Source organism: Equus caballus, chromosome 4, assembly GCF_041296265.1.
Source record: "Equus caballus isolate H_3958 breed thoroughbred chromosome 4, TB-T2T, whole genome shotgun sequence".
Classification (NCBI taxonomy): Eukaryota; Metazoa; Chordata; class Mammalia; order Perissodactyla; family Equidae; genus Equus; species Equus caballus.
In genome coordinates this window covers 65,263,216-65,379,583 of record NC_091687.1, presented here as the reverse complement: position 1 = coordinate 65,379,583, position 116,368 = coordinate 65,263,216, and the positions used below count along the sequence as shown (strand labels likewise).

At 42.4% G+C, this 116,368-nt stretch overlaps 2 protein-coding genes and 1 long non-coding RNA gene across 4 annotated transcripts in view; 2 read left to right on the top strand and 1 right to left on the bottom strand.

Moving 5' to 3' along the window:
* Positions 1-12,908: 12,908 nt before the first annotated feature.
* Positions 12,909-56,881, bottom strand: GARS1 (glycyl-tRNA synthetase 1). 2 transcript variants are annotated; one of them, XM_014739135.3, is made up of 17 exons: positions 56,343-56,881; positions 44,976-45,077; positions 44,122-44,224; positions 42,716-42,857; positions 41,370-41,458; positions 40,919-40,995; positions 37,128-37,273; positions 34,707-34,856; positions 31,002-31,164; positions 29,500-29,664; positions 26,245-26,352; positions 25,296-25,441; positions 20,474-20,559; positions 18,199-18,308; positions 15,445-15,538; positions 14,568-14,758; positions 12,909-13,191 (listed from the first exon to the last, which is right to left on the bottom strand). In XM_014739135.3, exons 1-17 carry the CDS (start codon positions 56,562-56,564, stop codon positions 13,066-13,068), a joined length of 2,220 nt encoding a protein of 739 aa, XP_014594621.2. In that variant the 5' UTR covers positions 56,565-56,881; the 3' UTR covers positions 12,909-13,065. The 2 variants fall into 2 exon arrangements, with proteins under 2 accessions (XP_014594621.2, XP_070120866.1); XM_070264765.1 differs by having other exon boundaries at positions 25,296-25,436; positions 26,240-26,352; positions 56,343-56,685.
* A 287-nt stretch (positions 56,882-57,168) lies between these two features.
* LOC138923791 (uncharacterized) lies at positions 57,169-61,275 on the top strand. Its single transcript, XR_011437915.1, has 3 exons — positions 57,169-57,288; positions 58,972-59,055; positions 61,158-61,275. It is a non-coding gene; the product is annotated as an uncharacterized lncRNA (long non-coding RNA).
* A 48,968-nt stretch (positions 61,276-110,243) lies between these two features.
* GGCT (gamma-glutamylcyclotransferase) overlaps positions 110,244-116,368 on the top strand; it is an 8,208-nt gene continuing 2,083 nt past the window's right edge. Inside the window, exons 1-3 of the mRNA XM_001499594.6 lie at positions 110,244-110,558; positions 114,158-114,303; positions 115,249-115,384. Coding sequence (XP_001499644.2) covers positions 110,418-110,558; positions 114,158-114,303; positions 115,249-115,384 — 423 coding nt within the window. The 5' untranslated portion in view covers positions 110,244-110,417. The remainder of the gene's footprint in view (positions 110,559-114,157; positions 114,304-115,248; positions 115,385-116,368) is intronic.

The following is a 116,368-nucleotide window of genomic DNA, read 5'->3' as shown; positions in this document are numbered from 1 at the left end:
TGCTGATCCTGCATCCCCTCATTACTGGGGCCCTTGGTCAAGGCCCCCGCTGAGCTCTGGCTTTGAAATGCCACCACAGCCGTTAAGCCCTCTCTCTGGGTCCCTGACTTGTTAGTCTCGTTAGGCACCTGTTTCTCGCAGCCAAGCCTGTCCTTGTTAGTGTCTGCTTCAGCACAGGCAGCCCCTCACTGAGCTGGTCTTCCTGGAAAGTGGCCTCATTAGCAGACTCTCCTCTTTAGCTGGCAAGTTCCAGCATCCAAACCCCTCGGGCCCTTAGGCTCTCCTGTTTAACTCTTCCATTCCCACCCCTCAATTGGTAAAGCTGGAGAAGACTTGAGCTCACAGGTTATTCCTCACACCAGCCACTGGCCCACTCCCAGTGAGAGACTACAGACAGAGCCCTGACCCAGCAAAGCTCCTAGCCCCAGGTCCATCACCAAAGTGGGGCCATAAAGTGCCTGCTGTGGTAGGAGGCAGTAAGTGACAAGGAAGCCAGAAGGAATGCTGGAGCATCTGTAGGATGGGAAGTGAAAGATACAGGTGACATTTCCTTCCCAGAGGCCCCGGCTGGGAGGGTCGGTGGTGGAGGTGTCACCCGAGGGCTGAAGCCTCAAGACCCCCGGTTTCCTGTGGAGAAGGTTAATGAGCAGCAGAAAATAAAATGGACTTAAAGTGCAGTTAAGACGCTCGCAGAAACTGACCACCAACATGTGGACTTGGGCAAAGGTGGAGACACAAATGGAGGCTCACAGACATGGAGGCCAACACTCCTGGGGCCACAGAGGGAGCCCCGCCCACATGGACAGGAACTCCTAGGGACACCCAGAGGTGGACCCACAGGCCAGATGCACAGATGTCCACCAGTTATTCATTCCCCATTTACTGAGCACCACTGTGCACCAGGTACGGAAATAACACTACGAAAAAGACAAAGTTCTTGTTTCAAGAAACTCAAAATCTAGTTGGGAAGCAACAGCTCCCCAAACGGTACAAAGAAAAAGCAGGAAAAAAGGATTTGTGCTCTGCATCTATACCTGGATGGGTCTCTCGGCAACCATTTGTCTGTCCTGGTGGACAGAAGGGAGTCGGGCCTGAGGACTGAAAACAAGTCAGCTTCTGCAGTCTGCACCTGCTTTTTGCGGATCTCTGAGCCCCCAGCCAGACAAGGTTTATGGGACACAAGAACCTCAGGCGCCCTCCCCCATTTCTTTCCTACTTCCCACCGTCCAGGCCCGGGACCTCCTGGACTGCTGCAGAGACAGACAGAACTGGGGAAGGAGCCCGTTGTTTGCTGCTTGTGCTCCCTGAGCATCTTCAGATGAGGGCAAAGGGGGCGCATGTGCAGCAGGGCAGCTGGATGAGAAGGGGGCTGTCACAGGAGAGACAGGGGAAGGGCAGACTCAGAACAAGTCGTCCCCTTCACAGGTCTGAGGCTGCCTGTGGGGCATGTCTGGGGTCTGCGTGGCCCAAGGGGAGTCCTTTCCTAGAGTCCCATTTCGGCCAGAGTCAGGGAGAGCTTTGTGGAAAAGAGCGGCCCCTCCAGCCCGGGAGCCTGGCTAGGGGCCCACTGCTCTGAGGACACACCTTGGTGTCTCCTTGGAACCAGCTGGGTGGCTCGTGGACAGCAGACTTTGGGAACCTGTATTTCCAGACTGGGCAGGACCCAGGAGTCTGCACTTTTAACAAGCCCCCAGGGGATTCTGTTGCTGTCTGGCGTGGAAGCCGCTGAACAAGGAAATGTCTCTTGACCCTTCTTCCACCACACACACACACTTGGGTATTGTAGAAAGTGAAAGTGAGTGGCCTGCCTTTCTGGAAACCTCCAAAGGAAGGCAGCTATAGCAGGAGGGAAAGAGGCAGGCTTAAAACATGTAAATTTATTCATCAATATGCTCTCAGTATGGTCTCCAGGTTCTGCCTGTAAGGTGCCACTAATTCTCCTGAGCGGACCATCCCACTTAGAGATGTTCATTGGCAGGAGGACCAGGCGGAGGATGGACTGAGACCACCCCCCCGTTCACTGAGTTTCTTCCAGGTTTTCTTGTTAGGGATTTCTTTGCTTAGAGCTTAAGGCCCTCCTGAAGGGCTGTAGCATGCCTCCCCCACCACAGAACCATCACAGTGGCCTCCCTCTGGCAAATCGTGTCCATCCTACAGGACCTGGTTCAAAGAGCCTCTTCCAGGAAGCCTTCCGACCAGCATCTGTTGGACTTGTCCCCTCTGGGAGCTCCTCTAGCAGTACTCACCTGGCTCCACTGCAAGGCTGGGAAGGGCTAGAGGCGCATGCTGTTACTTATGCCCACAGGCAGAGCTCTGCACCCAGTAGGAGCTCTAGAAACATTCACTGAATAAACTGCTCTTTCCTATTGGTTCCAGCCAGAGCTGGTTACCTCCCAGGCTGGAGTCCAGTGCTAGCAAGACTGACCAAAGAAGGCACAAAGAATCCCAGAGATGTATTAGCTTTGCACAGAGGGAAGATCCATTCTCTGGCTCCACACTCCACCCCTAACAGAGCCCAGTGGCCAGACCCAGATGGGGGGCACCCCCTCCTCTCTACTTCACACATAGACAGAAACTTGGAGGAGGAGAGCCTCCCCACCATCCTTCCAAGACTTTCCTGCAGGTATCCACAGATTAACCTCACCCCGAGGGGCCTCCCGCCTCAAGGGGTCCTGACTTCCTCCTGGGCGGAGGGTGAGCCCGTCCTTCCCTGGGTGAGGTGACCAGACCCGGCCTGCCCAGCTCATCTAGGTTTCTGCCTGTTGTCCTGGTGGGATTAAAAGCACCCCTCTCACTCTCACAGGCATCTGGTTTGGATAATAAGCCATATGATCACCCTACTTAAACCCCACATTGTCTGAGTACACAGCAGGGGCCACAAATGCTGCTGAATAAATGAATGACGAAAGCCAGATCTGCAAACTTCCCAATGTTGGCTACTGCACTTCGGGAAGAGGACTCGAGTAGAGGGGTCTTCTAAGCCTGAAGTCAGGTCTCAATGACCGCTGGTTGGACCAATGAGTGAGCAGGGAGGGGTAAGGAGGAGCTGATCCCAGCTCCAGAAGAAAGCCGTCCCTCAGCCTCTGCTGTGAGTACAATAATTAACCGTGCTCCTTAATTAGCTCTGGAGGGTGCCCTCTGGCTTCCTGAGGCCCAGCCTCGCAGATCCCCCTGGAGGGCCCTCTGCCCGAGAAGACAGAGAAAGTCAGAGACATGTCATTTCTTCTTGCCTCCCCCAGTTCTGTCTCTGTGTTCTCTGGAGAAGGCTGGTGGCGAGCCCATGGCCAACCTGCAGTTCCCTCCTTTCCTTCTTATTCTTCCAGCTCGGCCCAAACACCTCGTCCTTTCCGGGATTTCCAGAGCGTGCAGTGTGGAGTCTGGGCCTCTGGCTCCTAAGCAACGGAAGGCCCCCAGCCCGTAGTCTCCTAATCCGTGTCAGTCCTTGACTTGAGGCTGACTCGGGGCTTTCCGCTGCCCCTCAGCACTGTGGACTGGAATGAATGAATGAGGAGAAAGTGGTCCTCCCTTGGAAACGTGATGGATTCTTTTCCCCAGACAAATATAAATGTATAAAATGTAAAAACGCAGTATATTAAATAGTGCCTGAAATTTCTACAGAAACCCTCAAAGGAACCACGACCCAAGTTTAAAAGTCTCTGACCTCAGGATAAAATTTAAATGCTCTAATTTAGCTAATGAGAATTCCCTAAATTGGTGGTGCTCTAGGCTCCCTGGAGATTAGGAGCACGGTGGCATTCTAAGCCACACAGGTTTCTGAGCCCACTCCAGGCCTCTTGAAACACAGTCCCAGGAGGTGTGAACTCACTTTTAACAGGCTCCGGGAGTGCGTCTCACGCAGGAGGGCCCTGGGAGCCACAGGCACACAAGCCCTTTCTCCTCCCTTAGTTCCTTCACCGGCACACAAGGCCCCTCGCTCATCGAGTCCCCCACTGTGCCCACCTCCCCTGCAATGGGCAACTCCCCCTTTCCTGGCTGGGCCAAGCACTCACCCACTGAATGTAAAGCTGGGTCTCCTCCAGCAAGTGGTGAAGGGCGTGAGGGCAGGGCTTGTCCAGCCCTAGCCCTGAACTGCAGGACCCAGGAAACAGCAGGGGCCCAAGAGAGATCTCAGTGGAACAAATGGTTCCAAAAGCATGAATCTGAAAACCACCGAATTGACACAATCTTAGATCCTTAGACTCTTCCCCGTGATGCCCGGGGGTAGGAGGTAGTTTTCCACGTGAGACTGCTAGAGGGACTAGAAACTTCTGCTGAGGCACAGTGGACCAAAACAAGACAGTACACAGATCAGTGCAAGCAGCAGGTCCATATCAGTCAGTGGATTGAACGTGAAGGGAGAAAGGAACGAAATGAACACTGCATGCCTCTGCATGGCAGCCTCCACTAAAAGTTCCTCCACGCACATTCTCATTTACTCCTCTTAAAAATCCTGCAATATAAGATGAGGGGCTGGCCCTGTGGCCGAGTGGTTAAGTTCGCGCGCTCTGCTGCAGGCGGCCCAGTGTTTCGTTGGTTCGAATCCTGGGCGCGGACATGGCACTGCTCATCAAACCACGCTGAGGCGGCGTCCCACATACCACAACTAGAAGAATCCACAACGAAGAATATACAACTATGTACCGGGGGGCCAGTTGGGGAGAAAAAGGAAATAATAAAAATCTTTAAAAAAAAAAAAATCCTGCAATATAAGATGAAACTCAGTTTAAAACGAAGGCAAAAAAAACGTTGCTACCACAAGCTACCAGTTCTTTTCAAGGAGCCTCACCCAGACCCCGGAACTGTTGCCCCTAAAAGGCCTTGAAGGCTTAAGAGTTTCTCTGCCTGGAACCTCTTCGCAGAGTCTCCAAGTTTTATAAGAACTTTTAAATTTACTACTTTCATTTTAGTTATAATCTTACAATCTAGTGATAATCTTAAAAATTTAGTAACAATCTTAAACATATCTTACCTTGAAACATCTTTTCTATAGTGTCAACTGAAAGACAGTTTAACAGCACAAAGCATTAGCTGAAGTTTCTCAAACTGGGGATTCCCAAATGTCTTCCAGGGGAGTTGAGCTTTTGTTTCCTCTACAAAGGACGCTGCAATGCTAAGTCTGAGAACCTGTCTTGCTACTAACTCCTCAGCAGCTACAGGCCTTCTGCAGAGTGGGGACACGTGTTTTAAGCCAAGAGTTGAGTTATGGATGTACGTCAGGGGGTAGTCATTTCAAAGTAAGCAAATTTTACACCAAAATACCCAATCGGGGAGCAGCCCTTGGGAAGATTCATTCATAAGTCATTCAAGTATTTATTGAGCACCCACTGAGTGCTGGCACTATTCTGGGCATAATGGAGGATGTGGTCAGGAATCAAACAGACCTAAATCCTCGTCCTCATGGAACTTACATTCTGATGGGGAGCCTGAAAAGTAAACAAGATAAAGAAGTAAAATAGGCTATAAAGTATCAAGCACCACAGAGGAAAAAAGAAGAAAGGATGGGATGTGAAGTGTGTATGTTGAATGTGTGAGAGGGGAGGAGGGTGCAGATCGATGGGGAAACTTCAGATAAAACGGTGGGGGAGGGTCCACGGAGGCGACTGCTGGAGAAAGTCCCGAAGGAAGTGGGGGAGCAGCGTGTGAAGACGGTGGCAGGAAGCACTGCACACAGATGAAACCAGGGTACGACGGTCCTGCTCTGACAGGAAAGAGGCCCCCGTGCGTGTGATTGGCAGGTGTGGGGCGGGGGTGGGGGGAAGATCTCGCAGGAGTTATTCTCGAGTGAGAAGAAAAGCCACTGAGTTTTTAGGACAACTGGGACCACCTTGGCTGCTGGGTGGAAAATGGATTGTGCAGGAGTGAGAGCACAAACAGAGAGTTCAGATAAGAGCCCCTGCAATAAACCAAGTGGGGATGCTGGTGGCTCGGACCAGGGTGGAGGCCCGAGTCTGAGTATCTAGTGAAGATGGACTTGATGGCCTCCATGTGGCACATAAGAGAAAGAAGAGTCAAAACCGGCTTCGAGGAGTTGTTACTAACCAGGAGGACAGGTCAATGGAGTGTACCAGATTGCAAGCTCGCTTCAGAATTTTCTGCAGAAAAATGAAAGGTCTGGTCTCGATTTAAAATGCTGTTATATTTTAAAAACGTTGTAAAGATTTTTTAAAGCTTGTCAGTGTTTTTTTTTTTTTTCCTTCCCAACATCTCATTGTGCTTAATCTCTCTATCAATTAACTGGCACTCAGATGAAGAACAGTGGGTTTTGTTTGATGAGCCAAAAAAGGTTTAATTAGTCTAAGCAGTTTAGTTAATATAACTGCCTTTGACCTAACTGTTAGTGATTGAGTGTTAAGACCTAACAAATGCAGACACACCGGCTGGAAAAATTCTACTCGGGCTCACTTCCATACCGAGCCCTGAACGTTAAAAGAGGGCAGAGAGCCCTGGCTCCCACAGACAAACGGGCTCCCCCTCTTTCCAGCCTCAAGCTCAGGGAACTTCCATGAGATTCAGGCTCAGGCTGTGGCTCGACCGGGGGCACGGAGGGTTGGAGCAGAGCTATGACAGCTAGATTCTAGGAGAGTCAGCACTGGAATCCACCTTGCTTTATTTCCAGCACAGAGCTCACAGCCCCACCCCACGCCCATCCAGCAAGACGGTGGCTCCTAAGATCACCCAGGAAAACTGAAATCCCACTGCTCACTTCCGTACCCCACATCTGCTCACCTAACTGTCTCACTGGATACGAGGTCCTTATAAAGGCACATTCTCAAAGAGAAATCCTTTTGGGGAGAGCACTGGGTCCAGCATTTCACATGGCAAGAAAGTTCACAATGGTGAAACAGTGGGCAACATCGAAAGGAACAACCGCTCCCTGTTCTGAGGGATCCCCCACCGCTCATCTTGACTCCACCGTCTCTGGCCCCAACACACACAAGCAGATTCTGAGCTCCCGCAGAACAGAGAGCCAGAGCACATTTGCTAATTCAAACAGACCCCTTTCCCTCTGAAATCCAATTGCACGTGACCCAGGGCTGATGCCTCTACAGCCAGTGTCCGGAACTGCTGTTCTGCAATCTCCTCTCTGGCCAGCTTGAAGTGGCCTTAAATTAAAAAAAAACAACAAAAAACTAGCAAGAATGGCTTCTTCATCAGCCTTTTTCACTTAACGCAAGAACCAGCCACCCCACTGGGCCCAACACTGGTCCATCTGCCTAAAGCTCTGCTGATGGATGGCTTTTTTCTTCTTCCTTACTTTTTAAATGAGGACGTGAGGTTTCTTTAATGGTAAAGGATGGTCGATTTTAGTTATACAAATTGCCAAGGGAACACTACCGGTAGCGTCAGAGCCCAATTCACACGTGGACATGTCCGCCTCCAAAGTCTATCCTTTAACCACTGCAGTACCTCACCAGCAGGAAGTGACATTGGGCAGGAAAACAAAAATAGTTTTAGATTCTGAACCCAACGATCAATAAGTTCAGAGAAGTCAGGCCGAGGACAGGAGCCTCCCTCTCACGAGCTCTGCTGGTCACTCCAAGGAGTGAGGGGGAAAGACATATCACTCAGCTGTTTCATGGACAGACTTACCAAAAACTGAAATCATTGTGTTCAACCAGCTTTCAGAAAAAGAAACAAACCCTCAAGGAGGGTAGCAAAGGGACCGAGTGACTCATGACAACTCAGCTTCCTGCCCTGCAAGCAAGGGCCCTGCCTCCCAGGTCCCTTTATGAGAATTCACTTAGCGCTCATCACGGCACTGCACATCACACAGCCACGCATAGGATTACGCCCTCACCGCCTGGGCCGTTGACTCGGTTCTCTGACACATGCCCTAACCTGGCAAAAGAATCTTAGGTGGTTTCACAAATGATGCCTAAATGGTTTTGGTAAAGCTAGGTATCAAGGTAAGCAGGAATGCTCTTGAAAGAACTTCCTGATGCCAAGTAAAAACTGTAGATGCTTTGTGGCAAATACCCAAAGTGGGCTAATGCTGAACAGTGGACAAGAGATAAAAGCAGGAAGATGAGCAAGGGCCAGATCAGAAGAGAAAGGAGAGAGAAAGAAGAGAGAAGAGAGAGAGGAGAGAAAAGAGAGAGAGGGAAGAGAAAAGAGAAGTTCGAGAAACTAGCTAGATAGGGCATTAAGCAAAATCAGTGGTTGGGGACAGAAACTGGGCGCACACACTCAGAGTATCAGTTCTGTAGTCCAGCAGTGAGCCTGTGAGTAGTCTTGCACCTTCCCTCATCTTCTTCTCTAGCATTAGCAATGCCCTCCTCCAAGAGAGGTCGAGACACAGCTTCTCTTGAAATAAAGCATAGCTGATAAAACTAGGCTTCCTACCCTGGCTGAGAGTCTGCTTTGACAAACTCCTAAGTATGAGACCAGAAGGAAAGGTCTGGAGTTGTAGGGCGAGGTTATATACAAGTAGGCATTTGTCGATAGCAAAAAATTGCTTAACCTTTGTACTAAGTGACCGAGTATGGCTCAGGGACAGCCAGGAGAGTGAGCAGGTCAGGAAGGTCAGTAGGCTTCTCCAGGAGCCCCTTCCCTTACAGACCTGGGTGCCTGTCCAGTAGCCACAGAGCCAACCCTGAGACTCTAAGATAGTGATTAAGCCGCTCTCAGCTCAAGGTCAGCCATTCTGATCAAAGGGCGCAAGCTTCCCCTACGTTTGAGGTGACTTTCCACTGCTGGCAGAGAACAGGTGGATTTCCGCATTCCCTGAGCCTGACTATCCTGGAGCACTTCTCTTTGCAAAGGAGATTTCCTTAGACCCTTCAAGGCACTCTTTCTTGAGGCATTTTCATCCCTAGTCACAAAAACTAGAAACTAGTAAAACACAGATGGCAGTATTGTCTGATATGATCACGTACTTTGAGCTGAGTTCAAAACTGGTTCTGCCCACTACTAGCTGAGCGAACCGGAAAAGGTTCAGCTTTCTTTTCCTTTTAGATGAAAGGACAATAATGATACTGAAATTATTGTAAGGGTTAAAAGAGAGAACAGCCTGGCACATGGGAGGCACCCAGCAAATGTGCCTTTCTCCCTGTAAACACTGTGCTACAACCTCACTGAATTCCCTGGGCAACAGCAGGCAAACTTATGGGGCAGAGGAGAGGAATTCATGCCCCAAAACCATGCAAGGGAAGGACATATAAGCCGTCGGGATGCTTAAGGTTTGTGAGAGGACATTGACAGTCATCTCGGAGTAACACAAAACTAATGCCTCCTAAATTCATCTTTTCTGGAATCTTTGGTGTAGACAACTTGACCCCATTGTCAGAAGAAACCTTTCGTTCAGCAGACCGTCCCCACTCTGAGGGGTCAGGCTCTTCACGGCTTGAGCGGAGGCATCCATCATAGCAGCGGGTCTCCTAAGGTGCTTTCAAAATCATCTTGATGCCCAGGCCGCCCCTGGAGAAACTCAGTGAATTGGTTTGAGGGGGCACAGACGTGAGTATTTTTTTAAGCTCAAGTGATTCCACTGCACAGCCAGGGTTGGGAACCACCTACCCTAACATCTTTTACTGCTGCAGCAGGTTTACGATGTGTCCCTTAACATGCAAGGAAGAGCCATCCAGCTGGGGAAACAGCATGTCAGAGCACAGGAGGAGCTCCTGGGCAGGAGCGCAGGGCCACAGGCTGTATCTCTCAGGCAATTCCTGGCGAAGCTCCCAAATTATATCCCAATTTCCGGAAGAGATATTCCACCTACATGGTCTTAACGCAATTACTGCTTAGAGGCAGGCCAATAACCAAGAATTACTGAAAAGGCAATAAGAGGTGAATTTTGAGGCACAGCAAAATTACTCATCCATTCACTTAAGGAATCTTCAACTAACTTTCTTTGTGCTGTTGGCCAAATGCCATAAACATCCCTGCCTTATACATAGTCAGACTACAGCAAAGATGCTGGTCCAGGACTCTTTAATACGAGCACTGCTATTGAAATCTCTCCATCCCGGCCCCACTCAAGAGATGCCGATTAATAGTTTACCCTTGTGATAGGAGGTTAATATAAGAGCAGCTATATCCAGAGATAACGTGGGTTTATTTGGATTTATTTCCATTTCTCTCATGAATAGATTCCACTGGCTAAGACAGTCACTACCATTACCCTAAATTTATACTGGTTAAGGGAACAGTAAATAAAGGTCTAGAATGAATCTATTTCAATTGCTTTTACTGAAAAAAGTAACTTCGCAAGTTGTTGTCACAAAAAACTTTGGACATCTGACATCTCTAGTACCATCTCATGCAATTAGTAAGATTTATATGACTTGGCAATGAATTCCTTTCCTGGAACTTCAATTATATCCAGTATTTTACCTTTATGAGCAGTTCAGCAATATTAAGTTCTGGACTCCTGGAGATGTCAGGCACAGACCACCTCTCTAGACAACTCCTCACTGTATTTGACTGAACGCCCTAAATTCCAACATAAGTTTTTAAAAAACGACTGTGTTCTTAGGTAAATTCCATGGAAACCAGTTAGAATCTGACCCTTGCTCATCACTGTTTTTGGGGGAGAGTGACGACAGGAGTACCTTCTCTGAGAGACAGTGCTATTCATCTGGCTCTTGTTGAGCCAGCCCACAGTTCCATACATACAAACACACAAATAATAAAAAAAGGCCTCACAGAGCATGAAGTCAGAAAGACCCTGGCTTTAAAGACACATTGGGCTTGAACCGAAGAAGGGGGGGGGGGCGTGTGTGTGCACACAACTCTCGTGTGTAAAGAGCCTCTTGGTTTAGAAAACAGCTCTTGTTTTGTCTGCTTGTGCTTAGAATCAAGCATGTACGGCAGAAACAGACCAGAGAGCTCTGCTCCTGGCCCATCCTCCCCACTCAGGAAATCAATCACTTTAGATTGATTGAGGAGGTGACCTCTCAGGAGAAGTCATGCACTGCACCTGGGGAAGGAAGAGAGAAAGGGAGGGCTCGCAAAATTAGTATCCCGCATCTAACTCACAACAAGTGTATTTGCCAATGAAAAGTGAAGAGAGCTCTGGCTCCAATCCCTTATGATCCAAAGTAAGTAAATGCCACTATGCATTTACTACATCTTTCCTATTAATGAGCTCATGACAATGTCTGAGGTGGTGGGGAATATGTGACTATGGAGGTACTCGCTGTAAAAGGAAGGAAATCATGGGAAGAAATAAAAACAACCCCTGCCCAGCCCCAGTGTGAGGATGCTGGAACATACGCAAGTTAAGAGCTCTAGTATATGGAATCTGAGGTGCAAGGAACCCCTAGAAGATGAAAACTCAGTTTATTTAAAGTCTAGTTCCTTCTAATTTAATAAAGCACCAGGCTTCTGTAAAAGGCTTTCTTCCTCAAAAGTTCTGTTCGAAAATTTTAGGCTCAGTCAAAGTCTATTTATTGAGCACCTACTACGTACAGCACTGTGGGCCTCACTGGAGATGAGATGAAAACGAGGGCATCCCTGGGGACCCAGTACTTCAATTGCTCTTCACACCCAAGACAGAGGAAGCCATTCCGGAGGTCACCCCTCCCCGACCCTATACCGTCCCAGAGGAAGCTGGGACACTGCAAAATCTTAGCTCCACAAATAAAGAGCTGTTCAGATTGGCACATCCTTGAATTTTTTCCTAACAAATAAACAGACATGTTTGGAGTGTTCCATACAAAAACATAATAGAAGTCAAGTCCCTCAAAAGCTGAGCCAAAAACTACAAGGCCAGAATCAAGACACCACGGTGGTTGAGAAGTGCTAAGTCAGACAAGGCGGATGGGGTTCCTCCAGCAGCGGGCGTTCAACAACTTCCCAGGCTACTTCGGAGGCCAAGCATAAGCCCCCCTTAAAAGAGAGGGCTTCTGTCAGGCAGCCCCTCCTGCAGACTCTGAAGAGCAAGGACTTCTGTCGCCAGAACACCAGGGTTAGCAGCCTCCTCTTCCTCCTCCACTGCTCCCGCCACCCTCTCCCCACCTCAGCTTTTCCCAGAAGCCATTCCACCTCCTGAGTGCCTGCCATCTCTTTAGCACAATGCATCATTTTCTCAAAAAAAGGGAAAGAATAGGGCCCGGCCCAGTGGCCGAGGGGTTAAAGTTCTGCACACTGCTCTGCTTCTGTGGCCAGTGTTCACAGGTTCAGATTCCAGGCACAGATCTGCTCTGCTCACCAGCCACGCTGTGGACGTGTCCCACATACAAAAAAATAAAGGAAGACTGGTACAGATGTTAGCTTAGGGCTAATCTTCCTCAAGCAAAAAAGAGGAGGATTAGCAATGGATTTTAGCTCAGGGCTATCTTCGTCAACATAAAAAAAAAAGAGGGGCCGGCCCAGTGGCGCAGCGGTTAAGTGCGCACGTTCTGCTTCTCAGCGGCCCGGGGTTCACCGGTTCGAATCCCGGGTGTGGACAGGGCACTGCTTGGCAAAAGCCATGCTGTGGCTTTAAGCATCCCACATATAAAGTAGAGGAAGATGGGCACAGATGTTAGCTCAGAGTCAGTCTTCCGCAGCAAAAAGAGGAGGATTGGCAGTAGTTAGCTCAGAACTAATCTTCCTCAAAAAATAAAAAGAGAGAAAGAATAGAAAAGGCAAATCTACAGAACGAGAAAGTAGAAAAGCAGTTGCTTGGAGCTGGGGTTGGAATGGTGAGTGATGTTAAATGCACATGGGACTTCTTTTTGGAGTGATGGAAATGTTCTAAAACTGGATTGTGGTGGTGGTTGCACAACTCTGTAAATACACTAAACATCATTGAATTGTACACTTAAAATGAGTGAATTTTATGGTATGTAAATTTTACCCCAATAAAGCTGTTAATTAAAACAATGTATTAATTGTGTTTAACATTAAACCATCAGCGTGTCTACCCAAAGGTGGAAGAAATAGCTTTGCCGAAAACATGCAAACACGAACAGATGGATTACAAGTTTGTTCAGAATTCCTTCAACTTTAATTGTTGGGGGTAAGATCAGGCAGCCACTGAGGATAACACGCAGTCCCTGGGAGCAATTGCAATGCTGTTTGTTTGTAAAGTGGACATGATAAGAGTTATTTTTTTATTAGCTCAAGTTGCCAAGGTTGTCCTCATTCCTCAATTGTCTCTTTTTTACCAGTCTCTTGGCCTTCAAAGAGAGGATACCTGGCCTCCACATCGGCCCACGTGGTGCTGCCATTGGCCAGATCGCGGACTACACTGGGCAGTTCAGAGACCTGGAGTAAAAGGAAAGAAGTCCAAGAATCAGCCAACTTGCTCAGACTGTCAAAAAGAGGATTCACCCCGAAATCAGGAAACCATAGAGAGCCAAACCAGTGTCAAAATGACAAGACCCTCTAGAAACTGGTCCCCACAGAATGTTTCTCATCACTTTCACTGAAGCCTCCTTACTGAATTACACTCACCTGCCTCCCAGGCCAGGCTCATGCCCCTCCTCTAGCCCCGGTTGCCTGCTGGCTCCCCTGGGTAACTCAACTCTCCACAAGGCCTTTCCTAATTATTCTCCATCTCCTTGTCACCTGAAGTTCCTTCATGTGTATTAGACTTAACTCTTAAAACAGGAGTCACTCAAGTAACGTGAGTGAGGGGAGCCAGGAGGGACTGGCAAACTGGAGAGCCCTAACTAAGGTGCCAGCTGCTCCCCAGCCAAGACTGAACGTTGGCTGCCAGAGAGCAGCAGTTCTCAAACTTGAGTGTGCGTCAGAATCATCTGGAGACCTTGTTAAAACAGTTCCGCACACCCTCTCTCCCTCTACAACCTGCCACCCCACCCCGGGTGGGTGGCTTCTGACTGAGTAGGTATGGGGTGGAGATTTTCCTTATCTCACAAGCTCTCAGGTGGTATGGATGCTGCTGGTCCAGAGACCACACTCTGAGAACTGCTGCAAAATGGGAATGTAGGTTAAGTAGCCAGATCTGGTTTTGTAGAAAGACAAGCCAGAAATCTGTGACTTCTGAATTAGACTATAAACTCCTTTGGAAAACAGCAGTCTTTTACTTCTGTTTTCTCTATGACTAACTCTCTGTATCAAGCTGAGCATATAATAGGCACTCTGAATAAAAACCTGCTCAAAATGAATCAATTAGGTGGTTGTCAATTAAAGACGCCACTCTTTCCATTCCCTCTTCACTCTTCCCATCTCCATGATTCCCTTCCCATTAAGTAAAATTACTGAAATATTATTTATGGTTTTGAATGGATTAACATGGAAAAGTTTATACCCATGTATACATTTATACAGAAATATAAAGATAAAAATGTCTAAGCCACCCAAAGCCCGCCAATAAAACTATGGCAACAACCACTTGGGATCATATTTCTCTTGCCCAAATGAACAAACTATAAAAACAAACTGCTGGAGAATGAGCCCAGGGTGATCCAAATGGCTGTAAAATATTAGAGAAGTGTGAATGGATATTTTCATAATTAAACCAAAGGGATTTGGGAATCTGTGCTCTGTCTGATACAAGCCTCTGATTAAAAAGAAAAACAAAGAAGGAAGAGAAACATAAGTACATCAAAATTTAGCTCAAATCAGTAGGAACCAGCACACATTTCTAGAACTAAAAATGCCAGAGAGAAGCCCAGCACCTCTGCTCTGATCTGCCGCATGGAGTCTCGGTCCCGCAGGGTTGCAGTGTGAGGGGTCTTGTTGACTGTATCAAAGTCGATGGTGATGCCAAAAGCCACACCGATCTCATCAGTCCTGGCATAGCGTCTTCCAATAGACCCAGAAGAATCGTCTACTTTGTGAGAGACGCCATTCCTGGTCAGGGCTTCCGCTATCCAAAATAAATGGAGTAAATTAAAAATTGAAAAATACCGAAAGTCCCAATATCATCTAAATGTCGTCTTACAAGCTCAGGAAACTTATAAAAGGGACTGAAATGAGAGCAATAGGTTACAGTTGCAAGAGAAAGAAAAATCTTGTAAGTTGAATAAGTCCCTGCCTGGAGCCCAAGCCCTCACTCGGACCTCGCTCTCACGCAGCTGCAGGGGAAGGAGTGTCACCTAAGAGCCCAGGCCGGGAAGCCGCTCCTGACTCTACCACCTCTACGGGCAGGACCCTGAGCAGCTCAGTGAGCTCTTCCCATGTCCCACCATGAAGTAAGTGGGCCGCACCAGATGACCACTAGGATCCCTATCAGTGCTTTGGGTCCAGTGGCTGTAGATCCTCTAGGGTTGACACACGTCACTAGGGTTCCCCTGATAAAGTGAGCACCAAGGTCACTAGGAGAAGCAAGGATGTTTTCATCTGATTCTCAGGTCCCACCCTGACTCATTTAAATGCTAGGAGGAAACATCCTGAGCAAGCACACTCTTTCTCTTAGAAATAAGAGCAGAGGCTAAAATCACTTAGATTTATTCTTTATTCAATGAGCATTTTTATTGCAGAAAAGACACATTTCTGAAAATTCAGTCTAATTGAAAGGGTCCCCATGGAGATTACCCAATCAGCTTTGCTTACATAATTCCTTGACGAATGGCATGAACTCCTGGTTTTGGCTCAGTGGAAGAACGGAACACTTGAATGGAGCGACCACAGCAGGGAAACTGAAAAACTAGATGGTTTTAAAAGAAAGAAATCCAAACACATTAGTTTATAAAGATCAAAATGTCAATGCCCAAATTTCACTATCAAAATACTAGAAAACATGATGTGAAAAGCAGTGTGACAAAAGAGAAAAAGCAAGACACCCAGAACCTGAATCAGAAAGAGCTGGTTTTCAGCTCTAAATTGGGACCAACTCAGTGAACTCTATCTGGACCTTAGTTTCTCCATCTAAAAAGTCAGTGTCTACCATCTGCTCTGCTCACTTCACAGGTCTGCTGTAAAAGTTCAATGATGTAAAAACACTCTGGAAGCTACCATAAAAGATGGTAATTTTTTGCTACCACATAAAAGCCTTACTTCTGTGAGACCCTTGAAGAACCTCTCTCCAAGTCATCAAATCAGTGGTAGTGCCAAAAACAAAGTCCCATTCTGTCCTTTAAGAGATGCAGCATAGCAGAAAGGTCTACGAGCCTTAGTAACCAAGTACAACAGAGAAGTTTAATTAGCTCACAAACGTATTTCCAAATAAACAGTATGAAACAAAGAGATGATCTGTGCACATACACTGACGAGTACAGCTCTCCTGAACTGCTCAACAGGCTGCAGGTACTCAAAATCAAAGAAGGCAAAGAGACTCTGTGGAAGGCAAAGTAGGCTGCCATTTCTGGTTGGAAGTGAGAGCTGAAAACAGTTCTTAAATAATATTTGTACGAAAGGTTCACCTGAGAGCAAGAATATGGAACTCGGAATGAATAGGTCCCATAAAAACAACGAATGACACAGGTTCCAGTTTAGTCCCCTCAAAGCCCAATTTAACCTTAAATGCCAAGCAACAGGGACTATCCCCCTGTAGGTAAACCCTGGACTCCCAATAATACGGCTGCCTGGACCACAGAACACTCAGAATGCTCCTCCATCGTGGGATAATTCTATTGAATGTGACTGAGAAGCAGGGACCTGCCTTTAAAGAAAAAAATTTTTTTTTATCTCATTAGCAATGTTTTTATACCAAATTTATAGGAAAATGGATTGAGGGACTGTGTGCTAATAATTTAGAAACATTTTTGGCTTCCCACAGCCTAATCAAATTTCTCTTCATGACGGGAATCTCTATGCAATTCATAAAACACTGTCACTAATTTAGTCTTGCTTAGCCTTTATGAAATTCCTGTTAAAACTCTAGTTACATCAATATTGTGAGAGTCAAAGGAAGAACGCAATGACTTATTTTAACTTTTCTTCTTTTTCAAGATTTTATTTTTTCCTTTTTCTCCCCAAAGCCCCCCCAGTACATAGTTGTATATTTTTAGTTGTAGGTCCTTCTGGTTGTGCTATGTGGGACACTGCCTCGGCATGGCTTGAAGAGTGGTGCCATGTCTACACCCAGGATCCAAACTGGGGAAACCCTGGGCCACCGAAGCAGAGTACATGAACTTAACCACTCGGCCACCGGGCCCGGCCCCTCTTAACTTTTTTATTACAAAAATAAGCAGGAAAAGCTTGAAGCAAACTTGACATCTGAAAAGAATATATTCAGTTATATATGTCATTCCTCAAGAAGAACCACGCCTTATGTTTGCATGTCTGGGGCCTAGCCCAGGTTCTTACTATTGAATGAATGAACAGCTGCTCCTTAAATGTTAGGAAATAATGATGCAATTCTAAGGCAGAGAATAAAATAGTAACTTTCTTAGCTACATATTACCAACAGGATGTCAGACTTTTTAAAATACTGGCATCATTCTTCAAGGTTAAATGTCCTAGAAAGAACTAGAGTTGATGTCCAACCTTGTGCACACACTTGGCTTTAGAATGGTCATGCAGATAAAATGTTTCTTTCTACTAATTTGACATAAATGACATTTCCTCTCTAGTCATTCTTCTGATTGATTTTCCTAGAAATCTGTGCCTATAAATTAAAGGAGTATAATTTCTGCAGGCAGAGGCGAGGTGAGAAAGGTGAAGGCAGGCAGAATGAAGAGACAAAGTGGAAGACGTGGAGCAGTGATTCAGAGGCATCAGCGCAAAAGAAAACTTGCTGGAGGTGAAGACTTCTTATAAACATCTATCTTTAGCGATGCTTGAATGCTAGGAAAGGCTCCATCTCAAATCCTATTACCCAATTTATCATCGGTCAGTCTCCTACACTGGAATCACCTGGGGTTCCTATAAAAAATACAGGCCTAGGTCTCAGACCTAGTCAATCAGTAACCCTGGAATAGAACCTAGGAATTCACATCTTTACCCCAAAAGTACTCCAGACAATTTTATGCAGTTTGAAAGATTCCCTTTAATGCTTTACCAGTGCACAGACACAGTGTTTGGTTTGGTCAAATTCTATGAGCTATCCCCTCCTTCTCAATATTCTGAAAGTACCGTTCCTTCCACTGATGCAATACAGATAGTTACCCCCAAGTAATATGTTCTGGCTCAGAATACACACACCAGGCAATGAAAAGAAAAGCATCTAGAGCAACCTACACATCCGAACACTCAAATGAGACAACATAAGAAGGTGCTTTGCTTTGTAAACAGGTAAGCAAAGATGAGCGTTAACCCCTAGTACATTACAGTAAATAACAGCTAACTGATCATTCCAGAGTCGCACCTCAGTAAATTTCATTCTCTGACCCTGGAAGACAACAGCATACTGTACAAAGGACTCACCGTTCTCTGTTCATCCCCCTCGCGTACATGGAATGTATGTTCAAACACCGTATACATGATCCTGCCCAGGCCAAAGGAGGGTTCAATTACATTCGGAACAACTTCTTCCACTGCAAAGAGAGAAATTCAATAACATTCTCTCAAAGCCCACATAACGCATTTCAGGTCCTCTCTAACCAATTCTTATTAACACTAAAAATAGCTCTATTCTAGACAGATGTTGATCAATTCTGTACGGCAGGATGAAAAAATCAGAACATTCCTAGAAACTATTGCTGGTAGGAAACATGATGCTTTTAAAGAGAAAGCTGAAGGAAAAATAAGTTTCACCAAATTTAATTCTTGGTTTATATAGCATAAAAATGAAACAAGGTACCAGGGCATTCCCTCCCTAGCTGGTGAGCTAGGAACAGCAGCAGCTCTACTCTATCATCTGCCTCACCTACACAGAAACTACTAAAACTCTAGACCTTTTATAAGACTTTGCTAGAATTAAAAATCCACCAACGTAGCTGGAAAAATTAACAAAAACAATTCCTACATGCAACAAGTATCACACGGTTTGTATTTGTTTCACTTTTTAGCTGCTTTTTTTTCTTTTTAAAAGATTGGCACCTGAGCTAACATCTGTTGCCAATCTTTTTTTTTCTTCTTCTCTCCAAAGCTCCCCAGTACACAGTTGTATATTCCAGTTGTAGGTCCTTCTGGTTGTGCTATGCGGGACGCCACCTCAGCATGGCTGATGAGCAGTGCTAGGTCCCCGCCCAGGATCCCAACCGGGGAAATCCTGGGCCACCGAATTGTAGCGAGTGAACTTCAACACTCGGCCATGGGGCAGCCCCATCTTGATGAGAACACTTTAAGAGCCAAGTTACTGCCATTGTGTACTTCCAAGGTTCTGGCGTCAGGGGTCCCTTAGAGAAGAGTCAGCCAAGGGATCAGCACTCAGTCAAAGACATTTACCAAGGGCCTCACGGCTCTTCCCATGGGTAAGCCTACACCTGTGGTATACACAGGAAATGTATTCATTATTCCCTATTTTTCTGAAAGGAAGCACTGCTAAGAACTGTCCAGATCTGAGGTAACCGACCCTAAGCTTGGAGAGTTTATGTTTTAAGGGAAATGAGATAACTAGAATCAAAAACTCACATATGTGGAAGAAAAGAGAGCCTGTTTTTTTTGTCTGTGATAAAGAGTAAGAGTAACATTTTAGAAATATGATCAAGACATCTTCTGCCCATCCATCCGTGGCAACCGAGCAATGGTGAACTACCACTCTGAACCCGCTGTCAGGATGGGCGCTAAAAAGCCCCAGAGCATGAAGAAGGAGCCCCGCTCACTCCTATCACTGCTCAGACTGCTGTCACAGCTTGCTGTAGCCTGCTCACAAGGCAGGCCACAAACAGATGGAGAAGCAGGCCTGCTCTCTCCACCGCCAGCAGCTTCTCAAATACCCACTACTCTCACTGTCCAGGAGCTTCAATGCAGCCACAATTAACCGCAAGCATTCTTTATATATTCTCCAAAATACTCGTTTCCCAATTCATCGAATTTGTTTTACAAAAAATAATCATCTCCCTGGCTTTTAAAAAAGCATGAAAGATCACTAATCCAAATGACTTTTAACAAGTTAATTTGCCCAAAAAAGACAGAAGGGGTAAGTTCCCTTTTTTGCTTAGGAAATAGAAGGATTTTTCCTTAAAATAAAAATTAAAAAAAGATTTGGTAATCAAAGAGATATTCTTCATATGCACCTCAGGTCATAAGAAATTTAAAGGCAGCATAATAAATTATTCTTCAGTTCTTCAGTTTATATTTTACATATATATTTTTTTAAAAAGGCCCAAGATAAAGCCTTAAACATAGTCATCAAACTTAGAGTTATGGCATTAAGAATTTATCTTTCCAGGGCCAGCCCGGTAGTGTGGTGGTTAGGTTCACTCACTCTGCTTCAGCAGCCCAGGGTTTGTGGGTTCAGATCCCAGGGATGGACCTCCACACCACTCAAGCCATGCTGTGGTGGCATCCCACATACAAAATAGAAGAAGACTGCCACAGATGTTAGCTCAGGGAGAATCTTCTTCAAGCAAGAAGAGGAGGAGGATTGGCAATGGATGTTAGCTCAGGGCCAATCTTCCTCCAAAAAAAAACAACTATTTTTCCTATTCAAATTTTCTGTAAAATGGTTGCTACAAAACTTAAAAAAAAAAAAATAATAACTTTAAGGAGTAATATTATTTTTTTGTTTGTTTCTTAATTATTTTTACAAATTTACCATATAGCGTTTTCTGGAATCTCTTCACATTGACCATGTCTTTTGTTAACTGAAATGTTTTCCCTTCAGTTTCAACAGTGAATTCCCTACAAAGAAACAAAGCACATTATATATTAGTGAAAACACACATTCCTATGTCTTAATTTAAAGGAGTTTTACAGACTGGTGAACTGTTTTTCATGTTTTCTTTTTTCAAAGATTGGCACCTGGGCTAACAACTGTTGCGAATCTTTTTTTTTTTTTTCTGCTTTATCTCCCCAAACCCCCCCTGTACACAGTCGTATATCTTAGTTGCACGTCCTTCTAGCTGTGGGATGCGGGATGCTGCCTCAACATGGCCTGAAGAGCGGTGCCATGTCCGCGCCCAGGATCCGAACCCTGGGCCACTGCAGCGGAGCATGCGAACTTAACCACTCGGCCACGGAGCTGGCCCTTTCATTTTAAGTGTAATACAACTTGGTCAACTCTCCAGATACAAAAGCTGAAGTCACATTTAAATTATTCCATAAGGAATACTAAATTAAGTATTATTCTAATGGTACCAAACAGTATTCTGGGAGCCACTCAAAATGTCACTAGTTTTATAAAATTCCACAAGTGACTTTATGACTAATTCCTTTGGTTCTGAGATCAAGGTAAAACCAAAAACAATTTTTTAAAAATTCATTTTTAGAACAATTCCAATAAATTTATCAGAAGCTGGCCTGTTGGCAAAAGACCACCATTCTCATTACTATCACAACAAATGTAAAAATGACCAGATTGTCATCTTACAGAAAGTAATTTTAAAACTCTCACACGATTTCCAAAATAAACTTTGACACTTAGGTTGACGAAGATCAGCTTAAAAAATTTTAATGATTCTGTTTGAGATGTCAATATAAAACATTTCTGCCCCCCTGCCCCCACCCCAAAATCACTGACTGCAGTATGTTCATATCCTGAGATGTGCCCCTTTCATTTTAGGTCCTAAGGATCCACGCTTACAAAGTGCTTGATGCAATATCCCTATTTCAGCTTTTTCCCCACAGTATGAAGATCAGTTTGGACTTGTCGCGTCTCACAGGCAGCTCAGTGCTGGGAAGAGAGAGCCCTCGTGTGGCTGTCTTTGAAGCTGCAGAGTTGGCACATGTTGCAACGCGTCTTGCTAGTTTCTTGCAGTGATCATCTCATGCAGCATACCAATGATTTTCATTGATTTCCTTCATTTTTACTACTCTACCTGAAGTTTGTGTGTGAGAATAAGTAGTAAAGGAAACTGTCTTGTTTCTGGATAGTGAGATCTAACTATGTCTATTTTAATGGGATTTGATGTTGTTTTAGCATAATTGGATGTTAATTCTGGGAGACCAGAAAGGTTTTAAAAATTTTCCTACTGACATGGGCAATTCTATCTTCAACTTACAAGAGTTCATCTGATGATAGGTCTTTTGACAAATGTATAAGCACATGCAACCACCATCACCCCAAATGTTCCCTTGTGTCCCTTCTCTTTCAACCTCCTCCAACCTAGTCGACCACTGATGTCTATCACTATAAACTAGATTTGTCTTTCCTAGAGTTTTGCGAATAATATTTTGTATAAGACTTCTTTCACCTGGCCTAATGTCTAAGACAGGGGTTGGTAAACTTTCTGTATAGCATCAGATACAAGGTATTTTAGGGTTTGCAGGTCATATGCAGTCCTCTCTTGTATTCTTTGTTTTTTTAAACAACCCTTTGAAAATGCAAACCTCATTCTTATCTGGAAGGCTGTACAAAAAACAATACGAAAGACGTCTTAGGTGTACTTAAAAAAATGTGTACTCTGGTTATTAGGTATTCTACAAATGGCAATTAAGTTGATTAACAGTGTTTATATTTTAGAATTCCTACTGATTTTTTTTTGTCTACTTGCTCTACCAATTACTGAAAGAGAGGTATAGAAATCTCCAACTATAAGATTCCTCAAAAAATTAAAAATAGAACTACCATACGATCCAGCCATCCCACTACTGGCTATTTATCCAAAGAGCTTGAAGTCAGCAATCCCAAAAGTCCTATGTACCCCAATGTTCATTGCAGCATTATTTACAATAGCCAAGACATGGAAGCAACCTAAGTGCCCAGCAACAGACGAATGGATAAAGATGTGGTACATATATACAATGGAATACTACTCAGCTGCAAAACAGAACAAAATCATTCCATTTGCAATAATATGGATGGACCTTGAGGGAATTATGTTAAGTGAAATAAGCCAGCTAGAGAAGGATAATCTGTGTATGACTTCACTCATATGAGGAATTTAAAAATGTGGACTAAGAACAGTTCAGTGGATACCAGGGGAAAGGTGGGGTGGGCGGTGGGCACAAAGGGTGAAGTGGTGCACCTACAACATGACTGACAAACATTAATGTACAATTGAAATTTCACAAGATTGTAACCTATCAATAACTCAATAAAAAACAAACAAACAAACAAACGAAAAACAGGAGGACATTCTGAACAATTTGCCAGCCCACTCCAGCCCTGTGGCTTCAGTGATGGGTACTACCTGAAATTCACAGGAATACCCATCTCACCAAGCTTACACAGACATTTGCTTTGGATTCCAAAGAATTTATATTCCCATAGAAGTATTCATGGCTATTACTAAACTTATCTTTTTGCTAAATGGAAAAAAAAAAAGAAAAAGAAATCAACTATAACTGTGGATTTGTCCATTTTTCCTTTCAGTTCTGTCAAGTTTGCTTTGTATATTTTGAGGTTGTTTTTAGCTGCACACAGTTAGAAGCAACATGCCTTCTTGATGAATTGATCCCTTTATCATTATGAAATGCAACTTTGTCCCAGGTAATTTTCTTTGTTCTGAAGTTTACTTTGATATTAATACAGCAACTCCAACTTTTTAATTATTTGTATGGGAAATATTTTGATCTTTTTACTTTTAAATCTATTACAATTACTGAGTTTCCTGTAAACAGCATTTAATTGAGTCTTGAATTTTTTAACCAGTCTGACAATCAATGGCTATTAATTTGAGTATAAAGATCACTGTATTTAATGTAATTATTGACATTGTTGAGTTTAAATCTACCATCTTACAAGTTACTTTCTTTTTCTCCCATCTGTTCTTCGTTCATTTTTCCTCTTCTCCTGTCTACCTCTGGAGTATTTCATTATTATTCTATTTTATCTCTCTTATTGGCTTATCAGTCATATCCCTTTGGTTTTTGTGGGATTTTTTTCCAGGTAACTGCTCTAGAGTTTCCTATTTGTACTTTTTAAAACTTATCATAGTCTACCTTCAAATAATATTATGCACCTTCACATATAATGTATATACCTTACAACAGCATGTTCCTAATTCTTTGCTCCCGTCGTTTGGCCTACTAATGGCACTCATTTTATATCTATACATTATAAACTTCACAATATATTGTTATTGTTTTTGCTTTAAACAGCCCATTTTTATTTAAAGAAATTAAGAGATGTGATTTTAAAGAAACGAAAGCAAATGTCATTTATATTCACTCGCGCATTTACCATTTCTAGAGATCTTAATTTCTTTGGGTAGATCTCAATTTCCACACTTCTGCCTAAAGAACTTCAACGTTTCTTGTAGTGTAGGTCTGCTGGCAACGTACTCTCTGAGCTTTTGTTTATCTGCATGTACTTCCTCTTCATTTTTGAAAGATGTTTTCGCTAAGTATAGAATTTCTGTAAGTGCTTTAAAAGACTTCATTCTATTGTACTGTCACTTGCATGATTTTTGACAAGGACTCTAATCATTCTCATCTTTGCTCCTTTTTATGTAATGAGCCTTTTTCCCCGTTTACAGATTTTTCTCTTCATTATTGGTTTTTGGCAATTTGATTCTGACGCGCCTTCATGTGGTTTTCTTTGTGTTTATTCTGCCTGGGACTGAACTTCTTGAATCTGCGGTTTTATAGTTTGCATTAAATTTGGAAAATTTTCAGCTACTGTACGTATCTTCAGATATTTTCTCTGTACGCCCTCTGTCTGTGACTCCCAATTACACGTATGTTGACTGCCTCATATTGCCCCAAAGGCTATTTTTTCTCTGCTTCATTTTGGACAGTTTCTATCGCTACGTCTTTAAGTTCAGTGACCTTTCTTCTCAACATTTAATATACTGCTAATTGCATTTAGTGAAATTTTCATTTGAAATATTACCTCTAGATGTTCCATTTGGTTCTTTTTTATATATACTTCCACTTCTCACCTCGTATGTTCATGTTTTTCCTTACATCCTTGAGCATACGAAGCATATTTATAATAACTCTTTTAACATCTTTATGTATTAATTCCATCATGTTTGTCATTTCTGGGTATTCCTTTTGACTTACTTTTCTCCTCATTATGGGTCACATTTTCATGTTTTCTATGTCTAGAAAATTTTTATTGTTTGCCAGACATAGTAAATTTTACATTGTTCAGTGCTGGATTTTCTTGTATTCCTTTAAAGATTTTTCTCTACTGTTTTTATATTTATGCTTAGAACAACTACAGAGACCATTCCAAAGCTCAGAAAAAGAGCAGTGACTTGAGAGACAGGCGTAGTTTCTAATCCTTTCTCAGTCACTATCTTGGACAAGTCTCTTCCTCTAAGAGAGTTATTGGGGGGAAAATCATTTTATAGTCCATTTCAAATCTATTTTGAGGCTATAATGCTAAAATCTTGGCAAACAGTCTTTTAAGTCTAATACCTTCCTGCAAAAAATTTTCTGAAGAAACTAATCTCACCCGAACCTTCAGAACCTGGCAGAGAGGACATATCTGACTGGAGTCCATGGCAAGCCTGCATCTTACATCTTACCCTTTTTCATTCAGTAGTTCCTCCATTTCTGTAATGTAACACTCATCACAAACGGCAAGGTACTCCATCACCAGCTTTGCATCTTTCTTATACGCCTTACCAATTGCTCCCTTATTGGGTTCAAACTGAACAACATTGACTGTTTTGTATGAAGTAGTCAAGGAATCCAAAAATACAGAGCTGCCTCAGTATTTCAAGAAACGGTCTTGAGAACGATCAATCACTGACTGAATACAATCACCAGTTCTCTATTGGTATTCTAGATCCTGTGGATGCTGACTTAAGATGGAAACAACTAGCCACAAAACCATTCAGACAAACCTCTCTCAAACTAAGCAAACACCGTAAAAGTAGTATTAGCTAATCAGCAATATAACCTGATACACAGCCTAACAAGCTTTGATAACAGTTCTTCCATTTCTAAAATGTCCCAACAGAACAGGACCTCTTTCCTGTCGCTGGCCTTGCCCTGAGATCAGCTCGCAACCTCACTGCCTGATAGAGGAAGGAAATTCCTACCTTGCTGACTTACAGATCAAGTAAGCTAAATTATTATTTCATCTACTATAAAATGGCACTCATCTTCTAATAGAGAAAGTATTCACTAGATACTCTTTATTTAAAGAGTGCGTAGGCAGGTGCAGGTGTGGAGAAATACACTTTGGAGAAGGCTGAGAAAAATTAGTCAACACTCTGAAAGACATTCAGAGCATTTCTCTGAATAGGCTGCTTTTAAGGACCAAACACTGAGGTGGCACATGGCAGATTACAAGTGAAGAGAATAGGAAAGGAGCAAGGTGACGCCTAAAAAGTGTTTAAGTAAGTGTTACCACAATATCCAAAACACCTCAATTTATCCATAGAACAAGATACAGACTTGGACTTATCCATTTCCAAGATGTCTGTTTACACTTCAGTCCTGAGTTTTTAAAGTGACCAGAAAGGATATGGGCTCTTTCAGAGGCTTCTCAGCTACAAGTGGGACTTTGGTGGCTCGTGCATGACAAGAAAGGTCATAACAGGAACGATCAGCACATCCGACAATCTCAATCCAACCCTAAAAAGACACAATAGACAAAACACTTATTACTTATATTGGGTTCATTCACAGATGCATGTGGATTATAACAACTCTTCCACATACTCGAGGATAATTCAATCATAGAATCTCCACTCAGCTTTTACAAAGGTTTGAAATGGGAATAGTTTTACACATCAGGCAGCTAACAACCCTATAAAATGTAATTTACGCATGTACACAGAGTAGTCCTCTTATTCTCTGGACAGATTTTGCCATATTGTGCATGTGGGGTAAACTAACATATTCTAGGATTTAATAATGGAAATAAAATGTGAACCTAGACAAAACCAGTAGATTTTGTTTTAAATTTGTGACCAGGACTCAAAATGAATCTAGAAGAAACCACCACTCTCTTTGGATGAAGTGTCTGCGGCTCTCACACCTGGGCATCAGAGAGCTCTCCTAATGTACACCTCAGCCGGCCACAAGCCTGAGCACCTGTGCTCAATTCAGCTCCCTACCCAACAAAACAAAACTCAGGAAGAGCACATGATGTTTAGGTCACGGAACAAAACTTAATAACAGCGTTACTATCACATTAGTACCAGGTTCCATTTCTTGTTAATACCTAAGATACTTTTCAAAAGCAAAATCTAAATTGTTTTCAAAGCTCCTTAAGAATGTATTGTTTGAATAAGAACAAAAGAGGTAAAATGCTTATTTTAGTAGATATCTACTTAGTCATTCTCATGAGTATTTATGTTTTCCCTTTGATCCAAAGAGTTTGGGGAAATTCAACCATCACAAGGACTAAGCTTTCCAAGCACATGTTACCTCCTGGGGTGCCTGGAATGGAGGGCAAACGTAAAACTCACATAAGCTCCGAAAGCCCAACAGGTAACAACAGGGAATTAAAGAACAAAGCCTAAACACACGTACCTTGATCATCTGCCAGTCACCAAAGATGTCACCTAGTGTATTTCTGTTCTTAAACATATAACTTGGTGGTTAGTTACCAAAGATGTCAACTAACATATTTATGTAGTAAAAGGTAAAATTACAAAAACATGCCTGAGAATGATAAACAACAACGTTGGGACACTGAGGAAGGAGAGCAAAAGGGTGGAGCATTAGCTGCATTGCTAACATTTTTTACCAAAAAAATAAAATGTGAAGCACACAAAAAGAAATACTAAAATCTTTAAAGGAGTTCTCCCCTCTCCTCAAAAGCTTTGTTACTTCAAAACCTCGGGTTTTGTTTAGTCCTGTCTTCCAATGACCTTACACAAAACACTGCAGCCTAACCTCTATGCTGGGCCCGCATTTTCTGAGCCCCGGCCCACTAGGGCTTGGCCTCAGCTCACAGCAGCCCTCAGATAAAGACGAGCAGGAATGCCATCAGGTTTATTAAAGCAACGCAGCCCTGTGGTTAAGAGCGTGGGCCTGGAGTCGGACGGCCGGGTTCCTACCCCAGCACCACCACTCACTAGCTGTGACACCCAAGCCCGTTACACAACTTCTCAGCACTCCGGTTTCCTCAGAAACAGGACCCAGGAACAGGACTACTGTGAGGACTACATAAGATTACACATGTGAAGCACTGAGAATGGTATCCAGCCCTTAACAACTACAAATGGTGAATGCACAAACAAATGAAATACATGAAACGTAATCCAGGCCAGATTCAGAATCTACATTGAGACAGCAAGAGTCTGTGTCTGGTTTAACTTGAAATTAGGGTCAGAGCAAACTAGGGGAGGGAACTGGTGTGGAACAAAGAGAAAAAAAGTAATCTTTTCTCACACAAAACAGAAAATATTTTATTGGTATGATTTAAACGTAACAAGAAATTCCCAAAAATCTAAAACATATAAAGAAATTAATGATCATCTACAATCAAAAAATAATTACTGCTATCATTTTGGCACACATATGTCAAGCAAGCTTGTGAAGACAATAAAGTAACAAGAAAAACCTAACAGATTATAGTAATTCTTTCCTAATTTGACATAGAAAAAAGAATATATAAATAACAGTTACTATAGACATATGTGTATCATTATCCAGGTATACATCTGTATGTTTGTAATGCATATAAAATCATCTAGAACACGGGTTGAAAAAACAAGGCCCATGGGCCTAAGAATGGCTTTCACATCTTTAAAGGGCTGTAAAAACAACAACAAAGAAGAGAGACGACAGAGACCCACCAAGCCTAAACTATTTCCTATATTTACTACAGAAAACGTTTGCCAATTCCTGATCCAGACAAAGAGACATGAAACACTTTTGGGGAGGGGCGCACAGAATTGGAAGTTTCACTTTCTACACAATATTCTTCAGAATTATTCTTTGCTTTTTGTATCACAAAAAGGAGTCATTATTTTCTTTAAATGACTAATTTTTATTTTTAATTAAAAAAATGAATCTATTAAAATAAAGTCACTATAAAAAGTAAAGCCAAGAGCACATGGAACCAAAGACCCTGGCTAGAGTCTCTACCTGGGCAAGGAGCCTCTCTAGCACTAACTCTCAGCCCCCTTGTTTCCACTGCCACCAACACAGAAAGCATCTCCCATATCCAAACGCCTTGCAGTCCTTCAGTCCTAATGTTCATGTTCGGGGGGTAGGAATGGGAAAGTACAGTGAAGAGGTAACCTGGAGCTCTTCTCTGAATTAGTATTAAATAAATACGTAGAATTTGAGAAAAGGTAGTTCCTAAACAAGAGATTAGAATCTACTAGTCTATCCCCAAGATCTACCAAAAAGCTCTCTAAACCAACAGCACTATGACTTTCCTTACTCAGTCCACCATCTCCAACATTTGCTGGGGTCCCTGTCAGGAGGGAGGCCACCCCATCTTAGCTGCATTCAGGGATATTACCAGAAACACTGCCCACCCCAGGAGTGGACACGCCAGAACTGCCCCATCACTGGCCTTCCCTCTCTCTCTCATTCTCTCAGTAAAGCCTCTGAGGCCTACCAAGGGCTCCTGGAACACAAGAGTCGCCCCCTCCTTCTAAGAGGGCAGGGGGCAACTGCTTTTTCCATTTTGCTCAGGAAAAGATCTCTTTTCTTCTTGTTTCACTCTGACATAAAGCACAAAAAAGGCAACTATGACATCCATGCTTCCAAGTTAACAACGTGAAAATCACGCAGTGAAAACCATCCCATTCTACTTACATAGGACGTTTTGGATTCGGCATCCCAACAGTCACAGGCATAATGGGCCATCTCGTTCTCCATGTGCTGTCGGAAGCGGAGCTTATCGGGAGATACTCCAACCTTAGTGAGGTAGAGGTAGATGCGGCCGATGAAATAGCCTAATACTGAGTTGTTAATCACACCCTAAAAATAAACGAAAAAAAGTAAATAAATAAGTAAGCAAGCACAGAGGAAGGAAAAATCACACACATTAACACTTCTGAAGGCCAAGGTACCATTTTCCATTGAGTTGTTCATCATCTACTGAAAAATATTTGAAATATAAGGTAAGCTAATTTATCTAGCTTTCAGAATAATCTCAAATACCCAGAATGGGATCTTGGTCTTTTTTTTTTTTAAAGATTGACACCTGAGCTAACATCTGTTGCCAATCTTCTTTTTTTTTTTCCTTCTTCTCCCCAAAGCCCCTCAGTACATAGTTGTAGATTCTTCTTGTAGGTCCTTCTTGTCGTCCTATGTGGGACGCCACCTCAGCACAGCTTGATGAGTGGTGCCATGTCTGCCCCCAGGATCTGAAGAGGTGAAACCCTGGGCCCCGAAGCGGAACATGAGAGCTTAACCACTCAGCCATGGGGCTGGCCCCTCGGCCATTTTTAAAGGGGTTTGTGTCAAGTTAACAAGCTCATAATAACAGAGTTATTCGAAATCTTTCTATCATACTCACTGGGTGAGCAAAAATTCAGCCTAGCATCTTACACTTTCTAAATCTACAATACAAAAATGACATGCATAATAATGACCCTACGGAATGGCAAATCTATTCCTTCTGAATTAACAAAAGGAATGACATGCTGAGGGGATTTTAACATATTCTTATCTACCGAAATTTGTGAACCCCATAGTACACGTAATCCTACAATTTCAGTACCGGAAGGACCTTAGAAATGATCCAGCCCCGTCTCCTACCCACTGCAGGGCTCTTTTCTACAAAATGGCCGCCAAGTTCTCAGCCAGCCTCTCGAATATTTTCAGGGGCAGGAAGCTCTTGTTCCCCAGGGCAATTCATTCTACCCTTGGGCAGCAGCTACTGCGGGAAAGTTCTCACTCACTCATTTCTTCAGGCAAATAATTAGAGGAATTCTATTATATACAAGACTTTATCCCAATTGCTATGGGTAATACAGAAGTTTAAAATCCAAAGGGCTTGCTTTCTGTGAGTCAAAATGTCTCCCCAAAAGTAGTACATATTGTTAAAAGTCAGATTGATGGGGTACAGTTCAAACCAAGATCTATTTTCCAAGTGCTCCGCTAAACATCTTTTTCGTGTTAGCCCCAGTGGCCTGCAAATTGGCATGTTCAGGTGATTTCCTCCCACTATAATAACAGTGTATAATAAATACTGTATAAAAAAATAAAACGACTGCTAAAATAAACTGTTTTGCCAGCCAGTACACAGAATTTGCTAAGTTCTGCAAACCCGAATAGATATAACCTCAATTACGTTGCCCGTGGAATCTCACCTGTTCAACAGCATCCCCGAGGCGCATTTTCCGAGCAGACTGTCCGCTGACCTGGGCTTTTGCTGAATACAAGTAAAGGTGGAGGTCCGCCACATTCTGGAACTTGGGATGGTCTTTCTCACTGGGATCTACAAAGTGCTCGATTTCTGCCATTGTGAATTCTCTGAAATTAAACGTAAGGAGCAAAAATTGCATGATTAGCTATAAAAAACATAAACAAGGCCTTTATTTTCAACTTCGTTCTACAATGATATAGGCTCTCACGCTACAGGAACCTCTTTTCGCTAAACAGAAAATTGTCTCCTAAAGGAATGGCCAAAGAAAAAAAGTTGGATTAGGTTTGTCTGGGTAGTTGCTATTTTTAAACACATTAATGAAAACTTTATTCCTCACTTAAACAGTATTCTACATAAATAAACACAATCAAACTTCTCTCAAATATTAACTCCTTCTGTCTGGTCACGGATTCTTTACTTGACCAAACTTCAGTCAGTCTCCCGAACCTTCTCCTAGGCCCATCTGTGCACTTCCTTGTCAAACCCAGTTTTAGCAAGAACTCTGCTAATAAGTCAGTTTAACCAGAACCACTCCCCGCCTTGCTGTCTGATCACCATTGGTATTTTATCAGGTTTGTCACCCTCCACCATCCCCCAGGTGATGTCTGATCACCCTGGCCTGTCTTCAGCAGCACTAACTCTACTCTGTTAGGTGGGTTTAGTCAGAGAGCCCCCCTCGTTCCTGATGTTCCCTCTTACTAATTCTCCATCCACTGAGCCCATCCTGCTCCTGGCTATAAATCTTCACTTGCCCTGCCGTATTTGGAACCAAGCCCTGTTCTATACTGAGGTCTCTGCTCTCCTACTGCAACAGTCCTGAATAAAATCTGCTCTTACCACTTTAACTACTGTCCATCTCTGTTTTTTCTTTAACACTAGCCACAACCACAAAAGATTATTACTTTTAATGCAAAATAATTTTTAAAGAACAGTTTTGATACAGTTTTTAAAATCAGGAAAATTTAAGCAAATGTCAGACACAAAAAAGAAATGAGATATTGAATACTGACTTTCAAATAAAATGGCTTTCCTTAAAGCATTAGCAAGTCTTTATAAATATACACCAAATGAAGCTCCTGATATTTACTTTTCACTTTTCAGAATGGGAAATTTAAAGTAAATTGAAATTGTTCTTTAGCTTTTACAGTAGTTTGATTTCTTCTTTTTTATTGCTCTGAACAAGTAAATGACTGAGAATGGCACCACACAGCTGGTTTCTTTAGAGTAAGAGCTGCTTAAATAAAATGTTATTCAACGCAGAGGACGTAAGGCATGAATTGAATAAGCTAACAGCACAATGATGAAATAAATATGCACATAGTAATGGTTTCCCAAAGAAATTTCTCTTAATGGCAATTTAGTAGCTATTCGGGAAAAAACAGTTTTAAGTTAATTTTATGAGTCAAAATCAAATCTCTCTTCTTTAAACACACACACACAAATTTACCAGTGCACTTTCATGACTATCTCAGATGTTTTAGAGGCAATGAAAAATTGCTTAAATGGGTCCTAAAAATACATGAAACGCATTGCAAAAGAGCTCTGATTTTTAACTTTTATTTTTTAATGGTATTTCTTATTTGGTCCTGCAGCACCTATGTCTTAACTGTCTTTCAACAACCATCAAACATCTTCTATGTCCACACAGAGATGAGAGAGACGGAGAAGCACGATATCTGTCCTCACAGGGCTTACAACTGGGCTGACAGCAACAGAATATCTAAGATGCAGGGCAGATCAAAATAAGGGCCTTGCCCAGAATCCCAAATGAATCTGCTGCCAAAGTCTTTCCATCTGCTGTCCAATAATCCCAGCTCACAGAGAGGAGACAGAAATCGACACTAACACTGATTTTACCAGCTGTCTCTTATCTTTGAGTTCAGAGACTTTACCTGGAACTGCACATATAGACCTAGAGGACGAACCAGACAATTAAAGTTTTTAAAAATTTCATATGAACAATCTAATATTCCTAATCTGAACAAAAGGAATCACAGCTATACCAAGACTAATCAGCGACTAGTAACGCTACGTCATCAAGAAGAAACCTAACACTAAACAAACAAATCCTAGCCCTACCACGGCACAAAAACCACAGGGATGTTGACTCATGGAAGAATGAGCGGACTTCTAGTCAGGATCTTGCAGAGGCACGCAACAAAACCCACCAAAATCCAGACAGGACGCTTGGAAGTGAAAATGACCAAGGACTAAAAGGTCAGAAAGCCCCAGGGCCTTTCACCACGTAACCGCCGGGATGGCTCCTCAGTTCTGAGCTGGTTTTCCTATTTACCACTTTTCACTCCACAGGTTTTTGCCTCACTTCACGGTCCTTTATAATCTGCCAATAGCTATGCTACTTGATGTAAATCCTCTCCAAAACACTGGGTTTAGACAAGGTCAGCCTTACACAGCTTCCTCGGTATTTTGACAGCATGCTTGCAGACACTACCGCAACTGAGGGGAAGCCAAAAAACAAAACGGAAAAAGATACAAAAAACCCAGATGTTGGGTAATAAAACAGACTCAAATCTGACAAGTTTTCCATAGTTATAATCCTGCTTAGAATTTCTGACTACCTCTTCTTTCCGCGTGAAGGCCCAGGGGTCCTCCCCCCTCCATTTCTCTAAGTTGTGCCAGCACTTTCCTCCATGCTGTCTCCCCTCTCTAGACCATGAGGCTGAAGGGACAACAGGCTTGAAAATATAGTCTGGTCAGAACATAGGGGCATTCCCTCAGCTGCCATGGGGACTAACAGGTTTAGGCTAGTGCTCTGGGTGCTTTCACGTAGAGTCAGTGGCTGGGATACACCATCACTGAAGTCTGTAATTATAACGAGTAAGAAGAAAAGACAGGAAATGGGTGGGGCGTTGGGAAATACTTCTGGAGCCTAAGAAAGTTAAAAGTTTACCTATGCATCCTAAAATATGGAATTTAATACCTTAAGAGATATCAGTAAGAAAATGTATAGAAATCAGAAAAGGCTTAAGCCATAAACAGCTTATAATAAGTGTCCAAGGAAAAATGGAACTGAACAGTGCCAGCATGCCTTCCCACACACTCCTGGATCCATGTGACAACAGGAAGTTATTAGAATAGAGGCAAGGGAGTGTCTGAACTAGAGCAGATACAGGTAAGCCTGCTAGCTGGCCTTTCTGTCACAGAGGCCTCCCAAATATCTGGACAAACACCAATGGGTTATTGAAACACCCTCACCCCAACTCTAGCAATACTGTTGCCCTGGACACCTAGAATGATCCTCCTGTCATAACCATCACTCCATCACCTCACCCTCCGCTGACATATATCGCCATTAGCAGAAAATGCCTTGGTTTAGACAATCAAGACCTTGCCATCATCAAAACACGATGAAAAAGAGAAAAGACAGTTCTGGAGCAGGTCAGAAACCGAAGCTACTCTTCATCCCCTTTCCCTTCCCTTCAAGTTCACCAGATCACTCAAAACTGCCTGTCATCCCAGAGACTACATCTGGAGATTACAGACGTAAAACATGCTTTTGTGAAGGACAAAAATAAATACATAACGATGTAAGAATGAAGCAGAACTGTTTCAAAATAGCAAGCTTTCGTTTCCAATTCAACGCCAACATCATTCACTAATTTTACCAGAAGAATAACACAGGCAGTACCTGACTCTGATCAGTCCAGATCGAGGGGAGATCTCATTTCTAAAAGAATTTCCAATCTGGGCAGCAGCAAAAGGCAATTTTCCTTGGTTGAATTCCAAAAGTCGTTTGAAATTCAGGAAAATCCCCTGTGCAGTTTCTGGTCTCAAGTACCTATAAATTTAAATAAATCAGTCTGTTACAAAGAAAGAAATTATGTTCTCCAACAAATCTGAAATTCTAGATATAGATCCTAAAAGTCCTAAATATACTATTTTCATACAAAGCTGTACGGGCCCTAAAACGGAGTTTCAGAAATAGCTATTTCCCTCGATAGCAAACATTCTCAAGTATTAAAGAATGTATCAGGTAAGTGGTATAGCAATACTACTGTTTTTTTAATTTTTATTTAATCACTCATTAGTCAAACACCACCTCTCTCATAATGTCCCCAAAACCTCTGATATTCTCCTGACTATCATGTACATGGAAGCAGATGACAATTTTAGATCTTTTCGAAAATAAGACCCACGAATTAGAGCAGCACTGTGGAGCTAAAGAAGCCAGTACAGCCTAACAGTCAACATTAGAGCTCACTCATCACAAGAAGCCAGGCAATTTTTGAGGTTTTTCATACTCTTTCCTTCTTTGCGGTATTTTACATTTTCAGCCAGAGGCTTCTTCTGTATTTCTCCACATTTTAAAGATATAGTCAAGCAATACACCATTACAGCCATTGTCCTCTTTTCAATTTCACAGAAAATATTCTGCACAAAACATCAACTAAGAAAGTGTTCCCAAGAACCTACTTCAAAATAAATGTTCTGTGAAAACAACTTTAAAACAAAAAACAAAATAAAATTTTACCCTCTTCTCACTCTAACACACCAACTCTTCATTTTTGTGGTCCTTTCCAGATTTCATCCAAATATACGTATAGCTACAGTTTATATGTATACTTATAAGCAGAATGTATAAAATTATGTATCCTTTCATTTATTTTATATTTTCTAAATAATCGTAAAAATTTCTATTTAACAGCTGCAGAGTATTCTACTAAAATGATCTACTTTATTTAACCACTCCTAAATTATTGGATAAAGAGGTTATTTCTACTTTTAATTTATATCCTCTTGATAAGTATAGTTTCCTTTCCCTTTGTTTTTCTTTTCTTTTCTTTTTTACTTTTTTTTTTTTTTGAGGAAGATTAGCCCTGAGTAACATCTACTGCCAATCCTCCTCTTTTTGTTGAGGAAGATTGGCCCTGAGCTAACATCCATGTCCATCTTCCTCTACATTATATATGGGACGCCTGCCACAGCATGGCTTGCCAAACAGTGCGTAGGTCCGCACCCAGGATCCGAACTGGCAAAGCCCGGGCCACCGAACTGGAACGTGCACACTTAACCACTGCGCCACTGGGTCAGCCCTTCCTTTCCTTTTGAATTATTTCCTTAGATAAATTCCTAGCAGTGGGATGACAAGTCAGAGGGTACGGACAATTTTATGAATCTCTGTATATATGGCCAAAATAAAAGCCTTACCTTTGGCCTCTTTTCCACAAAATACCTCAAATCAATCCGGTGTCTTATTAAAATAACCCCAGTAATACATTCTGTCACAATTAATGTTTATTACTCTTTAGTTTCTACTCCGGGAAACAAGATCTATCTAGCTTCATCTAGCAAAAACCTACTCTCTCTCACCCTAAAATGAGACCATAAGAAAAATATCTGAAGCTACGAAATGGAATACTCTGGAAAAGTTTGTTAACGATGGACAAGGAATCTGGAAATACAGATTCTAGTTCTGGATGACATTGTAAACTGCTCAGGTTTTCCTTATCTATGAAAACCACATCTTTTAAATCAACAAGCTAAACTTATGTTGAACAATACGGTAGGCCACTAGTCACACGTCTATTTAAATTTAAATTAATCAAAATTAAATAAATTTTGAAATTCAGTTCCTCAGAAGCACAGAGCCCCATTTCAAGTGCTCAACAGCCACATGTGGCTAACGGCTAGCATATTGGACAGCACGGATTACAGAACATTTCCATCACGGGAGAAAGTTCTGTTGGACAGTGCTGATCTAGACTAAATAGGATCTACAGTCTCCTTCAGCATAAGTGCAATGACTTTCAGAATCATTCTTCAACTGTCTCTTCTGCCCTTTGCAGCTGTAACTACAAGATAAGATGACCACACACTTTTATTTTACGGCAAAAAAATCATCATATTCACTAAAAAAAAATTATATTCGGAAAGAATTAGAAGAAATAAAATTTAAGAATATGTTTGTCATTATTTCTCCTTAATATATTTATCTGCACTTTCCACATATCACTTTTCAAAATTTTTCCTTCATGATTGATATTGATATTTACCCTTTATTTCAAGCAATTTTAATAACTGTGTTACATAAACAATAAGTGATACGTACCCAGGCATGTTTCCTCCAGGCCCAATGAAGGTCTTGAACATCAAGTTAAAAGACACCGGAGGGGACAGATCATTTCCAGTAATTGGGGATTTTACATTGTAATTCACAAAAAGATCCCCGAGTTCTTGCTGTCCATAGTTATCGAGCTAAAGAATAAGTCAAGGAAAAAATTAAGACTGAGAAAAAACAAGGCATAAGATATTACATATAAAACCCCATCTTTCATTAAAACTCACACAAAATAAGAACACTACAATTCACCTAACCCTTAAGATATGCACAGTAAAACCATAACCAGTCTATACACTTTGCATTTACCAACAGAGAAACGGAGTATCTTTCTGGGACTGACCTAAAACCCACACATTCACCCTTACACAATGAAAGATAAGGCAGAATACCTCTTGTTCAATTGCAATAGTCACTGGTTGGGAAGAATCTGAAATCACGTAAAGTTTTCAAAGTTGAATTTTACCACTCTGCGCATATTTAAGAGTCAGGTGCACTTCCCTATTAATTAAATGTGCATGTAACTTTCCTTTCCTGCTAGATGTTGTTCCTTGAAGGTAGAAGCTATGTCTTACTCATCTCTGCATTTTCCAGCGTCCTCCACATTCTACACACTGATGATCAATGCCAAACCCTCTAAAATGATGAATGACCTCCAATTCAAGAATTCCAAATGACTTCAACAAGCCATCTAATAGTAAAGAATATTTAAAACTTAAAAAGAAATAATCTCGTAATAGAAACAAAATAATTAGATAAATCAACTCATGGCCATAAGAACTGAGGCTTTGAAACCAGAAAAACCTGGGTAAATCACAACTTTACCACTTACTTGGGTTGTGAGACCCAAGCTTAAGTCCTTACCTAAGCTCTCTGAGCCTCAGTTTGCTTATTTGTGAAATGGGGAGAACATAATCTACCTCACTATGAAGGGCTACTATGAAGAGTGCATACATAAAATAATATACATAAAGTATATAGCACAGGGCCTAGCACACAGTAGCTACTCGATAAAAGACGACTATTACAACTAAATTTCCTCCCCTCATAAATGCAATGAACATTTTTACTCCACAGAAAGGTAACCTACTCACACTAACTACCTGCTCCAAATTTGAATAAATAATTCTTTAAAAAATTAAGCCATCCGGACTCTATTTCTATAGAAATTCTAGGGGGAATGCACAAACTATCGTATTCATACCATTAGCAAGGAGACTGGATCACTGAGGAAAGCGTTCCAGGGACTTCAAGATAAGAATACCATAAACATTGGCTGGTCTCCCCAGGATTCGAGGAGAAAGTCAAAGAGTCTGTGGAACATCAGTGGTTCCCAGGCAACTCAAGAATATACAGTGCTTTTCAATAGAAGATATAATGAAAAAAGAAGTCAGGAAGAAAAGATTCCAAGGATACACACAGGAATCAAAACCCCTATGGAGGGGAATTTGGCAATATCATAAAATTATTAATATTTACCAAGGTAACAGCAAGGAGGTTCACTTTTAAAGGATTTTTATTTTTTCGAGATATATAACGAAATATTTGCAGATGTAAAAATTGATGTTCAAAAAAATGCAGAGGGGGGCCAGTCCAGTGGCACAGCGGTTAAGTGTGCACGTTCCGCTTCAGTGGCCCAGAGTTCGCTGGTTTGGATCCCAGGTGCAGACATGGCACTGCTTGGCAAGCCATGCTGTGGTAGGCGTCCCACGTATAAAGTAGAGGAAGATGGGCATGCATGTTAGCTCAGGGCCAGTCTTCCTCAAAAAAAAGAGGAGGATTGGCAGCAGATGTTAGCTCAGGGCTGATCTTCCTCAAAAAAAAAAAAAAAATTCAGAGGAAGAAGGCAGGAAAGTGAGTAGGGAACAGATTCAACAAAATCTGATAATACTGAAGCAAGCTGATGGGTACATAAGTACTTATTATACTATTTTCTATTTTTATATGTAGTGAATTTTTCACAATAAAAAGTTAAAAAATGATTTTAAAAACTGGTACATGCAGAGACGGGTCAGGAAAAATGGACAGAGAAGAAAAACAAGAGAATTAATCCTGAGCATTGAATCCACATAAGAGGAATAAAGCTCTTCCTACCACGGAGGGTGAGTCAGTGCCTTTTAAAGAAGTCATCATGCTTCATCAAAGCTGAAAAGGAGTCACAGACACTAAGAGGTGCAGAAAATGCTATTATGTGCTCAAGCAACAGACAGGCCTTGAGCCATGAATCCACCAGGGCCACTTCCTATGAGCCCCTAACTTTTCACTGAAGATTATATTGACAGCCGTATGTATCTATCTACCTATCTAGCTATCTATATCCGATAAGGCAAATCAAAAAACAGAGTGCACTCCTAGAACATGAATCTGAGATGAAACAGAAAGTCAGTGCTCAAACCATAAATTATGATGTAATAAATCAACTAATTACTTCCTGCTTCTGACAATTCACTTGAAAATGAATGAAACTGTTAAGATTGAAGACACATATACACAAAACCTTAGTAAATCTAACATTCTGAATGGGAAACAGAATAATTTAGGGGTAATTAGAAGTGCTTTTCATTTCTTCTTTCTAATAAAGATCATGCCTTTGGAAAAGGAAGGAAATGAGAAACAAATGTGCGGCTATAACAGTGTCAAAATACAAGAATCAATTTTCTAAACCATGAGTAACAATACTAAAGCAGTGAGTTTCAAGCAGGGGATAAAATATACTTCACGAGGACCAAAATAAATTGGTAGATGAGTCAACAGCCAGATTAAGAAGATTTTCAATTTAAATGAGGAAGGAAAAACTTTCTCAGCTAATGTTAGAAAGCTAGACATCACAGAGAAAAGTTAGCAGGTTAAAATAAATTAGGGCAACAGTGGAAGAGTATCCAGTAAATTCTCATGAGAAAAAAGCAAACAGTTGGGGAGTCCTACATTTCAGCCTCACATATTTACACACCAATGTAAAGAAAATATATATAAACACAGCAGTGGTGGTTGTTTTTTTGACCCAGGGAAGTAAATAAAATTTACGAGGTGAGCATTGGCGGACCTCATGATCAAACATGGTGTTGCAGAAATGTACTTTGCTTAAATGGGTACATGAGGTGAGACATCAGCAACATGTACACATGGACATGTGCATCTTCCTGGGGCAAAGACGTGCAGTTTTGATCATATTCTTAAAGTACTGTGTAACCCAAAAAGAAGATAAGAACTACTTATGATACAGAAGGTAGTCCTGCACTTGGTGAAAGTCAGAATAGATTATCTCAATGGTCCCTTTTGGATTCCCTAAAATTTGTCAACTCAAATAGAAATTATAGAACATTAGTCTACAGGAAGAGCAGGGGTCTGCTGACCAGTTTCTAAGAACAGCAGCATGTCTTTGGGGAAGTGCAACCAGAGGCAGATCAAGCGGCTGGTGAGACAGTGCTCATAAAGATATTGCCCCCCAGTCTCCACACTAACACTGAACAGCATTCATCATTTGTCACTCCGCGGGTTTTTGCTATTAAATCCAGAAAACTGGTTTCCAAGGAGAGAGAACAAATTCTACGCCTATTTACACTGACTTGTTGGTTTTGGCTAAAACAAAAGGTCAGCCACAAAAGGTAGAGAGAGAAGAAAATACAAGTACAAAAAGAGATGCTATGAGGGAGCGAAGGTAAACTCTGCTTCCTTCCAATGGTGGCCTGGGCCAGCACAACATGGACTTCAACAGTCATCAAATGCTGAGAGAAAGACAGCAGCCACCTGAGTTCCTGTGATAACATTTCTCAAGGACTCACCTGAGCCAAGACACTTTCCATCTCTGATTTCTTCTCAGCAGAACACTTCTTATCAGACATCAATTTCTGTAAATGAGCTATAAGAACAGTATTGGTACAAGTCAATTTCAATCATTGGGAAAAAGGACAATGCACTTTTGAGTTTCAATGCTGGACAGGTAAAAAAATGAATCTAAGGATACTGTTCTTAACTTACATGAATTCCATGGTTAATTTTAAAGAGACAGTCGTGATACTGTCTTCTTTTGCTGACTTAGAATCTCTATCTGTATATAACTACTTTCTTTAAAATAAGGGACTTGATCTGTAAACTTAAGACCTGTGCACTTTACTCTTTATTTGTTATGCCTCCCCAAAATTTAATAGAAATATTTGCGAAAAGTTTAATCTAAACCCTTTGTTTTGATTAATCCTACTTGAAAGGATATTTATCTGAGATGAAGAATCATACCTTTTAACAGATGGTCAGCACGAAAACACTCTCCATTTTTTACATCTTTCACCATGAAGTCAGCAAATTTGTCTACATGGCCAGAAGTCCTAAGTTAACAAATACCAAGCCAATTTGTCATTTTCATACAAATTAACATATAGATTTTACCTTATAAGACAATCTTCCTTTTATATGTTTATCAATAGTTTTTATTTGTATATCCAAAACATGGACACTCCCATATCTATAAAGATGCATCCATGGTAGATAATAATGTATATGCCAGAGAAAATTCTTCCTTGAATCTATTCCCACCCTCTCCCCAAGTTCTTGCTTCCCACTGGAAAAAAGACAACTAGATTATACTTTTTCACAAGTTGTCATAACATCTGTGCTACTTTGCAGAATCAATTAATCCATGCTTATCCTATTATTATTTGATCTAAGCAAAGGCTAAAACCACGGGGAATCTGACTAGCCAAGAATTTGTCATAATTCAGTATAGACACTGAATCTTAAGGAAAGAGTTTTCCGCCAACTGAAACCTGTACAGACACTGATATTATCTCTATACGGTTCTTATTAGTGGAACAAGTTGCTAAAGCATAGGTTGTCCTGATCTTTTAGATCCATCATCAGGAATTCATCGTCCTAACTGACTGAAATTATTAAGAGAAAGCCTAAAGAATGCAAACAGTGAAAATCAGCTCTTTTTAGTTAAAGCAGGCAACATTAAAAGAATGAAATGATGAGATACAAAATGGTAAGAATTCCCCTTTCACAGTTTTTTTATACTGGAGAAACTCTGCCTTGTTTTCAACAAATTTGGTAGGAATGATCTAAATTTCTGCCTTGAAACTTCAATACAAATAGTAGTATTTGATTTAAAATGTATACACACCTTTGCCCAGAACTTCTAAGAACAATACTAAGGCAATAAGTGGGGATATACACAAAAATTCATCTATCAGGTTGTTCAGTTCAGTCAAAAGTCAGAAACAATTTAAATGCCTCTGATATGGTGCTAGCTAAATAAATTATGGCACAGCCACAAAATAGAATACTACACTGTCATTAAAAATGTAGAAGAATATTTAATAACATAAATAAATGTTCACCTACATTATGTGAAAAAAAGCAGTGTGCTACTAACGTATATTGATATAGAGACTTACAGAGAAAAAAGACAGGAAAGATAAACACAACAATTTTAACATGGGTATATGTGGGCAGTAGGTGTCTATCTTCTCTGTTTTTCTTTATTTTCCAGACTTTCACAATGAATGTGGGTAGTTTTTGTAATCAGAAAAAGTTACTTATACATGTATGTTAAAGAACTCTAGCTGTGAAAGTAGAAACCTTACTTTAAAACTGGCTCAGGGGTGAGCATGGTGCAATCAATCTCCAGGATCTGTTCCTCCTGGATAAAGTGCTGCCTCCAGGTCTGAATAATATTGTTCTTCAAAGCACATCCAACCGGCCCAAAATCATACAGACCACTTACACCTGTAAATCATGAACAAGGAGAATGTCTACTTTACCTGGTCACTCTGACAAATGAAGGCAAGGAGACACGAGAAACTGACACCTGCAGGACTTCACATACTCCCTAAAGATGCATTAAAGTCAACAATTCTAGTCCCTCGACACCAAAGAGCCTTACTTTCGGCTCGCTGACAGAAGTAAAATTAAAAAGCTCCCATTCCATTTACTATTTCCATATTAAGAATTTCAAGTAGGATTAGCAAAAAACTAAAAGCAAAAGAAGTTCCCCCACATAGGAGAAATAGAATGAGAAAGCAGATTACAGTCATGCACCACACAACGACGTTTTGGTCAGTGACAGCCCGCATATACGACAGTGGTCCCATAAGATTAGTACCGTACAGCTAGGTGTGTAGTAGGCTATACCATCAAGGTTTGTGTAAGCACACTCTAGGATGTTCGCGTGATGACAAAATCACCAACGACCCGTTTCTCAAAATGAATCCTTGTTGTTAAGCGATGCATGACTGCACAGTTATGTGTCATAGAAATTAGACAATAATGTTACATCAGCTGATAGCAGTGATCTAAAATTTTAGCACCCAATTCTCTAACTTATTCTTGGATATTTGAGCCACTATTTAAACCTCAAGAAGTTAAACATTTAGAGATCTGCTTAGCCAAATTCGAATCAAGTTTCAGTGGCAAAGTACTAAAAGTTTAATATTGGTGCAATGATCTCTGTTGACTACGAAAAATATCATTCTATATTTAATCCGTCCATTTTATTTGCCTACATATCTTCAGATAGCATTGAGGAAGATGTTGAGATTTATCTACATAGCTGTGAAAAGTGTTTTCTCCCGGCAGTTGCCATAAGGAACAATGCAGGAACTAGGTTTATCACTGCTCTTGTGCGCTTGTGTGGAAGTGCACAGTACTGTTGGCCAGTGTTACTAGGGCCCTCTAGTGCTCCGAAATCTCAACTGCATTTTAAGAAGAGTCTATCTGATATGTACACAGACACATCAAAGGCTTAACACCTGGGCTGCCAAAAACTCCCTATGTCCTAATGGAAAAAAGCCATTTTCAAGATTCAGTAGGGTGGAGGGAAACAAGGACAGGTGTTACAGCAATGGATGACTCTAGGCAAACGAAAACAAAATATCTACCCTCTGCTGCGTGTGAGCTGATACAATGAGACATCAACTGGCAAGCCACTTTTTCGATTTAAAACAATAGTAAAGCCACCGACAACACAACTGTTCTATCATTAATCCCCTACCTCCATAAATAGCAAAAGCTTGATCGTAGAAAAACCTCCTCTTCAGCGTATCTTCCATTTTTGCTCTGTCTACAATGTCATCTTTGGGCTGTAATGCTAACTCCTGTAAGGATTTTTAAAAAGAAAACATGCGGTTGGAGGAATGAGTAGGAATTTGAATTTATATGCATGAAGTCAGTTTATTCCCCAGCAGAATTCAATATAATTTATCAGAAAGATTTTGATACTCTTAGAAAAAACAGAAACCTTAGGGTTTTTTTCCCCTTTGAGTTACAGAAAAGATACCATTACTTAATTATTTAGGAAAGTATATGATCATTTCCAAGATTACAAGACTAAGCTTGCTTAGATGCAGATACTGATGAGCAATATCTGAACTTTTAGTGGCTCACTGTAGCAAAATAGTGACTTAAAACTCCACACTATTTCAGTTTGGTGATGGGAGATTTATTGCTTGAAAGATTTGGGAGCAGGTATTAGATGGATAGAACTTTCCCTTAAAAAAATTTTTTTAACACAAAACCATTATTTCCAGGCATAGGAGAATTCATAAGGAAGAGCAAGTATAACGCCCTCCCGGGAAATTCATGGAGTGTACTGAGTCCAGCATTTGGGGGAAGGGGCAGGTCAGGGGTCAGGAAGGCTTCCCAGAAAAGGTGACACTTTGAGCCGTACTTTGAAAGGATGAGGAGTCCCGAGGTAGAGGAGGAGGAGAAGGCATTCTGGATAAATGGAGATAAAGCAAATGATACTTGTTCAGAAACTTTTCTAGGTCTTTCCCACCCAAAGAGATGGAATAAAGATGAACAATCCTATACCTACTTACGTTCCTATTTTAGGATCCCAAGACTCACCTTTGCTTCCAGAACCCTCTTCCGGGCTTTGAGCTCAGCTACTGCTTTGTCTACATCTACTTGGGGTGCTTTATCTTCTTTCAGTTTTCGCACAAGATCTCCCTAGCCAACAAAGAGAATTTATATTCAGGATTGGTTTCAGAAGTCAAGAAAAGTTAGAAATGTGTTTTTAAGCCTGCCTTTTAAAAAGTATCTGTGCAAGAATGAGGCAATTCAAATGTTTAATATGGAAGAGGTCGTTATGAGTAACTGAAGGTCTCCACCCTCAGCATTTATAACCCAGCAGAATACACAAACAAGTATACAAATCACTATGCTCTAAGGATGATTACTACTAGTGTGTTTTTTTCTTTCTTTTAGGGGAGGGGACAGGTAGAAAGGAGGAGAGAAAAGCATTGATAAAAGCAGGAAAGAGCAAGATTCTTACTGAGAGCACAGAAGAACCAATAAACAGACCACACTCTCTTTGAATCTCTCCTCTCTCACTTAGAAAAATGACTGTCTTGGTTTTCCACCTACTTCTCTGACCATCTCTTCTCAGTCACTACTGACTCATCTTCTTCTACCTTTTTCTTAATTTAGAATTTTTTCCTTGGTAATTTCTCTATATTACTTTGTTCATTTCCAACAACCTCCCATCTGTCCACTGATTCCCACACTTGCAGTAATGTGGCGGAACAAGCTCTATGGGAAAGCAAACAAACAAAACACTACATACGTGGTCTGGGTACTTCAAGCTGAGAAAGTAATCAGACTGATAGAGCCCTTGGTGCCCAAGGGAAGCAAGTGATGTTTAGAGGAGTAAACTTTCCACATAGGGCTTTCAGGATTTTCACAGATTAAGCTCATCAAAATAACAAGCACTCAATTCGAAATGTTAAAACCCATGTGGAAACAAGCCACCATTAGTGAGACTCAGCAGAAACGACAAATAATAGAATTAGATCCTCCAAAAGTAATAGAATGATGAAATATCCTTTTTAAATACTTAAGATGTTTTTAAAAAATAAAAGGAGAGGGGCTGGCCCCATGGCCGAGTGGTTAAGTTCACGCACATTCCTTGGTTCAAATCCTGGGCACGGACATGGCACTGCTCATCAAACCATGCTGAGGCAGCGTCCCACATGCCACAACTAGAAGGACCCACAACGGAGAATATACAACTATGTACTGGGGGGCTTTGGGGAGAAAAAGGAAAAAAATAAAATCTAAAAAAAATAAAAGGAGAAATCAAAAACATCAGAGTAAAGAACAAAACTACCAAAAGCAATCAGGGAACTTGAAAAAGAACCACATGGATCATCTGGAAATGAATCACTGAAATGAAAAATTCACTAGACAGGTTAAAAAGCTGATCAGACAGACGTGAAGAGAGAATTAGTGACCAAGAAGACAGACCTAAAGAAATTATCCATGGATAATCCACTGAACGTAGCAGACAAAGATCTAGAAATATAAATGAGGTAATGAGACATAGAGAAGAGAAAGAGAGTCTGACATTCATCCAACCAGAATTCCAGAAGAAAAGAATAAAGTTATAAAGGTTATATTTAAAAAGATAATGGCTACTAATTTTTCTCTAACTGCTCAAAGACATGAATTCTCAGATTTAGGAAACAGAATGATATCTAAACAATATACAAAACAAAAATCCATACCTAGACAAGCTGTATAAAACAGAGTGCTTAAGAGGAGTTAGAGTTAAAGACCTGGGTTTTATTCCCTAATCAGCTAATTGCAAAATCCTGAGCAAGCTGAAACCTCTTTGAGCTTCAGCTGCCTCAACTACAAAATCAAGATGACAATACTTACCTCACTGGACTGTTATAAGGAGTGAATGAAACAATTTAGGAAGAATATTTTCAACAGTACCTAATACACAGTAAGTATACAAAAAAATGAGTTGTTGTTATGCTATAAAACCTCTCAATTAACTGTAGCCAAGTTATTTTTCAGATACTTTGAATCCAACTTGTTAGAACTGAATTATTTTTCTCTGCCCCAAATTTGTTTCTTCTCCTGCATAATGCTCCTCCTTTGTTAAGGGCAACAAAATTTACCATTTTCCAAACAAGAAACATCAAGCTTATTTCCAAATTCTGGTCAATTTCACTTCAGAATTTCAAATCTAATCTCTCCCTTTCTCCCCTTATAGATGAGACTGCTACAACAGACTACCAGTTTGTCTCTCATCCAAAGGTGTCTACACTAAGACTACACTTGGCCCTAGTTGCCCTAATTCATGTCATTTCTCTCTCACTTTCACAAGCCTTCTGTTCACAAGCACAGAGCCTCTCCAATTTGGTGACTATTCCTACCTCCATGCCTTCAACAATGTTTATCCTCTTACCCAAAAATGCTTCCCTACACTTAAAGAAATTCTTCCACATCCTTCATGAAGCATTTCCCTAATACTCCAACCTCACAATAGCTCCTTGAGGACGTTTCTCCCCTTAAAGCTGTCTCAGGTAGGGGTTTTCTCCCATATCCCTTTGATCCTCAGGGGCTGGAAATGGGATCAATGTCCTCCTTATTCCCCTCTGTACTTTCAAACTGATTCCTCTTTCCTCCTTCTACAACTCCAACTCCTTTGCAGGACCCATCATCACCATTTCCCCTTGTTGTTGACGTTTTCCAAGCTCCCACTTACTTCCCCTCCTTCAACGACAGTCTCCCTCTCCCGCAATTCAGGCTACTGTGGAATGTCCCAGTCAGGAGGTGAAACAACCATTTATAATCATCTGAACCTAGAGCTTACTTATAATCAGAAGTAGTTTTGCAGTTTTTTTTGTTTTGTTTTTTTTTTTGAGGAAGATTAGCCCTGAGCTAACTCTGCCAATCCTTTTCTTTTTGCTGAGGAAGACTGGCCCTGAGCTAACATCCATGCCCATCTTCCTCGACATTCTATGTGGGACGCCTACGACAGCATGGTGTGCCAAGCAGTGCCATGTCTGCACCTGGGATCCGAACCAGTGAACCCCGGGCCGCTGAAGTGGAATGTGCACACTTTGCTGCACCACCAGGCCGGCCCGCCCCAGATTTAAAATACACTGAATTTCCCAGGAACGTACCCAGGAAAATGTAATTTAAAGGAAGGCTATATATTGTTTTGTTCAGAATTTTACAAGAAGTTATTATTTGAAACAAACAAAAATCATGTGACCAATGGCAATGCTGCTGTGGTATCTGAGCAACCAACACACTATCCCTTATCCTGGTGCATTTACAGCACCTGCATTCACAGCAAATCTATGTAGAGGTATGAGCATCTGCTTGCTTCAGCATAACTTTAGTGGAATCACACCCAAAAAGTTACATACTGAAGTACATATTACTTTATTTCGTTGTGTTACATTTAGAGCATTATGAGTACACGTATTTTTTCTTTAATTAGATTTAGTAGATATTTTGTATGAATTTCATTACAGGATAGTAACAGGGAATTCCAAAATATCTGGTGTAAAAGAGGACACTGGGTCTGAGAGTTCAGAGCCACTGAATTAGTTATTCTCTTATTCCTTATACACAAATGAGTCTGGTCTGTTATTATACTAGCAGTTTTTATTCTATTATCTTGACCTCTCTAGCTAAAGCAACATCCTCAGTCACCTTCTAACTTTATGTTAGCTTCTTCGTTACACTTACGATACCTGAAATCACCCTATCGATGCGTTGGCTTATTTCCATACACGCATTTTATCTGCCCCCGTCTGAAGACAGGAATTTTGGCATGTCGGTTCTGGCACTCAAATATTTGTTGACTGATCTCACAACCTGAACCTAGCACAGTGCCAAGCACTTAGTTTTCAGTTAGTATCTACTGGCTTATTCTTTACGCATTCAGTGGTTCTTTTCCCTTCCTCTACCTATCAGAACACCTAGCTCATAAATGTTCGCCAACAGTGCTTTTTGATGGGGATGAGAACCCTGTGGAAGCCTTTGTTCTGAAAAGAGGTTGGCAGGTAGCAGTTCTTTTTGAATGCCTGAAAGAAGCAGGCAAGCAGTTCTTCTGAACATCTACCCCTGTGTGTCAAGTACTGGTACTCCCACATATTTCATCTACTTTTTCTCTCATAGAATTTGTGGGCCCTTAAGAGTATTGGTGAGAATCTCAGCTTACTTTTTCTTTTGGAGCTTCTCAAAGGACAGTGGCAAGCAAGAACACAAAGTAAAGGTAAAGGCAGGAAAAATTTAAAAGTAATTTCCCTGAATCACTTTTTCATCTTTTAAGGTTCGGGCAAAGAATTAGGCACACATACATTCAAGGAGAGCTAGCTATCACACAGAAGCAGCGTGAGAGTGAGGACTCCTGGGTGTTAGTGCCATTGAGTCAATTCCAATTTCTAGCAATGCTGTGTACAGCAGAGCAGAACCCTGCCCGGCCTTTTTGTGCCACTACCCTCCGGCACTTTATCAGACAATGCTCTGCTGCTACTAATAGGGTTTTCACAGCCTATTTTTCGGAAGTGGGTGGCCAGCTCCTTCTTCCTAATCTGTCTTAGTCTGGAAGCTCCACTGAAACCTGTCCACCATGGGTGACCTGCTGGTATTTGAAATGTCGGTGGCACAGCTTTTAACATCACAGCAACATGCAGCTGCCACAGTGTGACAACCAACAGATGGGCACTGTGGTTCCCTGACGATGAAATGAACCCAGGGAGCAGTGGTGAGTGTGTCAAATCTTAACCACTATTAGATCACCAGGGCTGGCTGAGGATTTCTACACTGAGTCAATCATCTCTAAAATGCACAAAGAAAGGAAATAATGATGCTTATTCTGAATAATGGAATAATTAAAATGATGATTTGTAATGATCCAATCCTGGAAAAAAAAGAATTGGAGGTAACCTAAACGTGGATGAAAGTACTTAGGGATTCCTAATTTCCAATTATTTTTCTTCTTTCTTCACCATCCAACTATATTTTGGGGTGTGGGTGTGTGTATTAAAAGAAACTGATGAGAAACATCACCAACATCTCTAAATTACTCTTAAGAAATGTCAACTAGAAGTTTAGTTCCTGAATATCCTCTTACCATAAAGACATAGATTCAAACTAAGAGCCTGCGATTATAAAGCAAAGTGGTACTAGACGAGAAACCATTCCAAGGGATCTGCTTCGTGGATCCTTCACACAGACCGTGGTGCATATCCAGCTGGCCAAGAAAGAACAACAGGAACACAGTTCCTCACGTTGGTAAGGTGTTTGGCTTTACACACATGGGGCGAGAGGGTTCTTGTTAAGATGAGTCCATCTCAGATTTCCAAGTGTTTTCCAGCTATTGACAAAACTTCATAAACTTTCCATTTGCCCTTTGGGGTTTAAGCAAGAGCTTTAATGGGCACTGTCAGTTCAGAAAATCAAAGAAGAGGAAAATCCAGGGCTCCTCTTATTACTTAAGAAGAATCCTAAGTCTTCTTACTACTACTAAGATCTGGGTTTTATCTGTGTCCTCCCAATTACAGTACAAGAAAATATGAAATACTAAAACACAAGTAATGTTATTCACACATCTATTCCTATATGATTTAGACAATAAATCATCATTTAAAGACCACCCAAGAAATCATTAAAAAGGGTTTTCTATCATCCTATTTTACCAAACCCAGAAGACATCAATCCTCTAGTAAAGATTCTAAATGTTATCAAACCGGCAATCACAAGAAAATATGTGAGCTCCATGCCAGCCAGCACTGGTTTCATAAAACCAGCATTCCAATCAGCCACAATCATTTCAGAATAATACCTAACATTTTACCAAGTGCTTACTCAGTACTGTGGGCAGCATTCTCAGCACTTCACATGAACTATCTCATTTTAACTCCATTCCCATATTATGGATGAAGAAGTTTGGCTACAGAGAGGTTAAAAAAATTTGCTGGACATCACTAGCCAGTAGATAGTGGAGTCAGACCCAAACTCAGGAAATATAATTTCAGAGCCTACACTTTTAATTCCCAGGCATACCAACACAAAAATAGGCAGGGGTATAAAGACAGCCCATCTAGCCATTCTTCAGAAACCTTTCCTATCTTGACAATTATTAAGTTTCACTGCAGGTTAAAATAAATTCTTCACAGGGCCGGCCCAGTGGCGCAGCAGTTAAGTTCACATGGTCCGCGTCGGTGGGCCGGGGTTTGCCAGTTGGGATCCCGGGTGCGGACATGGCACCTCTTGGCAAGCCGTGCTGTGACAGGCATCCCGCATATAAAGTAGAGGAAGACGGGCATGCATGTTAGCTCAGGGCCAGTCTTCCTCAGCAAAAAGAGGAAGATTGGCAGCAGGTGTTAGCTCAGGGCTGATCTTCCTCAAAAAAAAAAAAAAAAGTTAAAATAAATGCCTCTTGGTTATTTTTCTCCATACTAGTTACTTTGCTAGAGCATCAAGCTACATCCACCTAAATCATTTCAAAGCAGCCTCTTAAGTCCAGACAATGATACTAAAAATACCTAAGCAAATCTCTACACCAGCTCCTCCCTAAACCTCCAGATCAAGTGAACGCCACCTGAACAGGTTTGCTGGCACTGAGGGACCTTGAGACATATACTTCTTCAGCTACTGAACCTCACTTAATGTTTAGACAAAGTCAAGGCAGGGGGGTGGCGGGGGAGGGGGGCAACTCTTGACAGAAGAGTGTGGTCAACACAGTTAAATGCTGAAGACAGTAAAATATGATCACAGGAGAGCACCCTTCAGGGTACCAGGCAGGGGCAGTGGTGGAGGCTGAGGGCAGAGAGCAGCAGACAGAAGAATGAATGGGAAACGAGAAAGCGGAGACAGTGAGAAATACACAGTGGAGAACCCTGGGCTGTAAAGGGAAAAACGGGTTGAGGGAATGGAGCTTCTGGGGGCTGAGTTCCAGGTAACAGCCCAAATCTGTCTTCACACAGATCAGACAGTTCCACTTCCCTACAGCAACAGCACTACAGCTTTCTGGTCTCAGAATTCCCTTATAGTGTTAAAAATTAGTGAGGACCCCAAAAAGTTTTTGATATTGTGGGTTATTTCTATCAATTTTTTCCTGTATTAGAAATTAAAATGCAGATTTTATAATATTTACTAATTTATTTAAAGTAACAATAAAAGCTCGATATGCGCTAACGTGTAAAAACAACATTTTGTGAAAATAACTATTTTCCAAAATAAGACAAAAACTAGTGAGAAGAACGATAGTTTTATAATTTTGCAGATGTCAATTTCTAGCTTAATAGAAGACAGCTAGATTTGTGTATCTGGCTCTGTCGCAATGTGGGATTGTGGGTGAAGCTGACGAAGAATATCAAACATAGTTAGAAAACGGAGAATTTTAAAAGCCTTTTCAAATTATCGTGGATATTCTTCTCTGATACTACACCAAAACTCTGACAAGTGATAGTTTCTTAAAGTTTATTTCTTAAAGATTAGTAGCAACATGGAATTGGAAACTACAGCAATGAATTTTTGGTACTCTATTTCATTAAATCCATTAACATATCTTAGACTCAGAATGGCCGGATCTTTTTTTTTCTGAGGAAGATTAGCCCTGAGCTAACATCCATTGGCAGTCCTCCTCATTTTCTGGCTGAGGAAGATTAGCCTAACATCTCTGCCAGTCTTCCTCTACTTTATATGTGGGTTGCCAACACAGCACGGCTGACAAGTGGTGTAGGTCCATGTGGGAGATCCAAACCCACGAACCCGGGGATCCAAACCCGAAAACCTAGGCCGGTAATGGGACATGTGCCAAACTTAACCACTATGCCACAGGGCCGGTCCCTGGATCTTTTAACAATACCTGATTTTATAACATCATGCATTGGTCATTTGGAAAATATTGGTAAATGGAGTTAAGTAGATCTTCCAAATAGTGATCCATTTACTATACAGTATCAAAACCCCACATTTGTTAATATCACCACTCATCACATCAAAAGCTTGATGGTCACAAATACTATCAGTTGTTTTCTCGAAATGACAGGCTCACTTCACTCATTTTCCAGAAAATGAATGCCCAATACCTAAGACTGCCTAACAGTACTTTCGTCAGACATTTTACAGTGTTCTATGAAAAAGAGCAGACAGTTCAGTTTGCAACTCAAACAATCATACGAGTGTTTTTCCTGAGACAATCATATTTCAGTATGCTTTATGCACACTTCCCACTTTGTCACACAGAATATTAATAAGATGTAAGAACAAAGGTCTGGAGTTAACAAAGTTAATAATTTTTACACTCCATCAAGGATACTCCAAAGCAAAACTGATTTGGTTTTTTTAGCTGTTAGAGTATGACAGAGAATACAATAACTCATTTTGGTGTCCCTTACTTGATTAGTGCTAAGGGCAGGCAGTTTTACCCACCACTGTTTTTGCACCGTCAGTGCAAATATCAACAGAGTGAAAAATGAAAATAACGTCTTAATTTTAATATGAAAATGGCTTTGACCCTGGGGACTTCCAAGGGTCTGGAGACCACACTTTGAGAACCACTGCCCTAGACCAACAATTCCCAAACAAGACACTCCAGGACAGAGTTTTCACCAAAACATGGTAAAAGGCGGGAAACAAAGGACAATGTATTACATCTTTTTTCAAAGCTAAACCTACTAAATACAGATGACTGGGGGCCGGCCCCGTGGCCCAGTGGTTCAAGTTCCATACGCTCCACTTTGGTGGCCCAGGTTCGCAGGTTTGGATCCTGGGTGTGGACCTACTCCACTCATCAGCCATGCTGTGGAGCCATCCCACATATAAAGTAGAGAAGACTGGTAGAGATGTTAGCTCAGGGCTAATCTTCCTCAAGCAAGAAAAAGAGGAGAACTGGCAGCAGATGTTAGCTCAGGGAGAATCTTGCTGACAAAAAACAAAGAAAAAGGAAAAAGACTGTCCTTTACTCTGGGTATGATCTGCCCTTTTTATGTATTAAAATATCCTTTCTTTTATAAATAGAAAGGGGAAATCAGAGGGTAGTTTGACGACTGTACTGATTTTTTTAATGCCCTTACTTGGCAAAATAAAGACTGGCCACCCTACACACTTCCCAATTTTTTAGAAAATCAATTGTCCTAGGGTGCTCTTCAGCAAACAGTGAAAGCAGTTGTCTCGATGCTCTGAAGCCTTCCTACAAGTTCCATAACTAATTCTCCAGGAAATAACTGGAAGGAAATGCCATGGGCAAATACCTTTCCGTCAATCAACAAACCAAACCTTTAAAAAATAACAGCATCAGGGCTGGCCTGGTTGCATAGTGGTTAAGTCTGCATGCTCTGCTTTGCCGGCCCAGGGTTCATGGGTTCAGATCCTGGGCACGGACCTACACACCACTCATCAAGGCATGCTGTGGCAGCATCACATATACAAAACAGAGGAAGACTGGCACAGATGTTAGCTCAGGGACTATTTTCCTCAAGCAAAAAGAGGAAGATTGGCAACACATGTTAGCTCAGGGCCAATCTTCCTCACAAAAAATAAAAATATAGAAAAAAAACCCAGCACCCACGTAGCCTAGTAGACTAGCAAATCTATATGAAACACATATTTGCATGAAACACGTCACTAACAAGGCCAGCTGTTAAGCACCTTCCCCCTCCAAGGATGTCTTCAATTGCACAAACTTCACAATGAAAATATGTAAAATGGATAGATGTGACAGTGTGCCCCATTTCCTCATAAACAAAAACAGAGGTTTAACTAAATAATCCGTAAATTCCCTTCCAGCTGACACTGGAATCAGTGTGATTCAAAGCTCCAGAGTTAACTGATATAAGTGTGGTCCCAGAAAATTAGAAAAAGAACCTGAACTAACTTTCACATTCAGAAAAATATCTTCAAGTACAAAAAAAGTTAACAACCAAGCCAACATAAACAATAGACAAGACAGTACTCGCATCGGACGCTTGTTCCACGATGAAAGTTTACTTCAGTTAACTAGTTTCACAGTCTTAGTACAGATGGATAATTTGCACTGCAGTTCCAGGCTAACGTGGCAGAGGGAGGGGTTTGGGTGTGTGTTTTTCCAAATTAGATGTATTCTGCCTTGTACAGAGAAGGAGATGAAAAAAAAAAAATTGAGAGTTACAGAAAAGACAAAGGAGCCACACCTAATTTTATTTGGGGAGGGTGGGTGGAGGGAGACACATACACAGCATTCTGATACCAACAATAAAAAAGAAAAAATTAGGCCCACAGTGAAATTTCAAAATAACATACTACTGAATCAGTCAGACTCAAACTGGAGAGAAGACGACACGGCAAAGTGGCAGAATTTGCTGAATTTGCAGCAGCTCTGCCCCAATGAATTATTTCTGAGAGAGGGTTCCTCCCTCCCTAGCTAAGGCAAGTTATTGCATCAGGCACCCGTGCAGGAGAAACCCGTTCGGTGTTTACTACTAGGTGATGGATCCCCGGGGTCCTATTCCAAGCTGTGGGCTCTAACTGACTGGATGTGAGGATCCATTTGAATTAACCTTTTTCCCGTCCCCTCTAAATTCTGACATCCATGCAGTGCCCCCAGAAAAAGGAGGCCCGCATTGAATCACAAGCCCTTCAGCCCGCGAAACCTCCCTCCTTTCTGCAAAAGCAAATTTCAAAATGTTCCATACGAAGGACGGCTGACTTCACCGAGGAAGTCAGCAACATTTACAGTTTCCCAGGTTTACCGTCTGAAAGCTCACTCATTCCGAATGGCCCTTTCAGAACCCAGAAAAGATGACAAGAGCGAAGGACGATGAACTCACATCATTATTAGGGGGAAAAAAAAGTTTGACACCTCCCCACATCCACGTTTCAACTATTTTTATTTCCCTAGCCGATCATTCGGCTAACTAAGCCCTGAATGGAGGAAGACGACAAAGAGGAAACACTATTCAAAGCATCCCGAAGATTAAAAAAGAGAGTGTGGCCGTATGAAGAAAGAACCGGCAGCTTCGGCTCATAATGGACCAGGGAAGAATTGGCAGCCTCGCCACCCAGGGTGTACAAAGAAGACAGCTGAGACTGGAAAACTGAAGTTGAGGTGACTGAGCGAGGACAGGAGGAGACCCAAAGGTCAGAAATCCCTCGTAGGAAGAGGAGGCGCGGGCAGTCACCAGGAATGGGAAAGAAAAGCAGATCGCGAGGGGAGGGACGCAGGATGTCGAAGGGGATCCGAGGAGTCACCCAGGGAGAGGGGAGGACCGGGGTCCACGGGAGGGCAGGTGGCCGGCCCACGCGGGGACTTGGGTCCAAAGTGGGGGAGGCAAGGGAGATGCCAGGGCACCAAGGGCTTTCAGAGGATGAAGGAGAGGGGTAACCGGCGAGATGCAGGTGCCCGGGAAGGACAGAGGATGACCAGGAGGGGACCAGGGTAGGAGAGCCGCGGGCCGAGGGGAAGACGCAAAATGCCGGTACCTGCTGGCGCACTGCTAGCCTGAGAGGAGCCAGCACCTCCTCAGCCCCCGCGCCGTCCATGCTGCTCCGGGAGGCGAGGGCGGGGAGCGATGTCGGGGAGCGGGCGGGCGTGCTGAGCGGCCGGCGGGCGGGTGGCGGAGGCCGGGCGGGGAGCCGGGGCGGCAGCGACAGCAGCAGAGCGGCGCGGGCGACTCTAAGCAGCACCGGGCGCGGAGAGGGCATGAGCCGGCGGCCCTAGCAGGTCCGGAGCAGGCGGCGGCGGAAGCGGCGCGCGCGGCCCGGCCCGGAGCATGATGAAATCGCCGCGTAAACGCCGCGGCGCGCGCGCAGCCGCACATTCCCCACCCCGCGGCGCGGCGCCGCGTCGTCGCCGGCAGATTCGACACAGAACCCTGGAAGGAGCTGGAATCCTTGAGTCTAGAGAAGGCTTGCTTCACGTTGGGCACCAGGGAGGGCTGCGTGGTCTCAGATCGCCTGCCTGCGAACGGATTGGCACAAAGAGGCGTCAGGCCACCCCAATAGGGTGGACGTTCAAGGACGGAGCTGCATCCGAGACATGCAGACTGAGACGCGCAAGGACCCTCAAAGCATAGGCTTCGTACACGGGCACTGACGCTCGAGCTGACCTATGGGAATACAACACTTCTGTTTCTGTTCTTTCACCCCCTGAGCCTTAACGGGTCATAAAACATCAAATCAGTTAGGGACTTAGATTCAGTCTTGCTCCAGCTCAGGTGTTCCTCAAATGAGGAAACAGGTCAAGAGAGGTTAATGATTTGCCCAACTCTTCACTTTCATGTCTTGTCAAGACAAAAGCTGCGGGGCGGGAAGAGGGGGAGGCGGAAGTGAGGAGCTTTTTGGAGAAGGTCAATTCTGAGCACCGTTTGCAGGGCACGCAGGATTTGAACCAGCAGAGTTGAGGCAAGACAAAAGGGAAAGAGATGAGGTAAGGGGAAGTGGAGATGAGAATCCAGGTGCCCGGGATTCCCTCTGTGTGACTTCGCCTCAGCAGAGTCCCCTCTTGTGGTTAGGCCCCAGCTGACGACCATCGACCATCCAGAGACAGCTTCTTCCTTCCCTCCTGCCCCAAGGGTGGGTTGGCAGGAAAAGCTAGATTCCCTTTCCAGAGAGAGAATAAAAAAAAGCAAAGAATGTGTTGGTTATGGAAATAGCATTGCAGACACCCACCAGGATGCCTAAAATGAAAATGATAGAAAATGCCAAGTGATGCTCTGGGACTCTCCCATGCTGCTGAGAGGAGTGTCAACTGGTGCAGCCACTCTGAAGAAGTGCTAGACAGTATCTACCTGTTTATGGTTCTTCACATCTTCCCTGTAACCAGCAGGTCCACCCCAGGAGCCTGCGAGAGCAGACAGCCTCACCAGAATGAAGTTGCCTCTCCCAGCAGATGAAAGTCCATGTTACTTCTCCTCCTGTTTCAGTTCATGGTTCTAAAGAAGTACTGACAGTTTAGCATTAGCAGGGCAGGTGCAGAAGAACCTTCTGCAGTATTAAACAATTTATACTTTTAAAACTTATTTCAGGAGCCAGCCCAGTGGCACAGCGGTTCAGTGTGAACGTTCAGCTTCAGCTGCCCCGGTTCACCGGTTGGGATCCTGGGTGCAGACATGGCACTGCTTGGCAAGCCACGCTGTGATAGGCATCCCACATATAAAGTAAAGGAAGATGGGCATGGATGTTAGCTCAGGGCTAGTCTTCCTCAGCAAAAAGAGGAGGATTGGCAGATGTTAGCTCAGGGCTGATCTTCCTCAAAAAAAAAAAATTATTTCAAGATTTGATATTTATTAATTGTAATTTTTATTTTAATAGGTAATTTTGAATTTATCTTAATATTTTTAAATATGAAAAACCATTTTAATTTTTACACATTCTTATTTACATTTTTATTAAAACATTCAAATTCTGTATGCTTTGAATACAATTATATATATTTTTTAATTCTTTAGATCAGTAATGTCTCATGTGAAGACAGTCCTATCACTGGTCTCCAAGTCCTTTCTTTCCCCCTTCGGGTTCATCCTCCCCATTGCACCTTAGTGATTATTTCTAAAAGACAAAGCTGTGCATGTTGCTCTTATGCTCAGAACACTTCAATAGGTCCAAATGGCCCTTAGCAGAATCCCCTAAGCGATTTTCCTTAGAAAACAACATCTGCAAGACAATAATAATAGCTTATATTTTTTGAGGGCTTACTATGTACCAGTTAGTGTTCTAAGTTATCTCATGTAATTTATTCACCTATCCAATGAGATAGGCTCCATAGTAATTCCCATTTTATAGATTCAGGATTCAAGGCATAAGATATTAAACAACTTGTCCATGGTCACACAACTACTAAGTGAGTGAAGGACCAGAATGAGAGTTGGGAGCAGTGTCAGTTTTACCATGTAGCTAATGAGGCTAATGTTCATGTGAATAATCAATAACCAATCTATAGATAAGAATGATACGGTGAGATTTATTTGAGGCACGCTGAGGACTAGCCCAGAAGTGCAGTCTCCACCATGGAAGAAAGCACTCCAGAGAAGCATGGTTTATGGCATGATTATGTACTGTTTCAGAACAAAAAACACACGTCAAGCATGACAGGAATACATTTTTTTTTCAGACGGAGATAATATGCTGCAACTTTGCATGTATGGGTCAACTTTACCCTGGTTTTGTTACCAGACCAAAGTGAGTCCGCTCCTTGGTGAGTTAATCAGACTACACCAGAAGTAGTTGTCACACAAAGCCTAATTTTATTAACAGCATGCAGCAAACAAAATGGGGACCATAGGGAATAATTTCACAAAGCTATGGCTCTGTGAGCACAGGGAGTGGGTGCCTTTTATTTGGGGTAGGGGATGAATATGCATAGAGGAAGCTTTGTCTTGAGGCACGCACTGATCTCCTTTCTTATGCACAGTGCCTTCTGCTCATGTCTTCTTTTACACGTAGCACCTTTTGCACATCTCCCTCTGCGCGTGGCACCCCATCACCATCTTGGATCTTTCTCGTTTGGGCCAGTTCTGTGGTTTGGCCATCTGAAAACGTTTTGTCTCAATGTGTGACCTTAGTTCCTGGAAGCAAGCTTAACTTCAAAACGAAGTGCTAGGTATAGAAAGTTGTTTTAAGGACTTCCCAGCTACTTTGAGGAGCTGTTAACTGCTCATGGAACTTTGCTTTTTTAAGCCACTAAGCAACTCTTTAAGTGCCTGTTTAAGCAACTTGGGGCAGTTAGCTGGTGCAGATTCTGGGAAGGAAAGCCTATCTTCAAAGGAGTACTGGTGTTGACGTCAGAGGAAGGGTGGCATTCATCTCTGTCTTCAAAGAGTGCATTCCTTGCTTTGGGATAATGTTTAGTGTTTAAAGCAGATGTACAATGCATGTTTGACAGGCCGTAAGTCAGGCTGCTCTGGGAAAAACAAGTTTGGGCCAATCAGGTTTAAATGAAAATGGCTTTCCCATGTACCTCAGTATGCGAAAATTTCTTGTTATTTTCATTACTAATGAAGGTTTAAGTGAGCTTCAGGACCCCTCATTTGGGTGGGGTCTTTCACAGGCCTGCGAGAAGCCCTCACAGTGTATACTCATGGTCATATTTTTTTCTTTCTTTCTTTGTTAAAGTTCTTTTCTTTATTTGAGGGAATAGAATTTGCATTCACTGAAATGCACATATCTTAAGTGTACAGTTCAATGGGTCTTGACAAAGGAATACCCTCTTATAACCCACACCCCAATCAAGATAAAGAACATTTCCCTCACTCCACAAAGTCCCCTTCTGTCTCTTCCTAGTTATCCCACCCCGCAGAACCAGGCAACCACTATTCTGGTTTCTTTCTTCTTAGTTTAGTTTCTTCTATTCTAGACTGTAGCATAAATGGAATAACGTGATATGTATTCTGTGTCTGACTTCTTTCATTGAGCTTAATGTCTGAGAGATTAATGCGTGTTGTTTCATGTATAAGTAATTCATCCTTTCTGTCGCTTAGCGGTATTCCGTTGTATGAATATGCCATAAATTGTTAATCTATCCACCAGTTGATGAACATTTGGGTTGTTTCCTGTTCTGGGCTATTATGAATAAAGCTGCTGTAAATATTCTTACACATCTCTTTTTGTGGAGGTTTTCACTTCCCTTGAGTAAGTACCTAGGAGGGAATTGCTGGGTCAAAAGTTTTATTAGAAATTGCCACGAGTTTTTCCAATGTGGCTGTATCATTTTATATTCTCATGAGCAACATATGAGAATTCTAGTTGCTACACATCCTTGTGGACGTTTGAGGTTGCCAGTCTTTCAGATTTTAGCTATTGCAATGGGTGTAGTGGTGTCTCATTATGGTTTTAAATGGCCTTTCCCTGTATGTGTAATGGTGTTTCATGCGTTTTCATGGCTTACCGGCCATTTGTATGTCTTCTTTTGTGAAGTGTGTGTTCAAATTTTTGGTTCATTTTTAACTGGGTTCTTTTCTTTTAATATTGAGTTGTAGGAGTTTTACATATTCTGGATACAAGTCCTTTGCCGGATGTATGTTTCGTGAATATTTTCTTCCAGTCTGTGGCTTGCCCATTCATTTTGTTAATACTGATTTTTGATAAGCAGAAATTTTTTTCTTTCAATCAAGTCTAATTTATCAATTGTTTTCTTCTGGGTCCTAAGAAATCTTTGCCTACACTCAGATCACAAAGATATCCTCCCACATTTTTGTCTAAAATTTTAATAGTTTTAGCTTTTGTGTTTAGATCTGTGATCCATTACGAATTAATATCTGTGTACAGTTTGAAATCAAAGTTCATTTTTTTCCTGTGTAGGTATCCATTTGCTCCAGCACCATTTGTTGAAAAGAAGAAAGGCTTGTGATAAATTACTGATTTCACCATTGATCAAGTATGGTGACTTTGTCGAAAATAAATTGACTAAGTAAGTGTGGGTCTATTTCTGTGATCCCTGTTCTGTTCCACTGATCCATCTGTCTATCAGTCTTTGTGTCAGTATCACACTTCCTTGATTACTACTGCTTTATAGTAAGTCTTGATGTCAGGTAATGTACATTTTCCACCTTTTCTTCTTTTTCAAAATTGTTTAACTATTTTAGGTCCTTTCTATTTCCATATAAATTTTAGAATTGACTTGTCAATTAAAAAAAAATTCCTGCTGGGATTGTGAATCCGTAGGTCAATTTTAGGAGAATTGATAGCTTAGCAACACAGACCTTGGATGTCTTTTGTTAAATTTATTCCTAAGTATATATTTTTTAAAGATTTTAGTTTTTCCTTTATCTCCCCAAGTCCCCCCAGTACATAGTTGTATGTTTTAGTTGTGGGTCCTTCTGGTTGTGGCATGTGGGATGCCACCTCAACATGGCCTGACAAGCAGTGCCATGTCCACGCCCAGGATCCCAACCGGCGAAACCCTGGGCCGCCAAAGTGGAGTGCGCAAACCTAACCGCTCAGCCACAGGGCCGGCCCCATTCCTAAGTATTTCATTCTTTCACTCTGAGTTTTATTTTGTTTTCCAATGGTTTGTTTTTAGTGTATAGAAGTATAATTGATTTAGTGTAGTGATCTTGAGTCCTGAGACTTTCACTTATTAATTTTAGTATTTGGGTTTTTTGGTTGTTGTTGTAGATTCCTTGAGATTTTCTACGTTAATAATCATGTCATTTGTATATAGAATGTTTTATTTCTTCCTTTTTAATATTTAGGCTTTTTTTTTTACTTGCCTAATTGCATGGCCTAAGTCATTTTGCACAATATTGGATAGAAGTGGTGAGAGTGAACATCTTGCCTTGTTCCTGATCTTAGAGGGAAAATATTGGGTGTTTCTCCATCGAGTATCATATTAGATGCAGAATTTTTAGCAGATGGCTTTATCATTTTAAGGAAGTTCCTGCCTATTTCCAATTCGCTTAAAGATTTTGTCATGAATGGGTGTGGAACCTTGTAAAAGTGCTCTGTCTGCATCTATGAAGATGACCATAGGGTTTTTCCCCTTTATTGTCTTAATGTGGTGAATTAAACTGTTGGATTTTTCAAATGTTATATCAACCTTACATTGCTGGGACAAATACCACTTGGTTTTATCCTTCTTATATTTTGTTAGATTTGATTTGCTAGTATTTTGATCAGGATTTTTGCCTCTATATTCTTGAACAATATTAGCCTATAATTTTCTTTTCTTGCAATAGCTTTGTGAGATCTTGGTGTCAAGGTTAGGCTGGCTTTATAAAACGAATTGGGAAGAGTTTCTTTCTTCTCTATTTCCTGAAATGCCAATCTTTGTAGGATTGGTATGATTTCTTCCATAACTGTTTGATAGAATTCACCAGGGAATTTGTGAAGAGGTCTTTTCATAGAAATGGAAGTATCCATGTTTTTTATTTCATCTTTTGTTACTTTTGGTAAGTTTTCTTTTTTGAGGAATCTGGGCGTTTTATATAAGTTGTCAAGCTTATTGGCATAACATTGTTCGTAACAGTTCAATATTACCCTTTAAATATGTGTAAGATCTGAGGTAAAATTTCCTCTTTCATTCCTGGGACCAGTAGTTGTTTTTTTCTCTTCCTCTCTTTAGTCTTGATCATTCTTGCAAAGCATTTACCAATTTACCAATTTTTTAAAACATCCTACTTTTGGCTTTGTTAATATTCTCTATTGTTTTGTCCATTTTCTGTTCCATTGATTTCTGCTTTTATCTTTATAATTTTTTCCTTTTGCTTAATTTGGAGTTAAGTTGCCCTTCTTTTTCTAGCTTTTCAAGTTAGAAACTTAGATAATTTACTGTAAGCCTTTCTTCTTTTCTAAAACTAACATTTAAAACTATAGATTTGCCTCTAAGTACTGCTTTCGTTGAATCCCAAAATTTTGGGTACATTATGTTTTCATTTTCATTTAGTTCAAAATGCTTTCTAATTTCCCTTATGATTTCTTCCTTGACCTGTTAACTATCTAGAAGAGTGCTGTTTAATTTCCAAATATTTGGGGCTTTTAAACATATGCTATTGCTTTTATTATTGCTTTCTAGTTTAATTCCCATGTGGTCTGAAAAAAACTTTTGAAATTTATTGACTCGTTTTGTGACCCAACATATGGCATACCTTGGTGAACGTTCCATGCGTACTTAAAAGAATGTACACTACGCAGTTGTGTGTAGTGTTTCATAAATGTCAATTAGACAAGGTGGTTGATAGTGTTGTTCAGATCTTCTATATCATTACTAACTTTTTGTCTAGTTGTTCTATCAATAACTGAGAAAGGATGTTAAAATCTCTGTGATTTTGAATTCATCTATTTCTCCCTTTAGTTCTGTCATGCTTGCTTCAGTATTTTGAATTTATTAGGCATATACACATTTATAATTGTTACATCTTCCTGATGAATGACATTTTTATAGTTATGAAATAATCTTCTTCATCTCTAAATATACCTCTTATATTTAAATCTATTTATTCTCATACTAATATAGCCACTCCAGCTTTTTATGATTAGTGCCAACGACCGACAAAGAAGTGAGGCCTCCTGCCAACAGCTATGTGAGTGAGCCATCTGGGAAGCAAGTCCTCCAGCCCCAGTCCAGCCTTCAGATGATGGCAGCCCCAGCCAACATCTTGATCCTACCCTTGTAGGAGACCCTGATCCAGAACCAGAGTAGTAAGCAGAGTCCAGAACATAGAGATCTTGTAGGCGGTGGTAAACATTTTTACATTTCTTTTCAATGCAATAGGATGTCAGAAGCATTTTAAGCAGGAGAGAGAATGGTCTGATGTCTGTTTTAAGATGATCATTCTGGCTGTGTGTGGAGATTGGGCTGGAATGAGACAAAAATGGAGGCGAGGAGACCAGTTAAGCGGTTATTGTAGCTGCCTGTTAGATTGCCTGGGTCAGAGTAGTAACAGTGGAGATGCTGAGAGGGGTACAATTTGGGAAATATTTTGAAGGTAAAGCAGATCAGACACTGATGGATTAGTCATGTTGGAAGAGGAAGGAGAGTCAGGAAAAGAAAATAATAGATTGACTCATAGATACTGTGAGCCGGAGCAAATGGGTAGAACGTGATGTCATTTCCTGATATGGAGAAAAGTGGATGAGGAGCAGGGTCCCTGCCTCAGAGGGAAGGGATCCAAAAAATAGGGTACAGATTAGACCTGAAGAAGAATACAGCAAGGGAGGGCTGGAGAAGGAGATGGGGAAGGTGAGAGGCAGACGCTGCATGAAGTCACAGGACTGCCCTTCTGTCAGTGTCTGTTTTTCTGTGAAGGAGGAGGTCACATCGTTTGTGGAATGAGAGGCAGAAGGTTGCAGGGCTGTCATGTTGAGGAGGACAGAGAAGGGATGAGAAAGCCTGTGTGAAGAAAGGCAGAATAAACCCCATTGGAGAAATGTGGAAAGAGTCAGGTCACACTGGAGGCCCAACCGAGGATGGAGACTGTTATGGGTTGAATTGTGTCCCCCAAAAAGGCATGTTGAAATCCTAACCCCTGGTACCGCTATATTAAATTAGCAAGTTCCAGGTTTACCCAGAGCATCTTTTGTTCAAACAAGTCTTGTCCATCTTCACCTGCACTAGGTGGACAAGACTAGTCCACCTGCACTAGATGACCCCAACTAGAGCTGAAATGGTCAGAATACCAGGGAGTAGTCTCCTGCACTAGGCTGGGTCCCCCAGGATGCAGACAGCAAGACAGGATTAAGTGTGCACAGATTTTATCAGAGGAAACACCTGCATGAAAGGAAACAGGGAGGAAGCCGGGGAGGCCAGGAGAACCACCAGACCACCATGCTAGTCTGACCCAGAGTGAAGGAGAGAAGGAGCGACAGTGGTGCGAAGCATCCTAGCCGCCCACATAGTCTAAGGAAGGTTCAGCAAAGCCGTTGGGGAGTTCTGGAAGCAAAGCAACAACACAAGAGCCCCCTGGACTCGCAGGAACCATCTGCCTTAGCGTGTCAGCTGCTCTCAGTCATTGGCAGGGAGCAGCCTGTGGGGGGGCGTGCTTTGGCACAAGTCTGTCATGGATTTCAAAGAGGAGCAGCTGGGGCCCCAGGTCAATGACATTCCCTGTAGTAGGAGGGCTGTGAGGAGTATTCTTGCAGTGCCATACCTCCCATCAGATCAACATCTAACCCAGGTTTAGACTCAGTTTTTTCTTTTCTTTCTGTCGTCTTCTTTTTTTTTGCTGAGGAAGATTAGCTCTGGGCTAACATCTGTTGCCAATCCTCCTCTTTTTTTTGCTTGAGGAAGCTTAGCCCTGAGCTAAGATCTGTGCCAGTCTTCCTCTGTTATATGTGGGTCACCACCACAGCATGGCTGATGTTGCCCACAGCCACAAAGGGCAAGGAATGATGGGTACCGCCAAGCCTACTTGGTTGTTTAAGCAATCAAAGTTTACTGATAAAGGGAAACAGAACAAGGAGCAGGGATAAAGGGGAACAACAAATTGGTACTTACAACATCCACACCACAATCAGCCAGGGAAGTCCCAATAGTTTGTACAGCAGGTGGGAGTGCCGATTGTCCAGGTCTGAGGCAAAGCGTCCTTTCCTCAGTGAGACTTCCCCAGCTGATTGTGGTGTGGATGTTGTAAGTACCGATTTGTTGTTCCCCTTTATCCCTGCTCCTTGTTCTGTTTCCCTTTATCAATAAACTTTGATTGCTTAAACAACCAAGAGGCTTGGCGGTACCTGTCATTCCTTGCCCTTTGCAGCTGTGGGCAACAGCTGACGAATAGTGTAGGTCTGTGCCAGGGATACGAACCCACGAACCCAGGCCACCAAAGCAGGATGCACCAAACTTAACCACTAAGCCATGGGGCCAGCTCCAAGGACTTAGTTTTTTCTTGTCCTGTCTGGATCCTTTGAGTTCTAGCCAATGGAACACAACTGAATTTGCGGTACACTACTTCCCAGCCTAGCCTGTGAGAACTCCCATGTTCCGTCCTCCATGTGCTTCCTTTTCTGCTGCTGGACATCAATGTCCACAGGCTAAAGAGGGCAGAGCCTGCTCCCTGATTGACTATGTAGAACAGAGCCGTTCCCCACCCCTTTCTGATAAGCTCTTTGAACTGTTGATACGAGCAAAAAGGAAATTCCCATTGCGTTTGAGCCATGATACATTCTGGTCTGTGCATTAGAGCAGGAAGTTTGCCCTAAGTACTCTACCACCACTGGGCTGTGTATGAAAAAGATGAGAAGAGCATCTGGGACACAGGGGAAGGAGGGGGAGGGTGAAAAGAGCATTCGATTTACGAAAGTTCCGTTGATGTTTATACTTGCCTTTATGGGAATATGAAGTGAGGCAGAGCTGGGATCCCTCACACAGGCTGAGGGGGAATTATCCAGAGTAAGTGGACTGACTGGTGCTCCTGGTACTCCTCTCTGAGTGAGTATCTCTCCAGCTTTCTGATGCCGCTCCTTGAAGTAAGGTACCCACCCGTCTCCTTTGGCTCCTCCGTCTCCTACTGTTTGTCCTCCAAGCTAAGGTGTGCATGGATTCCCAGGAGCCCCACCTGGTTTTCTTCCAGTCCGTGCCTCCAGGATGCTAAAGGATGCTTCCCAGAAATTGCTGGGTGAGGAAGGTGGCACATGTCCAGTCCTGGCTCCTCCTCTAACTCTCTGGGTGACCTTAGACAAGGCCTTTCCCCTCTCTTGTCTCAGTCTCCCCTGTGAACAGTGAAGAGGACTGGACTTGCTGACCGCTGGCCCCTTTGTGCTCTTCTTCTGGGTTTGTGAACTTGTGATTTAGGGAAACAGAATCCCTAAAGAATGGAAGGAGAGCAGGTTTCCCTCTGTCCAGCAGAGGGGAGCAGCTCTCCACAAACTGGCACGCAGGCAGAGAGGGCTGGGACAGGCACGTGCAGGCTGGGCCTTCCAGGGCCTTCCATGCAGGAAGTAGCCTCTAAGCCAGAGTTCCAAGCCCAGGATACCCTGCCCCAGAGGCTGAGCCCAGGGAAGCCCTGCAAGTCCCTCTGAGCTCTTACCTAAGGCTCCCCGGCCCCAATGCCTCGCCTGTAGAGAGAGGGTGGGTCAGAACTAAACAGCAGCCAGGCTCTGGCTTTGCCAGTTGGTGGGGAGGAGGAAGCTTATGCAAGCGAGGAAGACACGGCAGGCAAAAACAGACAGATACACACAAGGCTCACCAAAGCTGGGGTCACTCCCAGGTTGACAAGTCTCCAGCTGGATGGGGCCTCAGACTCCTGGTTATATAGACTGAATTGTGTCCCCCTCACTCAGAACGGCGACTTATTTGGAAATACTCTTGGCAGATGTAATTACTATAATTAAGTTGAGTTCATAATGGAGTGGGATGGACCTTTCATCCAATAGGTCTGGCATCCTTATAAGAAGAGGGGGAGTTTGGCCACAGAGGGAAGACGGCCACGTGAAGATGGAGGCAGAGATCGGAGTTGTGCTGCCAGAAGCCAAGTAACACCGGGGGCTGCCAGAAGCTGGAAGGACCCTCCCCTGGAGGCTTCAAGGGGAATGTGGCTCTGCCAACACTTTGATTTTGGACTTCTAGCCTCCAGAACTGTGAGATGATACACTTCTGTTGTTTAAACCTCCAGGTTGGGAGCCTTTGTCACGGCAGCCCTCCGTCCCCCCACCTTCCAAGGCAGAGGTGTGACTGGACCTCAGCTCTGCAGCGGGCCATGCTCAGGTTCACAGTGTTTGTCGCTGTGTTGGTTTCAATCTTGAATTTGCCTGCCTTTGGCTGGACGGCTCAACGCCTCGCTGGCTCCCATGCGGGTCTGAGCCATGGTCTCTGCTCCACCCTTCCCTGGAGGGCTGCAAGGGGGACCCCTCAGCCTCCTCCCAAACTGCTCTCAGGGTGGGCTGTTCATTTCCTCCCCGGGTTCCTGTCCACACGGGGCAGCTCTGGCCCAGAGAAGGTTCTTTATGTTGGCTAACAATCACCTCCCTACAGCTTCCGCCCGCCAGTCCTTGCCCTGTACTCTCGGCCACACAGAATCTTGTGCTCCCTCTGCCTTTAGACATGTGCACACGGGAGTCTTATCCCCTAAAAAGTTGTCTAGTCCCAGGTGCCTCAGAACTTCCTCACTGGTATGGTTTCTTGATGGTCACCTGACGTGGACAGGCTCCAGTTGTTAAAATCCCCCTTGTAGTTAGAGACCAAGACTGGACATGATACACCTGCTATATGTTCTACCAAGAGTTAAGGGGGAAAGAGTGTCACCTCCCTGGTTCTGAGCTCAATACCTTTGATGATGCTGGCTGAGACCATCTGAATGATTGTGACCATTGTGACTGCAGGAGAGGGATGACAGATGACAGGTTCTTTGGCCACCAGGAACTCTTCCACGGGTACAGGGGTGTGGTGCGAGGATGATAAACTGCCTGCTGGAGGAGGGAATGGTATCCATCCAGGTTCTCAAGCCAGCATTCTTGATTCTGAACTTGACGTCTTTCTCTCCTTTACCCACCCGATACAGTTCTTGCTTATTTTATTTATCTCCAAGCCTCTGTAAAATCTGTTTCTCCTTTCCCCACCGCCCCCGTCGTCCTTTACCTGGATTCCTGCGGCAAGTTTCTCTGTCTTCAGACTGGCTCCCTGCTACACTCACAGTGAGCCTCCCCATGTGGAAATGTGATCATGTGACTCCCACACACATAAAACCTGCCCACGACTCCCCAGATCCTTCAGGATAAAGTCCAGTCTCACCGGGGTCACCTCTCAGCCTCACTCTAACCAGTACCCCTCACAGTCTGCGATCCAGCCTTGCTAACCTGCAGGAGGTGTGGCCTCTGCACGTACTTGTACCTCCACCTCGAACATTTTCTTTTATCTCTTCCGTCCCCTCTCCCCCATCTCACCCCTAATCTCCTCAGTCCCTCCCACCTGGCTTATGCCTTATCTGGGTGAGGGCTCTTGGATCGAACAGGATCCCATTCAGGCTGCCCAAATGACAGGTCATCTAGTGGAAGGGACACTTACAGAGTCAATGAGAGCCTGGAGGCCAAGAATGCTCAGACTTGAGACAGCTCTGAATGGCCAAGAAGCAGAGAGTGGTGTATTAGTTAGGAATTGCGTTTGGCTGCAAGTAACAGAGACATGAAAAACAGAGGCCTAACAACATGGTGCTCTATTTCTCTCTCATCTAAAAAGAAGCACAAAGGGGAGAACTCCAGGGCAGGCACAAGGCTTAAGGATGTTGGGGCTGAATTCTTAGAGCATCTCTTGGCTCTTCCCTCAGGGCTAGTTCAAGATGGCTGATGAAGTGCCAACTGCTAGGCTAACTTCTCAGCCAAAAGGGATGAGAAAAAGGGAACAGGACACGGGCCAGCGTAGCTGCGTCCCTCCTCAGGAGCCCTAGAAGCCCACTCAGCAACTCCTGCCACCCTCTCACTGACCAGAACTGCATCATGTGGTGTGATGGTTACTTTTACGTGTCACCTTGGCCAGGCAATGGTATTCAGATATTTGGCCAGACATGTCTGGAGGTTGCTGTGGAGGCATTTTTAACATGAGATTAACATTTAAACCAGTAGACTTTGAGTAAAGTAAACCTCCATAATGTGATGGGCCTCACCCAATAGTTGAAGGCCTTAAGAAAAAGACAGACGTCCTCTGAGGGTTTGGCCCACAGGCCATAGTTTAGAAGCCTTTGTCTTCGGGGAAGCAGCAGCCAAGGAGATAGAAAGGACCAGGCAGGAGGGGAGAAAAACTGGCGTGAGAGCTAGGGGGATATTGGCAAAAGAGGAGCCCTTTAAATCTTCCAGCAACAAAAAGAAGGAAATTCTTTGAAGTTACTCAGCAGTTGACATGTGTGGGAGAAAAGGTTGAAAAGGCCTGTGTAGTTGGAAAATTGTCTCGGCCATCTCGGGGTTGGCCCGGCATCCATCCTGCTGGATTCTGCAGATCCTTCTGGCCAGGGGCCAAAATGCAGTCAGCTCAGTGTGATTTGTTCCTCCTGAAACCAGCAGGTGGATACACCTCTCTCTCAGCGCCATGGCAACCAGATTACATCCTCCTATGACAAGAGGATCAGCGAGCACACCCCTGCAGGCGTTGATTGCTCAGTGTGCACCGAGCTCCTTTCAAGGCCAGGCCCTGTGCCGAGTGCTCGGAATACAAAGATGCATCACCCAAGTCCCTGCTTGAAAGGAGGCCACGGGTTGGAGGAGGAGACAGGCGTGCAGAGCCAACAGCATAACAAGTGATCCAAGGACAGACACGCCGGGTGCTGCGGGAGCCGCTCCTCCTCTCCGGGATCAAGGAACTGAGCTGCTGGGCCTCTCTAAGAGCTGAGCTCAAGCTGAGTTTTGGAGAGTTGGTCCAAGTTGGTCAAAAGGATGAGCTGGGGAAGCTTGAGAGCTGCGGCATCTTCAGGGAACAGCAAGTCTGGCCGGGGCCCAGGGCTCTCGAGGGTCCTGGAGATGGGCAGGGGGAGGCAGAGGTGCTAACCCAGAGCACTCTGCTGACACTGCTCTCACTGGGGTCCACCACAGCCTACTGTACAGTCCAGGGGCTGTTTTCCAGGCCATTTTTTACCCCCTCCTTTCTCTTAAAACATCCTCTCTTGCTATCAGGATGATCGTGAGAGATGATGCCCGCCTCTCCTGATGTTTCTGCTGCTATCTGGCTGCTCTTGCTCACCCTTCTGATTTACTCCCTCTCTTCCCTAAGTTCTAACCTTCTTCTCAGGCTGTGCTGCCCCGACGTGTATTAGAAACCTCTCCATTTCTCATTTCCATCTCTATTTCTCTTCTCATATTGGTTTCAGTTTCTCCTGCCACAAGATAAGCCCCCTCTACGAGTCTGGGAATGTGGCTGCAAGAACCCCAGTGTAGCAGTCTCCATGGAAAGACGTTTTCTCCATATCAATCTATGAGTCCTGGGGAAGGATTCTGATTGGCATTGGTTGGGTCATGGGCCTGCCCCAGGACCCATCATTGTTACCAGACTGATGGGGCAACATGATTTATGAGGGAAATGAGGTCCCATGATTGGCCCCATCGAAGGCACTTGGAGTGAGAGAAGGTTCCTAGAGCCAGGTGTGTCAGCCAGGTCTCAATCAGGAGACAAGACTACACAAGGTGAACAGGAAGCCTGAATACAAATAATTATTAACTGATAACAGAGGGTTAACACTGAAGGGTAAAGAGAATTCTACAGAATACAGGAACAGGCAAATGGTTAACCAAAATGTGGTATCTACATACTATGCAATATTATTCCACCATAAAAAGAAAGGAAATCCTGACACATGCAACAACATGGATGAACCTTGAAGACGGTACGTTAAGTGAAATAAGAAAGACTCAAAAGGACAAATATTGTACAATTCCACTTATATGAAGTACCCGGAAAAAGCAAATTCATAGACACAGAAAGTAGAATAGAGGTTTCCAGGAACTGGGGGAGGGGGAATGAGGAGTTAGTGTTTAATGGGTACGGGTTTCAGTTTGGGGTGATGGAAGAGTTCTGGCAATAGATACTAGTGACGATTGCCCAACATTGTGAACATGCTTAATGCCACTGAATTGTACATTTAAAACTGGTAAATTTTATTTAAATATTTTTTACGCAATAGAATAAAAAGAACACTAGAATAGTGGATATAAGGAGCAGGCACGAGCTCCAGGACTGAAGCAGAAACCGCCCAAGGAAGAAACTCTCTTGAGAAAGGCCTCCCCAAGGCTGAGATTCATCCCCCACCAGAGAGACATTCTGTGGCCCGTTCCCCTCACACACAACAATACAGTTCAAGGGGCAGAGGTCACTCCAGTTTGGGATTTGTTGTCAGATGTGATTTGGATCACCATTACATTGGTGTGGTCAGGGAACATGAACAGGTCACGGAGTCATTGCAGCCCTGATTGCCACACATGGCGTGACCCAGGACCACCTGGGCATCAGAAGCATGTGACTTCGTATCAGACAGATAGAAACAAGGCTGCACAGTCCAGTGTTTGAACAGTATGCCATCATTCTGGGAGCCATGTTCCAGAGCTACAACTGGCAGCATCAGGCCCAGAAGAATACTTCAGGAGCGGCCAGGGCCATGTGAATTTTTCCTATTTTCATAGCATGTGGACAGGGACGACAAACCCCACAGGGGGCCAGATTGTAGCGGCAGCTGCTGCCTGACCCAGGCAGACTGTGACTGTGCCGGGTCTAGTGGACAAGGAGCCACTCATTGCACCCCTGAGCCCAAAACTCAACACCTCCAGGGTGGGTCCCAGGTGTGCCCCCCAGATGCTGGGGTTATTGTTCTCCCTCTACCACTGCACAATCACACGTCCCCTTCCAGTGCCTGTGCTTTCATCTTTCCTTCAGTCATCCCCACAATGTGCCCAGTCCTTCTGTCCTGAAGGGTCAAGTGTGAGAGTGACAAGGACACTTACACAAACTTTACAAAGACCCACCGCGGTGCTGTGCGGACCACTGCAGGAGGATTCAGTGCGCAGGTCTCTCGACCACGTGGCTGTTATCTTTGTGATCTAGGACTATCTCAAGCCAACAAGAAAATCTGGGTGGCTGAAAAAGAATTAAGTTTGGGTCCCCTCGGTCCCTTTTTGGCTAGTCTGTCACCCAGAGGGTCCCCCCCTACCTGGCCTGGTGTTGCTTTCAGGGGAAATAGAGAAGCATCATGCCCAGGAGTGGTCAGGGTAGAATCCCAGGTTTTCAAATGAGGTTTATAGAGCTCACCACCACTTTTGTCCTGATCATCAATCAGGCCGCGGCAGAAGTAGAAGATCCCATTCTAGGCGGGGCCCATTCAGTGACTGGACTATTCAGCTTGGGCTGCCGTAACCAAATACCACAGGCCGGGGAGCTTAAACAACAGGCATTTACTCTCTCCCAGTTCTGGAGGCTGGAAGCCCACCATCAAGGGGCTGGCAAGTTGGGTGTCAGATGAGAGCCCTCTCCTGGCTTGTAGGCAGCTGCCTTCTCATGGTGTGCTCACACGGCCTTCTCTCTGTGTGCCAGCACTTCTGGGGGCCCTTCCTCTTCTTATAAGGACACCAGTTCTATTGGATCAGGGCCCCACCCGATGACCTTATTTAACCTTAGTTACCTCCCTAAAGGCCCTGTCTCTGAATACAGACACATCGGGGGTTAAGGCTTTGACCTATGAATTTGGACGTGGGGTGGACACAATCCATCCATAACAGCAACCAAGCTAAGGAGGAGGTGATGGGGGCAAAGTTAGAAGTCTTTGTAGGTTAAGTTTTGAGGAGGCTGTTCCAATGCTGGGTAATACCAGATGCCTGTAGATGGGCGGGAGCATGAGAGGTCCATGGAATACTTGACTATGGGCCCTTTGTGGGGTGGCCTTTGTGTTATTGACTCTAAATTGTGTGGAAAGCTGAAAACGACAGAATTTGTTTCAAGGGCCGTAAGGGCCCTGGCCAGTGTCGGTTATGGAGCTACTGTATTCCTAGTGCCTAGAACAGTGCCTGGCACATCATAGGTGCTCAGTAAATTAACAAATGTTGCCCATCCTCTGCCTATCTAATTCTTTTAAACGCTTTTATTTCCACTTATTTTGCTGAGTTTTTGTCCTTTCTGACCTCTATGTCTTGCAATATTTGCAGCAGTGTTTTTTTTCCCTTGGGCTAATTTCTATTTTCCTTTCTTCTCTTTTCTTTCTCCCCTTTTTTTTCCAGTACTCTTTCTTCTTAGAGGCAATGATATCATTAAGTGTTTAAGATGCCCGGCAATTGTTTGGTTATAGCTCTTGTCCACTCTGGGCAGTATTTTCTGGTGAGGATCCCACATCCACCGCCAGTGTTTCCTGTCCCTTTCCTATGCTGGCAGAGACCCTGTGCAGCTTCCTGTTTGATGCCTCATCTTTGAATGAGTGGAGTTCTTCCTGGACCAGTTCTTTGCTGGAGTGCCACGTCCGAGGAGTCAGGGCAATGTTCCTCATTGGCTGGGAGTTCCCATGTGGCCCAGGGTTTTAGACGAGAGCTTCATCAGCCCCTGCTTCTCGCCTCAGGCACATCCGGGCATGTTTGGTAATCCAGGTATAGTGGCATCTGCCAAGGAGATTTGCACAATCCACTTTTCACTTATTTATTCATTTGTTGCCTGAATGATAATGATGCAGGCTCAGCGAGCTGAGAAGTCGAAAGAAAGATTTCTTGGACTCCCAAGGTCTGGCAGTAGTGCTCTTTTATTCAGAGAATAGCATGGAGTAACATGGGGACAGGACCCATGGGCAGTGAGAGCTGCAATGGGTTGAGGGTAGGGCTAAATTTATAAGGCATGGGTATGTGAGTTATTTATTTACTAGACAAAGGAAAGATCATGAAAAAAGTTGTTAAAATGGTATGAGTGCAGGTGGGGTCTGGTTATTGGGTGGTTGTATAACTTTGGATACAAGTCAGTTCGGGTCAGGTCAAGCTGTCCTATACTTCTGGGAGGATGATATAGATCGGTATGTAGGCCAGGATGCCTTGGGCTTCTCTCCCTGGGTCAGCCTTGATCTGCATCAATAAGAGAGGGAGTTTATGTCCTTCTGCCTGGAGGCAGAGACAGAGGGTGGGAAGACAGTGTCTACACCTCAGCCTCACATGGACTGGGTTTGAGCAGTCTGCAGAGAGGAGCTGCAGGCAGCAGCAGAGAGATCTCTTCTGCTCCGGGCACCAGATGCCCAGGTGAGATGCTGGAGCATGGCAGAGAGGGCCAGAGCTTCTCCCCACCCCTGCAGGGATTAGGGGCTTGGGCGCAGGGGCCAAAGGGAATACAGCCCTGCTTGGACATCATGTCTACTGAAATCTTAGGTTAATGGGGCCAGAAACCAGCCTGACCAACATGTACAAGCATCCAACTTTCCTTTCTCCTTCCACCTTCCACATGTTCCTGATGCAACAGACAGTGACAAGGCCTCCTCGCCACGTCTCACCACCCCTCGCCACCTCCACCTGGGCCCTGGACCCAAGTTTGGCCTAGAACCTTTTAATAGCAGTTAGGAGTCTAAATGTTTGGACATGTTAATCAAAGAAGAATCTAGTGTGAATCTCAGTGTCTAAGGAAGAATTGACTATCAGACTCTGTATAGACAGGGCCACTCTCGAGTTTCCATGTTTCTCAGGGGCCCTGCCTCAGGGTGGCTCAGCTGGAACCACCTTTGGACTCCCCTTCAGATTCAAATTTCCTGGAAACAGAGAGCCTCATGTTTATCAACAATATGAGGAAAGAACTAACATATATCAGCTGCCAAGAGCTCATGTCATCTCTTTTGCTTTTGCTTTTCTGGAAGAAACACTGGCACAGTGTCCATGCTTGGTCCTCTCCTCCCTTGAGGTCGCCTGACCATTGCATTCATTCAAAGTCAGGGTCAGAGGAACCAAACGATAGCAAGAGCCAAGCGGAATCATCAGGAGCCCTACTCTCTTTACCGTGGGTAAACCACCACCCTCCTCATCATGGGTTTCGAGTGAAAATATGATACAGCTCTGGAATTATATTTTATAAAAGGATGATATTTATCAATATATAATCTTGATAAAAGGATTATACTTATAAATATATAATATTTATAAAATAATTATATGAAAGGATTATATTTCCTTTTATATCTCTTTATGTAATCTAGGTTACTTGGCCCTTGGGTCTTTGTTTAGCTACTAAAAAGATCTGATCTCACCTGATAAATAAATGAGAAGCAATAGGAAATATTGGAGTATATGAGGAAGTCCTTTGGGTTAAAACTAATCCGGCCTGACCTTGTTGTTCCAAAAGGGCCTGCTATGGCCTGTTGAGCGTGCATTGTACGCCTGCTTTAAACATTTACTGTGTCTCAAAGATAAGAATGATGCCCTTAAAGATAAGGATGTAACTTCCCCCATATTGGCATTTCCTTAAGGATAAGCATCTCTTCCTGGGAACTAAAGGATTAATTACTGACCGCCCATCTGCTGTGCCAGCTAAGCATCTCATGACAATTGTAAAAGAGACATTCCTATCATGTGTGATGTATGCTCTTTGTTCCAAGACAGTATGTATCCACTCTGTGCACCCTACTTCTTTGGTGCCCTTCCTTCCTTGGAGAAGAAAGGCCCTGGGCTAGAGTCGTCAAACCTGGCTCATAATAAACTCACCCCAGTTTTGATTTATAGATTGATTATGGATTATTTGCATCGACACACCTCAACGATCCCATTCATATCCCCTCCTGGCATGAGTTGTATGGAGCTCAGGTGAAATGCTTTCTGGAAACCTGCCTAAAACCAACTCAACAGTCTAAGAGGAATTCTGATAGGGAGAATTTGGAGAGGATTCAATTAAATTGGCAAAAGGATTAGAAATTGGACCTAAGTAAGAAAAAAGAATTCATGGAGAAGAAAAAGATGTTTCACTGCACTGAAAAATTAAAATCTGAAGCAATTACCATAGAGATTTTGTTCAGGAGATGACTGCTGACTACCTACCGAGTGTCAAATGATGTATTTAATGTTAAAGACACCAAAATAGCTAAGACATGGGCCCAGACCTCCAGAGTGCTCTGAGTAGTGGAGAAAGTATTTGAATGCTGGAGTCATCAGGAACTGGTGTCAACAATCCGTTATATGTTTTAATTGCCTTTTTTTCCTGATTATAAAAACAATGCATGCTTATTGAAGAGAATTTGGAAAACAAAGAAGAAATTAAAAATCGTCTCTGATCCTGGCACCAGAAATAATCACTATTGTTAATTTTATCTTTTTTGTAGGTATATGTGGTTATAATAAGCACTTACATTGATGAAAAGCATTCTGTGCTCCGGGAGCTACAGTAGTCTCTCGTTTAATCTGCACATCAGCCCTGTGAAGTAGTGCCATCATCATCCCCATTTTACAGATGAGCACACAGAGGTTTTGAGGTTAATCTACTCGAAATCTCATAGCCGGGGACTGGCAGAGGTAGGACTCATCCAAGATCTGCCTTATTCCCCAGCTCTCAACCAGCCCACGGACCAGAAGGACCCAGCAGCTGAGTCTTCATCATTAGAGGGGCCAGGCAATTCTCAACCAGCCCTGAGGCTGTGACTCAGATTTGTCTTTCAGGGGACTAATGTCTGATTCCTGTGGGGACTCAGGGTCTGAATGAGCTATAGCCTGTAAAAAACAAAACAAAACAACTTGGTCTCCTTGGAAATTCTTTAATAGTAATGCAAGGGGCAGAAAAGAATTCCTTGTCACGCTGTGGGAGGAGGGTGCCCTGAATCTAAGGCTGTGCCTGCTAATTTAGTGCTGCCACCTGGTGGAAAGGATGGTATAGGACACTGTGTTGCACAAGACGAGCCCTGAGAGACAGACACTTCCCGGAATGAAGGGGAAATATTTGGAAAGAAATTTGCAAGAAATTGGAAGTCTTGCATTAGAGGGTAGGGACAAGAGTTCTAACTGCTACTGTGACACACACCCCCTCCCAATTCTTCCCACATCCTGATAAAGCTTGGAGAAACTCAGATTATGTATATCTTCCTGTAATCATTAAAAAAAAAAGATTTTCTTCTATACTTTTTTATAGTAAAATTACCTCTGATGTTCACACACCTTTAATACTTAGCAGATATACTAGGTCATTTTCAGGAGTTGGTTGACTGGTATCTAACATCAAGAACAGGGCACAGAGTAAGTGATCAAAAAGTGCTCTGTTGGGTTTGTCCATTTCACTCTCCCCAGAATGAGAGGACTCAGTCATCACAGCCCTCATGACAGCGATGTGCCCTCCTACCCATGCACCCACATATGCGGACACTTGACTCAACTGTCCCCGTTACCTGTTTTCTAGCATAACTTAGAGGATTGTGATCATTGTTTTACATCTCTATTAATTAGATAAAATAAGTTTAAAAAGATGTGTGTCAAAAACTATAACATTTTTGCTATGTGGATCTTCCATCAAAGACAGATGGAAAGTCCTGTCCAAGATATCTGTGGAAGGAGATAGATGCTTTAGGACGCAAGTGCGTAATCTCGAGTTCAGGGTCAGGCTTCAAGGAGTCTATATACCCTCTGAAATATTAGGCAAGATGGAATTTGTAGGAAAAGGCGGGCTTTTTTCCTGGGGAGAGGATCAAGAACTTTCATCAACTTCTGAAAATGATATATACTCAAAGAGAAGGTTCAAAATCATTGCCTGGGACACTTCGAAGGGTCCTTCAAATCATGGAGTTCTCTAATGTTGATCAACATCACATGTACTACTATTAGGAATTATTAATAAAATAATTAGCTTTAAAAGTGATTTGAAATCACTCATTTTTACATGAATGTTTTGATGTACAGAGCTTTGACTGAAGAATCACGCTAGCGATGAAGGGTTCACCCCGGCCACTGGTCAGGCTGACCGTCCTCCCTTAGATCTGTGGACCAAACTAAAGACCGTTAGAGGCTGTGTGAGAGGGCACTGGGCAGCAATAAGGGGGTCCCTCATTCTGAACCTGGTTCTGCACATAAAGTTGATGTCTTTGGGTACTTAATCCTCCTTGCCCTCCTTACCTGAATAGTAAAAGCGTTTGATGATATAATTTTTGGGTTTTTACATTATTAAAACTCAGTGATTTAGGAGAATGGTTTTCAAGCTTTTTCAGCTTTAAACCCTGTTCTAGGTTTCTGAAGATCCCCTTGGGCTGCTCCAAGGATTTGATTTAAATTTAAAGTCCTAGGGGTTCCAAGGAGCACAGTGTGAAAATTGTTTCAGGATAATCCTGTGAGTCATTGAATTGATACGTGAAAAGGTAACTAACACTCTTAAAAGAAGGTTTTGCCAAAAAGTTGTGTTTAAATTGAATCTTGGTGACCTCATAAGATTTCCCACTGATTTAAATTAAGTCTAAAATTAGGAGCCCCTGTGTATTTCCTTTCTGATTGAATTTCTGATGGATAATCAATTAGCAAAGCCTTCTCATTTAACATTCTTCATTTTTTGCTTTCCAGACTGCCACATATCTAATGAAAGAAAATACTTGAAGAGTATTGGGTTTAAATGAAGTTCTAGAAAAAGCAAAATTAATCTCTGGTGGAAAAATCAGAAGCATAGTGGTCGCCTCTGAGAGGAAGGGTGAGGTCAAGGATCGGTTGAGAAGGGGCATGCTGGAACAGTTGGGGGTGGTTTGTGGTTATACATTTGTCAGAACTTAGTGAATGTGCTCTTAAGTTTTATTTCATTTCATTGAATTTAAATTTCACATTAAAAAATTTTGAATATGTACAACGGAATATTACTCATTCAACCTTAAAAAGGAAGAAAATTCTGTCACTTGCTATAATGGGGATGAACCTAGAGAACATTGTGCTAAATAAAATGAGCCAGTCTCAGAGGGACAAACACTGTATAATTCTACTTACCTGAGTCTCCTAGAGTAGTCTAATTCATAGAGACAGAAAGTAGAAGGGTGGTTGCTAGCAGGAAGGCGGGGGGACGATGGGGAGGTGTTTAGTGGGTATGGAGCTGCCGTTTTGCAAGAGGAAAAAGTTCTGGAGATTGGTTGCACGACCATGTGAATGGACTTCACACTACTGAGCTGTAGTATATTTAAAACCGGTTACGATGGTAAATTTTATGTTAGATTTTTTTTTACCACAATTTAAAAAAAAAAGAAAATATTTGAGGAAATATCAAACTCTAGTAATGATATGCATGGTGAAGCATTTAAGAGGGGGATGTACTGATGTCTGCAATGCAATCCGAAATGCTGCAAAGAAGTAAGATGGGTTGAGAGGCGGGACTAACCAAGCACAAGAGTGGTAGAACACACGTCACAGGAAAATTCTTTTATCTTTGCTGTATGTTTGAAGTTTTTCCAAATAAAATATTGGGGATAGTTTATAAAAAGGTTATTAGGGAATAAGTTGGCAACTTACATAAAGAACTCTTTGATTTTTCTGTTTTATAAGTTCATTGGTTTCTTTAACATACAAATTCAAACCGCAATGATATGCAACCATGCCCTTCCCAGTTGGCCTACATTAGAAGAACCGATAATACCAAGTATTGATGAGAGTATGGAGCAACCAGAACTTTCACATATTGCTGGTGGGAGTGGAAATTGGTACAATCATTTTTGAAAATTGGCAGTACCTTCTAAAGGTAAAAACGTGTCCACCCTCTGACCCAGCACTTACACTCCTAGGTGTAATTCCCAGGAGAAGTGAGTGCTTGTGACCACCAAAAGTAAAGTGTGAGAGTGTTCACAGCAGCTTCATGCATAATAGCCTCCAATCTGTAAACAACCCAAATGTCTGTTAATGGTAGAATGGATAGAATGGAATGGCAGAATGATAGAATGTGATATATTTGTCAATGACATTCCACACAGCAATGCAAACACTTCATGTGCTAACTGCCTCATGTGCTAACAGGGATGGGTCTCACAGACGCAGTGTTAGCGAGAGAAGTCCGACACAAGAGTACACAGGGTGTGGTTTCGTTTAATGGAGATCAAGAACAGGTAAAATTAACCCATCGTGAAAGAAGACAAATAGTGGTTGCCCTTGGAGAGGGGTTGACCTGGAGGGGCAGAAGGGAGCCTCTTGGTGTGCTGGAAATTTGTATATTTTCTTCTGAGTGGTGGTTACACAGATGTAAACATATGTAAAAATGTATTCCCCTGCATACTTGTTTTATGCACTTTGTGTAATTTATTAATCCACAAAAAAGTAAAAAGAAAATAATGTATAAAATTCATCAAGCTAATGAGTAGTAGTTGTTCTGTGTCCTGGAAATGTCAAGCACAGTTTAGGGAGTGTTCTCTTTAGAAGACAGTGCCCTGCCCACAGTCCTCTGCCCAGGGAAGCCACAAGGCAATGTTCTGGGAGGAGGTGAGGGTGGCGGCCCCTGCACCAAGCCTCCGGGGCCACAGACGGAGGCCGACTCTGCACAGATGCCCTCTGCTGGCATTTGGACTGCAGATTTGGGGCAGGTAGGGAGCAAGAAGAGAACGGAGCCAAAAACAGCAGAGATGCTAAGAGGGTGTGACCCTTCAGGCCTGAGAGAAGCTCTGGGAAGGGGGTAGGCTGGAGTAGCTGTCTCTAGAATTGCTGGCCTGGGACAGCTTTCCCGTTCTAGTCTCATCCAGATGTAGCCTTATGCCATCTGTTTATGGCAATATGACTGTCTCTGATTTTTGCAACCAAGTACTTAACACAGCAACATTATCTAGGGGAGAACAGCTACATCAGTCAGTGATCTGGCAGGAAAAGATGGCTCACTGGAACAAGGTAACTGAGGAGCGTTTAATGAAAAGACCATTTATAGAGGTATGAACAGGTTCAGGGATGGCTCCCCTCCACCTGGACAACCAGGTGTCCCCCTTTCTCTAAGCTCATGCCCTAGTCCTCTCCCTACTCCATCCCAGTTTACGTGGCCCCTCTTAGTCCCTCTGGGGGTGAAGGCATGGGCTATGCTAGTGGTTATAGTCCCAGCTAGCAATCAACTCACCTGGAGAACCTTTAAAATACATCAATGCGGGCCAGCCTGGTGGCACAGAAGTTAAGTGCCCACGTTCTGCTTCGGCGGCCTGGGGTTCGCCAGTTGGGATCCCGGGCGCGGACATGGCACTGCTTGGCAAGCCATGTTGTGGCAGGCGTCCCACATATAAAAGTGAAGGAAGATGGGCACGGATGTGAGCTCAGGGCCAGTCTTCCTCAGCAAAAAGAGGAGGGTTGGCAGATGTTAGCTCAGGGCTAATCTTCCAAAAAAATACATCAATGCCTGGGCCCCACCCATATAAGTTCTAACTTAATGGGTCTCAGGTGGAGTGCAGGCATTGGTGCTGTTTAAAAGCTCCCAGGTGACTCCAGCAGGCCCAGGTCAATTATTTCAGACTCTCGGGGGTGTAGGACCTGGGCATTGGTCCTTCAGATCAGAGAAGCTCTGTTCTGTTTTCTCTCAAAATCTATTATTTTGGCATAAACTTGGGGCTCTGTTCTCAGACCTTCCTTTCAAAGTGGATTTCAAAAGTAAAACAATAGATTAAAAAGTAAACATCGATTATTTTCACCCTAATAATGCTGCTTGAGGTACCATCAGTATCTCTAGCCAGAGCAGCATCAAGAACAAGAGAATAAAGAAAAGAAAAGCAACATCCATGTTTCACAGCAGCGTTATTCACAATAGCCAAAAGGAAGGAGCAACCAAGTGTCCATTGATGAATGAGTGGATAAGCAAAATGTGGTGCTTACGTCCAATGGAATACTATTCAGCCATATAAAGGAAGGAAATTCTGACCGATGCTACAACATGGATGAAGCTTGAGGACATTATGTTGAGTGAAATAAACCAGTCTTAAAAAGACAAATACTGTATGACTCCACTTACGCGAGGTACGCAGAGTAGTCTAACTCATAGAGACAGAAAGTAGAATGGAGGTCGCCAGGGGCTGAGGCGAGGGGGGATGGGGAATAGTTTGATGAGCACAGAGTTTCCATTTTCTAAGGTAAAAAGACTTCTAGAGACTGGCTGCACAACAATGCTAATGAATTTAACACTACTGAAATGGACACTTAAAAGTGGCTAAGATAGTAAATTTTATGTGTATTTTACCACAATTAAAACAATTAAGGCAGGAATATTTAAAAAGTTCAAATTGTATCTTCATACACAAATTTGACACGAAAAGCTCCCGCTCATCTTCCTCCCGCCCCACCCCGTGGAGTTTGCTCTGATAAGGGAGAGCAAATCTGATCATCTCCCTTTCTTCTTCATCTGGCCCGGTGGGAAGACACAGCAGGGCCTAACACTGTGGACTGGAAATGAAAAACCGCTTCCCAGGCTCCTGCTAATTCTCCGTGTCGATAGTGGGGGGGCCAGAGTGAGGAGCTCAGCTGCGAGGAAGGGAGCCAGCAAGGACTCCTTTGTGGACAGGAAGCTGTGGAGCGGATTGGGCAGTGGAGGAAGAGAAGAGTGGAAGTATAGTTAGGTAGAGGGAAGAGGACATTTTATGTCCATGTATGCTGCTTTACGAAAATGTTCTTTTTCCTCGACATGGATCCACACTGTACTACAGGAGAGCATTGTTCATCACAAGAGCTGTGTGTGGGCCTCGGTCTGACAGTCCTCATCTGGGGGCTCGAAGATTGTAGGGAACAGGAGGAGCTGCGACTCCACCTTGCCCTGGGTGACAGAGCTCCACGGGGCCAGCTGTGGGGTGCCAACGCCTGCCCTGGACTCCTCTGTCGGAGCTCCTTGGTGACATGATTCTAAACTACGCTCACCCTTGGGGAAAGGGATCCCCGTGGGTCACCACGCTCCACCGTGCTGTTCGGTGCAGAGGTTCAGACACCAGGCAAGACCAGCCTGTGTGTACTTCCCTACACAGCCTACAGGACTGAAGGGAATGGTTAAATCTGAGAAACCCGAAGTGAGGCTAAGGCTGGTTGTGCCCGTGAGAGAAATCTTATAAAGTGTTTAACATTTCCCCCTTTGATTCTGGGAACAATATTAGCATCTGGTTTAAAGAAATTTTTCTACAGTTGAAATAAGCAAAGACCAACCAAATGAGATCAAAGGCTGTTTATTCGGGGCTTCCTATAGCAAGGGAGTCAGCCACCATCACTTATGTGTTGGCAGAGACTCAAAGGCAGAGAGAGGAATGGGAAAGCTTCACAGTGGAAACAGGGGAAGGCCGCGGGTGTGCCCTGATGGCATGGGAAGCTGTGGGCCCGCTAACTGGAAGGGGGTTAGGAGTGCATATTCGCTTTCTCTGGAAGCAGGGGCAAAAATTGGGGAGAATGTCAGTTATGAATAAAGTCCTGACCCTTTGGGGCCGATCGTTGCAGAAGTTATTGTTTGACTTCCTGGACAGGTTGTTAGAAACAGAGGTCTGACTTCCTACAAGTAGATTGGCTTCCTGGGCTGGCTGCTGCAGGTCGTGGGGCAGAGTTCTGTTTTCGTATATGGTCTGGCCATTGTCTGTTTGTGTATTCAGTCTCTCACTACCAACTGCTTGAAGCGTTTCAGCCTGAAAGTCTAGTGGTGGCGGAGCCGCAGGGGCACAAAAGGATGCCCGCAAAGGCAAGTGCAGCTTTCTCTGCTCAGGCCAGTGTGGCGATAGCAATATCAGATCAAGGGTGGACACGGGTCCGGACATGCCAGGCGTGACCACTGCCAAAGCCGAAAGCTAGGAGAGGCAGGTCACAACAGAGAAGCCGCCGCTGCAGTGTGGATGGGCTCAGGAGCCTCAAGGAGAGCAGCCTTCTGCCAAATGTGGAAGAGGAAGATCACCTTGACAGCAGAAGGAAGCACTCCAGTTCCACTGTCTGTATAAATGGAGGGAATTCCCAGAGAGCAGACCATTTTATAAAATCTCTAGCATCCTCAATTTGTATTTCAGAAGTAGAGTTTGCCATTGAAAATTCTTAAAATCATTCAACATTTCCTAGCATCAAATTTTGTCGTCACAAATAATCAATAACCAATCTATAGAGAAGACAGACAGAGTGATATTTAATTGCACCAAGGACTAGCCCAGAAGTGCTCCCTCCTGCAGGGAAGAAAGCACTCGCCCGCTTGAGAACGGATTTTGGTTTACAGCATAGTTACATACCGTTTCCAAACGAAGAACATACATCAAGCATGGCAGGAATACAATTTTTTTCCCCAAAGTCACAAGGAGATGTTTTGCTGCAGTTTAGCACATACACAGCAGGTCAACTTGACCTCAGTTCTGTGGGAAGGAAAGCTTATCTTCAAAGTACTGGATCAGCGTCACAGAAAGGAAGACATTACATCATTATCTTTATAGAACGCATTCTTTGCTTTGGGAAAATGTCTGAAGCAGATGTACAATGCATGTTCGGCAGGCCATAAGTCAGCCTGCTCTGGGAAAAACAAGATTTAGGCCAAGTCAGATTGAAACCAGAATGGCTTCCCCATATACCTCAATTTGCAAAAACTTCTTGTTATTCTTATTATTTTCATCAATTTGTAAATGGCTCCTTTGCTGCCCCTTCTCGACCATCACCTGCCCCCAACTCTAACTGTAGAAATCTTCAGAGTTGTCTCTAAGAATCATTGTCCCCGACCTGACCCCATAGTATTTGGTTTACAATTCTCTTATGGCTTTTGGCTTGCTATTTGGTTTATAATATTCATCTTTACTTCTCTTAACGTTCACCAGACTATAAACTCTCTTTTTTATCACCTGCAGTGCTGACACATGCACTGAAAATACACTTGCTGATCAGTGTCCCTCTGACGGATGACACATTCATTCACCAAATACCTATTCCTCTTCCTGGCGAATCAGAAGACAGGTGCTGGGGGCCGGCCCAGTGGCACAGCGGTTGTTTACACATTCCGCTTCAGCAGCCTGGGGTTCCCCGGTTCGGATCGTGGGTGTAGACATGGCACCGCTTGGCAAGCCATGCTGTGGTAGGCGTCCCACATATAAAGTGGAGGAAGATGGGCATGGATGTTAGCTCAGGGCCAGTCTTCCTCAGCAAAAAGAGGAGGATTGGCAGCAGATGTTAGCTCAGGGCTAATCTTCCTCAAAAAAAAAAGAAGACAGGTGCTGGAGGGCATAGAGACAAGACCGCTACTGCCCCCTGGCCTCAGGGTGAGAGAAAAGCAGCCAAATCCTTACAGTACAATGTGGTAAGTGCTGAGTAATGGAATGCAAGTAAGTACAAAATGCTTTGGGAACACAAATAAGGAAGTGATCTGCTTTGATGGGCAAATGAAGGGAAGCTTCACGGAACAGGTAACATTCGAAGGTTTTCTTTGCAGAGAGGGGTGAAGGAGCATCCAGGTAAAGGGAGACATGACAGAACTCGAAGCAGCTCAGGTGATGTCATCCAGGGGAGGGCATGTGGGTGGAGGAGGGCTGGTGGCGATGTGGCTGCCAGTGTCCATAGGGGCCAGATTGTGAAGGGCCTTGTACATCTTTTTAATAAGGTGTTTGGATTTAACTCTACTGGCAACATGGAGTCTATGCAGGCTGCTAAACAGAGGGATGTCAAATATCTGTGTTTTATGATGATAATCTTGGCATAGATGTGGCGGATGGATGGGGGCACCCAGTTAAGAGATTGCAGATAATAAGGACCTGAACTAGAGCAAGGGATGGTGGGGGGAAGGAGAGAATAGGTTTAGAAGGTTCTTAAGGAAGCAGAATCAGTGGGACTTAGGGACCTAGTACCTAAGGAATGAGTAAAAGAGAAGAATTGAGGGTGATTAGGGTTTTAGCTTAGACAACTGGATACGCGGTAAGGAATTATAAGTGGGAAATGGTTCAGTCCTGGTTTAAGGTGGAGATGCCCAGGGAAGGGCGCCAGTGGCCATTGCACAGAGGAAAGCACACCAGTGCACTCCACAGCTGAAATTACAAGGTTTCTCTGAAAACCGACAACTGAAATTCCCTTCTGCTTCTCTGGGGCAAACTGCTCTCCTTGGTAGTTTTCAGGCAGTCAATCAGCCACCCAAGGGCAAGATGCAAATCTGACTATTTCACCTATTGTGTGGTTTTTGCTTTTATAAACCCTGCCTGTCTTTATTCTATGACAGTCTAGGCTTGATGGGTCTATCGCATATATGAGTAAATATCAGCTAGGATAAATGTCCCTGAGTTATTTTTTGACAGTTATTTCTGGAGTCTTCATCAATCTGCTAACCTTAGTGCCCTCATTGGAGTCTATATGTGGTGTGGGGGATCAGAATTGGCCACCCCAAAATGTGTCTCTCTGCCTTGATTATTTTTAAGGACAAAGGACGCTGAAAGAAACTTTGATCATCCCCCTAACTGCCTAAAAGAATTTAAGGTAGGAGGCCCGTTCCGGGAAGGAGCTAATACCATAAGATAACTTTAGTATGAGCCAGCCCTGATGCCTAGTGGTTACGGTTCGGCACTCACCGCTTCAGTGGCCCGGGTTCACTTCCCGGTCGTGGAACCACACCACCTGTCTGTCAGTTGTCATGCTGTGGTGCTGGCTCACATAGAAGAACTAGAACAACGTCCAACTAGGATGTACAGCTATGTACTGGAGCTTTGTGGAGGGAAAAAAAGATAACTATTGTATAATGTAAACTAGGTGTGGTAGGCAGGAAGGCATCTAGCAAGGGCCATTTTAACAAAAGATCTCTTTTGGATCCCATTGTCTATGGATGGCCCAGGAAACATTTGTTTACCAAACATTTGCTTTTCTGTCTCCATGTGAATTGCCTTCCTCCCCTTTGAAGTCCCAAACCATTATCCCCAACATTCTCCTTTGTCTTTAGTTGCAAATGGTATTTAAGGTGGCAGTTTTGGCCATTCTGGTGAGTTAGTCAGTTTTCTGGGGTTTCTCCTACATATACATGTTATTAAACTTTGATTTTCTCCTGTTATTCTGCCTCATGTCAGTTTAATTGTTAGACCAGCCAGAAGGACCTAGAGGGTAGAGGAAGCTTCTTCCCCTACAATGGCATCTCTTCTGGACACCTCGAATTCTGAATTGTCTTCCCTTGGCCCCTCTGGTGGGTCTCATTGGGTGCTTGTCAAGGTCTTTGACTCTTGCATGCTGAAACTGGTTCCTGGAGAGTTCTGGTTCCGCAGTAGCTGTGCCTTTTTTCCACTGATGGAAGGAAAGCTGGTTGTTAAGGCTTGATCATCTGGTCTCTGTCAAATGGCAAATGACAGGAAATCTGATGGCTCTTTTTGTTTGTCTTTTTTTGTTCTTGTTTGTCTTGAAGATTCTAAAATTTGGGAAACCAGTATGTGTGCCTTGAGGTCACAAAACAATGGTTTAGTCAGGCTGTTGCCAGGCTCCACTGCAGGGTTGAAAATTTAGTTATGTCGTATCCAACACTGCTGATTTATTATATTTTTCAACCATTGATAGAATCCTTTGTGTTCTTCGTCTTATGAGCTATATTTGCTTTTGCCAGTTCTCTGAGTATGTGTAAATGAATAAAGCCTTGCCCCTCCTTGCAAAAGGCAGGAAATATTTTCTTTTTAAAACAGTCTATTAATAATTATATTTCCTTTGTATTTGTGGAAATCTTTTAAAAATAGCTTTATTGAGATGTAATTAACATAGTATGCAACTCACCCATGTAAAGCATAAAATGTAGTGGGCTCTAGTATATTCACAGAGTTGTGCAACCACCACCACAATCAATTTTAGAACATTTAGAACACCCCAAGAAGAATCCTCATACTCATTAGCAATCACTCCCTTTTTTCCCAACCGCTGCACAGCCCACCCCCACCCTCAAGCCCTAGGCAACCACTAATCTATTTTCTGTCTCTGTAGATTTACCTATTCTGAACATGTATTCATGTAAATGGAATCTGACAATATTTGGTCTTTTGTGACTGGCTTCTTCCACTTATGATAATGTTTTCAAGGTTCATCCATGTTGTAGCATCTATCAGTACTTCATTTCTTTTTATAGCCAAATGGTATTCCATAGTTTGCATATACCACATTTTATTTATCCATTCATCAGTTAATAGACATTTGGGTTTTTTCTGCTTTGGGGCTATTATGAAAAATGATGCTCTGAACATTTGTATACACATTTTTGTGTAAACATATGTTTTCATTTCTCTTTGGTATCTGCTAAGGAGTGGAACTGGTGGGTTATCTGGTAACCCTATGTTTAACATTTTGAAGAAATGTCAAACTGTTTTCCAAAGTGGCTGTACCATTTTACATTCCCATCCACAGTGTATGAGGGATCCAATTTCTCCATATTGTCAACAACACTTATTACTATCTGTCTTTTTATTATAACAACTTAGTGGTATGAAGTGGTGTCTCATTGTATTTGGCATTTCTCTGATGGCTACCTATGTTGAGCATCTTTTCATGTCCTTATTGGCCATTTGTATATCTTCTTTGGAGAAATATCTATTCAAATCCTTTGTCCATTTTGAAATTATTTATCTTATTTTTATTGGGTTGTCACAGATCTTTACCTATTCTGGATACTAGTCCCTTATTAGATACATAATTTGCAAAATAGTTTCTCCCATTTAGTGGATTTTCTTTTCATTTTCTTGATGTGTCCTTTGAAGCACGAAAGTTCTTAATTTTGATGAAGTCCAGTTTATCTTTTTCTTTTTTACATGTGCTTTTGATGTCACATTTAAGAAGGCTTTGCCTTCTTAGGTAATGAAGACTTACTCTTATGTGTTTATCTAAGAATTTTATAGTTTTAGCCCTTGCATTTAGGTCTATGACCATTCTGAGATAATTGATATGAGAAAGGAGTCCAACTGCATTCTTTTACATGCAGATAACTAGTCGTCCCAGCACCACTTCTTGAAAAGTCTATTCTTTCTCCTACTGAATTATCTTGGTACCCTTGCCGAAAATCAATCGGCTACAAATACAAGGGTTTGTTTCTGGGCTCCGAGTTCATTGTTCTGTATGTTTTCTTCATGCCAGGACCACACTCTCGTTGCCTTGCTGTAAGGTCTGAAATCAGGAAGCATGACTCTCCCTTCTTGTTCTTCTTTTTCTAATCATTTTGGCTACTCACACCAGCATCCCAGAAGTTCCATCAGACAGCCCTTGTTGATTAATTATTGGAGACTAACTAGACACAAGAATTTGTCATTTGTGAACACCACAGGTTATATCTAATTCAAACAGACATATCTACTATCAAAGGAGAGGGAAATGTATATGAAGAAAAAAGAAACGATTGAAACTGGTTTCTCATGACTTGAAAAATAAAGAATTCTAATTGTATAGCAACTGTGTCCATGTATTTGAGTGTGTGTTTGGAGAATGCAGATGGAAGAGAAATGACTGCTTCTGGCTTGTCCAGAGTTTCATGACATCCCGAGAAACTGAAAGTGTTCTGAGTACAAGCTTCTTCCTCTGTTCTCCAGTAAAAGAAATGGGGAAGTTCCATAGAAATATATGTAAATGAGTGATGTCAGCATATGAGGGAAAGGTTTTAGGCCAATAGCCAGGTGTTAATAAACCTTAAAGCTGAGCCTCTAGCTCAATTCCCAATCTGACTGAACAAGGATAGAGAAAATAGCGTATAATAAAATGGAGAGAAATTCAGCTCTAAACTCCTTCACAAGTGTCTAGCTTTCCTGAGTTTGATAGGATATTTTCATTGTACGGGTAAGTGATGGTTAATTTTGTGTCACCTTAGAGGGCGTTTGAGATGAAATTAACATTTAAATCTGGATTGCCCTCCATAATGTGGGTTGGCCTCATCTAATCAGTTCAAGACCTGAATAGAACAAAAAGATCCCTTCCCTGAATAAGAAAGACTTCTCCAGCAGCCTGTCTTTGGACTTCATCTACACCATCGACTCTCCTGGGTCTCGAGCCTACTAGCCCACAGTGCAGATTTGGACTGGGTGCCTCCATAATTGTATGAGCCAATTCCTTATATATATATATAATAAATACATACAATATATTATATATTATATAAATATATATATTTATAATAAATAAATATAATAAATATATATAATAAATCTGTCTATATATGTACACATCCCACTGGTTTGTTTCTCTGAAGGACTCTGATGAACACAGGGTATAAATAACTTCTAAACATATAGATTGATATAGCCTTGTCTTCATCTTTGAAAGGGTTCAAACTGAACTGGAGAGAATTTATAAATTGCATTACAAAGGACCATAAAGTTAAAGGAGCTCCTATTTTGATTGGCTTATAGAAACAAATAATCTTTCATATAAACATAGGAGAATTCAAGAAAAGAAAAAGATTTAATCCCATATGCTTTGAAGCTACTAGTGTGACATTTTGATTTAAAAACAGTAATATGTCTTCTCCGTTTTTAACAGGTGAAAAATAATGGGAGCTAACATTCTAGCTTCTGTAAGACCTGGAGTTGTTGATTCGTGGAAAGCCTTATTAATCTGGACTTCCTAAATCTTTCACTAGTCTTGCTCTTCAGATAAACTTACTTACCCTTATTAATCGTTTAATAATATAAAACTGTTAAGAAATGCCTATGTCCAACTAAACTGACATCTCTTTTCAAAGGATTTGCTTGTGCAAATTTCAGACAATGTTAAAAGTATTTAGAATTAGCTATTCCACATCCTTTGTCTATATAAATTTCATAATATCATCTCTCTGACAATCTTTTTGATATCAACAGTGATTGCATTATTCTATGGCATCAACGTAAATCATAATACTAAGATCCTAAATTGACTTTGAGACCTTGGGCTAATTGAGCTAATTAATAAATAACCTTTGTATATGCAGACAATTTCTTAGCAGATCAAGATTCCAAAAGGTAGAGGATATTACAGCAAGCAAGCATAGTTTTAATATATCTGCCCTTACCTCTTATTTTTATTCTTTAGAGAGTAACCATCCATTGGTAGGTTAATAAGAGATGTACAAATGCCTTTGGGTCATGGTAGCATTCATGTGACCATTTGCCACGTCGAAGACATGCAGAATGAATGGATGTGTAATGTGTGCTTATGGTGCACAAGCAGGTGTCATTGTAGAGCTCTGGTCCGCTAAGGTACTTGAGTATGTCAGACCCTGTGCAGCTACTTCCCTCCCAGTTTTCTCTGTGTCTGAGAGGCACCAGAAGTTAGTGTCTTTAGTTAAAAGTTGTAATAAAATGGGTATTCAAATAGCAGTTGCAAAGAGATACAAATACATAAGGTAATGGATCTGCTTTGTTGGGTTTTTAAGGAAATCACGGTAGTTTTATTAAGATGGTAAATTCAATATGGTACATATTTTATCTTATATGATATGCTGGTAAGGAGTAGTTTTAACACTTAGTTAAAAGCTATAAATTAACCATTTAACTGTCTGTATGTATCTCAACATATACATAGAAAAGCATATGAATTAGTAAACAAAGTTTGTGAATGATAGAGTAGTTCAGAAAAAGGTTGATCTCTGAATATCCTTTTTTTGCTTTTGCCATGCTTTTGAATCATTTTTAAACAAAAATTCTTTACTTCTGAAAGAGTTAGGATTCTTAATAATTATTGGTGCTTATTACTGTTTTTATTTTAAATTGTCCATCTGACAAAGATGGTAATAATTTTCTTATCTTTAGGCACCTATTAATTATGCTCTTATTTTTGTGTATGTTCACATCTCATCTGACAACTCTTGTATTTTGTGTTTCCCATATTCAAGCCCTAAATTCAAAATACTAGTAAAACTGTTAAGATACCTTTTGCTATCTTGCTTCTCAGTCGGCTACTGGGTAGCATCAACACTTAGCTCCTCACCTTTTCCAGGAGGGATGCTGGGGAATCAGACATGTTTGGTTTTTCCGTATCACTCTTAGCTCCATCGCTATAAGAGCTCCCCAAAACACATGTTTCAGAGCCCCTCCCTTGGGAGCCAGATGTTAAATAGGCCTTTTCTTTCCTAAGCAGACATTATAGCAATGCCTGACTTCGGGCAACCTGACCATGCTAAACCCTTCACATTGTTTGTACAGAAAAGGCAAATTGTGCTTTAAAAGTGCTTATGCAAAAGCTAAAAATCCATCACAAGCCTACAGCCTACCTTCATAGGTTTATCTACCTTGTTTATCGCTGTGGCAGAGACAATTAAGCTAGTTGGTGCCTCAGCAGACATTATTCTAGCTCCCCTTCTCACTCATTGCCCTCATAAAATTTGCTGTTCAAACCCAATTGCTTCAAAACAGCGCATAATGGTCATTCACGTTTCACCTATGACGTTTTTTCATTGTCTACTTCCCATGTGATTGCCAAGCACCACCCCAACCTAAGTAATCCAACTGCAGGAAACCAACCTAACTCCCCCTCCTAATACAGTGAGCCCCACGACTGCTGAACAGCTCTTCAGACTCAGCATTCCCTGTCCTGACTGGTCGTCTCTTGGCCAACACTGATATCTTATTTTTTCATGGTTCTTATCTTTAAAATAACCAAAGTATATTCTGTGCTGTATATGCTGTCACTTCTGAACTCTGCCTCTTAACAAGAACATGTCACCTTGTTACAGATTTAAAAACTCAAAACCACTTGCGGATGGTAGATATGCCTTCGGGTCATTCAAGATCTTAGCAGGTTATGAAAGCAAATGAATTTTCTAATTTCCTTCAGCAGCTGAATCAAAAATGGAAAATTAATCAATGACAGCGATAAGACAACATCTGAAAGAAATATCATTTTTTAAATACTACTGTAAATATACGCTAATAATACTTCTGAAGCAAAAGGAAATACCCTAGCCTTCTACTACGCAAAACAAACAGCCCTTACTGTTTTTTCCACGATTGTTATTCTGAGAAGAGTTACTTAGGACGATTTCCTCAATCCAGAGGGATTTATTCCAATACAATGATCTGCCCCAACAGAAGGGAAAAGAGAGTGATGACATCAAAACTCCCACGCAGAGCTCTGCGTTTGGACTTCCCAAGATGGCCGCCTGGGGGCTCCCAAGTCCGTCTCCAGGCCTTTATCACATTTGTTATATGGAAACATCTAGGATGGCAAGGATGAACAGGTCCAAAATACAAAAATATGGTTGGGGAAATTTTATCCAGGCTCAACAGTTGACTGAAATTTCCCTTATCTATAAGTATCAGAGTCTAGGAAAAACTATAAAGGGAGAGCAAGGCTCAGAATCTCATCTCAAGATTCACCTGAACATTTGCACATGGATTCCTTCTATTACCCAAGTGACAAAGCCTTAAATATGTTTCAGTAATAGCCTGCGATTTTCTACTTGGGACAAAAGCTTTCTTCCGCTAAAAGGATAACGCTTTAACTGACTTTTTAAAAAAACAAACACTAGAGATTTTGTTCTTTCCACCTGGATAAATGAACTCACTTTACAGGTTCTGTACTTAAGAAACTATGTAGAATCTTCAAATAAAACAGAAACTTCACTGTCCATATGCTCCCGAACATTCTAATAAGGTACAACTAATGATATCTTAAAACGAAAACTGTCCAGATTTTTAGAAGAGCTTAACCTTTCTTAGCCTAAAGTTCCACTGTTTGCCCTAATGATAATGTGATGTACACAACAAAACTGCAAACTCTCACCATATGAAAGTCATATAGGAAGACCTGTGAGGCCCAGGTTAACTCCTTCTCCAACAGACTTTGCCTTGATACATTCCAGTCTTGTCAGCTGTTGTCAAAACTAATATGTACATAATCACATGTCCAACTTGTGCAAGCTGTGCTTCGAGGGAGACAATGTCAGACACATCCTAGGTGATATAAAACCAGGAAACTGGGTATGCTGAGAAGGACACCAAGACCTCAGCCTTGGAAAGGTCACATCGAGTACTTTTAGCCACAAAGATTGCTCTTAAACTCTAGGATATATACTCATGGATTTATGATTCCCAGTGTAAACGTGCTAAGGATTCTACAACCTGGATGTCCACTCCCACTGGCGATATATAACCCTGAGGCTCAGTAAAACACTTTTAGAAGCACACAGCTCTAGAAATAGATAGCAACTCCAAGATTTATGGATCAAGATGACATGAGCTATAGACAGACAGTTTCTAGCTAAAACTTACGGATTAAGATCTGTGATTAGGACTTGTGTTTTATTATTTGTCTCCTCTTTTTATTACTTTTACACTTTCCTTTGTGTGAGTCAGGGTATTAGATTGTAAAATGACTACCAAAGTCCTTTTGCCTTTCTCTCAGCTGTCTTCTTCCCCATAAACTCTTTGAATTCCCTAATTCACTTATCTCAGACAATTGTAATGGCTGCAAATTTTTCCAATGAACAGATTCGCCATCTGGCTTTGGACCTCTCTAACAAGACCTTCTAACATATCTATATGTCTTAATAAACCCAGACCCCTAACCATTAGCTGCTCTTCCTGAAATCTACAAAAGCATCAAAGGACTTCAAGGACTATCAGGGATAAAAGAGACGTGAGAATTATTCTCCTGGTTTGGTCTAGGCCAACTAGAAGATAAGATGCAAACTGGTTTCTGAATGTTTTTTGTTATATTTGTGACAGTACTCATACTTCTTGAGCCCTTCCATTGTCTGATATTCAGCTGCTTAAATATTATTATGAACTGTTGTCTCAAGCCAACATCCAGTGGATGACACTGCATCAAGAAGATACTAAATGCTTCATGGTCAACCACGGTCTTGGATCTGAATTTGACCACAAGAGGGGAATGAGTAATTATAATGAAGAGAAATAGGGCAGCCCTAGCTTAACTATGGTATAGATACCGTAAAGGAAGGACATCAGCAGCCATGCCAAAGATGAACATACCATCTACCTACTCCTCAGCTGAAATCGCAAGATTTCTTGGAAAAATCGTGGGTAACTGAAATTGCCTACTCTGGTAATAATGCAATCTACTTGTGTGCAAATTGCCCCCTTGATGGTTTTCAGCCAATCAGCATGCCCAGGGACAAAACAAAACAGAAAGTTTTGTCATTGTTCCATTGACTGAGGGTTTTTCCTCTATAAACCCTGTCTTGCTTATTTGGTGGCAATCTACATATACTGAGCTCCCTTATACATGAGTAAATGTCAGTTGTGCTTTAAACTAAATGTTCTCTGAGATATTCTTTGACTGTGTGATGTCAACATTCAAGATAGAGAACAAAAGCGGGAAATTTAGTCTGGAAAGGGGTTAAGATTTCAGAACACACAGAGTTTGTGGTACTTGTAGGATACACAGGAGATAAGAAATTAATTAACAGGAAAGATGGAGGCTAGAGCGGAAAGTAGGAGTTATTAACATAGAAGTGGTATGGAAGATTTTGTAATAGATTACCCAGCAGTGCATAAGATAAAAAAGGTGAATCACCACCAAATTATTTACACTACCATCTGGGGCTTGTCTGAGGAATGGCGCCAGTGAAGAAGACAGAGTAGAGCTATCAGAGAGGAGAGAGAAAAATCTATTCATAGGGATGTCCACGGCACAAGAGTGGAGAGTTTCCAGAAGGACCTGAACCATGGTATAAAATGAAAAGAGAAATAAAGAAATTTCTTTTATCAAATACAAAGTGCTATTGATTTTAAGATATCCTGATTTCAGAAATGTTGAAAATTGCGTGTTTTAGAATTGATGAAATACAGCAGAATGTGGGCTGAGCAGACAGCATTGGATTTGGAAATTAGGAAGTCATTGGTCGCCTTATTTAGAGAAATCCCTTTCACTAAATGGGTAAGTACAGAACTGAATGGCTGTGAGTTGGAGCAAATGAAAGTTGTGGAAGTAAGGATGTTATGCTGACAACTATTTGAAGAAATTTGCGGTGATGGGAAGATGTGATGAAGCTTGAGAAGATGCAGGGAAGCCTGAGATGAGGCAGAATTGAAAGAAACGTAATTTTTGTATGAGAAAGATTTGAGCCTACTTGAATGTTAGGAAGAAGCTGATGGAGAGGTAAAGATTAAAGGTCCATATGAGGCAGTGTAGAATAGATTCGTGGAGGGGAGCACAGCTATGGAGTCACTCAGGGCTGGGTTTAAATAGTAACTTTTCTACTTACTAGTTATCTGACATTGGACATCTTACTGAGATCTTCTGAATCTTAGTCTCCTCATTTGTGAAAGTAGGGTAATCATTCCACCACTTCATGGAGTTGTTGCTTGTATTAAGTGATATTATCCACGTAAAGTGCTTAGCACAGTGGCCAAAACATGTTAAATGCTCAATAAATGGGATATACTATTAAGAGATTAAGAGAGCATAATTGATTAGCCAAATCTAGGTGGGAAAGGATGGGATCAAGTTCATAGGTAGAGGAACTAGCCCTGAAAAAGAAGAGAGGTCCCTCTGTGATGGTTCTAAAAGATATCCACAAGTTCTTTGATATCCCTTCCTTCAACAGATAGAGACTAATTTCCCTCCTCTTGAGTGTGGTGCTACTTGGTGACTCACCTCTAACTAACAGAATGTGGTGGAAATGACGATGTGCAACTTGGGAGTAAGTTATAAAAGGCGCTGCAGCTCCTTCCACGCTCATTCTCTTGGGTCACTCACTCCGAGGGAAGACAGCTGACATTTCACAAGAACATACAGTCAGCCCTAGGGAGAGGCCCATGTGGTGAGGGATTAAGGCCTCCTGCCAACAGCCATGTGAGTGATCCATCTTGGAAGCTGGTCTTCTAGCCCCAGTCAAGCTTTCAGATGAATGCACCCCCAGCTGATAGCTTGACTGCAGCTTCAGGAGAGACCCTGAGCCAGGCTCTCCCAACTAAGCTACTTCCAAGTTCTGGATTCATGGAGACTATGAGATAGTACACATTTGTTCCTTTAAGCTATTAAATTTGGGAGTAATTTGTTACACAGCAATAGAAAACTAATACTCTCTCTTTCTCTGAGGCAGAAGTGCATTTCGAAATGACAGGTAAAGACATGCATGGAAGGGAAAGGAGAGACGGTAGATGCCTGATGGTCTCTATTTTCTGTGTAAAATTAAAATACAAAGCATGCTATTTGCTGACCATGAGGTAGCTTGATGAGACTGGCAAGGGCTTGGAAAAACCGTGCAGAAAATGGGAAAGGGAATCAACTAGGGACACCAGTAAGATTAATGGGGTTTTTTTGTGCCTATCTTCCTTTACCAAACCCAAACAAAAATCATACTTGCTACAACTCCACGTAAGGAGCCTTCATCTCAAGTGTGAAATTCAGAGGCATTGCGGCCTGTCTGAGCCAGCCCCAGAGACCGCCTGTGTGGGCAAACTGCTTGATGAGCGAGTTCAGGGCTGAGGACAGCTCAGGCTCATCTCAGAAAAGTATTCCCGGCTGTCAAAAATGATTTGCAACAGCTATATAGAGTCTAGCACATTATTTATGAAGAGGGATAGGATATCAGAGGGAAGTATTATAAGAGAAAAATCAACAAGCCTTGTGTATTCTGTGACAAGCATATTGCAGTAAGGGAAAAACTCAGTCTTTTAGTTTTTGTTCTGTTATTTAAAGATTGGCACCTGAGTTAACATCTGTTGCCAATCTTCTTTCTTTTTCTTCTTCTCCCCAAAGCCCCCAGTACATAGTCATATATTCTAGTTGTAGGCCTTCTGGCTCTGCTGTGTGGGATGCTGCCTCAGCATGGCTTGGTGAGTGGTGCTAGGTCTGCACCCAGGATCCAAACCAGTGAAGCCCTGGGCCATGGATGTGGAGCATGTAACCTAACCTCTTGGCCACAGGGCCGCCGCCCCAAAGCCCAGTCTTTTAAACATCACATTTGCATTATTCTTTCATCCTTGGTCCAGTGCCCCATCTCCTTCTCTCTCACACTCTCTCTCTCTCTTCCCTCTGGTTATTAGCAGAGTAGCCCTGGGAATTCTTCTGATTTAGCCAGCCATCAGTCTTTATCTAAGAACAGGGTGGAGCTCCAGCGTATGGAAAGGACCAGTCTAGGACTGTCCCCTCCCAAAGTTATACTACTTTATAGCCCTGGTTTCTTTAAGCCCCAAAGGCCCACCAGGAACTGAGTCACTATGTCTCCTTGCAGAATGACAAATCCTGCTCTTCTTGGGAGCTTGACTTCTCTCTGCACTGATTCTGCTTGCAAATTGGGAAACTGAAACTTCACTGCAAAACTCGTGCCTTTTCTACGTTAAACCATAGAGTTCATTCATTCATTCATCCTTTCACTCACTCAGTTACTCAATTATTTAGCAACTCATTATTAAGTACCTATTCAACAATGGGACAGGCATGTGGAGTAACAAGATGAATACTGTGGTCTTAAGGAGTAGCAAAATGGCCTGCTGGCACAGAGTAAACACTCAATAAATATGCGTTGAGTGAATAATAATTCCAGCCCTCTATGGCCATCCCAGTCTAGAAGGGGAAGGAGGCATGACAACAAATAATTAAAATAAAATGGTTTTAAGAGCAATAGTAAAGGAATCACTCAAGTATTATAAATACAGAAGACTGTATCTACCTGGAAGTTAGGGATGGTTTGATAGACGAGGTAACATTTGTTTGAGCTTGAAGAATAAACAGAGTTTTCCAGGAAAGGAAGGTAGGAAAAGTCTTCCCAGGCAGATGGAAACTACTTGCACGCAGGTCTTATTTTTAACAGGATTCTTTTTATTCCACTTTAATCCTAATTTGCTAATACAGTAAAAATATTAACCAATATTTTGCTGGGTTTCAGTCTTTTGAGTTTATTTTTGCTTTTGCTCCCCAAGCAGTAGTAGGTTGGCAAAGTTACATGCAAAACAGCTCTACAAAAGAGATTATTTTTGACAGAGTAGATGACATTAATTCAAGAAAAAAAAGATGTATTCTAAGTTTCTTCCTGAGAGATATTCTAATTTCTTGTGTGTTCCAATCCAGAAGGAAGAGAGTCTTCCTAAAAATGGTGTCCTTATTTCGTCTAAACTTTCATCTCTGGCACCTAGCTAAGAACACAGGAAACTCCCCTCGTTCCACGCCAGCCCAGTGTTTCCTGTTATTTGCTCACTTTGGAGCAGTTCAGGAGACCACCAGATATTGGACACACTAAACCAGATTGACAGAAGGACTTGGAACAGCCAAATGCTGTAATCTAATTTGTCATTATCAATTCATTAGTGATTATATTCATTGAATTCCTAGTTGCATGACAGCATGGAAAATCATATTACACCAGGGAGTAGAACTTGCTAAACCAGCAGATCCCTCCAAATTGAAATTTCGAAAGAATTCTTATTTGCAGCAGGAAACATGAATCAACACTGACACTTACTAAAATATTTTAATCAGTAAGCTCAAGTATTTTGTTTCAAGAAGCTACTAGCCTAACAAGACCTGCCACTGTTGCAAATGCTAATTAGGTATATTTCCATGAAGCTGTCCAACCTGTTCTGTTAAGCCTGTAAGCTGCTTTGACAATCTTAAAGGAACAAAGTAAGAAGCATGGGAAATAAAAAGAGCTCAGGAGCCAAATCATTTTCCAGTTCAACTGAGAATTTTGGATTCTATCACATTTACTCTCAGCCTTGCAATCAAATTCTTATTTTCACAAGCTTGTAACCATTATTGCATTTAATAGAGGTTGATGGTTGATGGTCATTTTTACACGTAACTCTGCAGTTTCAAACTGATGATCAGGTATCGAACCAGCAAGGCCATGCAACATTTCCACAAGTCAATCCCGTAATAAAAGGTTATCACCCACCAAGTGAGGCAGTGGCAGACCAGAACAGTATAAAGATTTGGAATCTTCCCTTTCTAGCTAATACACCATTGCTAGTCTTCAATTTTCTGGATAATTTAAGATTTTATTTAATATGATTCTTCAAGAACATCCTAAACAATCAAGGCCAGCCTATTGCCATAGAGCCACATTTCCCACACTCTCGCACTTTCCACAGAAAGGGGCTCTGTGACCAAAGAGGTTTGGGGAACTCAGGACTGAACAGAGCTCACCAGGTTTCTTTACTACAGGCATTCAGATTCCTTCATGTGGTAAAGGACACGATGAATCTCTGACAAGAAATAGAGAACAGAGTGTTTCCAGCTCTTTTGACCACAGAAGCCATTTTTTGGATGGAGGACCATTCAGTGGGACCAGTGTCCCACAGATCATACTTTGGGAAATATTGCTGTTGAAGTATAATTGTTATACTTAAACACCCCAAATGGTTAATGGAGCGTGGGACACTATAGGAAGGAGACTCCAGGGAAGGAGCAGCACCTTAGTAATGACCAATTTTCCCTTCCTACAACATCCACCGAGAACGTACTGGGGGCAAACGTTCTGGCATCATCCCTTTCCAAATAGAAAGGGCCTCACATTCCTTCAGTGCCGTGTAAATGGGGATGGGAGTGACCTGTCAGGGAGGCACGACCAATCTTTTAAACTCCTCCTTCAAATCAAAGGAACTTAATGTCCAAGTTATTTACCGACATTCCGCTGTTACTTCTCACAACCACTAATGCGAAACCCTTGGAAATAAAGGTCTTTTTCTTTTTTGAGGTGAAATTCACATGACATAGAACTAACCAATTCAAAGTGAACAATTCAGCGGCATGCAGTACATTCACAACGTTGTGCAACCACCACCTCTTTCTAGTTCCAAGACATTTTCATCACCCAAAAATAAAACCTCATACTCATTAAGCAGTTACTCTTCCCACCCCCCAGGCCCTGGTAACCACCAATCAGCTTTCCGTTTCTATGAGTTTACCTATTCTGGATATTTCGTATAAATGGAATCACACAATATGTGACCTTTTGTGCCTGGCTTCCTTCAATTACCCTAGTGTTTTTGTGGTTCATCCACGTTGAAACACACATCAGTACTTCCTATTATGGCCAAATAATCTTCCATTGTGTGGATATACAACCTCTTGTTTATCCATTTATCCATCGATTGACTTTGGGTTGTTTCTACCTTCGGCTATTGTGACTAGTGCTGCTGTGGACATTCATGCACAAGCATTGGTTTGAGTACCTATTTTAAATTTGGTTGGGTATAGACCTAGGAATGAAACTGTTGAGTCATGGAAATAAAATTTGTCACTACAATTTTGTGGCATCGCAAAGCAAATCAAATTGTTCATATGATTCAGCTAGCTTGAGACAGTTTTTAACGCATCTGAAAATGATGAATATAAAATGCGCTACCCTCAGGAAGCCTAGAGAATGACTTACTGAAGCAAGTTTCTTTTCTACACACAAAACATCCCTATTTCTCCCGTGAAAAGCTGCCATTTTCAGGGGGCCATCTGAGTTTCTGTTACTCAGCTGTATGGACTTTCTGTTGTCTTCTCAGCCAATAAGCGTTTAACAAAGACAATAAGTAGAGATGCCTTTTGGGAGTTCTATTATTGGGATGTGTTGTATTCATGTGAAAGCAGAAAATAATGAAGAAGAAAAAAGGTTGACACCAGCACTAGATCAGCTATTCTGGAAAGATTTTCAAACATCCAGAGTCGTTTTACAGTCAAGTAAAGCACTTCATCTGAGAAGAGTTAATTATTGATTAAATATTGTTGAGTAGACTGAAAACATGAATTCCAAGCACATTAATTAAGCAGAGAACTCAAGCATAGTTCTCACTTTCCCTGAATGTTTCCAAATGCTTAAACCAGGCTTCATTCCAAAGCCATTCTTCTTATGCAGACATTAACTAAACTTTGGCTCTCGTCTAACTGTTATACAGGATATTAAGAACTTACTGAGTTTAAATTTCTTTCTAGGAAGAAAAGAATGAAGTCTATATCAAGGGAAATGTTGGGATTTTCACTTAAGTAAATCTATATTCTCAAATGTTATTACTTATATTATTGCTGTTATTGGCAGCAGAAACAAGCAGCAAAATTTTTCTTTTACATTTTAATTTAAACTGAATTTAAGGTGTTGCAAATAACATGGACATTTAAGGTGAGGAAATGAATATGTTAATTATGATGCAGTGTGTCAGACTTCAACATTAACAGTAGTCAATCTTGGGATTTACATCTCAATTTAATGTAGCTATGGAAAATGACATGGAGATAGCTGAATTGCTATAGTTCCAGGACCTTCTGGAAGTGACTTAATGTTGGCAGTGAGATCTAGCAGGTCATTGCTCTAGAACATGTGTGTGACCTTCTCCTAAACCAGACTGGGAAAATATTCTGGTTCTTGTATCCCCTGACATTGCAAAGGGCAAAGAGGGAACATCCAGGTAGGTACCATAAGAGTCTGCAGCTGTGGGCCTCATAGGATGAGCTTGTACCTTCCACAGAACAATGCTGACTTGATCCGGCCTAATTATCTGATTGACGTGTTGAGAGGCAGACCTACTTGGGAATGTGTTCACTGGGTCTGCTTTTTCTTTGGGCAATTTATTTAGTTATCACCCTTTTGTAAACCTCCTGACATGACATTTCCAGATATTGACCTAAAATTCCATAAGATATGAATTTAAGAATATAGATATTTTTAAATAATAAAAGTAATTCAAAAATACATGCTCAAACATGCAAAAAATACAGTATAAAAAAATGAAAACTTTTTGTTCAACTCGCGCACCTATCCCTACCCTTCCAGTTTCATTTCCCTTCACACACATAAGCACTGTTAACAGTTTGGTGCATGCCTTTATGAAGTGTACAGTTACAGATATAAATACAGAAATACATATAGAAATATCAAAAGAGGCCATTTACTAAGCACTAAATAATAAACTATATTGGAACTACTTTCCAGAGTTAATCTCAAAACAAGAATACAGATTATCTGCCAAACATCCTGAGAAATTACTGCCTACCGGAATTTTAATATATTTGTTTTTCCCCCCAGAACATCCCTGATTTAATATATTCTGCCATACTTCCCTGTCATGTGCCAGACCAGAAGCTTGGAGGAAATATAAATATAAATACCATTATGGCTGATAAAATTTATGCAGAATCCCATATGCCAAAGCACTAGTATAAATTTTAAAATCTTAAATCAGAGCTGAAGGACGAGTGCCTCTCAGTAAATCAAGGAAAGCTGGAAGAAATCACAGAGAAAAAAGGATTTGGGAACCTTGTGAAGGGAAGGGGAAATTTTGACTTTGGTTCAGTTAATCAGCAAATATTTATTCATCTATGTTGTGGTAAACACTGTAGGTATATGGAAATACAAGGTGCGGTCCATGCCTCCAAAGGGTTTACCATCAACTGAGAAATCAGACTGGCCAGACAGAATGGAATCAGATAACAAAGGCTTGCACAAGAGCTTGAACTAGATATGATAATAAACAAGGCAGCTTCTAAAGGCTTCTGCACAGGGAGCAAGAAAATAAAAGCAAACTGAAAGAAGATGTCTTCCCTCCTCCCTCCCTTCATTTCCATTCCGTCACTACTGCCCTAGCTCAGGCTTTCATGGCCTTGCCTATTGCAATGAACTTGTATCCAGCACTTGGCCATCTCCCCATCCTACTGCCTCCCAGGCCATCCCACACGCAGCCACAAGAACGAGTTTGTGTAGGTGCAGGAGGGCCCCTTCTTCTCAAAAGTTAACAATGTCTCCCCTTTCAGCACCAAATAGTTGAACTTTTTAGTGCAAAATTCAAGGCCCTCTCGTAAACTGCGCTAAACTCCTTGCAGACTTGGCTCCCATTTCCTATTGTGAACCCATTGCTCTGTTGAAATGGAACTCACCATGCCCCAAACCCCTCCGTGCTGTCCTCCTGTGATTCCCACCCTTCCCCCCAACCTCCACAGAAAAGCAGAGTCAGAGAAACCAGCCAGGAAGGTGGGAGATGATGACACCAGGGAGAGGGTGGGAGTGTGGGAACGCAGGGGAGGGCTGATACGAAGGGAGTAGCAGCAGATCTTATTGACTAATTGTAGGGTTTGAAGGAAAGAGATGAGTCAAAGGTAACTCATTGTACGTTCCAGGCATCAAACAGAATCCTTTCTCAATAACTGCTATTTGACATCCTTATAGCTGTTGGAGGTTAATATTTATTTCCCACTGCCTGTGTAACCTGGGACCACATATAATTAATGATGATTTCTCTATACCTTGCGTCACTAATGTTTATTTATTTTGAATAATACAGCATAGCAAAATATTTTACTTTAGGAGCTAGAAGTCTTCAAGACACACTCTAAAATATTGTTGTGGGATTAAATACACTGCTTTCCACATAGACAAAAAGCATTTAATAAGAGTCTTTTACATCATTACTAGTGTGGTTTGGAGGGTAAGGATTATGAAGCTGTCTTATGAAATCTAAAGTGAGAAATTCAGCTGGATCTTGGTAACAGCTGGAGCCAGGCACTTTTATGAGCTGATTTCTCTGTCTCATTCTCCTCTCAGGCTGTGGTTGGCTTTCTTCTTTGTGACTCAGATCATCTTCCTCCTCTCCTCATTCCATCTGCCTGAGACAGCTGAGTGTTACAGGCTACAGTCTAGGGGCCCAGAGAGTAACTCAACCCTCTCAGACTCAAGGTCACATTCTCAGGGAAGAAAACCAGAATTTGCAGGAAAACCAGACACCTGTGTTCCCTGATCAGTGTTTCCTTCTCCAGGAGGGAAATCTACTAAGAAGGCAAATTACAATCGGAAAGTTGTCTGGTAAGCATGGAATCACACCTCAAATCCCTCAGCAAGTCTAGTCTTCCCTACCATAAAAAAAGAACCCCAAATCAATCCTCTTCTCTCTAGCTCCACTCCCACTTCACTCCCATGACCGCCAGACTCAACTCATGCCTGAAGCCTTCTCTTGTGGATTTATTTTCCTAGGGGAAGAAAATGCATTGGCCAATGAACACAATGTATCTGGTTTATCTGTTACAGTTCTCACTGTATATCAACAAATTGGCCTTCTGATGTATATGTCCATCACTTATGAGTCTGGTTAATGTGAATCTGCTCCCAGAGCCAAGACTGAATTTTTCAGTTCACAGAGCTAAGAGACAGATTCAGGAGACCTAGTCCCCATCAGTCCCACTAAAGTACAACTGCCCGAATGGCCTTGTCTAAGCAGCCAGCTGGGCCTTCCTTGGCAGACACACTGCCTTCTTAGTATACAACTCTTCAAACTTGCCATAGTATACAAATGTTTTGCCCTGAAGTGTTGTTTTCTTTTTTTTGAGGAAGATTAGTCCTGAGCTAACATCTGCTGCCAATCCTCCTCTTTTGCTGAGGAAGACTGGCCCTGAGCTAACATCCATGCCCATCTTCCTCTACTTTATATGTGGGACACCTACCACAGCATGGCTTGACAAGCGGTGTATAGCTCCGCACCCAGGGTCTAAACTGGCAAACCCTGGGCCACCGAAGTGGAACATGAGGAACTTAACTGCTGTACCACCAGACTGGCCCCCTGAAGTATTCTTTTTAAAATAATAATGCTGGGGCCAGCCCTGTGGCCTAGTGGTTAAGTTTAGCATGCTCTGCTCCAGCAGCCCAGGTTCGTGGGTTTGGATTTCAGGTGCGGACTTACACCACTGGTCAGCCATGCTGTGGCAGTGACCCACATACAAAATAGAGGAAGATTGGCACAGATGTTAGCTCAGGGCTAATCTTCCTCACCAAATAATAATAACAATAATAATGCTAAAGTCAATTACAACAATGGTATTCAAAGTGGATGAGCAAGCTGATCCACTGAGGTATGAAAACAATTGAAATTCTATTTTTATTTTTAATCTAAAATATTAAGAAGACTTTTGCTTTACTATACTTTGCCTTTACTATATTTAGTAAATATAATTATATACCAATATAAGAATTTTGCTTCACTGTAACACGAGAACCCACAGTCAGTCAGACAGGCATCACCTGTCTCACGAGAGATGTGAGGTGCCTGGGGGAGGGGCAAGAGTGCCTCCCTTAGGAGGGGTTGCTGGTGGCGCTGGCCCTTAGTCATTCACTTTCTGTGTCTTGTGATTTATTGTAACTTACTCGTGCTTGGTTAAGTGGACTTACAGAGAACTAACTAATTCTCACAGAAAAGATTTCTGCAGAGAACTGAACTGAAAGCTCTTATTAAAATTGCAAGCACAAGAAAAGAAAAAAGAAAGGGACAGAGCCGACATTTCTGACTTATGGTACAAGCTCTTCATCACCTACATTATGGTATAAAAATAATGATGATCTAATGAAATCTGACAAGGTCAGCCAAAATATGGAAATTTGCAGGAGGACTATTTGAAATACGGATTTCTAACCACTATTTATAGTTAACTTTGCCCTACATGTATGTTTTGCATTAGTATGACAGTTAAAATAGGTATTTTTCAATTTCTATTTTGTGGATATTATATCACATGTATATCATATATATATAGTGTGTGTGTGTGTGTGTGCTCAAAATTTTTAATGATACAATGAAAAGCTTTAAAGACCACTAGATTAAAAGATGGCATTTGGAAGAAATCTGACCTCATTATCTTTATTATTAAGTGATTGAAAACTAGAATTATTTCATAATATCCTTATAGATAAAATAGAGATTGTGCTTGAAAGTGGGTTATTAGTAACCAGTTATACCTAGAACACCAGGGCTTTACAATTTGAGAAATTTGGTCAGCAGCACCCAGTAATGACTCTAGAATCAGACTGCTCGGCTGTTAATCGCCACTTCAGTCATCGCCAACTACACCCTGGGGCAAGTTAGTTAACCAACTACACCTCAGCTTCCTCAACTGTAAAATGAGAATACTATTGGTACTTTCTGCAGAGTTATTTTTAGGATTTCATGAGCTAATATATATAAGACTTTAGATTAGTGCCTGGCATTCAATAAGTGCTCAATGAATGTTAACTAATATTAACCCAGCTTTGGTTAAATTTGAAAAAAATGAAAAGCCAGCTCTCTACTGCCTCTTGCTGGCCAACAGGGGTCACTACACCGCAATCTACACGAGGGAAGCTAAATAAAATGAATGCTTCAATTGGAGAAAGAAAAGACTTCCAGCGTTTGAGCAAACATCCATGCTTAATGTCAGATAATTTGTGCAAAATGGTGTTGAGGAAAATCAGTCACCCTAAAACTAAGCAATCCGTGAGAAGTATAGGAAGAGAAAAGACGTTAAATACCTTAAGAAATAATTAATTAAATAATAAATACATTTTAAACGTGTAGAAGCAATTTAAAAGGCAGAAGGACATTTTAAATGGTAGAGCTCTGATGCAGAGACCTTGAGAATTCATAGTACAATAGAGCTGTATCTGCTCACTGAAACGACCAAGTGTATTTCAAGTTCTGCCTTGATGCTTGAGGGGTGAGAGAGGGTAAGAACTCCCCTATTTGCAGATTCTGTAACAACAACGCTATTGTTTATTGAGTGCTCACTCTATGCCAACTGCTTTACATATATCACCATTTTTCTTCTTGGACTTTTTAACATGAAAATGTTCAAACATATAGAAAAGGATAGATGGACTAATTAAATGAACATCCATGTACACATCAGTCAGTTTAACATTTAACACTTTCCATATTTCAATTTTTCTGAATTACTTTAAAATAAATATAGATATCAAACATTTTATCCCCAAATACACCAATATGTGTGTCTAAAGATAGAGATATTTTTCTACATAAGCACAATGCCGTTATCATACTTAGTAAAAAAAACAGTTGTCTAATATCATCTAATGCCCTAGTCTGCATTAAAATTTCTCCAGTTGTCCCCCAAAATATCTTTTATATCTGGTTTATTAACCAGAACCAAGGAGAAACCATTGCATTTGGTTATTACATCTCTTAGATTTCTTTCAATCTAGAACAGCCCTTCCTCAGTTCTAATTTTCTTTTTTTTATGACACTGACAAGAGACTGAGCCATTTGTTTTGCAGGATGTCCCACCATTTTTTCTGGATTTTTCTGATTGCGTCCTCTTGGTGTCATTTTATTCTCTTTCTAGTTCCCGCTTGATTATATTGAGGTTAAAGATTTTTGGAAACAATACTTCACTGATAACGCTGGTGCTTCATATTGTGTCACATCGGGAGACACAATGTCACGCTGGTCCACTTTTGCTGATGATAAGATTGATCTGGTTGAGGTGAGAGAGGCGAGATTCCTCCACTGTCATTATGTTTTTCCCCTGATTACTGGCAAGCACTCCCTGGGGGATAATTTGGCCAAACGTGAACATCCTGTTCCTTGTACCCCTTTCACCAAAGGGTTTCATTGATGATCCTGGCATGAATCAATTTCATTAGAGGCTGCAAAATGCTGATATTCTAATTTTATCATTCATTTTACATTATTTAGCTGACATATTTTTGTAAAGAGAACTGTTTCTTCATTGACTCTTGCTGTTTGGTTACCCTGAAATACAGCTGCAACTAGAAAGGCAGGATAAATGTTTAATTATTCTCAAATTACCACTTTTCAGAGTCAAGAGTTGGTATAATAGTCACCACCAATAGCACAGCAAACGAAATTTTTAAAAATTGTTTTTCACATTTGGCTGACTCTTTGGGGAATGACTTTTATATGTTTGACATTTTCAATCAATTGCAATCGTTATTTTTGATGCTCAGATTTTTCCAACTTTGGCCAGTGGGCATTCCTTCAAGCGGGCTCCCGTCTGTTTTTGAAAGGACCTCGTTTGAGGATACCTCCTGACTTTCTGTCATAAGATGATCCCAGTGCTCCTGTCCGTTCCGAGCTCTTGACCTGGCATCAGCCGTTTCTCCAAGGAGCCCGGCTACCTTCTAGGGGGGAGTGGTATTCAGAGATCAAAATCTAGGTGCCAAGGATAGCCATGATCCCAGGCCCTGAGTTCGTGTTACTATTTTCACTTCAAAGTTAACACAGGGTTTTTACTTCATTGTTTTTATACTTGTGTCTTATTTTACACTGGAGTTTTCTTGCACCTAAAAACATTAACAAAATTACTCTTTTAATACTTACACCAACCCTGTGAGATATGGGAATCCACCTGATGTTATATAACTTGTCATCATAACTTACGTTATGGTCTCTATTTGAAAAGCAGGAAATTGAGACGAGAGGCGCCCAAGGTTACACGGCCAGTAAATGGCAGCGTTCGGATTTGAACGACACGCTACTTCCATCAGAGAAGGGAGCCCCAGACATTCAGAGGTGCTTCTCCAGGGAGCAAAGGGTCCTTGGAAAAGGTATCAGGGAGACGATTAGGGATGGGGGTGCGGGAGCAAGCGGATGGGGTGAACAGATCGGTCCTGACCGACTCCTCCAACCCGGGAGGGCAGGACCAGGACGAATTGCCGTGTGAGGGGACTGTCGGGGTCGTGGCCTGGGTCGCTGTTCCACCTCAAGTCCGCCCAGAGTTCCCTGAAGCGCACACACACCCAGGAACCCAAAGGTGAGAAAATCCGGCTGGGACCAGCTCCCTGCAACCCCGGTACGGAACCCACCAGCCCTGACCGGCTTCCGCGTAGTGCCCGCCCACCCGCCAATCAGAGGGAGCCATGAGCACGGGGGCGGGACAACAGAAGAGTGTGTCCAATGAGGAGTCAGCCCCCGGTAGCCTCAGGACCAAGCACTTTAGAATCGTGGTGGAGAGGGAAGAGGAGGCAGTAGGCTTGGCCAATCAGAGTGAACGACTCACGTCGTTGAGGACCGGTAGCCAATCAAAAGAGCTCTTGCACCCAACTTGCCCTGCCCACGCTTCCCGCCTTTCCCTTAACTCCGGAGTCCACGGCAAGGCGGCCACAGGACAAGGGTCGTAGGCCGCCGTGCTGCGCTCTCCGTCCGCTTCTCACACCGCTGCTCCCGACCCCGGGCTGTGCAGGCGCCTGGTGGGGACATGGAGGACTCGGGTTGCGAGGACCTCCGGAGCCGGGAGGCAGAGAGTTTTCTCTACTTCGCCTACGGCAGCAACCTGCTGACGGAGCGCATCCACCTCCGAAACCCCTCGGCCGCGTTCTTCTGCGTGGCCCGCCTGCAGGTCAGTGCGCCCCGCGCAGGCCCTGCGAGGTGGAGCCCGCGCTCCAGGTCGGGCCAGGGCCCGGACTCCAAGAAGTCGGCAGTACGGGGCTGGGAATGCAGCGCTTCCTGCCAGGAGAACATCGGGTTCTCCTGGGCTGCCCCCTGCTCCACTCTCCCGGGCCCTGTGCTTGACCCCAGCGAGCCCGGCTACCCCCGCATCCGTGTTCTCCGAGGCTGCCTGGGCGCCCCCTCCTAACGTGTCCACCAGCCGCTCCTTCGGCCCGGATCTGGCTGCCCTCTCTGGTCCCCTACCTTTGGGCCATCCTCCCAGAGCCCCTTCAGTCTGTACCCCTGGGAAGCCATTTCTGACCCAAGTCAGGGAATCAGTTGCCTTCTGTTATGTACATCCCTTTGCTACAGGACTTGTCACCTGGTATTGTCAGAATCCGTTTACCTGTCTTTTGCTCCTAATCAGAGAGGTCCTGAAAGCTCAAACCATGTCTGATTTATAGGAAGGGCTGAGCTCACTTAAGTCAGGTGGCTGGATGAACCATAACTCACCTTGGTAAAAATCACTGCTCTTCAATACAGTCCATTCATTCATTTAGTACATATTCTTCCAGCCTTACCTGGAGACACGGAGTACGACTGGCTGCTTTGAGACCTCCCAGGCTATAGGAGAGATGTGCAAACAAATTATGGGCAAGACCTTTTGACATGGTTGAACTAGACAAACATGGTCTCTGCTGTCATGGTCAGGATTCTTAGTTGCAAGCAACAGAAAGTGGCTGATTTAAGCAAAAAAAAAGAATGTGTTGAAAGCCTGTCTGAGGGCTCACAGAATGACAGGAAGGTGGGACCACTAAGCTGACAAAAACAGGCAGGCATAAAGGGAGGCGTGGCAGCCATAGCACAGCCAGCGTCACAGGACAGAAGCAGCCCAGGAAGGGAGGACTGCACCACTGCTGAACTTGGTAAACATGGATGCTGCATCCTGCATCGCCGTCACCACCTGCTCTGGACCCTGCCTGCCACTGTCGCTGCACCCCTGCAGTTCCTGAAACCCAGATGTGGTTGCCACCATCAGGGTGGAGTTTCTGCCATCCTTGGGCACTAGCTTCTAATACAAAGCCCCAGGCGGGCGCCCTGATTGGCTAAGTCTTAGCCTTGTGCCCCTGCCCTGACTGCAAGCAAAGCTGGGAGAACCAACTTCTGGCACTCTCTACCCCTCAGACTCATAAGGTAGGGAATTCCCCAAGTGTGGGAAAGAAGTTTAGATGCTTATAGTTGAGATGAGGGGGAGAGATAACAAGCAAATGATTATTCAGTCACAGTTTAAGATGGTCAATCTTAAAAAGGAGACGTATTGTACGTTCCTCTCAATTTTGCTGTGAACCTAAAACTGCTCTTAAAAAAGTGAAGTCTTTTTTTTTAAAAAAAAGGAGATATACAGGGTGCTTTGGGAGTGAATGACTTGAGGACCTGACCTAACTGGGATGCTCAGTAAAGCTCTTCATGAAAATGTGACTTTTAAGCTGAGACCTGAATGAGTTTGGGGGGCGGGGGGCGGAGTTGGGGGGCGGGGAGACGAGGAAACAACATGTACAAGAGACCTCAGGAAAGCAGCAGCTCCATCTTCCAGCTAGTGTGGCTGGAGTTTAGTGTGTGATGCGGATGTAGCATGAGAACTGAAGAGGTAGGCAAGGGCTACGTGTTGCAGGACCAGCAGAGGCCGGGGAAGGCTGGTCTTCATCTTGAGAGCACTGAGAAGACCCATTGCAGAATTTAAGCAAATGAAAGATCAGATTTGCCTCGAAAGCTCATTCTGGTTGCTGTGGAAAATAGATCGGAAGGGGGGCAACAGTGGATGTGGGGAGCCCAGTTAGAAAGCTTTTGTAGCAGTCTATACTGGAGATAATGGCCCCTTGGACTAGAGTGGTTGCAGTGGAGGGCAAATGGACTTGGGACATTATTTAGGAGATTAGAGTGTCAGGCCTTGGTGATTGATTGTGAAGGGAGGAGGAGATGAATAGGGGTGACTAAAGATTTTGGTGCAACAGGGAGGATGACGATGATGTTTGTAAAGAGAAGAAAAGAATCAGGTTTGGGAGGGAAAAATCAAGCTTAGTTTGAACATACTGAGTTCGAGATGCTAATTATACCTCCAACTGAGCAGGAGAATTTTAGAACTACTCACTACGTGTGCTAGGCTCTGTTCGAAGCATTTTTGAAGCTCAGAAGAGAGCTGGGCTGGATTAAAAGATGACTGGAGTACTGGATGGGATTTGGGATGGCGGGGAATGTGACTGTCTTGAGCAAACTGCTGAATGAACAGAGAAAAGGGCCTAAACTGAGCCCTAAGAAACCCCAACATTTCAAGACCACGTAGTGGAGGACGAGTTGGCAAAGGGTATTGAAGAGTTCAAGGAAGAGCCTGAAAGTCTGGAAGGAGGGAGATCAAGACAAGGTGGTTAACTATGTCAGCAGCGGAGCAAGATGAGGAATGAAAATTCTCTGTTGGATTTAGCAATCGGCAACGAGTTCCTAGTGTGGTGGTAACTTTTAGCAGATCTGTCGATGTCCTGACAGGGGTACTTGGTCCTGGAACATCCAGTAAACCAATTGAAGGTACTGGTCACTCAGAGTAGCCTTTTTCCTGAAATGTCTGACAAGGTTTTTAAGAAAATAAAGGTGACAAGAATAAAATAGAAACCTTAGATTTATTATCTAGTCCAACCTTTTTTTTTGTTTGTTTTCTGATGAGGAAGATTGGCCCTGAGCTAACATCTGTGCCAGTCTTCCTCTATTTTGTATGTGGGACACTGCCATAGCATGGCTTGATGAGCAGACCCAGGATCTGAACTGGCAAAACCCTGGGCCGCCGAAGTGTAGCACGTGAACTTAACCACTCAGCCACAGGGCCGGCCCCTGTAAGCCACAGTTTTTGTTGCTGTTAAGTGGGTGTGATCAAGTTCTTGGCAGGATAAAAATGAGAGTCCATATAAAGCTCATAGCACAGTGTATAGAACCCAGTAATTTTCCAGTAAGTATTAGCTGCTCTTATGATTATTATAGATATATTAGTACAATTCATGAATATTAGATTAATGTTCATAAGTATACAAATCACCCTCCATTGCCCGCTCCCTTGGGACAAACATGGTGATTTATGCTAATAGGATCCTCTCTACAAATATAGAAGTTAGAACCCTAAGTAGCCATCACCGAGCTTCAACAGATGTGTACACTCTCATTGCCTCTAAGTTAAAATCTATGTATATGTAAGTGGACTGGGAAGTAATTTTCAAAACTGAAAGTAGTTGTGTTAAGGCATTGGGATTATGCCATTCCCCCCCCCCCCCAAACCTTTTGTTTATGGTAAGATACATGTGCATATTCAGTATACATTTCATTTTTTAAAGAAACGTGTGAACAAAGACTGTCCTTGAGATCTGGGTCCTCGTTTATCTTTGTATTTTCCACAGCTGCTTACGCATAGAAGGAACTCAAAGTTTATGTTTTAATTGCATGGAGTTCAAGGTAAATCTTTTTTTATTTTGAGGAGGGAAATTTTGGTTCAAGTGGATATTGATCATATCACTTTGGTTTCCTTTGTAGGATTTTAAGCTTGACTTTGGCAATTTCAAAGGCAAAACAAGTGAAACTTGGCATGGAGGTATCGCCACCATTTTTCAAAGTCCTGGCGATGAAGTATGGGGAGTAGTATGGAAAATGAACAAAAGCAATTTAAGTTCTCTGGATAAGTAGGTGGCTTCTAATTATAAGTTAAATAATTACTAATTCAGAAAGTGGATCATATACAAGGATGTGTATATATGTGCTGGTTTTTCAAAACCATGTGCTACAGACATCTTTATACTTTAGAGTTAACATAAGAGGTATAATTGCATTTGCTGAAAAGAAAAGCCTGGAAGGGTCACACTTTCTGATTGAGACTTGGGAGGACATTTGTCATCTCTTCTGTAAAAGATGGAAGTCCTTATTTTCATCCTGTTTGTCTTTTATGAAGATCTCTTTGTGGTTTCATATTGTGTGAAAAGGCATGAAGATTTTTGTAATTGTTACATATTTTTCTTGCTTTCAAAAGCAGTTGTTCAATTTTCATTGAGCCAGTTTTTAAAAAATAATTCTTTAAGGTGGCAGTTGAATCGGTAAAAGGTGATAATAATTTGTAAAAACTTTAACAACATATTAGAAATGCTTTGATACTGTTTTAACTGGAACGCTCAAGAGTTGTGTGGCAGAGCATTTAATACAAAGAAAGTCGCCAGAAAAGAGCAGGATTTGAGGTGAGCAGCTTCCCTGACATGGCTGCTACTTCACCTCACTTGTGGAGAGAATGAGCCATCCTCTCTACTTTTCTCCCAGTGGGTATTCTCTTGAGGTCAGAACCCACAGTCCATTTTTTGTAGCCCAGAGAGCAATGCTTCAGGGGTATAAAGATTGAAATAACTACAGTGAGGCATGTTTTTAGATAGAATAAATATAGAGCTCTGTTAGAAGTATACCAAGTCTCAGGTTTTCTATTTGACATGCTATGTTTACTTTTGATGTGGTAGTATTTACATGTTCTACTCTATCCCAAAATACTTGGGAAGCAAGTACATCCCTGTATAGTTAGACTTTTAATCCAGTAAACTAACTTGGCTGTGTCAAGTATGGTTAAAATTTGGCTGTTCTGGTTTCAGGCAAGAAGGGGTTAAAAGTGGAACATATGTCCCAATAGAAGTTAATGTTTACACTCAAGAAGGAAAAAAAATAACCTGTCGAAGTTATCAGATGAAAAATTATGAGTCTGCTCCCCCATCCCCCCAGTATAAAAAGGTAAGCTATTTACAAAGATTTTTGGTGATTCCTTTTTAATTTTCACTAAACTAAGATAAAGAATATCTTGTTTTTAAAATGCTTTGTGTGTTTTAAATTCTACGTAAACAATTTATTTTAATCAAAATGTTTTTTAATACAAAAAGGATAGTATATTTACCTAAAGTGCAAATTCAAAAATGTTCAGATTTATTTGAAATGATAGAACTATGTTCCTAAAACTTTGTTTATTAAAAAAGAGCTTTTATTAAGAAAGAGCTTTTAGAAATGTATGAGTCGTAATTCTAGGCATGTGTTTTTTCTTTCTTTCTTTCTTTCTTTCTTTTTTTTTTTGGTGAGGAAGATTTGACCCTGAGCTAACATCTGTTGCCAATCTTCCTCTTTTTGCTTTAGGAAGATTGTCCCTGAGCTAATATCTGTGCTAATCTTCCTCTCTTTTGTATGTGGGACACTGCCATGGCGTGGCTTGATGAGCGGTGTGTAGGTCCACACCTGGGATCCAAACCCGCGAACCCCGGACTGCTGAAGTGGAGCATTCAAATTTAACCACTACACCATTGGGCTGGCCCTGTATTTTCTTTCTTTTGTTTTTTTTTTAAAGATTGGCACCTGAGCTAACTGTTGTCAATCTTCCTTTTTTTTCCTGCTTTTTCTTTCCCAAATCCCCCCAGTACATAGTTGTATATTTTAGTTATGGGTCCCTCTAGTTGTGACATGTGGGACGCCACTTCAGCATGGCCTGATGAGTGGTGCCATGTCTGTGCCCGGGATCCGAACTGGCAAAACCCTGGGCTGCCGAAGCGGAGTGCACGAACTTAACCACTCGGCCCCGGGGCTGGCCCCTGTATTTTCTTTCTTAAAGTAGAAAATAACATGCTAGTTTGTTTTTAGTAGATTTACTCTATACATATGCTTTTGTAATCTTTTTTTCCCCTCCACAAAACAGAATTTCATGAACACTAAGATTCATTTTTATGGGGAAAA

Bases quoted from the DNA above. Each gene is read 5' to 3' on its own strand.
- GARS1 (XM_014739135.3), bottom strand. From the start codon at position 56,564: ATGCCCTCTCCGCGCCCGGTGCTGCTTAGAGTCGCCCGCGCCGCTCTG. The intron at 41,459-42,715 runs GTAAGGTTTCTA...TTGTTAACTTAG, and splicing joins ACCCCTGAGCCAGTTTTAAA to GACTTCTGGCCATGTAGACA. The intron at 26,353-29,499 runs GTAAGTAGAATG...GTGTCTTTTTAG, and splicing joins CCGAATCCAAAACGTCCTAT to GGTTGGATTGAGATTGTCGG.